Here is a 144179-nt window from a genome sequence, read left to right on the forward strand (position 1 = left end):
GCTATCTCTAACTTCAATCCCACATGTTAGAGTCAAGTGGCTCAACAACCATTTAATTCCATTAAATCACATTACAGCAGGGGCAGTAGTTGAAGCCCCTGTGCAGAAGGAAGTGAAGTCTGGACCTACTACACCATCCAGCGGCAAAGTCACTTTGTCTCATTCTAATACTTACCTGAGCACTATACTACTGCCCTTAAAAACCTTTTGCACTGCAAGATTGCTAACATCTGTACATTGCTACTTTTCTGTTGCTACACAAATAAACAGCTAGAATGGAGGATAGCAGGCAGGGCAGTATTTTGGGTCAGTGCCTTCACTGAAAAAAAACCCAACAATGAAGTCCACAAAAAAAGAAGTGTCAGAATCCTCAGGATGGAGATGCACCACAAAGAAACACTGCATGGTGGAGCTTCTCCATGTGTGCCCAGTGTACCTCTCAGTGACTCAATGGAAAAATACTCTCACTCTGCATCTTGGACTTGTGCTGATGATTGGCATGTGCCATAGCAAAACTGCATGTGAGTAGCATGCAGTTTTATTTTACTTCATCTTCTTTACCAACCAAAACCTTCCCTTTGTGAAGTTGCTCGTTATTAACTCAATCCCTAAGGGGGCAGCCTTGACACCCATCTGCAGGGGAGCTGGTTTCTGACCCAACTGCCTGCAGAATACAAAGCAGAGCAAGACACAGCAGCAAAGGTGTGGGGACATAAGTTGTGCAAAGGGCAAGGAAAGATTAGAGTCCAGGGCTGAGCAAGTTGCTGCCTCTTGATGTCAGTGCAGAAGGTGCCTGTGTTCCCTGTGTGCACAGTCTGTGTGCATCTGTGGGTTGGGCAAAAAAGATGAATCCATGAAAGTGCAATATGCCTGTTATTGACACTAGACAGCCAGATTAAATTCCTGTACACTCTGGGTGCAAAGCCATGGTTATCATCAGCAGGGGCAAAGTATGCACAGGAGGCAGGCAGGCAGGTTTAGAGGGAAGCAAAACTCCCAGTAGCACTGATGTGTGTCTCCAGCACCTCACCTCAAGCCCTTGGTATCTGGGAACAGGTCTTTGACTTCACACCTTAAATGTTGATGCCCAAGCTACCTGATTGCTGCTGGGACATACTTTTGGTGAGCCATCTATCCACTATGTCTAGCTTCTGCTCTCTTTGCTTGCTAAAACAGAGTTAGGCACACAGATATAGTATCAAAGACACTTTTACTTCTGATAGCAATATTGTTTTGCCATACTATCCTGCATATGCGGCTAGGGACTAATTACGAAAAAAGGCCTTTTCTGTCAGCTTCTCCTAGAGGTTCAGCTCCCTTTGCTACATTGTCCTATTAAACTCTGAGAATTGCTGTACTGAAATATTATTTGAATTATTCTTCAAGATTTGGATAGAGGTACATCATACATGTGCCAAGAGAAGGCAGCTTATTTGTGACCACCGCTATTCAAGATGTGCCCCAGCTCTATGCTAAAGTAATCAGCTCAGCAACTCAGTGTAACCTCCTTTCAGACAATATGGACACATTGAAGGGAACACATAGGCTGCAGGTAGAGTGGTCTTTGGGTGTGCTTCCTTCCACGGGAGTAAGACTGGTATTTGATGCAACCTCAGATCTCAGCCTGAAACAGAGTTGGGATGCGGCAGAGAGAGACACCATCATGTGTGGGAGCTCATAAGCCTGTACTACCTGCTGAGGCAATAAGAACTGGAGAATCTCTCAGTGGTGCAGGACATCTGGGTTCATGAGGAGTAAAGTGGTAGGCTGGGAAAACAGGTGTCCAGAACCGAAACTGAGCCTTTCAAGGATTACGTGTCTAGCAGATGCTCAGGACTGAATTCTGCTGGTTGATAAGTAGCAGGACAGGCAGGAAAAACCTGCTCTGACTGTGAGCCCCTTTCCAAGATTGTGCGTTTCCGATGACTTATTCGGATCATTTTGAGAGATGACTTTCTCTTTCCACTTCTTAAAAAAAAAAAAAAAAAATGCAGCAGATGGTTTTTATTAGAAAGAAAAAAAAAAAACAAAACAAAACAAAACCAAACCCCAAACAAACCAAAACAAAAAACCCACCAAAAAAAAAAAAATCTGCTGAAATTTCCCTGAGATTCTTTTTGTAGCTTATCCCTGTAAGCCTGACTGCAGACCTGGCATGCATTGGGTTTGATGTCTGAAGTCTGTGGCTCAGCAAGGCGCAGGGGTTTAACAGCTCATTCTGCATGTGCTAGGGAGAAATTAAAGACTGTACCCTGCAAGGAAAAAACAGGGTCAGTAAGTGATAGCAAATCCTCTTAAGAAGACTGAGAAAGAACTGAAAGCCCCTCTTTAATCAAAAGATTTCTCCAAATCTTGCCTTGCCCTGAAGATTAGAGGCAAGTAAAACTCTCCAAGGAATCTTTTTTTTTTTTTCTTTCTTTCTTTTTTTTTTTTTTTTTTTACTGGAATTCTGCTAGGTTTTGGATGCCAGACCATGCTTTAAAGTTAGGCAGCTAATTTTAAGTAGCTTTTCGGATATTTTTTCAAGAAATAGAGCTGTTTATAGGAACACATGTGCACAGGAGGACTCATTAAAGGAAGAAAAATATCTTTTACAAGGATTTTCAGGTATTGAAAGGAAAGACACCAGTGTTTAGGAAAGTATTGGGAGCTATAAACAACTTTATGTTTGAACATAAAGAAGTTATGAGCTTGTTTAAGCATAATGGATGGTGGTCAGAAGACAAACTATGAAAAACAACGGTTGAGGGAATTTTGTAGTGATTTTTTTTTTGTTTCAGTCTGTTTATTCATCTAGCATTCTGTGCAGGAGGGTCAAATAAAAGTAAGCATTCATATACAATGTCCAACATCTGGAAAGATAAGTATGAAGCTGGACTCACGGCTCCTTCTTGCCCAGGTTTCTTACTGCAGAATGACCCACTCTTGAAAAGGAGAATGGAGAGTTCCTCTCTGTCCGTTTCTCTTCTTCCCCTGAATCACAACAACCTCTACCTGCTTGGTTAATTCCCCTTGGGGAGAAGGAACCGTAGGTTCAAACCCTTTTTAAGAAAAAGGGCATGATGATATGAATCAGTCAATGCTCCAAGTTTGCCTCACTCATTCCTGGAAGTACCAGTCTCAAAGAACAGCGCTTTCAAGAAGGTGTTTCGGGCATGTATGCATTGGTGTAAAATATGACCTTCCTCTTCTTGTTCAGTCTCTGAAAGTACTTTTGTGAAAACAAACATCTCAAAAAGGAGTTTACAGTTTTCCGTGATGTTTGGACCCTGCATAGAACTTGATTTTATATGGAGAGCTGAACTTCATTGTGTCACACATACAAAAATTATGAAGCCCTTATTAATCATAGAGTCATAGAATAGTTAGGGTTGGAAAGGACCTCAAGATCATCTAGTTCCAATGAATGAGTACTTCATAAAAATAATAGCTTTTGCAAGAAACAGAGAGAGATACTTGGAAAGGTACATTCATACCAAACTAAGTGTTGAAGAAAGACCAGGGAAATTGCATTCCATGTGTGAAAACTTTTTGTAGATTATAAAAGGTTCCTAAGGTGACTGGCTCAGACTTGTGCATGGTAGTTCATGATAGGTTTTATCTATCACGAACTAGGACACACAAATCCAACCTGCAGTGTCTGAGCCTGACTTTCTATTTTGGCAGTTTTAAAAAGTAACAGGCGCAGATGTTGATGTAATATGTAGTATATTTATCACAGTGTATAAGAACAAGAGCATATCCAAGACAAGAAGTGAGGCTTTCTTTGCTTGATCAACGTGTCGAGAGGCTCCTTTCTACCTTTGATGGACACCAGCTTTACTACAGCACAGCAAAGGCTGTCATTAATATTTTGATCCTGACTCCTTCCATGTATATGCTTTAGCTTTTTAGTTTTGGATCAGACTGTTCTTTTGAAGCACACACTCTGATTTTTTTTTTCTACTTACCACACTTTGGCTGATGTTAAAGAAGCACACAAATTTGATTTGGTTTTGGCTGAAACTAAACTGGAAGATACGTTCCAGATGCGCACCAATTCCCAATAAATGGAATTCAATCCATGACACTAGGGCTTCTCATAAATGGAAGCCCCTTATACCACAGTTATGTGGGTATTGGGTGCTCAGCACCAGAGGTTTAATTCTGCAGACCCATTCCTGCTGGACTGCACTGCTTGGTAATGTGGAAGAGTCTGTGTACTAAGGCCTTCCTAAAGTTTGGGGTGTTCAATCTTGGAATTAGATGAAGCTGATTTTTCTCAAAGTAAAAATGGACGAACCTCTCAAAATCCTTCAGGTTAGGTAAGCACTGCAAAATGCAGGTATTTTTTCTCAGTCTTGTGTGGCTAGGAAGCTGTGCTGAAATTATAACAATATTATCCCACCCAGAAAAGGAAGAACTTATAAAAGTCATAGAGGGGCGAAAAGGTACAGAAATTGTTTGTTTAATGATTTGGAGTTTTTTGGATATTCTGGATTTTGGTCACTTTTTCTTCAAATCTGACCATTTATCCATCCAACCCAAAAATGATTGCATCTTTTTTGGTAAGGTAACCTTAAATAATATTTTTAATTGTGTATACAGGCCATATATAACACAGGAGAAAAAGTAAAGTTTAGAGATCTGAGGCATGGTTTTACCAGGCAAGACTGATATTGTTAAGAGAGCTTTACCACTTCTATGGCTCCTACTGCTTCCATATCACAGTTTATCTGATGGGTGTTACCATACCACAGAAGTATCGAGCCTGTAGTTTACTGAAATCCTTCATAACCAGGTAGAAAGTTGCTTTCACGTAGTCTCTGGGAAGAATTTCTTTACGTCATTTGAATAAGGATCCACTTTTTCTCCAAAACCAGGGAGCAGTTTTTTTAAGGCACGAGCTGTGTGGAAAGGCTTCTATACTGCTCCTTGAGCGCAGCCTGCTTGTGCACTTGATATAAATTTAATCATTACACATGCCATTCTTTTTTATTAAAATAATAACGTCTTCCAGGCAATCAAGCTGAGTTTCTTGAAACTCAGCAGTTCTACCTGCTTATTTATGGTAACATCAAAGTATGGGCACTCTCATTACAGTCCGTAAACAACCAGGGTGATGTCCTTGATCGGTGAAATATTAGAGTGTTATGTGAGTGGGAGGGTCTGCCTGTTACTCCTGGGAGTCTATAAAATGCACAGAAAATAATGTTGTTTTTTTTTTAATTTTAGTATTTTTGATAATGCAGTCATCCTTTACTGATGAGGTATTTATCACTATCCGCTGGTCTTTGATACTGTTTTCCACATCTTAAACAGAACCTGAAGAAATAATCAGGCTGTGCTGACTGATGCTTCTCTGCATATTTAATCCTACAGACATGTCAACGCAGAGCAGAAGGACATGATCAAGTCCATTTTCGTGCATTAAGTAGTGGAGAAAGGGTGTCAGGGAATCGATTAGGGTTTGCTGGTGAAATCCTGCATCATACCACTTTGGTGCAACCCTTTTAATGTTTTTCCACCCAGCAGCAAACCAAGAAGTTTATATACATCAGGGGTATGCCAAGAGGAGGCATTTAAAATTGATACTTGACAGTGTTAGTTCTGCAGTTGCTCAGTTCTGTGAGAGCCGTGAGCCCACTTGTCTAGGGTTTTACAATGACTCCCAAACCAGCAAGGCATGGAGATTGCCCTTGCACAACTCTAAGCTCCTATTGAAAAGGAGGCATTATATGAGAGCCTAGGTACTGCAGAAGCAAGCTTCTTAGTGAGCCTGGGAACCTGGAGCTCTGTGAGGCCACACCAGGGATAGGTGCTGCTGGCACCCCCTTAAGTGAGGGCAGAAAGTCAACCTTTAATATCCATGTCTGTGTCACCAGGAGAGAAAACTGTGCCTATGTGGTAATACAACGGTGTAAAGTCAAATTCAGTTTGGGTCTAGTTGCCCTTATTGCCCTTTGACTCACGTGTTCTACCACAGATAGATGTAGGCATGAGTAGTACTCTCTTCAGCTAACTGCTCCTCCTTTTCATGATACATGTACATGAGTAGGAGAATTTGAGCTCCTAGTTAGCTCATCTCAAAGATGAAGAGTCTTAATCACATGCTTTACTTGACCATACCCAGGAATTAGCCATCACATTTGCAGTTATTCATCATTTCAGTATTTATCCATTTTATGTCCTTTACCCCTGGAGGTGAGGCGTTTGGGGTACAAATGTGAACTCCACTGCTGAAATACTCGTCCTGCCAACACAGTATCTGAGATATTTATATTTGAAATGTATTTATGAGTAAATCTGAGGTTTTGGGGTGGGATAGATTCATGGGCAGAGTGTGAGAACTTCTAGGAATGTTAGGTCTGCAGGGGACAGGTTATGAGGTTTCTGCTGATCCTTAGCAGACAATTGTACATTGTGCAATATTTGTGTGCCTTCCTTCCTCAGAGTTCTGTGAATATTTGCAGTTTCACCTGTAGCTAGAGTTTCATTTTAGGATTTCTCCACACATTAAATGTTCTGAGCAAACATATTGACACAGTGCAGCCTGTTATAAAATCGCCCATACTTTATAGAAATGTGTAAATTGCTTATATTATTCTTCTTTCCTTCCTGACCTCTTTCGCTATATTTTTGTTCTCATTTAGTTGTTCTTATACAATGACATGCACTAAGTGTTCCATTCAGTATGTGAATGTCAAGATAACCTGAGGTTAAATTATAGCTTGCTATAGAGGAGCCTTGAACGATGAGATGTTATGCTTCCATTTCTTTCTTGCTGGAGGTGGGGGTAGACGGCAGAGGGATATGGAGGATGTTTAGTGACAGCATTTAACAAAATATCAAGATTCTAGCTTTGTGATTTTGCTCTTTATTCATGCTCTCACTTAAGGTGTATGGCACGCTTGTGTGTGTGTTAAACAACATCTGAAGACATTGGAATACATTAGCATTTTAAATACCATGAAAATGTACAGGATACCATCTGGGACTCTACAAATTGTAATAAGAGGAAACAAGTTTTATTTAAAAGCTGCATTTAATGTTTGGAATAAAATCTGTGTTTTCTTAACAGCTGAGAAGAAAACTTTTTCCAAAACAAGACTTAGCTGCCTGGGTTCTCCCTGGCAGCCCGATGTTGTGTGAAATTTGGAAGGAAGGTCCTGCTTTATGCAGTTTTCCTTCCTTGATGGGAGGAAAAGTCTTGGTGGCTTTTTTGTTTGTTTACTTTTCCACTCTCTGGAAAATGTTAATAACTCACTGGACTACAAAAAATAAGTTTCTGTGGAATTTACCTGAAAAATCTTAATTTTGCTAGTTCCTTTTTTTAAGGTTTACTTGCCTATGGTTGAGCGTCAAGCATCTCTCCCTTGTCTAGCACACCTGGGGGTGCTCTTGCGTGAGCAGTCCACTGCTCTCAGTAAATCACTTTACTGCTCTGTGGTAGTGATCAATTTTATTCTGATTTTACTTACCTGTCAAATGAGTGTTCCACTACTTCACTCAGAGGTCTACAGATGGAAACTGCAGTATTAGAAAGAAATGACAAGTGAAAATTACACCAAGTTAATTAAGAAGCTTCTCTGCTCTAGTGTTTTCTTATGAGTTTTGTCAAAGCTGCATTTCACGGTAAATGTGAAGGATCCACATGCTCCGGCTTGCCTTGGTCTGTCTCAAGGTGAGTCGATCAAAGATGAGAAGTGCAATACCCAGATTAATTGAGGATAGGTTATTCTACTCATGTTATTAGATTTACATATACCCTTGAGTATTAACACACAGAGCTCACTGGAGATAATCTTCCGACACTGAATATGATGAGTGGGGGCTCTGAATGTATTCTTCGTTGCACTCCTGATTTATTCCCATGGTGCCTGAGTGTGTGTGCTTAATGCTAAGCATGCTCTAGTGTGCTGTTAAGCCTCATCCTGCAGGATTCCTAAAGCAGGTTCCTCTGAAACATGTAACACACAACAAGATGGAAAAGCAAGAAAGTTTTTATTTCCAGCCTACAGATAGCCAACATAGGTCTTGTAGCTTTTAATACAGTTCTTGCCAAAGAAGACTTTGTATCATGCAACATCACTACCCAGTCTCAATGCCTGCAACAAACTATTCACCTCTGCTCTGACTTCTGGTGTTGCCCAAGCAGTAAATATGGAATGGGTCTGCTTTTGGAAGGGAAGAGGTGTGCCTTCTGAAATGGGGTCTGGGCTGTCTAATAGGGGAAGCAGGTAGGAAGTAAGAAGGGAGGTGGGCTGGGTGCTGGGCTGGGCTGTTACTTACCTGTCCTCCCAGAGCTGAGAGGGACTAGGCACAAACCCAGCACCGAGGAAGCCTCCAAACAGTGCTTTCTCCTGTCCCATTGTGTAGGGGCAGCATCTGTACTGGTCACAATTATAGGGTACAGTGTGTGCTTTTGGGGAAATAGATACAGGATTGCTAAGTGTAGATCAGAGAATCACAAGATACAGTTTCCTGCGGGCTCTGCTTTCTCAGCTAGGTAATAATTGACTACATGTAATTAGTAAAGCAAGTGTCTTGTTGCTTTAGAGCAGAAAAACAGTGCATCCAGGAGTACAAACCCTAAATAATGAATAAAATAATGTTATTGAACAGCTCTAATGCTGCATTGAGTACTTAAATGTCAGCTTTAAAAACCTATATGCCAAATATATCTTCTCTTAGAGAGAATATTTACCTTAATGTTCTCTAATGAAAAATAAAGCTAAAAGATTTATAATTACAGTGGCACACTTAGAAAGGATTTACAAGTATCAATGTATCTACTGAGCTGAAAGAAAATCCATTAAGTTTTGTCCCCTAAAAATGGCTGTTGCTTTCCCTGTTCCCAAATAAAATGAGTAGATGTTTTTCCTGTGAGCATTCATTAAATGCTCATCAGGCATAATCTAAGTGACAGCAAAGCTTTGAGACACAAATCTCTCATGTATCCTCACAGTAGATCATTCATTTAAATATGCATTGTATGTATTGTCTCTTCTTTTCTTTTATTTCTTTTTTTTTTTTTTTTTATGATGCCATTCTGTTGCAAGAAGAGATGTTTAATTGCTTTTTACAGGTAAGGGTTTTCTTTAGCCCTTTAAAAAAAAACATTAACATAATAGAAGAGTGACATTTCTCCATTTAAACCATGCACAAATAAGACAGAATTTTTAAAGACATTTTTGCTCTTGTTCTTTTAATGGAAATAATTTTTTAAAATAAACTGCCTGAAGTTAAAGGATGTTATTGCCTCCCTCCCCCAAATAAACTGCTCTTTACAAAGAAAGCCTGAATATAAATGAAATCTTTCAGTCTACAGAGAACAGAGAAAACTAGATAAATTGAATGAAAATGGACTATTAAAGTAAATTAGGAGCATACACTCCCTTTTTGAAAAGGCTCAAACATTAGCTATAAGTCTTTTAAATTGTCTGATTGTTGGCAGAAGAATGAAATGAGGTAGGCATGATATGCATAAAGTAGACTCCAAATGCATTACTACATTCATCACATGAGAGTTGAAGGGAACAGCAAGGTTTATCCTAAAGGGAAATCAAGGCAGGAAAGAACATTTACATTGTCTGATGTGGAGGAAAAGATCATATAAATTCCATTTAGAGGTCACCTTGTCGTTGCCCTAACTTAGCTGCTTGGTAAAGGGGAGGGAGTTGTCTTAGCAAGATCTCTCTACATGCTAGTGCACTCATGGTGGTGGGATGAAAAGCCACAGGAGAGCTTTCTCTGAAACAGGAGCAACTAAACAATAAACCTATTGAACATTGTCAGCCACCAGTGCAGCACACACGTTATCATGCTTGCAGAGATGCCACTACGTGCCCATTTTGTATGGCTGAGTTATTAAAACCTGAAGCCAGCCTGTCTCAGAAGTGACTGCCTAGCTATAGCTTCACAAACTGTCTTGAGTGTCTCCTCCTCTGTGTGTTGTCCTGAAGCAATGAGAAAGCAGCAGGGTTGTGAAGTCCTCTGCCTACTCCAAAGACTGCTGGGTGTAGGAGTATCTTCCTTGCACAGGAGTGGAAGAGAATGTGGCACCCTCCAGCTTTAGGATTTGCATAAAGACAGCTAATCCAGCTGCTGAGACTGTGCTGCTGAGGGAGATATTAGAGTTACCACTGATCTAATTGAAGACAGTTATGCCCATATTTATATGTATCAGAGTACAGGTGCCTATATCCCATGAGTACATTGCTGTATTTTGCATCCCCCTCTCCTTTTTTTCACTTGGGAAGGAGCAATATATCAGCAAAGCACACAAATCAAGGTTACCGATGTCTTTGCATTCACTTATTCTCTTGATAGCAGTTTTTCCCCTCTCCAGAAATTATTTACTGTAATTTAAAGTCATCAGATACTATTATCTATTTGCATTACTGCAGTTTAGTGTCTTTTAGAGGTTGTGTGTAAAGCATCTTTACTTCACAGGTGTAGTTTAAACAGTTCTGGATCAGATCCAGCTCTCAGGGGCATCCATCAGGACATTTCTGAAAGTTCAGTTTACTCTGCAAAAGGCAACAGCATAGTCAAGAGTGGATGCTGAATGTGACAATTTACCTGTCACTGACCTCAGGACCAAGATATTGGTCTTTATTTTCTTAACTGATGTGGAAACTCTCAGGAGAATTCTGTGAACATCATGATTTTATTCACTTCTCCTTGAAACGTGCCACATTAACTTGCAAAAAAGGTACGTGGCCTGGAGATTAAAATGAGTTTATAGGATATCCATACAACATTAGCAGTGGAGGGCACAGTTTTGCTTTTAATTCCATGACAGCAAAGCTGAGACTGGTGGAATTATGCCACATTAATTCAATATAAAAGGAAGATATACCTAAAATGTGTAGAATTGTTTGTCTGGAAGCTATAGAAAACAGGAGTGGTCAGGTCCAGTGTTTCGTTGCTTGGAAAAACCCATCTCCCTGTTCCAATAAGAAGCAGTATCTTATAATTAGAAAGTAGCTGACTCTGTCTGTCTTGACGAGCTAATATGGTACAACAGCATTTCTGATTGCTTCAGAAAATAGCCAGCAGTATGAGCAGTGATGTGAGAATGGAAGCAGTCTGGCTCACTAGCAGAGCCAGAATATTTCTTCTCATGAGAGTGTAAATGCAGCTTGATGTCCTTAGTCTTTTCCCTCTCCTACAAAATTTGTTGTAGCTGAGAGGCCAGATGCCCTCTGACTATACTCCAGGACTGTTAACATAGTTTGTGGTTACAGGTCATTGATACAGATAATGTAATAACTAAATATGCAAAGTACTTCCCAAGCTTTACCATTGCTTAGGGGCTCCAGCATGCATTTCTTTTCCTGTTCAACACTTTTGATGCCTGATGTCTTGCACACTCAGCAGTGTGCTGCAGAAGCAAGAGGTTCTGCACAGCTGGGCTTAACAGTCCATTTGCTTGATATGGCTTCATCTGCCTGAACCCCAGCTTCCACATGTATGCAGGAATGAGGACCTTTCCCTGGCACACTAAAACTTACAGGGTGCTTGGGTGATATAGTTAGCAGGCCATAGCAGGCAGCTGTTTCCTTTAGTTTAGAGATTCACAAGAAAGAGATTCTCATAGCAAAATATGTTGTGAAGCAGCTTTTCTACAGATTTAACTCCACCGTATGAGAATATATTGGGGCATTTGTGCACAAGGGCATGTATCTATCATTTTATGAAGATGGAATAGTGGTATGGAGACTAGATCCTTTACATTGTATATTCACCATATTTGCTACCAGGTTTGCTTTTTTTATTTTTTCCTTGAGAGATCAAGTGCTCTTCAAGCCTGTTGATTAAAAGATGTTTATTGATCATAGCTGCTCTCATCTGCAGACAGCATTTGCAGTAACCGCTGCATAGCTCAAGAACATACTGTGTCAGCCTGGTACCTAGATTTATTATGCTGGTGTCTGGATCTGCACTTCCACACACTGGCAGAGAATCAATATGTGCAACCCACTAGCTAGTCTTTCCAGTAATTATGATAGCCCTGTAGACCAATAAACTGGGAAATGGTTTGCTTTTATTGTTTTCTCAGACACCAGAAAACATCATCTTTAATAGTGTTTTACAATTAATTAAATAATCAGCAGACTTCCCTGGGAAAGGATCTATGGGGAACACAAATCAGCCCTGCACACTGTTTACACTGCAAGGCTGAGAAATGTATGGCTGTGTGACTCATGTTAGCTCACAGCCACAATAGCAAAACTGTATAGTTCAATTCTGCTCAGTTTGCTTTAATACCTTTGACAGTGGCCAAGCAGCTGGTGTGCTTTGCTTTTTATGCAAGCTATAATCATATTGCTGTGCCTTGTGCTTCCTTGTCTGTCTGATACACTCTCCTAGTCTCCCTTGCCAGACATCCAGGGTCCTGCTCTTTCCTTACTGATGCTGAAGCAGACGGTCATGCCCATGTGAAGGGTCAGCAATCCCTGCAGTAGTGACACTGTTGTATTCCTAAAGCCATCAGCCCGCGAGGTGACTGATACACATAGCAGCTCGCATGGGAAAGTGGATTCAGACAGCCCATGTCCTCTGCTGACCTAAAATCACACTGCTATAGATTGCTAAAACTGGCCTGATAAGTTCTGCAAAACAGAAGGGTGTTCACTGGGACTGAGAACTATTCTACCATGTTCACCCACCACGTTACCACTGCTGGCAAGTGTCCTGCAGGCAGGGAACAGCAGTAGAGCATGCACTCCATCTGTGGGATGTGCAAGCACAGGCTGCGTTGCATCTGTTGTTTCGGCAAAGAGCAAATCCTGGGATAGATGGGTGAGTGACGAGAAAGTATTAGGAAGATCCCACTGAAAGGTGGGAGCTTTGCAGCCCTCTGAGAAAGCGCTGATGGGAGTGTGCTGTTGTACTGACTGTAACCGAGGGTGCAGTACTAACTCAGAGGACGTTGGTATTGCCTGCAGATTCAAGATAGGAATGTTTGGGAAGATCTGTGAAGAAATGCAAAATGCTGGAAGCAGAGCGGAAAGCCCAGCAGCCTCCAGAGGCTATGAGAGGTAGCTGAAAGGGTCAGTTTGACCCGTGTGTTCTGCAGGATTTTGTTCAAAAGGGTGAGGAAGAGGGATGAGCCTGGTGGAGTTCTTCCAGCACACAGATAAATATCCTTGTTTTGCAGTGCTTTACCCAAGATGACAGCACTTCAAGTGCAGAGATGAAACAAAGAAAGAAGCAACAATGGAGCACATTACATTAAAATATCAAAACCCAGCAACAAGTCAGGTGTAGTTCAATGCCTTCTTGGCCTTTTGATGTACTGTAATTGTTGCACAGGGAAGATAAAAGCATTTCTCAGTGGTTTGGGAACAAATGTCTATGAGGTAAGAAATGACACTTCTGCCTTTGGGCCAGATTCCTTGCTGTTTCAAAAGGTGAAACATGGCTGAGATAAAGGAACATCCATCTGCTTCCCCCAACACATTACTCATTTGACGTCTTTGCATGAAAACTGTTAGTAGTTTCTCAGGCTTTGGAGTATGATTCCTCCTTCTCAGTGCCCCAGAACAAAGGGTGACATCTCACTAGGCATCAAATAGCACAAAACATTCTGTGCAGCTGTGAGAGCTTGTTTGGGGAGAATCTAGTGCCTCTGAGGTATTCTACTGATTCTAAGCCTGAATAAACAAAAGAATGAAAAAAAATGCAGGTTTGTAACTTTTAATTATCAATTCTAGAGATAATAAATTGTGAAACCACTGCTATTTTGCAGAATTGAGAACACACCCACTTGAAGTGGAATTTTTGGGGGAATCTTTTTGTCTAAAATGCCATTGGAACAACCAGAGAAAAAAATTATAAACCTCATTTGTTCACTTACAATGGCTTCATTAGATAAAAATGTTGATATTGTTGTTTTTATCAACAGGTGTATTGCACTTTATGCATCCATGCTTACGTTATAGTCTAATATAAAGCAATATGTATATGTTATCTTTTGGCAAAATATTGGTAATATTTTTTAAATTAGGTTTAAATTTGAAACAAGATCATGTTTAATTATTTTATTTTTATTGACTGATATTTCTGACCTTCTCCAATGAATTCTTTCTTTTAAGAAAATGAAGCAGATTCGTCACTCACTGAAGTCTATGGGGCTGAGTGGTTAAGCCTTTCCCTCCAGTACAAATAGTATCATCTTAAATTAGTTTTTATTCTCTACCTTATGATGAGCTTTTTATAACTATTGAGGCAAATTGCAGGGTGGCTTCTCTTCTCTGTCCAGATGAACAAATCAACACTTCAAGAACAATACAAGGTTTGCTATAAAATTTGTCTCACAGGCAAAATGTGTACACCACTAAGTTTTTATACAAACATTTCTTGGGAGGCAAAAGGTACCATTGCATGGTGTTTCTATTACTACCCACCCAGAAAACATTCCTATTTCTAGAAGTCTCAGCAGTGTGCCACCTTGTCTTTTGACGTGATAAAAACAATTTTCCCATCTTCATTTCCTGAAAATCCTCTGGGCTCTGAGTGTAGTTCTCCTCTTGAGTATCATTGTTTTTGCTCAGCAGACTGTTTCTGATGGCAATGCTTTCTTTCTAAATCCTTCCATGCCTGAATGTGAATACCTCTCTCTCTAAGGTAACACTTCCTCAACACCTCCCCAATGTATCACATGAATAGAGCAGGGATTACACCCTCTCAGAGCTATATCCCTGCAGAGTTATTTGAGGTTTTGCATGTCTATTTGAAGGATGCACAAGCTGGAGTTGCAGAGTCTCTTCAGGAATGGGGTAGAGAAAGATACTTCTTGTGACCTCTGCCACAGGGCATCACTAACCGAAAGATTCTTCTCACCTCAGTCAACTGACTGAGATGTTCCTGGACAAGTGTTATTTCTATCAAAACTCTTCCTTTTCAAACATCTTTTAAGATTTTTAGTTCTCAAGAAGATTTTGCCATGCTTCCTGGCTGGCTCCTAATCTACATCTATTATCTGCCCAGGACTGGGTAGACCAAGAATGGAAAAGGATGTCCTAGAGCTCAAGAAGGTGTATTCTGGGGTGACTCAACTGATGCAGCACCCGAGCACAAGCTGTAGCCAACTTCCACCCTCTGCAGTCCAAGCAAAGACTACAGTGTACGCAGCACCAACCCTTGTTACAACAGCGAGAGCTGATATCTCCAGTACCTTCTGTCAGAGAAAAGATTTGGTCAGAAATTCTCTTTTAGGGAGGCTTAACAAGTACTGTGAGCATGCTGGCTCTGCCACAGCATGCTTTTCCCTACTGCTGTTAATCGGAGGGATTTTGCTGGAGCTGTTGCACCCCATGACCGTGATGATGTGATATCCAGTGAAAAGCTAGTTTCTAGTTCTCCCTTAATGAAAAGCATGCAGTGTGTAATGGCAGCATAAAAAAGTGCTGAGGACTGCTTTTTATTAGTGCTGACTTGGGGTTTTTACGTGCAAGCCCCAGTAAAAGCTACTGACCATGGACCCTCATGGTCAGTTCAGCTGAGGGACAGCAGGAACAACTATCACAGTAATAAAAGTGTGGCAGCAAAAAAATGAAGTGGTGAGAAGGCACAAAACGCAGCTGCCATCTTCTATAACATTTTTGTACCACAGAACAAGCTCAGCTCAAGCTCTATGTGCCTCTGTGAGTAGATATATAAGATGGAAATTTTCCTGTAAATTGGTGCCAACAGCCTTGGAAATAACCAGAGCTTGTAACAGAACAAGGGAATAGCAGGCATTTTCAAAGGAAATAAGTCTACAGATTGATGGATGAGTTTTGGGAGGATAAATTGTTAAGCTTCTGAAGATGAAAGTCTTTATTTGCAGAGGCACAAAGTCTAAGTAGCTTTTTTGATTTACGAGTTTGAACTACAGAACAGCAGCATGCATCGTGCTATGTGTAACTTAATCTGCTTTAAAACAAATATGAGGCAACACCAATTAAGGTCATGTTTTTTAATGAATAGCTGCTCAACCAGGTAAAAAAACATGTGGCGTATTGTGCCATGCATTTTAAGTAGAACTTTGCACAGGCCTTCAAAGACAGGTTCTGCCTAACAAATGGATAGAGTGATGCATCTCTATTTTACAAGGCAAAAAGGAATAATGTGGGCAATGTATGATCTGCGTGTGTGTGTGTGTGCATGTTCGCGGTGTTGAATGCACCAGATTATGCTGAACTGATTAAAAAAGCCTACAATTGCATTACAGCAGACACTGTGATGAGAGCCAAAATATGATTGGCAAAATATACATGGCATATTGTAAAACAGATAAAATCGTAACAGCTTTTTGCTGAAGAGCATCTGCTATTCAGTTGGGAAATTAGGGTAGAATGCAACTGTTCTTATAAATCATAAAATGGCATTGCCATCAAGAATTTTGTGTCTTCATTTTTTGAGTGTGACAGAGTTGTCGCTCTTACTTGTATGTTACAAAGTTAAAGACTGCAACTTTTTTCTCAGAACTTTCTTTAACCACACTTCAGAATTAAGTTCTTTAAACCTTGTGCTCATTGACAGATATGAGGACTAAGCCAGACCACCTAGATAAAATAACCTGGCAGTAATGGGTTTTGAATTTGTTCAGTGGAACTGCATAAGAGGGGAGAGTGATTCTGATTACTCTGATGTTAGATGAACCTCCTTCCCTTCTTGTTGCAGTGGCTTACCATTTGTTTCTGCAGAGAAGACTGCACACACAGACTGCATTGTTCTGTGTGTTGATCTGGGATTAGACATACACTGACTGAATGCAGTGACCTTCAGATGCTTCTATGGAAGAAAGGCTGTTTCTTAAGCCAAATAATTACTCAGTGCAGGATGGATGTTACCTCACTATCTACTGAATTGCTTCCACTGGGCATAATGACTCTTTACTTAATTGCTGTGTAATTTTATTATTACCTGCAAAATGTTTTTCAGAAAGGAAAGAAAGAATTGCAAATGGTCTCATGCAAACTAACCCAGCTTTGATGACTTTCAGCAATAACATGTTAGGTCTCAGGCTGGTGTAAATGAGTAACTTGACAGGGCTGTCCTGATTTAAGTGCCCTCTATACATTTTCCCTAGAGTAGCAGAACACATGAGAAAATGTGACACCTTTGTGTTCTAACCTCCAATTACATGATGCGAGGGCAACCCAGATCCAAATTGTTTGCCATGCTGCCATCTTTCTGATATATTCTGACTGTTTCATTGCCTGTCAGGTCACGCAGTAGACACTCATTTTTGTAGTCTATATTCTGCAGTCAAAATAAAGCTTCATACAGTCCCTCAAGCACACCAGTTACTGAGATTTGCCTGTCCTGTCCCACACGACAGCCAAGAGTTCTTGCACCTGCTTCAATTTACTGGCTGTCCCATACTGGTTGTCTGTTCTATTTTTTTTTTCTTTCCCATAATTGGATCAGTTTAAGAATTATATTAAGGTTTTTATAGGATACAGCAGAAAGAATGGATTCTGCCATGCAATTGTAGCATTTCTAACTGCACTGATTCTAGCTTGCCTATGTTTATACCAGAGGTTCATCCACCCAACCTTGGCATGATGGCCTTACATTTGTGCTTCATTTTAACCTTGAATTTTCACGCAGGTTGGAGTTGTTCTTTACTTCTCTCACTATAAGGTGTAAAAATATCTTGTGGATGCATGAAAATGTAACTTTTTCTGGCTGCAGAACTGTTTTATACCTCTAGTACTCGTTAGCCTGCACATCCATCAAAGGCTGTTGTACTCCCCATCATCCTGTATCAACATATGTGTCTAAATGAATTTATTAATTATGAATTAAATTAATTATTGGATATAAGGAGGAAATTCTTTCCTGTTAGGGTGGTGAGGCACTGGAATCGGTTGCCCAGGGAGGTTGTGAGTGCTCCATCCCTGGCGGTGTTCAAGGCCAGGTTGGATGAAGCCTTGTGTGGGATGGTTTAGTGTGAGGTGTCCCTGTCCATGGCAGGGGGGTTGGAACTAGATGATCTTGAGGTCCTTTCCAACCCTAACTATTCTATGATTCTATGATTCTATTAGCACATGCTGAGCAGCATAGTATCCTGACCAAGGGTCCCCCAAAACACCTCTGCCCTCTTTCTGCTTCTTACCCTGAGGCTTTTAAAAATGTTCTTCTCCCCAGCTCAAAATTGCTGCATCCAAAGGCTCAGCTGAGGGGACACAACAGTTGGTAAATTCTTGCCATCATCTCTTCTTCTGCCAAAATTCATGGGTATTGTCAGGTATCTCTTGTCTGAGAGCTGATCTGTGCTTTTGATTTTCCTGTGGCTGAGTAGATCAATGACCTGACAGAACTGCAGCATTGCCATGTCCAAAAAAAATGCTGGACTGAAGTTGAATTAAAAAATGGATGAGCATTATGTTTCACTGGGGATCTTCTGAGGTCCTTACTAATCCAAATTATTTGGTGACCATGTGATAATTCAAGACCTGTTTAATTAAAAGCTCAGCATTTCTTCATATCCCTTATCTGTGCTTCCTGTACACTGAGGACTCTTTCCTAGTTTTGAAAACTCACTCATTGTAGGGACTTATCCTGCTTCTTTCAACTTCTTTGAAGCCTCCAAGTTTTTCAGATCTCTTCTTTTAGTGTCTGCTTGTCATGGTGATGTATTTGCTACCTGTTGCTACTGTCCTTCTTCAAAGACACTAGTAGGGATTGCTCAGATCTGCAGCATTTTCTAAAATCCTGTCCAGTTAAACTTATAATTTGTTTACTTCTGCACAATTCATGGAGGTATCATTTTTGTTGAGCTTTGCAATGTGTGCCTTCCCTGGAGATATCCATTACGTGATCTGTAAGCCATCACACATTGGAGCAAAAATATATTTCACCCTACATCTGATGGAAAGCTGAAAGACTGAAGCTTAACTTAAACCTAAAATTACTTTCCAGTGATTCTCGAATTCTCCTATACAAACAAAAATGAAAGCCTGTGGATTGCTTTTGTCTTATAATTTTTATTGCACATTATGGAAGAGTTCAGGAACAGTCAGTAAGTTGAACTAGAACCAATTCTCATCTGTTGTTATGGTTACCAGGAGTAGAAAATAATTTCCTGTAATTTATCTTAAGATCATTTATGTCAGATACAAACACAGATTAAGCTGAATGCCATGGTAATTTCTTCTTCAATTCTGTTAGGAACCATAAGACATTCATTTTTACTTCATAAATAAGGGTTACAGTATGTCATGCTCAGTCAAAGAAGATAAAATGAATCTAATTAAGTGCCATCAGAAGATCACTTTGCTGTTTTTATTGCGGCAATAAAAGTGCCCTTACCTTCTTATTCTTAGAGAAATGACAGAGATTATTATGGAAATAGGATGAGATCAAGTAAGTCTTGCTTGACCTAGACTTGGATACAACAATATACTTGTGTCAGTGATTGTTGAAGTGAATAAGCAGTTTACAAAATTTGATGGGCTAAAGCTCATAAGTGATGCACTTGCTTTATTAGAATGAATGAAACCATATGTAAGCCTCAGACAGGTCTTGTTTATTGGGTATTATATAAGCAATATCATCTTTTTATTGATCTGTAGGCCTCAGTGGTGATGATGGCAAACAAGGTTTTCAGATTGATGACTAGAGGTCCCTAATGTTGATTAGTTGATGATGTGTGCACAACTGAAAATAACCATTTAACATTAGCGGTATGTGTATACCACTAAAATAATCTGGAGGTTGCTTCAGGGCATAGAAGAGCTCTGCATGGAAATAAGAGCAGTGGAGATCCCTGAAAGGAAACTGTTAAACAAGATTTTGTGCAGGGCTGTTAAACAAGATTTTGAAGGCATTTCCATCAAGTTGCCAGGGTCTTTAAAATGCCAGTAGGGAATTTTTTAAAAAAGGAAGTCTGTGAAAAGTCTGTTATAAACCTCAGAAGGTTCAGAGGAGACTTGCTGTCACTTAAGTAAAAGAGAGCTCAGGTGATATGCAGTAACAACACCTGACCCATATGTTGGAAGATGTGATGAAGAATAAATCCAGCCTCCTGCCTATCAAAATCCCTTGTCACAGCAGAGTGGCCAGTGAGCTTAGAGCTCCTGAGCTGCATGTCTGCATGACACATGGGGTTTGCCCTGTGCTGAAACTGTGGGCCAGCCCACTTGTCTCCAGTGCCTACTGCTTGGACCACGGTGATCTCCCAGTGCTGCCCCCCACACCATGCAGGGAGCCATGACTCCACACCTGACAGGATCAAAACCAGATGACAACTGCTTTTCCCTTCTGGAAAACTTGGATGATGATGCTTTCATCAAGATGCTCTGCAGAAAGAACTGATCTGTTCATATTCAGAGAGGTGGGGTTCTTTTCAGATGACTGTCAAAAAAAGTTGGACTTCTGCAGTTTTCTTTGCAGAACTTTGACAATTTTCCCCCTAATGCAGACGTGATACCCAAACCTTTCATTAACATACATTTTCAACAAGAGCCTGGATCTAATCCTAATGAAAGCAAATTCCTGTAGTAGGTTGATGGGTCAGTCCTTTTCTTCTTAGGAAAATGGTTTGTTAAAGAATATGGTTTAGAAATGTACTCTGTCATCATCCTGTTACCTCCCCGTCAGTTCCTCAGGTGGAAGAGTCTGAACATGGTGTCACTGCTGCCTTTCTTTTCTTCTTTCCACCATCCGTTGTGCTCCTGGGGGCTGCAGGACTGCAACAGCTCTCCAGGGCAGTGGGCACGGTGGTGATTAATGGCCTTTGTGTGGTCTTAGCAGGCATGTCCAAGACCATGTCCAGGAGTCCTCTACAGACCTGGTGCTCTCAGCCAGGCCAGCAGGGCACAGTCAGAGTGCTGAATTTGCTGGAATGTATCAGTAGGTTTGATTGTAAGACAAATAAAGACAGCTTAAGGTGAATCTTGGTTAAAAAAACCAACCAACCAACCAGCCAACCAAAAAAAAAAACCCAAACAAAACCCCCCTAAGCAAACCCAGAAAGCACTCTCTGAAACCAAAGCTAACTAAGCAGAGAAGAATGAAAACCTTACACAAACATGGTGGGTCAGAGACTTGACTTGAGGTACAGAATTTCCTTCAGGTACTGGAGGTACTTTTACCCGAATCTCTATATAATATATTTCTTTTCTGTAACAATACCTCTGTACAGTACATTTCGGAATATCCTTAGAACTGGTTTCACTCTGGAAAAGGTCCTGCATCTATCTGTGTGGCTAATGCTGCATTTTTGGTGCATCTGAGGCTGCAGTGATAGACCTGCATACCTTTTCATACAGACAGCACCCTGGCACACAGGATGAAACATATTCCAAATCCTGTTTGATTTGGCAGTCAGCTGTCAGTTTTCATAGTAACTAAAACGGCAATAAATAGAAGGTACAAAATGCAACTGGAATGGTAAGTATGACTGAATCATTGGCATGGTAAAGACAGCTAATCCCTGTATCCCCACTAAATGATCCTGGGAAGTTTCTTACTTAGAAACTACCCAGTTCAACAGTTTCTCCATGTAAGAAAGAGTAGGCCTACAAGTTTATATTTTTGTATGGGCTTAGGGCCTTGGTGGAGACATATTCTCATGCAAGAAAATGCTTCCTTTACCATTTTGACTTTAGCTGATCTAGCAGAGAGGTAAAGTGTGACAAAAATCCAATAATGCTTATTTATTTAATTTCCTGAGCTGGAAGGGACAAGGAACAAAATGCACACTATCCAGCTTACATGAAAGCTGATGTGCAAGTTGAAAATAAAAAATATTGCCAAGGAGACCACAACTTGCATGGAGTTAATCCATATCAAATGAAGATTTCTGAAATCCTTAACCTGCTTCAATAAATGACATTTTAATGCTAACAAGGAATGAGGAAATGAGAAGAAATATTTAAGGGAAACATACTGTAGCTGCAATTGCTGATCCAGAGTCACTACTGGTATAAACATTGTTGAAGCAAATACAAGGTACAATGATTAGCACCAGCTAGAAATACACCCCTTAGCATTGTGCCATTATAGTTTCTGAGTGTGGGAGTTAACAAAGGCAGTTCAAAGTGTATTGGAAAATGATTTTTCATTCCATTTTAAAAACTCATTTCATGCATTGCTGTGTCATCTACTTTTAAAATAACAGTCCAAGCAGAAACACCAAAATGTGATACCGATCTTTTAAATCACGATCCCCAGGACAGAAGTACATGATTGACCTGTAGTTATTTGTTACATCTTTCCAGGCCATTCAGCAGAATAGTATGCAGGAGAGTCATATGAGTACCTATACAACAAGTAAAAGGTATTTGGTTGAGAACTGTATTAGAGTGAATAAATAACAGTGAGATGGCTCACGCTGTGAAGTTGTGACTGAAACTTAAATAGCCATTTCTGTTGTATTGATGTAATCAGTGACCTACTGGAGCCAGCTTTGTGGGTAATCTGTATCAATGCTTGGACAATAGTGCCTTTCAATTCATCGTTTCCCAAGAGATTTAAAGCAGTCATAGAAACATTTTCTTTGCTCCATGCCATTTATTTATTTGAAGGATGGAGCAGTCTCTTCTAAACTCCCACTGTGCATTAAATATTACAAATTAAAATAAACTACTCCCTGTCTAAACCAAACGGTAGCCACAGGGACAGGCTGGTATCAGCTTATTTTCTAACATTTTTCTCAATTAAAGAGAAAGACTCTAGTAACTGGAATGTAACACAGTGTTGGTTCTTATGCTCAGAAAATATATACGTGCATACATAAAAAAGTGCAGTTCCTGAAAATGAGAATTAATTGTACTCCAGTATGCTTAGTGCATGGGGAACACTATACAACTTCTTAGACCTAGTTTTATTAGTTAATCATATTGGCTGGGCTGGAAATGCCTCTTGTGTATACGTTCAAGATGATTAGACTTGCAGCAAGATATTGACTGGAAAAATTACAATTAATGAGAAACAAGCTTTTGCTGATTTCTTTTTTTCTTGTGAATGAACAGAGAAAACTGGTCAATTCTGTTTGGATTTCTTAATTTCTGCTCATGGAGGGGAAGATGTCACAAGCCATGAATTTAACTGTTAATGTAAGGCTTTTTTACAGTATAAAGCTCTAGTTTTCTCCTTTCTATACATCTTAATATAGTTTATTTTGCTAGGAACAAAACCAAATCCTGCATGAGCAATTTCTGTCCATTTTCCAAGTTTCCTCCTTTGATCAAACTTACGGATTCAACCATACTTCTGGATTCTGCCAGGTCTAGCCTGCATGAAACATAAAAAACTCTTTCTGCTTTTTTGGACTAAACAGTGTCTGTCTGATTCTTCTGTCTCTAATATCCTTCACTATCTTGTCCTGGAAAAGATTCCAATATTTTAAGAGGGTAAGTGGCTTTGGCTTGCATTGCCCTGTTTCAACTCTAATAGCAAGCTGCTACCCTGTGCAAGAGCAGAGAGAGAGTGGGAAGCATAAACAGGGGCCACTGGCCCATGCCTTGCAGTGGCCGTTTCACTGCTGTACATCAGAAGCACCAAGCGTATGAGCATGGCTCCTGAACATTCAGGCAGCCAACTGCTGGGCTGTTTATGACCAATGTCCTTAAGAGTCAAAAGCCCAAAACTTGTGTATGTGAGTGATTAGCATGGCTTCCCCTATCAGTTATTGCAGAAAATAAATGGTTGCCAGCTGCTTAGCAGGGTCATGGTGGCTTTGAGGCAGGTGGGTTTGAGATGGAGACGAGGTGGTGTGAAATAACTCTATGTGGTATTCACTGCTGGGTCTATTTCCCTTCTTGTGACTGGTGGTATGTTGTTGCCTAACCCCATCTGGCAGCTATATACCACACAACTCCCCCCACACTCCTTGCCAGGTGAGATGACGAGAACACGAAGAAGGTAAAACCTGTGGTTAAGAACACTTTAATAATGGAAATAAATTAAATAGAATAATAATAAAAACAACAACAACAACAATAATAACAGGGAACAAAAAAGCAAGAAAGAGGAATAAAATTCAGTAATACATAAGTGATGCACACCAATACCCAGCCTGTCCCAGAACAGCAATCTGTAGCTTCTGGCCAACCTTGCCCAGGTTGATGTTCTATGGTATGGAATATCTCTTCGGATAGTTCAGATCAGCTGTCCTTGCTGTGCTCCTTCCTGGCTTCTTGTGCAACTGGTCACTGAATATGAGAGTACTTGGTTTAGAGTAAGCACTACTCTAGAGTAAGCTACAACTAAAACTTCAGTGTGTTATCAACATTCGAAGACTAAAGCCAAAACAAAGCATGGTAGCAGCTACTAGGAAGAAAATTAGCTCTATCCCAGCTGAAATCAGGACATGGTACTGGTTTCGACCAATATCTTCTGTAAAGATATTTAGAGATTTTAGATGTCATGTAAGATGTTTTGACAAAACAGCTATACTCTAGCTCTCTGTGTTTCCACAGCATCAAACATATAATTTAATTTCATCCCATCCTTCAAAAAACTTTTTATTATACAGGGAATATGTTTTCCCTATGAAACAAGCACCTTGACAAGTGCTAATAAATATACACACAAAATGTTACACCTAAGTTGACATTTTGAGATGTTATCACTCATGTTTTTTTACTATCATGGATTATAATAGCTGATAGCTACAGCTGAAGCTAAGATTCAAAAGAAAAAGCACTGCACCAGAACAAATAGCAAGAACATGGTATGGCTTGGAGTTCAGGAGGGAAAACCAAGGCAAGTAGAGGTCAGGTGTCCTGCCCAAAGTCAAAGCTGGTCCCTGGCAAAATCAGAAAGAGCACAGGCATGCCAGTTCCCATTACAATGAGTGCAGTGACTGACTGTACTACTTGAATTAACTTCTCTTCCATTTTTGCTTTGTATGTCTTATTACCCTGCAGAATCAGCACAATCATTGCTGCAAACACAGCTGGGCGAAAAGTTCCATGTTTGCATGTCTCCAGCCTGAATCTCTGTCTCAAGAGAACAAGAGAACAAATGCATCAGGCAGAATTATGGTTGGATTTCTGCCCTGCTGTGGTATTTCTGTTTGTTTTTAATGTGAGGAAATGAATGCCCTATTGGGAGATTAGGGGTAGATTCTGTAATCATAAAATGCTGTATCTTTTGTAGCCTAAAGCATTCTGATAAAAGTTCTCCGATTAGATGAAGGCATGCATCTGAGGTGAAGAATTCAGCGTAACAATTTCCAAGACAATTCTTTCCCATGTTTTTCAACCAAGGAGACTTTGGAAGGAGGAATAAAAAGGAATTGCAATAAAGATGATTATTTCATTAGTATGAGGTTTCAATAGTTTTCTAATGCATTAGGTAAAGGAGGTGCAGTACAAGGCAGAGATATATGGGACACCCTTTAGTCCAAAAAAGGTGTCCCACTTTATGTGTACAGATAGCTTGTTGTCCAGCCAACCAATGCAACCTTCACAGTGCTATAGAGATCACAATAACTGGGATGTTTCTTCCCTGCAAAGTCTTATTCCTTTCATTTATACTCTCAGCAGACCCTATGCTCTAATAGCAAAACTACTAGTCATGTGTGTTAGATATTAGTCAGACCTGCAGCTGAAATTTTCCTGATGTGCAATCAAAGTTGCGGATAACTTGTGACAATTGATCAAGACACTTCAAGCTGGAATAAACTTGCAGAGGACAGAGTACAAATTCAGACAACTGTGATTTGAGTGGAGAGGGGATAAGCAATTGCTATTGTCTCTTGCAGTACAATAATTGTGACCAAATGAAGCTAGTTAGAGCTAGTAAGGTACAAAGTGAAATGGGACAGTGCCTGCACACTGCAGCAGATCTATGGAAGTCTTCCACAATGTGCATTGGTCCCACCACTCATTTCTAATGTTGACTGGTACATCTGCAACTTCTGAGCACCGTGTAAGCACATTGTCATCTTCAGTGATCCTTTCCCACCACCTAGAAGTCTTCAGGGCCCGTTCTCCTTGACCTGCCTTCCCTCAGCAACATCTGTTGGCCTTCTGGTCATGTCCATACTGTCGTGGTTTAAGCCCAGCCATGCAGCCTCTCACTCCCGGAGGGATGGGGAGGAGAATCGAAAGAATAACTCCCGCGGGTTGAGATAAGAACAGCCCAGTAACTAAGGTATAACACAAACCAGTGCCACTACCACCAATAATAATAATGATAAGGGAAATAACAAGGGAAGAGAATACAACCACTCACCACCTGCTGACCAAAACCCAGCCCGACCGAGCAGTGAACTAGCCCTTCCAGGTAACTGCCTCCAGTTTATATAGTGGGCATGACATGCTGTGGTATGGAATACCTCTTTGGTTAGTTTGGGTCAGGTGTCCTATCTCTGCTTCCTCCTGACTTCCCCTCCTCCCTGGCAGAGCATGAGACTCAAGATGTCGTTGGTCAGACTAAACATGACTTAGCAACAACTAAAAACATCGGTGTTATCAGTGCTGTTCCCAGGCCGAAAGTCAAAACATGGCACTGCAGCAGCTACTAAGAAGGAGAAAAATGACTGCTACTGCTGAACTCAGGACACATACATATGCTGTAGTTTGTGAGAAACTATTCTACAAATTACAATGTCACTCAAGAAGACTGGGAAAATTTCAGTGAATTCCCACCCATCTTTTCCTGGAGCTAACTGTGATTTTGCTTTTGAGGTACATTTACACAAACCAGCCTGTAAGTATGTCCCTGTCCTTATAAAACCCACAACAGTTTTATTTTCATCTTTAAAGCTGATATGCATAAGCACAGTCAAGTCCTGTCTGGAAGAATGTCATCACAAATCTTCAGCCTCTGAAATTCTTGGCTTTTATAGATATAACTCACCTCTTTGTGCATTAACATACTTTTTTATTATTATTACTATTATTTCTCCTCCCTTTTCGACCTACACTCCAGAAAGCCACAAAAATGTATGTAGATGAAATACTAGACAGAGGCTGCATGAAGAAGGTGTGAACAAATAGGTTTTTACCATCTTAAATAGGTCCTAAAGCTGCTTTTGTCTGTGCTGTCTTAACTTCTCTTGCTGAAACTGATTCATTGACAAAATTGGTCATTTAAATTCAAAAGTCCCAGTTCCCTTCTATGTTCTCCATCTCTATAGATTTATGTAGCAGGAGATGTGTTGTTAAGCATCCTGTTAGGGGGTTTTAAACTCTGATATATTTCTGGAAACACATATTTGGAACAGCAAGGAATTGTTCCATGCAATTCTGAAAATGTAGAGTATGCTTTATCTGGCATTATGTTAGTTAAAATGTGATATAACCACATAATGGAGATTATGTGTTTGATTAGGAGCTTCTGTTCAGAGGATTAAAAGGGCAAAATCATTCAGTGAGTCTCACAATACTCAAAGAAATATGCAGGAACAGGTAGGGTTTGTAAAATTTTGTTTGCTGGGCTGCCAATTCTGCCTCTTTCTGGTCTGATTCATTAATGGACTGAATCTGTTATTTAGAATAGAATCATAGAATAGTTAGGGTTGGAAAAGACCTCAAGATCATCTAGTTCCAACCCCCCTGCCATAGGCAGGGACACCTCACACTAAACCATCCCACCCAAGGCTTCATCCAACCTGGCCTTGAACACTGCCAGGGATGGAGCACTCACAACCTCCCTGGGCAACCGATTCCAGTGCCTCACCACCCTAACAGGAAAGAATTCCCTCCTTATATCCAATCTAAACTTCCCCTGTTTAAGTTTTAACCCGTTACCCCTTGTCCTGTCACTACAGTCCCTGACAAAGAGTCCCTCCCCAGCATCCCTATAGGCCCCCTTCAGGTACTGGAAGGCTGCTATGAGGTCTCCACGCAGCCTTCTCTTCTCCAGGCTGAACAGCCCCAACTTTCTCAGCCTGTCTTCATACGGGAGGTGCTCCAGTCCCCTGATCATCCTCGTGGCCCTCCTCTGGACTTGTTCCAGCAGTTCCATGTCCTTTTTATGTTGAGGACACCAGAACTGCTTGGTCGAAGTGGTGACGGTCAATGGCAGCCTTGGCTGCAGTGACCATGAGATGGTGGAGTTTAGGATCCTGTGTGGGAGGAATAGAATACCTAGCAAAGCCACAGTTCTGGATTTCCGAAGGGCCAACTTTGGCCTCTTCAGTCAACTGCTAAGGGAAGTCTCATGGGAAAGTGTACTAGGCGGTAAAGGGGCTCAAGATAGTTGGTTAGCATTCAAGGACCGCTTCTTCCAAGCTCAGGATCGGAGCGTCCCAATAAGTAGGAAGTCAAGTAAGGGATCTAGGAGACCGGCGTGGTTAAACAAGGAGCTGCTGGGCAAACTCAAGTGGAAAAGGAGAATCTATGGATTATGGAAGGAGGGGCTGGCCGCTTGGGAGGAATATAGGACAGTTGTTAGAGGATGTAGGGAGGCAATTAGGACAGCTAAGGCCTCCTTGGAACTCAATCTTGCTAGTCGGGTTAAAGACAATAGAAAGGGCTTCTTCAAATACATAGCAAATAAAACTAACACAAGAGGCAATATAGGCCCACTGCTGAACGAAGTGGGTACCCTGGAGACAGAGGATATAAAGAAGGCAGAGGTGCTGAATGCCTTCTTTGCCTCTGTCTTTACTCCTGCAGACTCTCCCCGAGGGCCCCGGATTTCTATAGCCCCAGAAGGAGTCAGGACAAAGGAGGAGTTTGCTTTGGTAGATGAGGATTGGGTTAGGGATAAGCTATGCAATCTGGACATCTGTAAATCGATGGGTCCGGATGGAATGCACCCACGGGTGCTGAGGGAGCTGGCGGAGGTCATTGCTAGGCCACTTTCCATCATCTTTGGTAAGTCGTGGGAAACGGGCGAGGTGCCTGAGGATTGGCGGATGGCAAAGGTCACACCAATCTATAAGAAGGGCAAGAAGGAGGACCCGGGTAATTATAGACCGGTCAGCCTTACCTCCATCCCTGGAAAGGTGATGGAACAACTTATTCTTGACTCCATCACTAGGCATATCAAGGATGAGGGGGTCATTAAGAACAGCCAACATGGTTTTATGAGGGGGAAGTCATGTATGACCAACCTTATAGCCTTCTATGAGGAAGTGACTAGGTGGAGGGATGATGGTAGAGCGGTAGATGTAGTTTTTCTTGATTTCAGTAAGGCATTTGATACTGTCTCCCACAGCATCCTCATAGATAAGCTGAGGAAGTGTGGGCTTGACGATCAAGTAGTGAGGTGGATCGAGAACTGGTTGAAAGGAAGAAGGCAGAGAGTTGTGGTCAATGGCGCAGAATCTAGCTGGAGGTCTGTGACTAGTGGAGTTCCTCAGGGGTCGGTGCTGGGACCGGTGCTGTTTAATATTTTCATCAATGACCTGGATGAGGGAACTGAGTGCACCCTCAGCAAGTTTGCTGATGACACAAAACTGGGAGGAGTGGCTGACACACCAGAGGACTGTGCTGCCATTCAGCGAGACCTGGACAGGCTGGAGAGTTGGGCGGGGAGAAACTTGATGAAATTTAACAAGGGCAAGTGTAGAGTCTTGCATCTGGGGAAGAACAACCCCATGTACCAGTACAGGTTGGGGGTTGACCTGCTGGAAAGTAGTGAAGGGGAAAGGGACCTGGGGGTCCTGGTGGATAGGAGGATGACCATGAGCCAGCAATGTGCTCTTGTGGCCAAGAAGGCAAATGGCATCTTAGGGTGCATTAGAAAGGGAGTGGTTAGTAGGTCAAGAGAGGTTCTCCTCCCCCTCTACTCAGCCTTGGTGAGGCCGCATCTGGAATATTGTGTCCAGTTCTGGGCCCCTCAATTCAAGAAGGACAGGGAATTGCTTGAAGGAGTCCAGCGCAGAGCCACAAAGATGATTAAGGGAGTGGAACATCTCCCTTATGAGGAGAGGCTGAGGGAGCTGGGTCTCTTTAGCTTGGAGAAGAGGAGACTGAGGGGTGACCTCATCAATGTTTACAAATATGTAAAGGGTAGGTGTCAGGATGATGGAGCTAGGCTTTTTTCAGTGATATCCAGTGATAGGACAAGGGGCAATGGGTGTAAACTGGAGCATAGGAAGTTCCACGTTAACATCAGGAAGAACTTCTTTACTGTAAGAGTGACAGAGCACTGGAACAGGTTGCCCAGGGGGGTTGTGGAGTCTCCTACACTGGAGATATTCAAGGCCCGCCTGGACAAGTTCCTGTGTGATGTACTGTAGGTTACCCTGCTCTTGCAGGGGGGTTGGACTAGATGATCTTTTTAGGTCCCTTCCAACCCTTGGGATTCTGTGATTCTGTGATTCTGTGAGGTCTCATGAGAGCAGAGTAGAGGGGCAGGATCACCTCTTTCGACCTGCTGGTCATGCTCCTTTTGATGCAGCCCAGGATACGGTTGGCTTTCTGGGCTGCGAGCGCACACTGCCGGCCCATGTTCATTTTCTCATCGACCAGCACCCCCAAGTCCTTCTCTGCAGGGCCGCTCTGAATCTCTTCTTTGCCCAACCTGTAGCTGTGCCTGGGATTGCTCTGACCCAGGTGTAGGACCTTGCACTTGGCATGGTTGAACTTCATAAGGTTGGCATCAGCCCACCTCACAAGCATGTCAAGTCCCTCTGGATGGCATCCCTTCCCTGTAGTGTATCAACCGAACCACACAGCTTGGTGTCATCGGCAAACTTGCTGAGGGTGCACTCAATCCCACTGTCCATGCCAGCAACAAAGATGTTGAACGAGACTGGCCCCAATACTGATCCCTGAGGGACACCACTCGTTACTGGTCTCGAGCTGGACACTGAGCCACTGACCACAACTATTTGCGTGCAGTCCTCCAGCCAGTTCTTTATCCACCGAGTGGTCCATCCATCAAATTGATATCTCTCCAATTTACAGACAAGGATGTTGTGTGGGACAGTGTCAAATGCTTTGCACAAGTCCAGGTAGATGACATCAACTGCTCTACCCTTGTCCATCAGTTCTGTAGCCCCATCATAGAAGGCCACCAAATTGGTCAGGCAGGATTTCCCCTTAGTGAAGCCATGCTGGCTGTCACCAAGCACCTTGTTGTTTTTCATGTGCCTTAGCATGCTGTCCAGGAGAGTGTGCTCCAAGATTTTACCAGGCACAGAGGTGAGACTGACTGCTCTGTAATTCCCCGGGTCTTCCATTTTCCCCTTCTTGAAAATGGGGGTTATATTTCCCTTTTTCCAGTCTTCGGGAACTTCACCTGACTGCCATGATTTTTCAAATACGATGGCCAGTGGCTTAGCAACTTCATTCGCCAGCTCCTTCAGGACCCGCAGATGGGTTTCATCAGGTCCCACGGACTTGTGTGCGTTCAGATTTTGAAGATGGTCTCGAACCAGATCCTCTCCTACAGTGGGCCCAAGGTCTTCTTTCTCACAGTCCCTGCGTCTGCCTTCTAAGAACTGGGTGGTGCAGTCAGAGCCTTTTCCAGTGAAGACCGAGGCAAAGAAGTCATTCAGAACCTCAGCCTTCTCCAAATCCTGGGTAGCCAGTTCTCCCGAAAGCTTCCTCAGGGGGCCTATGTTGTCCCTAGTCTGTTTGGTACACATGTGTACTTTTACCTTTCAAAGACAGTTGCTGAAATAGTGAAATTGATAGGAAGGATCTATAACTGCATTTTTATACATTTGTCTTTCTATCTCAGGTCTAACATTCCCTTTTTACTGAAAATTCTAAATTATCTAAGACTCAATAAGAAAATGAGAGGATATATTTGTATGACTGCATTTTTCTTAGTGGTTCCAACCTGTAACTATTAAACATCTTACAGCCCTTTAATGCATTTATCTCTGACATCTTTGGAAGGCAGAGGACTCAAAGCTGACTAATGCAGGTGTGCTGGGACTGGGGTATAGTAGTGTAGTGTTGGATTTCACAAACATCTGTGAATGTCCCTAGACACTATCCATAAACCCATGCAGGTCTTTTAATGCAAAAAGAAAAAAGGGCAAACTTCTAAAGAAACTGAAAAAACCTTGAGTGAGGCTAATTTCAAGTTTAACAACTGTCAGTTAGAAGTCTGATTTACACTGCATCTAAGCATGGTCAAAATCAAGCCCCACAATTTAACTACGAAGGACTGAGTTTATATTAGTTTTTTGTATATAGAGACTTCATTAATGAACCTGATGCAGTGAGAAACTCTGATACTGCCATTGCAAGAGATTCTGGTTTAATTATTATATGTGATTTTATAATTTTAATTGTATAATTATCACAACATTAAAAGACAGAATTACATTTTAAATCTTTCTAAGAACTCAATTTTATTGTATTTTTATTACTTTGTAATGATGTGATATTTTATTATTTGAAATTAGAAATTATTAGAAATAATTTTAGGATTATACAGTTTTAAAATATGATCATTTTAGTGTTTTGTCATTTTATCTTATATCCATCCTAAACATCCAGTAGAAAGTGAAAGGCTGAAAGCATTTTGGGACTAAGATGATAAAACATCAATGATGATGCTGAATTTTTTTTCACTTTAGCTGTTGCCTGCCTTAGAGAATTAATGAAGTAGCTTGCGATGACATAAATTAGTTCAAAGCAAAACTCTAGTTATGAAAACAGCTTTTGTGGAGAGCTCACGCTTAAGATGAGTTATGTCACAACTGTCTGTGAGATCAGGAACCGTGTGAGAGGAGGTGGTGAAGTTGTCTGGTGCTAATTGTTCCATTTGCTCACAGCAACATGAATCAGAAGCAAACCTGATTAAATCAGAAGCAACACTTGTTACAGACATAGGAGACTCACGTCAAACCTGAGCAATGCTCACAGTCATCCATCTTGTAACACCCAGTGAAGCGAATGTTTTCCTAAATTCAGGAGATGAGTGAAATGGTCCATGCTGCATATCAGAGCTTAAAACACCTTAAATGACCTCATTTCCTCTTCTATTTTTTTAATTATTTTTATGCAGTTAGTTTGCTTTCACGTAATTTTCTTCGTGGTTTTTTTTTTTTTTTATTAGACGGTGTCCTTATTGGATTATATTAGCATTTTCCATTGTTTTTCAGACTTTGATATTATACATAAAAATATTCATCCTTTGTCTCAACTTGCTCCTGAGTTCTGTTACAATCAAAATGGGATAAGAAAGCATACTTTGATCTATTGCAGTTAATAGAAATACAAAGGCAGGAATGCAAGGTGAGTAGAGATGTTTCCACTGTACCCTAAAGAGCTACTAACCTGAAAGACAGAGTGATAGTAATTTTAACTACTGCATTGCCACAGGTGCACTAAACACATACACTTCGTGATCAGGAATATGATCTTTCTGGTCTGTGAGACATTGCAACAAACAGGGATTAATCCCCAGTGAGGATATCTCTGCCTTCATAGTTCGGTCCACAGAGTGAATGTCAGGTCTCAGCAGAAAAGGGACTTGTGCCCAGATGACTGCTTTCAACAGTGTGGTGCTGACACAGGCAGTTTGATAATTTGTCCCACTGTACATTCATATTGTCTGCCTCCATCCAAACTTTGCAGCAAGAGAGACACAGAATCTTAGATCTATGACATTCATCTTAAAAGATAAGTAATCACAAAAAGAAAATTGTAATAAAATGCCAGTGTGATGTTATATTCTGGTGGGCACATACTGTTAATTCTGGAAGCAAATCATCAATTTTAAAATTCAAGCTATTGCTTACTCTCAGTTTTCTCTCCTCAATGTGCAGATGTGTATTTTCTCCCATGGCTTCACCTTACTATAGATAACCAGAAGATAAACTTCAGTGGACCCTGTTATTTTCATAAAATCCTAGGTAGTATTCTGTCTGCCCAAATGTCACAAGTTCTTTTCACTGGGAATGGATTGAATGGAAGTATTGTAACAAAAAGCACACTGAATTTCCAAATTGTGAAGCCTGTTAAGCAGTGGTGCCTGTACAGAACATGCAATTGCTAGAATTTCCCTGATTGTGCTCCTTTTTAGTTTTTAACTGGTAGAACATACAATTTCTGTTTAATAATTTTCACATTATTACTTTGTACTGCATTTCAGAATGGTATCTGAAGTTGTGCAATGTAGTGCAGTACATCAGGTAGGAATGAATAGTGTGCAGGGAAGCTCAAATCACAGTGTGCAGTCAAGAGTCACACTTCATCTCCAGACATCTTTTCAAACCAAATGAGAATTTATACATCACAACCCGATATGCTAAGATGCTTTCTCTATATAGTGTCACAGCTGACATCCACAGGAATGCAGGAGTATTCACATCCATCAGAACTTTTCCTTTCCTTTCCTTTCCTTTCCTTTCCTTTCCTTTCCTTTCCTTTCCTTTCCTTTCCTTTCCTTTCCTTTCCTTTCCTTTCCTTTCCTTTCCTTTCCTTTCCTTTCCTTTCCTTTCCTTTCCTTTCCTTTCCTTTCCTTTCCTTTCCTTTCCTTCCCTTCCCTTCCCTTCCCTTCCCTTCCCTTCCCTTCCCTTCCCTTCCCTTCTCTTTCCCATTTCCTTTCACCTTTTCCCTTTCCCTTCTGCTTTCCTTTTCCTTTCCCCTTCACCTTTCTTCTACCCTTTCCTTTCACCTTTCCCTTTTCCTTTCCCCTTTCCTTTCCCCTTTCCTTTTCCCTTCCCCTTCCTCTTTCCCTTTCCTTTTCACTTTCACTTTTCCTTTCCCTTTTGCTTTCTTTTCCCTTTTGCTTTCCCTTTCCCTTCCCTTAGGTGCCCATGGAAGTATCCCATGCCAAAGAGGATTGCCAAGCTAAAAGGGAAAAAATAAAAGCTCTTCTACTACAATAGTGTCAGCACCTGGATCAGTGGATTTTTTCAAAAGAGGTTTACGTTGCTTTTCAGGCAGAATTTGTTAATAAAGGAACCTGTGTATTTGCTACTATAATTGTACCCTGAGAACAGTAACAATGTGTTGAGGTGTACATGTTTAATATTTTTCTTTATATCATCATTGCAGGTGATGTTTGGTTAAAGACAAAACACTGGAAGCAATCTGGCTTAATTTTCACCTTTCCTCACTTGTTAACCTTTCTGAGATGGAGTACAGAGGAAGAGAGAGCTGAACTCTAGAAGTAACAACCTGAAAGTACTTGGAGGACTCCCTGTTACAGCTGTGTTTGGGCATCTTACCATCTTAAACATACATCTCCACACACTACTGCCAGGGATGAAAAGCATCCTACCCTTATTATAGGTGAGCAGAAGAGTTGCAGAGATTCTTTGGATCACATGGGTGCTCTGTATACACACACGGAGATTTACACAACACTTGATTTCATCCAAGTGCCTCCAACTGGTGTAGATTGTACTTAATGGAGTCAAAGGGGCTGCCTCTACATTGATTCCAGTAAGTGCTGAATCAAATGGTCAGAGACAGCTCCAGGATATATTGTATATGCAAGCAGAAGTGAATTGCTGTGGAATTTCCTATCAACAACATGGATCATTTGATCACATCATTTTACCACTTCTGCAAAGAGCAAAGTAAAATAAAACTAACCCCTGAATCCCATTCTACATGCAAGTAGCTGTTTTCCCACATCACTACTAATCCCGTGAGGAGAAGTCAGACAAACTAAACACTGAGTTTTGAATAAAAGTGGTTTTCCTCAAATAAGTTATTTTCCAACACTCACATTTTTTTCAAAATCAAACAGCTAACAGTATGTGTCAGGTCTTGTTGTTATGACCACTTCAGCTTTTGGTCGAGGAAGGAGATAATTTTGTATTTTTCAAAAGATGACCTTTGATTAAAACCAATTTAGTATGATTAAAACTGCAAAATGCTTGGGGATTGTATCCAAAGCCAATTCATTTCATGTTTAATTATATGTCTAAACTGGGAGTATTGCCAATGATTGTCTTTATTTAATAAACAGAAGACTATATATTTTGAAAAATTGAGTGAAAACACCACCAGGAAAGAAAGCTCGATAACATTCCTTTTTCCTGCTACTCTGAAGATGTATCTCTTTCTATAATGGAGTGTAAGGGCCAAATTTTCAATTGATAAAAATCTGCACAGTGCTTAGGGCTTACGAGGAGCTCTAGCAGTGTAGGTATCTGGGAAAAAAGGAAATGGCAAATTTCAAATATTCTTCACCATATTATACTGAACCTTTAAGTATAGGGGATTTAAATATCTACCTTTTAACTTGCTGATATCAGTAAAATTGCAAGAATTGCAGGTGAACAGTCCTGGGATTGTGAATTGCAGGGTTAGATTGTATGCTAATAAAATGAAGTGCACATCTGCCTACCTGTTGGCATGAGTATATATAGCCCTGAATAAAGTAACGGTCCAGAGCACTCTCCTTCACTAGAATAGGTAAGAATCTAAAGAAGAGAGGAAGTAGGGAGGTTTTTGATTGTGTCATATGTTCATTGTCAAACATGTTTTAGCCTCCCTGCTCGGTAAGTGTGCATCCATTGCCACTGTCCAGATCCTTGGGAATTGCAGTGGCACTCAGTGGAGCAATATAGTGGCATAAAGAGTGTCGCAGTGAGGGGGATTAGGCAGAGGAACAGCCTGTGGTGCTGTGGTCAAGCACTGCCTCATGTATTGACCCCTCAAAATGCAGGAGGCAGCTCAAGTTGAAGACTAAACTTCTGAGCAATGAAAAGGTGATGGAAATAAATACCTTCTCAGATCTTCCTTTGGATTGGAAAAATGTTTTTCTTTGAAGCAACGGCTCTTAGGGGGAAGGCCACGAAGCTGGGTTAGCCATTATTGAGTGGTTGGTTGGCATAATTTAGGTGGGATTTTCAAAGCGCCCTTGTGTAACTGCTCCATCTGAAATCACTGCATGTTGGACATTTGCCTTCCATATGAAATGAGCATGATTAAGAGTGATGAAGTCTGAAGATCTGCTTCAGAATACTGTTTATAGCACTTGGTGAACATAACTGATGTTGTCCTATTTGTTTATATTCTTGGCCTTCTCCAGGAAGCGAAAGGCTAAGAACATAAATGTTTTTTTTTCCTCAGTAGATCTGCTACAAGAACTGAGTGTATCTATTAAGCATTTAAGAAAACTATCAATGAACGTAAGAAAAAAACAGTGAGTCATGTACAGGAAGAACTTGTCTTTATTCTGAAGAGGATTTTGATCTGGTGGAACTTGCTTTTGTTCCCAGTTGAGGTGACAACTGAATGCATCAAAATGCTCCACGGAATAGACTGGAAATGCATTTCTGCCCTGTGAACTATGTCAGAACCATGGTCCCTGGAGCCCCCCAGTCTGGGTATGCTGGGATCCAGTCACGAGTCTAAGAACTAGGAAATGGATCTAGGACCACATGTTTAGTTTCATAGCCTCTTTTCTCACTATGTCCAGGGTTCCCTGTTCCACACAAACCTCAGCTAAGCATTGTAACAAAGAAATTGAAAGCCTTCTGAAAATGGGTGCTGGTACTGGAAAAACATAATTTGCAACATCTTGTGAGAGTACTGTGAAAACAGCCACTGAGCTGGGAAACCCATACTAGTGTGTGGGTGGTAACAAATCACCAAGTAAGCTGGCAGGAAACACTGCTGCTTACATTTGTTTGTGTTTTCTGAATCCTTCTTCAAAACATTTAGATGCAGACGAATTTGAATTTCCTACATAAAAAATGTTCCGAGTTCTTCTTAACCAGATTGAAAAGCCACTTTTATCTGAAAGTCAGGAAAACAAGTAAAAAAACCCCACAGGTGATGAAATTGTCCTGTATTCCATGTGAAGGAAACTGTTTCCCAGGTACTCGCTGAAACTAGGAACTGAAGTGCCACTGTGCTGTACAAAAGCCTGTTCTCTAAATTCTCGTTGTCTGGCCAGAAGCAGAAATTAATTGAAATTTCATAAGGCATCTCATTCTCATGACATTTTCAGCCCCTCTTTGAAAACTGATTAACATGCAATGAGTGTCCTGCTGATAAAGTTCACCGTGTTATGATACTGATGTTCTACTTTTATATTTAGGGGGAAAACATTGATTTGGCGAGTTTAATAGATTATAATAACCTGTTCTGTCTGCTCATGGGAAACAGAGATTTCGGATTAACAAATTGGAGCAAAGCTTGTTCATTAACAGACTTGTGGTTAATAAGAACAAATACTAGAGTAAAATCTTTTGGTAAGTGGCCCAAATGTACATCTTTGATGTGAAGAAATTAAGTGCACCCTCAGCAAGTTTGCCAATGACACCAAGCTGTGTGGTGTGGTTGACACACTGGAGGGAAGGGATGCCATCCAGAGGGACCTTGACAGGCTCAAGGGGTGTACCCATGTAAATCTCATGAAGTTCAACGAGGCCAAATGTCCTGCACCTGACCCAGAGCAAACCCAAGCACAAGCATACACTAGGATGAGAGCAGCCCTGATGAAAGGACTTGGGGGTGCCTATTGATGAAAATCTCAACATGAGCCAGCAGTGTGCACTTGCAGCCCAGAAAGCCAACCATATCCTGGACTGCATCAAAAAGCAGCATGACCGGCAGGTTGAAGGAAGTGATTTTCCACCTCTATTCCACTCTTATGAGAAGCCCCCTGCAGTACTGCATTCAGATCTGGGGCGCCCAACATAAGAAGGACCTGTTGGAGCAAGTCCAGAGGAGGCCCTGAAGATGATCAGAGAGCTGGAGAACCTCTCCCATGAAGACAGGCGGGGGTTGTTCAGCGTGGAGAAGAGAAGGCTCTGGGGAGACCTTATAGCAGCCTTCCAGTACCTAAAGGGGGCCTACAAGAAATCTGGAGAGGGACTTTTTACAAGGGTATGTAGGGATAGTACAAGGGGAAATGGCTTTAAGCTGAAAAAGTATAGTTTTAGATCAGATATTAGGAACAAATTCTTTACTGTGAGGGTAGGAAAAGAATGGAATAGGTTGCCCAGAGAAGCTGTGGCTCTCCCATCCCTGACAGTGTTCAAGGGCAGGTTAGATGGGACTTTGAGCAGCCTGGTCTAGTGGAAGGTGTCCCTGCCAATGGCAGCAGGTTGGAACTAGATGATCCTGAAGGTCCCTTCCAACCCAAACCATTCTATTATTCTATGAAAATTAATGTTCTTTTTTCTTTGTCATAGTACTTGCATGGGTGCTCCAGTAGCTCCTCTGTGCTAAGCTGGGTGATCTTCCTATTATTTACTTTCCTATGTTCACAAGCTAATCTAAATGAGCTGTACCTGTCAAAAATAAATAAACCTGATGTGCCTTTCCATACTTCTTTCCAAAATTGCGACACAATGCTCCTCTATCCCTTTCACTCAACTGAACAGTTTACAGCAATCAATAATACTAATTTCATCTTCAGATTTTTTTCCTCCAGCAGTGTTATTATCGTTTCCTCTTTCAAGTCAGGGAAATAAATACAAAATAATCTCAAGCTTCCTCTCCCTAATGCATTTGTTTTTGCAATTTTCCAAATGAATCCCTGTTTCTGGTTGAAGACTAGCACAGCACGGTAAGTTCATTAGTCTGCTAGTGTGCATTCTCTGACTCACATTAAAGCACTAAAGGTCTTTGAGTTAGCAATAATTAGATGAGGTCATTAAAGCTACAATGAGATCACTATTGCCAGAAATGGCCTCACATTCTATGAAGTAAGGTCAAATCAGCTATAACCATTACTCATTTCTGATTTTTTTCTTCATTACGTATACAGTAAGTAACAGTTGTGGGTAATCCACAGCTTAACATGAGTGAGATGCCCTACAGCCTGTCATGGGCATGGTATTGTATAGTGACTGGAAAGCTGCATGGCGAGATCTTTTATAGTAATTATCTCTTACACACAGAAACTGCAGCAAGGACCAAATAAGAATGGATAAATCAAAAAATGGCAGGGGGTGCTGAAGACAAAGCAATGCAGGAAAACATGGGCTGCATTGTTTAAAGTCACCAGGATCATTTTCCAGGAAGGAACAAAACTTAATTTGAGGTAATTTTAATTAAGAGGTAGCAAACCAGGCTCCCAGGCAGGACAGACTCAGATATCGCTCAGGTCTATAACTGATGCGAAAGCTGTGGCCCCATAGAAGTCCACAGCTCCTGTGCAAAGCAAGCCAGTCCATGTGCTCATCTTGCCAGAAGGTAGCACTGTTACCTGAATGGTATGAGGCACCCACATTCCTCTGTCACACCTGCCTGTGACCAAAGGACAGTCCCTCTGCAGACAAAGAGCCAGCCCAGGCAACAAAATGCATGGATTTCTATTGCACAGGAACAAGTGCCATGTCCATTCTTTAGGGACAGACATTAGGTGTGAACACACATTAACCTGGTGAGGGATGGCAGAACTCCTTCTATTTATTTCTCATTTTCTAAACCACCCAAAAATGGCTTTAAAGCCAACTACTCCATGACAGTAGATTAACACAAATCAAGCTGAGCAAATAGTTAAGTGGGAGAATAGCCCCAAAAAGAGAAAATTAATACAGTAGTTAATGTAGATTTTGCTTCCAGATGTGTACATCATAGATATCTGAGTAATTTTTATATGGTTTCTGGTTATCTCTCTCTTCCTCTTCCTCACATTCTGCTGATTGGAGGCACAATGGAAAAATTACCCTTACAGCACTACAACATGGCACATTCCTTCAGTGTGGTGTAACAGGCAACGGGTTCTGTGAGAGCAGGATGACTCTCTGAGCACTTTGCAGAGGCTCTAAACTCTGCTGCATTAAAGTCTGCAAGAAATTTAAGGCTCGGTTTCATCTGCTTTCACAGTGAAATGCCTCCTCCCTAGATTACAAGTGACATCCTCACCTACATGTCAAGGCTGAGGAAACGTGAAATTACATGTCTGTTCTGGGGCATGCCAGAGGAAGAAAAAATGTCCCCTTTGACAGCTACAGTCCAGATATGAGGTATATAACAGAGGCTCTGCCTGGAAGTCAAAATTAGTTGTGGCTAGGAGAGTAGGCATGGTATCTAGGAACCCCAGCAACTAGCACAGGGCGCCCTTTTGCTACCTGCTGTTTCTCCCACTCTCTGGAAAGACCTTCTGTCATGAAAGGCTGGACTCTGCCTAGATGTCAACTAGTTATTTGTAAGTATGAGCAGACCCAGATTTTGCTTTCAGGCAGTTCATATCTACATTGTCCCTGTAAACAAAGTAACTAATGATCCTAACTACCACAGACATACAATCTTCCTTGCTGTTATACCTGAATTATGAACAAAAATTACAGCTGCTCAATAGCTCTTAATTTGTATAGGCACTTTTGTCTGTGCCCAGAGGCATTCTGAATGACCAGGGAAGTCACTCAGATCCATTCTGTGCCATCAAGTCTCTGAAGTGATGTTCCCCTCTCTAAAACCCACTTTTTGCTTGTTATTTTAGGTGAGGAATACAGTCTTTTTCTGGAAATACTGAAGCTGTTGAATAAAGATTCCAAAGTGTACAGACAGTTTTGGTCCCTATATGGATGCTTAGGGATCTGGGACCATTCAGGGTCACATCCAGCACCCAGACGTTATGGATCAGCTTGCAAATGAGCAATGGTATACCCAGAGAGCACAGTGTTTTACCAGCAATAATCTGCAAAGATGCTTCACAAATCTGTGTCTAGGAGTTTGCTCTTTTTATTTCCAGACTTGCTTGACTGATGACGGGAAAAGATGTGACAATGAAACCACAAATGGAGGAGCCTGCAGATTTGGCATGCTAATGCTTTTCTGACATTTCAGCTGCCCTGAGGATCTAATTCTCTATGTTATGGAGCCAAGGCTTGGGGTTTTATTTTTTTCCCTCTGATTTTTTCTTTCTGTGAAGACGTAAACCATTAACACTAATAGATCCTGAAATATCCACAGTGATGGGAAAAGTATTTTGTTTTAATATGTGCTGTAGAACTTTTGTGCAAATAAATAAGGAGGAACCAGGTTCATTAGCACTGATGTGTTAGCCTCAAAGGGAAAAGGAGAATATAAGCAGATAATGTTGTTTGTCCTGCAATCCATCTTCCATGTCACTGAGGGGAAAGAAACCTTTCCTAAACTTCCGATCAATCTTCCTGACCTTTATACATCATTTGCATCTTTAAACAGGTTATTTTTTATATTTTTTTTGGAAATTGTCCTCTTGATACTTCACTTTAAAAAAGAAAGATGCTTCCCCTTAGAAATCTCTTTTTCCAAATGCCTCAGCCCAAACAGTCTTTATATCCCTAATAGCAAAACCCAGCATTTGTTGTTTTGCACATGTAACAGCAGTCCAAGGCTACCTAAACTGAACGTGATGTTGTGGGGTAAATCTCAGTGCTCATTCAGCCTAAAAGAGAAGCAGGGACTGAGAGGGTTGATAGTCCCACACAGAACAGGTTTTCTCCCCTCTGGCTTGCCTGAACACCCTGCAGGCTACCAGCAAAGTAGCACAATGGTGGAGATACATGTTTTACTATTCTGTAGAAATTACTTTATTTTTTTTTTTTTTATCATTTGTTGGGGTTTTTTCGTTGTTGGCTTTTGTTGGTTTTTTTTTTCCAACCAATGTCTTATTTACACAGTCAGAAATAGATGGACCATGTCATGAAACCTTTACCCTAAAATAAAAATACACTATGTACACAGTAGGAGAGCAAATAGATAGTTGGTATAAAGAAAACAGAAACACATTCACCTATTCAGCATTTGTACACTGCCATGTACAATTTATGTACAGCTTCTGATGGCCCATGAGATTCTTCAAGTATTTAGTTAGAAGTGTGAGAGTATATGTGCAAGTTAAAGAGTTTCAGAAGTTACTTTGTCAGATCTAGCAACTGCCTATTGTTACCAAAGCTAATATAAGTAATATGAGCACATAGATCCATTGCGAGCATTGTTTTCATTCACTTACTGGAACAAAATTGCTTAGAGTTTACCAATAAGTAGTCAAAAAGTACATTTGGCTAAAAGATAAAGGAATAAAACAATTACCATTGCACTACACAAACCATTGTACTAACCAAAACATACCCATTACCTTTCTGTTTCTAGAAAAAAAACAAGCCCATCTTTGACCCTTTCCTATCAGTTTCCATTCTTGTAGGGAATTTTGGCAGAAAAGCAGAGGAAGGTTCCACAGGTGAGCTCTCAGGAACAGCAGACTGGTCTTGGGAAAGAAAGCACTCTGATTTGAAAACTGTAGGAGCTGGCTTTAAGGCTTTCACATCAATAAATAACTGCACTCGGATTTTTTGATCTCTGTTCTGCTAAGTACCCAGGTGGCAGCAGATCCTCACCCTGCTACCCAGCAAAGAGTTCGTCTGAGTCCATATGAATTGCATTTGTGGCTGTAATTAATGTGGAGGGAGAGGAGCACCGAACTGCCCATAAAATTCAGCTTTTAAAATTATACCCCACCAAATGGTAAGAACTGACTGTAGCATCACAGGACATGAACGATACGACTTGCTAGATCATTCCCAACCCTAACTTCTGTGGGATGATGTAAAAATGAAAGTTTGGTATTTTTAGAGCCCAGGCTTCTGGAGAGTGGGAGGCAGCTTGACAACGCACACACAAAAAGAGAAGAATGTGCTGTATTTGTGATTGTTATGGCGACACTGACTCAGCATTCAGACTTTTTTGGTGGTATCAAAGAAGAGATAGAAGCAGGTGAGGGAACCTTCCGAAAATGTGGTTGCTTCTCCTGATTCTGCACATCTCTATAGTTTCATTTGCAAGAAAGGAGACTTGGGAAGCAGGTTTAAAAACCTGACATGCAAAATGTATCCCATGTCATGGTGTGCTGTGGAAAATGATCATCAGTAGAATTATACATGCTATACTGCCTGCTGAATCCTCCAAAGCAGTTAAAGAGCCAGGAGAATATGAGACTGTCATTACTCTGTCTCCCTCCCTCTGCTTTGAAGCGTAAACCTCTGCCAGACACTCAGGCAGAACAAAACACTTAATCAGTGTTAAGGATGCATCTGGTCCCCTCAGAGAAATGAGCTGTTCATTTATGCTTGTTTACAATATGTTTATAAACATTACTGGACAGGGATAGATTACCCCAGTTTACTACCACATAAAGGAGTCAGCTGCTTACATTTCCCATCATATCTATGTGCTTTTCTTTGATATTACTCAAGTGGTACGTTATGGCAGGGAATCTTTGTGAATTAGGCCAGAAATCAAGGTTGTCCCTGTAGAATTTATGCTGTTTTCCCTTTCATTATCTCTGAAGTATTATTTTCAGATCAAATACCTGCCCAGGATGCCTATTTTTCCTTACCATCTCAACTGCTTTATTCTGTCTATTTTTATTTTTATTTTTTCCCCCAGTGGTCCATGCAGGAATGACTTTGGGTTTAAGCTCCAGATGAAAAACATATTGTTTGGACAGTAATGTGAAAGATGATGCTGTGGTGACATTCCTCACTATGTCAAATGTTCACATCCAACCAAAGAAGCCATCTTCGTAAAGGAAATATTTACTTTTATTGTTCTTATTTTAAAAACAGGTTATCCGTTTTCCTTCTGAATTATGAGTTAGGACTTCACACAGCAGTGCCAAAACGGAGAGAAATTGTGCAGCTCTGGTGATGTACCAAACCTCTGGGTCCTCCGAAATGGAGTGAAGAGAGAGTGATGTCACCAAGTCCTAGGAACAGCTCTGCAATCTTACCTCTTACTTCACCTGCTGATTGTCTCTTTTTTCTCCATCTTCTGTTTGATTATGAGCTTTTTAAGACTTGATTCTTTCATTTTAAGCATTTGAATAGCATATCATGATCTCTGGTTTGAGTTCGATAATCATATTCAGGATAAGATACATATGGTTGCAAAACATTGATGCAGTGGAGTAGAAATAAATTGAAAGAAGACAGTGGAACAGATTTCACAGAAGGGAAAGGTGATGAAGTAGGCAACCAGCTGGGTGTAAATCAATACAAGCCAATTGCTTTGGGTGAGGGTCTACTCATTGTAGAGAGTGCAACAGCAAATATTTGACTTAAGGTTGCTGTGTTGTGTGCAAACCCATTTATAGACCTGGAAAAAACAGATGTAACCAGCTGTAGCTTCTTTCCCTGATCTGATACATATCACAGTGCTTTACAGGTTAAGGTCATAATTTTAATTTTGTTGCCTGTAAGCCAGGCGTTGTAAGGGGCATCATCACACCTCTCATTAAATCAACATTTTAAATGATCCAGCAATCCTATCAATCAAGGGATATGTGAAAAACATGCACACTTTAATGGGACTCTCTGAGCTGCCATCAGGCATGACTTGCTTAACAAACTAGACCTGACAGTGCATAGAATAGAATCATAGAATAGTTAGGGTTGGAAAGGACCTCAAGATCATCTAGTTCCAACCCCCCTGCCATGGGCAGGGACACCTCACACTAAACCATCTCACCCAAGGCTTCGTCCAACCTGGCCTTGAAAACCTGGCAACTCACTTATAGAAAACCAAATCTAGGAAATTATGGAACAAGGCTATGGACCATAAGGGAAAAGCAACCTGAGCAAAATCCAGAGCAAAATCCTCCTTCTCACAATTCCCACAGGCAGTTCTGAATCACCAATATTTGCACACTGACATCTCCCTTTTCATTAAAGTGCAGCAGTACCCTGGAAGCCAATTTTTCACTTTCTTAGCATGAATCCATCTATCTGTGCTGTTCACTATCTGAGTGCTTCATGTCAAAACCCATAGCCACTGCAATTCCAACTACAGTGATTTCCTGACCTGTTTTTACTGACAACAGAAAGCAATGTTCCGTATGCCAATGGAAGAACCTTCAACGTGCATATCTTAATTATTTTTTTGCATCATGGTACAAAATAGTAGACACGATCTCTTTCCCTTTATTAAGTCTTCTGGTGGAAGACTGAGAAAATTATATTTGCACCTGCTTCTTGAGGGCTCTGCTCTCCAAAGAATAAAACACATGAGGCAGGAAAAAAGATTCTTGTATCAAACCATCCTACACGCATGCAAATTGATCTGTTTGCAGGGTGAAATAGCTTGTAGACAAGATTAATTCAAAAAAGGTTGTGGATAGATTCTTGATATATTGTCATTATATGTCACTAATATGTATGCAAAATAAATCAGGCTGAGTCATGCAGTGCTTCAGTTAAGACTCACTACCAAGATTTGCATTAAAAGAAGCAAAATAACTTTTCGAGCATAGATTGTTTGTATCTAAAATACTATTGTACTGTGCTTCACCACATCATAAATAACATGGGGAAAGAAGGGTACTTCAGATTTCAGACAAATTCATTTGAGATACATTGGCAGAATTCATTGAGGTACCAAACTGAAAATTTGAGGTACAAAAATGTAATCAAACAAAAGGATAGAACAATGGAAGAAAACTTCTCTTGGAATCTCATTTTATATGGCTGGTATTTGCAGAACTGACTATGAAAACATCAAAATTCATGATGCTATCCACCTGAAGTATGTCTATGGGAGACAGCAAGTTTTATACTAGGCCCTAACCATTACAATTCATTTACACATTAGAAGTACTCCTTGCCACATTACGGGGCCAGAACAAATGAGTGATAACATATAATTTGCTTTGTAAGCAGACATTTCTGCCACTCTTAGTTTAGAGGCAGTTCCATTGCTTTCACTTCCCAGTTTTATACACAAGTGGCAGAATCCAACTTTTCTGGAGTATTTTCCTTTGCACAGGCCTATCCTGGAGAAGTTTTAAAGCAATCATTTGAGATTATTCATAGATATTTTTACAGGAAATGCTTAGTTGGGCTAGAATTGGAATAGAACTAGAACTGGAAAAGAGGCAATTAGAGGAACATGAAATGTATAGAAAGGCCTGAGTAGACTGGAAAAGATGGGCAGAGTCTGGTCACTGCCCCTTTCTGTACTGGACTAGTGACCATCAAACGAAGCTACTGAGATCCAGGGTCAAAGCAAACAAAAGTATGTGGCTCATGAAGTCAGTGACAGATACATTGGAGTCCTTGCTAGAAGTTGCTGTGGATGCAAAAATGCACTTGGAAGGGAGTTTTGTGGAGAGTTATTAAATGGACAGAGCATTTCAAGCTCAGAATATCCCAGGAGCTGATGATAGCTTGAGGCTGAAAGACAAGAAGAGAGAGCAGCTTACGTTCTTACTGTTTCTCAGAGGTCATATTTTGGACCCAGTGGAGAAAGGACAGAGGGCTAGGTGAACCTTTAATCTGAACAGTACAGATCTTCTTAGGCTACTTTGCTCTGGTGTCCAGTTTTTTCACTGTTTTTGTAGATGATGATGCTCTACACCAAGAAGATATATCTTGAAACTAGCTCTGCTGTTTGCCTTTCTGCCACTACCCCTGTTCAAGACCTTCAAACCCTTATGACAAGAAATCTATATTTAGTATCCAGCCATAATTTAGCAAGAGAGAATTTAATCATTTAATCATTCTCTCCCAGTTCTCAGGATCATTTTCTTTTTTTTTTTAGTTTTTTTTTTTTATTTTATTTTAACCCGTGACTCTTTATAGAATAAAATTGATGTGGTTTCAGCATCACCACAGCCTCTGGTTTAAGTGGACAAGCTTCACCCAGCTATTACAAGAAAGGGTGTGGGCAGCCATTTTCAAGGGAGAATTCCTAGCAGAGAGTGTGAGGGGATCTTCATGGACTGCTGGTGTGCAGTGTTCTACATCTGGAGAGAGGCAGCAGCTTCCCGTGCATCATGCTCCCTCTTGGCTAATTCCAGGCAGCTTCCTAGGCATTCTGCAACCTTTTTTGATCCTATTGCTCTATGACTGTCTAACAGGGAGTTAAATCAAGTAAGCATATAAAAAACCAGAACCCTCTGAAGCAGAGCTCCTGCAATTCAAGGCTCTGACTTTGGTGATCTCTCAAGCTTTTACCAGCATATCCCTCTTCAGGGGTGGCAGGTCCAGTGAAGAAATTCACATCTCCTACATGCTGCTTTTGAAATTATTTTGAAATGCATAGGCATAGCTGAGAATCCCAATTCTGAAAAGCTTTGTTATTTTGCCATGGGCTCTTTTTTTAATGAAGAAGTAAAAAAAAAAAAAGTTTTAAACATTTTAATTATAGTAACCTGCTTCGTACAATGTGCAGATAATTTGGGCAGCTGGGTTACCTAATATGTAAGTCATTAACTCCTGGAAGCACCTTACACATTCCAATCATAACAACATCAACCATAAAAAAAAAAATCTATACTCCTGTGCTTGCTCTCATTTTCATCTAGTAATAGCAATAGTGACCACAGCGCAGGGCATTCTCAGGGATTGATGGGCAGCTGGGACTAATGGCACCCTTGGCTACACTTCTGCCCGTAAATGCCTGTCAGTCTATCATCAATCCTCAGAAAATGCCCTATACCCAGATCATTACTACTTAACCAGTAGTCAGAATGAAAATAAAAAGCAAACGTAGGGAGAGTCGTAAAGAGTTTCCACCTTTTATACGTGGGGGAGTTCATTTCCTTCTGTCTTGTGGTTTAACCTGGCAGGTAGTTAAACACCAGAAAGATGCTTGCTCACTCCCACCCTGCCAGTTGTATGGGGGAGAGAACTGGGAGGCGGGAATAGAAGAAAAATTCATCTGTTGAGATAAAGACTGTTAATAAGACAGAAAAGGAAGGAAGAAAAAAAAAAAGTATTATTATCATTATTAATACTAACATCAATACTAATATCAGAATAATACATTAAATACAAAAAAAAGTGATGCACAATGCAATTGCTCACCACCTACCAATCGATGCCCCACCAGGTCCTGAGCTGTGGACCCCGGCCAGCTTTCACCCTCATTTTTACATTGAGCATTATGTCATATGGTGCCTGTGTCCAGTTTGGGTCAGCTATCATGCTTTCTAGATTTTTTTGCCCCCCAGCTTACTCACTGGTGAGGTGGTATGAGAAGCTGAAAAGACCTTTCCTTAGTGTAATCACTGTTTAGCAATAATTAAAACATCAATGTGTTATCAACATCTTTCTCATCCTAAATCCAGAATACAGAACTATACCTACTAGGAAGAAAATTAATTCTATCCCAGACAAAACCAGGACACCCTATCAGAAATCTTTGACTTAATAGGACATCACAGCAATCTGTATTGACCAACACGTATTGAGTGTGTTTCTGTGATTAGTCCTTGCGCAATTAGCTCCATCAACAACACATTCTGAGGCAGAACAAGGGAGAATACAGGCTGGGAAGTGCCTCCAGTCCTCTTCCTCCTCGGGGTGGACAGAGTGCTACGCTAATTTTGGTACTATCACTAACTTCTGTCCAAAACACAGGTTTTTATGATCAGCAACAACCAGCCAGGATATAAGCTTTTCATCCCAATGCTTCTCAGGATAGTAAAGGCTTAAAGCCTCAGCCTGGGTAAATTATTAACATACCATGGCAGTTCACAGCACTAATCCCATTAAGAGAAAAGCAGTAGGAAGTACAACATTGGTTCAAGCCAATGGTCAATCTAGTTTCATGTGTTTTTCATGCTGGCTTTCAGAGGAGGTGCATACTGAAGATTTGACCCAAGAAGTCTCTAGGCGTTGTGTAAAGTTTCAACATACAGCAGCAAAAGCAATCCAAAACACGTGCCTCTGAATTGCTGGAAATGCCAGAGATGTTTGTGAAGGCAAGTAAGAAAACATGGGTGTGATTTGACTGACAACCAACTGCTGCCATTTTTACTTTTTGATGACTGAGTGACCTCAGGAAATATTTATGCTGGCAAACTTGTAGGTGCAAAATGGGAAAATGGATTGAAGCTAAAGCTGGCAGGAAACTGCTGTCTCCACTCCCTTTAGGTATCTGTGGGTGTTCACATATTTAGAAATTTAATTAATAGCTCTCAGGGAGTTTCCCTGGCTATTTTTCAATGAAGAATGCTGCCAATTGATTTTTTTTTTTATTTCTATATCACTAATTAAAATTGATTAATTTTGGCCTAGAAACACTCAGATGGAGAAAAATGTGATCTTTTACCTTCTATTTTTCAGATAGACATTATCAAAGGACATTTGAATATAGTCAAAAATAATGTCTATTTTACTTTCTGAAGCATCTCACATCACTTGTAGCTTCTTAAGCTTCTCTCTCAGAAGCCAACAGTGACTAGGCCTGATCAGAACTTTTACCCTTAATCTGCTGCTTTTACTGCACACATTCAACTTTTCTGTCATGATAAATTTCAATGGTTAGGAAATTAAACAAATCTGTAAGCATTTCTGGGGTTGAGACTTTAGAGGAGATTACATCTAGCTTGATTATTTGTAAGTGGAGGTCTCGTGAGCTGTATCCTGTTATGCAGAGGTAACATCAGAAGAGCTAGTTCATCAGAAGTGACTTGGCCCCAGCAGTAGCAGACCATGCCCACTCTGGCTGTTGGTAGCGTTTGAAGCTAAGCTCCTGAAGTGATTATGGTATACGTGCAGAGCTTCAGGACTAGATGCTTTGATCTACAGACAACTTCCCTCTGTTGCTCCAGTCCCCAGCGCAGCTGTAGGACATCCAGCTCTGGCATGCCACTGCATTATACTGCACTGCTAGACTAGCGGGAAGGTGAGAAGGGACATCAAGGTCATTAATGATGCTACATGTGAGAGAAGAGACTTTTCCCCATTCTTTCCCCATACTTTCTGATTCTTTTAAATTTCTTCACTGTTTTAATAGCACTGGGAGGGGTTTTTTCCTTTCCTGTCTAGAGGGCTTTTTTTGTTTCTTGTGTATATATATCTACTGCAGAAATAGTTGCTGCTTTCCTTCCCAGGAACAATTGCATTTGGCAAAGGTTGAATCAAATCCCCAGGAAATCTTGAGTCACTGAGCACTGAGTTCGAAAAAAACTCAAGGTCACTTCGTAGAAAATCTGAGGAGAGTGCTGGGTAAGGGGCTTTGAATGGCCTTTCTTCTCTTTTGTATATATCACTGTAATTCCTACTGTGTTGCTTGTTTTTGAAGAAAAGGGGAGATTTTTCTAGTGATTCATACTAGGATATTGGTTTTATTTTTTTCACTCCCATAAATGTTAAATGTAAGAGAGAAGGTGTGGAATGACATAAGAGTCCAATGAAGAACAAACACAGAAACTAAACCAGCCTGTGCTCTTTTTAAAATGTACAAGAAGTGTTCTAGCTAAATCTGTCCAAACACCTCTGAATAGGAGTCCATCATCCTCATAGTTTGAATTCAGTTTTTTTGTTTTGTGGAAAAAAAAAAAAAAAAAGAAAGAAAGAGAAGAAGCTATCTAAATCACTGGGATTAAGCAGTATTTTCCCAATTTACACTAACACCTGGCTCCTTTTAGATAAGGCCCAAATGAACATTAACCTGTGCCAAAGCACACACTCAGACTGTTGACCTAACTGTTTAAGGTATCATTCCTGAGATCTGGATGAACAAATGCTGGAGCTAATCCTGTCTATTTCATGTAACCTTGTGTCCAGGCAGGCATTCACAAAATGTTATCAACATCATGTGTCAAAGGACTTTAAAATATATTTTTTTATTATTATTTTTAAAAGGAGAAACCAGAAATGAATATCAATTCAATCATAAGTCATGTGAAAGTATTGCATCCTATGTACATTACAGGTTTTAACTTTCATTAAAACTGGTGTAAACATTTTATTATTCAAGGAGCAGAAAAGTCTAGGGAAAAAAAAAATATACAAAAAAATACCCCAGAAAATAAAGTAGTAATCAATGACAGAGGAAATAATGGCACATAATTACCAGCTATAGTTAAGTTTTGCTATGCCTTGGGAACTCTTAGCCCCCCTCTCATGTAAACACTGTAAGTAGCCATTTACACGGCAAATGCAAGCCAAATGTGATCCTTTGGTCGTGGAATCCACTGGGGCTCTTTGAGACACCTTCTCCATGAAAAGTTCAGGGCCCAATCCTGCAGTTGCTCCCAAGACAGGAGGTTGTTACGTCAGCATAAAATCACCATAAACCTCACTAGCTCTGCGTCATCACATTTTAATCTATACCTAGCTGGGTATGCAAAGATGTTCTAATGCATGATGTGCAAACCCTCACTGAGTAACATTGAGCCTGAACACCCATGTCCTTAAATCACCACAGATTGTTGCTGGTTTGAATTGATTATGTTTCTGTCCAAGAAAGTGGTAGCCGAAGGGATTGTGAATCATATCAGTCCCTCTGAGTAGCCTGCAGTGGGAGGTAGGAATGTGTGAGGACAACAGGGAAGGCTGTAATAACCCCAGTAGCTTAGTGTCAAAATCAAGAACAAGAACAGCAGCGTTAGCAGTCAGTGAATGTTCCTCTAGCACTTTTATTCTTTACAGCACTGTGTAACTATTGTTAGATGTTGTATTGGTCTGAAACTACATTTGCCTTCTCCCTGGTCCTCTTGCTTACCCCCTGTGATTGGATATGTTGCTGGGAGAAGTTGTTTTCACAGCAATAGCACAGAAATGGCTAGATATACACAGAAATTTGCCCTGTTCTAGGTCATCACTACTGCCAGTTAGGTGTTTACCCAGCGTGGCATTACTGTAGGAATCTCTCAATCAGACGACAAATCCTAATCAAGCTAGGACTTCCACTGAACAGCTGTATCTCAATTAGAAACTGATATCCATAAAGAAAGCACTGTTGGCTAATTATGCTAATAAGATATTAGCCATCACCTTTTCCAGCTGCAGGCTTGTCATGTCTCCCAGCAGTACCTTATTTTATTGCAAACTCTACTGAGGAGGATTATTTACTTTCTTGCCACAGCTCTCAAGTGAATGCAACACTTACCTGCGCACAAAATCTGCTTTCGAAACCCAACCCTGCTAGGATTTGGAAGGCTCAGGCTCAGGACTAGATTTATCACAATTTAAAGGACATTATTTGATAGGAATTGTTTTAAAAGGAGATTGAAGGAAAACTGCTTTCCTGATACTGGCTTACAAGAGCTGGAGCGAATTACACTGCCTCAAACCCAGAGAGAATAGCACTTATTTGAAAGAATGATTTCATGTTCAGAGAAGAACTGATGCTGCCCTTTATGTTAAAGAGCTCATTTTTTTTTTAATTTATGCAAGAATAATTTAGAGCTGTAACTCATGGATTTCATGTCTTATTTGTTGGGGAAGTGTCCTTCAAAAAGTGCTTTAAATCTATTGTCTTGTTGAACTCCATAGCAATTTGTTACCATTGATTATAATAACTATTCCTCACTATTAAGCGTTCTAGAATTACACATGGATATTTAATGTGAAGCGTGATTAGAGATGTGATTAAAATGGGTTTCTGCTCAAATCAAGTAGGATGCTGGTACACTGAGAATGAACTAAATATCAGGAAAGATAATAAAGCCTTTTCTCATTAGAATCACTACCTCCATGTTACACTAAGAAAAGATCATTTCAGGTGCTTATTCACTTGATTGCATTTTTGTACTTGAAAGTCTGGCTGCAGGGGATGAGAACTTGTCTTCTCTGGTGATGTCTCTGCAAGAGCTCAGAGCAAGCCTCTGCAGGCACTGCACCCTGTGCCCTGCCCCAGCTGGGTAGGCAAAAAGCAGCACAGCTCCTCTGAAGACCCTTGCTGCTGCCACTTAGTTTTCAAGAGATTTACTCAAAGGTTGAAGCTCGCAGGGGAGTGTTGAGCTTCTCTGTTCTGGGACATGCTTGTGGGTCCACATGAGAAAGTCAACAGTTGTTTGTTAGTGTTGTTTTATAGAATAAGAGAATCATAGAATAGTTACGGTTGGAAAAGGCCTTAAGATCATCTAGTTCCAACCCCCCTGCAAGGACACCTCACACTAAACCATGTTATCCAAGTCTCTGTCCAACCTGGCCTTGAACACCGCCAGGGATGGAGTATTCACAGCTGCCCTGGGCAACCCATTCCAGTGCCTCACCACCCTTACAGTAAAGAACCTCTTCCTTATATCCAATCTGAACTTCCTCTGTTTAAGTTTTAACCCACTACCCCTTGTCCTATCACTACAGTCCCTAATGAAGAGCGCCTCCTTGTAGTACCCCTTGGAATCAACAAGAGCTTGTTGGCAGTGGCTAAAGTAGCTATTCCTTTTAAATGAACTCTTCAGAATTGCACATTGAAATTCAGTATTTAGGTATTATCAGTGGGTATCTCTGCTTACTCTGTCTTCACAAAAGCCTTATGGCAGTTGTTAGCTTTGTTATTTTGTTATTTATCAGAACTGTAGATATCTTCTGATAATTCTTTCTACAATTTCTGAGAATTCTTAAGGACATATGTGCATTTTGCTTTTTCCAGTATACAAACAGCTATTAATTTTATGTTATTAGTGATGCTTTGACTATACTGTATAAAGAGACAACCGCTTTCTTCAGGGCCATGGCCACAGGTCACCATTAATGCTTGACAGTTTAATTCCTATTCAGATGATCATTTCTTAGTTATTAGCAGGCTTTGAGGTACATAAAACTTGAAACACTGTGTGCTTTATTCCATATAGAAAACACAAAGAAGGCAGATTTTCCAAAGCACCCAGGCAGGGTAGGAGAAGTGTCAGGCCATCATGTCTACCAGGACACACAACCTCCCCCAAGCCATTTAAGGCAGTAAGGTCTGTAAGATGCGGATATTGTATTTGTACCACATGCCATGAATATGGTGCATAAATGCTGACCTTTCAGGAGAACATACTGCTGGTAATCTCCATGTCTGAGGTATCGGAGAACACTTGTTTGTGTGGAGTGCACAAAGCTGGAAGACACTAAAAGTTGAATCATCTTACAGTGCAGAAGTGAAAATCCTTAGTGTCACTGCGGTGTCACTGGGCCATGCATAGGGCAGCTCTGAGAACAAGGTCTGAGGGAAAAAACTGTCTAAAGACTCATTCAGTCATAGCATTTAAAAACAGTGGAGGAGAGAAGGATTTTTCAATCCAGAAGCATTTGTTTCAGAGGGAGGCACAAAGCTGTCCTCAGGATTTCATTTACCAGCAAGAATTCGTTCTTGTTCATGTTCAGACACCAGCATAGTAATGAAGCTATCTCTGTGTAAACAAGCTTTTTAATATTCTCTTTTTCCTACATTCCAAAACATTTGTTAAATTCTTCTTACATAAGGTGGCTCTGCTAGAATTTGAAAACAACTGCTACTAAAATTAGTGCTTTCCAGCCTTCTGAGTAAGCAACTCTGAAGTGTCTACCTGTATTGCAAAGAGGAAGAACAAAATTATTCCTGAAGTTAATTAAAAAAAGAAAACCTACCTCTATTTGCATTCCTAAAAAGCCAACCTGACATCCCAAAAGCAGCTATTATATGTCAGCATGTCATGTGCATTGGGAATATCTGATCCAATTCACAGCTCATAAATGTCTAATTAAAAAAATATATATACAACAATTTTAATTGGTTCATTGCATCATTTGTTTTTATTATGGTTTTAAACTCTTGCACAGCAGTCAAAGCTAAAACTCTCTCAATTTGTAGGAGAAAAAAATCTATGAAGAAGAAGGGTCTCCAACAATATAAAGTAAGTAGGATTTCAATAATTGCCATATGTACAGTGATAGGTAAATGGCTAAGTGCTAGTTTGAACATAAAACTGTGCTTTAATACATCATGAAGTAGACTGAATCTGTCGCATGTTTTAGCAGTGCCAGAAGAATCAGTACAGAATTAAAAAGAAACTGGAGCTGCCTTATGTTTAGTACAAAACTTTGAGCTGAAGAGTGCAGTAGGTGCAGCTGCAAGAGTACATTGATTCTGGTTTAAAAAAAAGAGGTAGAAATCAGCAAATTATCCTTTTGGCTGCTTTTGTCACTGGATTTTTACAATGCTGTAGGAAAAAAAGTTAAAGAAGGGATATGTTATGGCCAACTCAGTATTTATCTAATATTTGATAAAGAAAATTCAATTCATAATTATTTATGAATGAACATCAAGGAGTTCATTATCTCGATTACTCACTAATCATTTTCCGTAAATGCAGTGACCCATATAATCAATAAAGTAGTAAGTTTCAGATTTAAATCACTGTACCTTGTATTCTTGAGTAAACCTTTGGGTAATTTACAAAGACTGTTGAATTTTATAGTAAGTGTTTTTCAAACCAAGCTGGATTCTAAACAATAATGACTTTTTAATGTGGATCTGTGATTACATTGTCATCGTGAAATACGACAGTCTTTGACTGCATTCGAAATGAGGCAGAGGGTGAATTACTCCAAAGGCATAGATTACCATAGCCTCAGGTAAAGCAATCTTCATAAATTAAACTCCAATCTAAAGTGTCCTGTCACTACAAACCTGTTGCTGCTCCCAGTAACTTAAATTTCAGTCTACAATTTGTAAACAAGTTTTTTTCTTGTTACCACAATGGAAGAGAGTTACTTTACTAAAGTGCTTTAAAACGAAGGTGAGGGAGTAGAATTATACATAAGCATTTTATATGTTTCTTTTCCATAATTTCAAAAGCTGCTGGTTTAGGAAATGCAACTTGTTTTCTGCTTAAATGTTTGTACTGTCAAGATATCTAAAGCTGTCAAGTGAAGGACCCTTTGGCATAAACAGCAACTACAACACTTTCCTAACTCATTTTTGACACACTGAGCATATTTGAGTCATATGCTCAGCAATAACATCTACAGTTCGATGATATTCAGAAATGTCTTGTACATTTAGCTGCTTGAGCCAACACTTCCCAAGGGCTTTGCTGGGAAAATCTAGTTTATAAATGTTTTTTTTTCAGAGATACCAGAGCAGCTGTCCTCTGAAAATCATATGGCTTGTGTGGTAACAGAAAGCTAAGGGTTTTATTCAGGGATGGCCTTGGACATCCGCAGCAGAGACAGCAGAGAGTCCATGAACCACTGTAGAGACCTTGCAGGCATAGCAGTCCTGACCCTCGGTAGTTTTCAGCCCAGCCTAGGAATGAAAACTGTCACCAACTTTAAATTATTCAGTAAGTACTCTGCAAGCTGTTCAGCAGCATAGCTGAACCACATTGATTATATTCTCAGGGCTAGGAGATAGCAGCTAAATTTGCACCATGGCTGCTGGTACTCAGTGTGGTAAGATTGGGCAGTTGGAAGCAAATGCCAAACACTGCCATATTTCCCTGACTGGTTAAGGTTTGAATGGTTAAGGTGAGTGAGAATGGGATGAGTGATGGTTGAACAGCATTTTTGCTATTCTGCCTTGAGCATTTGCCGAGGAGCATAAGGGACTTGAAATCACTATAGTCTGAAACTCTGGGTGAGTATTCTCACGCAGTTGTTGACTCTGCCTTGTCAGCGCAGCTAAAATCATATAGGGAAAACTTGTTCTTTCTTCATGAAGATTATTGTTCCCAAATTCCTATGTGGAATTCAGTTCTTCACAGCATAGGCACCTGAACAGCTGATTCAAAATTTAGCAACATGGTGGTGAAACAGAGGAATCAGGGACAGGGAACAGGGAAGACTCAAGAACCTCTAGAAATTCCAGAAAAGTAGAGCAGGTATCACCCCAGCTATTCAGGTCCAACTTTTCCCTAGTGAATGTTTATGGCTTCAGTCCTGGGGCTCACCCACATCCCCAGCCCCCACACCCCCCTCCACCCCCCTCCAGCTTTCATCCTACACATTTGTTGGGCCAACAATTGCTCTGCCAGTACTTCTGCTACCAACTGAGGCTTATACAAAACTGAAAGGTTACCATATGACCTATAAATACCTGAGCTAACTCATTGAAATCAAATGATCTCATTTTCAGGAAGCAAGACTGAAGTATGCCTCCTTCTTAAGGAGGCATTGAAACATTCTTTTTTCCTGCATTTCCGGCTATCCTATAGTCTTCAAAGAAGGAAGATTGAAAGGTAGGAATGGAAAGTGAAACATAATGCTGGTGATTCAAGATCTACAATGATACATTTTATAAAAGTATTTTCAACTTATTTTTAGACTTACTTTTAAAACTCAAAAATTACAATCCTATGATGGTTGGGAAAGCCCGATATTTTTTGCAACTACCTAATTGAACAGTGATTAATGGCTATCAATTGCAAATTCAATTTATGTTAAGCACGACCTTCATATTAATATATCATAGATCTTTTCTGTCAATTATTTTTCATTGTTTCGCTTTTTAGTTTAATAAAAATCTCAGTCAGCTTTACATACGTAATAAACACGATCCTTTCACATCAAGGAGTCTGGGTTTGAGTCACAAGCTCAGTTCTTGGCTCCCTGTGATGACAAGTTTATATACAGGAAGTTAATGACACAGAGAAAGGTTTCCCTGTTCTTCTCTCTCTTGAGGGTGTTAAGCCCTCCTTATTAAGAATCATAAGTCTGGGTCATGAAGATGCTTCTAAGGAACTGAGTGGAGCAGGTTGGAGCGGACTGAATTTATAATACACAACTTCATTTAATATTAGGTCTTCAGATAGCTTCCTTTAGGAGGAATATCTCCTTCCTTAACCTAATTAGCTATTGATATCATGTGCACTTCTTGTTATCTTCTTCTGCCATGTTTTATTCATTCTCTCATCATAATCCAGTGTCTTAAAACATATATAAGGCATCTTGTGTCTGTGAGGCAGTTTGCATCTCATGCCCAGTTACTTTGAAACCTGTGACCAACTTTAACCAAAGTAAATATAAAAAAAGATATCCCATTTTTGAAAGAGTTATGAGAACCTTCAGCTGTGTGTGTCTTTCCACACAGAGAAAGATCCTTCAGATGGCAGAGAATCTACCTGAAGGTGATTGAAAACAAAAACTGGTTTTGTTCACTTAAAAGTGAACCTAAAAAAGAAAGCTGCCCAAGTTAGCTTATTAATACTGTGTTGCAGTTTGAGGAAACTCAGCTGAAAAAATTGCAAAAAACTTCTTCCAGTTCCCACAATTATGTCTGGATTTGTAGGGAAGTATAAAGACTTCTAGATGCCTCCAGGATTTTTTGCATTTTATATTTTGGTTAGGTGTAAGTACAACTGTGAAAATCCTGATCTTGCTGAGCAGTTTTTACACATATTTCACATATTGCCTAAATCCTGTCAGATTTCCAGATATTGGGGCTCTTCACAGATTTTTTCCCACTAGAGAGAGTGGGGGAATTTTGCTTGAGAGACTAAATATAGTTTCTGACAGAAGCATGTTTCACCCTGAAAAAAGCAGATTTAGCTCCTAAACTTACCATCTCTTCCTCGAATGGATGGCTGAAAGCACTAGGTCAGCGCATGGCACTCTCCTTTCTCATGTTTTATCTGCTTTCAAGCAACATTGCTTACACAATATTAATTTGCTCCTCTTATAATGGTGCCCTTAATTGAATGACTTCATACTATTATTTCCTGCCTCACTCAGTATACAAGAGAGGATGTGGTCACAGAAAGAAAATACATTAATTATTTTCTCCCACTTATCACTCTAGTGTTTGGCCCCAGCCATACTCACTGACCACTGTTTGTGTTGTGTCTGCCCACAGAATTCCTAGTTTCCTTCTAGACTTTCCTGGATTTTTTAAAATGAAAACACCAAAGCAAATAAGCTCTGATCTCACATCATGTCAGCTGTATCATGTAGCTCAATTGATAAAACTGACACGCTTCAGCAGACAGAAATGGAGTTTTGTACTTCAGAGCCTGTTAAAAGCAGAACTTAGTGTTACCTCACCTTCACCAGCATAGTCAAGAAACAGCTGTGGAGAAAGCACAGGGAAAGATAAGTATCAAAGCAGAGGACAACACGACACTAGGCAGGAAATAATGAGCAATAAGGCTATGAACTGGCCTATTTTTAATACAGCTCCTCCATTGGCTTGCTCTGAAATCAGTTTTCTATATCTTTTATCCTATTATTGTTGCACAGCAGTCTGATACAATTTGGTTTCATAGAATCATAGAATAGTTAGGGTTGGAATGGACCTTAAGATCATCTAGTCCCAACCCCCCTGCTGTGGGCAACAACACCACACTCTAAACCATGTCACCCAAGAATCCATGCAACCTGGCCTTGAACGTTGCCAGGGATGGATATTTCAAGCACCAGGTAAGGCACTTGATAAGAAAAGAGATAGTTTATAGAGAAATAACTCCTCAGTGTATCGGTATGATTTCCATCAGCAGGAGCATGTTGAAAGAAATCTCACAGAAAATCATCAACTGAGCACCATCATCTGAACGGCACCTCTGTTCCTCAAAAACATAGGGAGCATTTTGAAGCATGAACAATCCCAAAGGACTAACCAGCTGTGAGATGCAGGGAAGACACTGCAAGAGATAGATAGGACAAAACTCTGGAACTGCAGTCCACTGTGGGTGTCTCACACATGGGGTTGAGACCTGAAGGGAGGTCCCTTCAGGATGAGGGAAACTGAGTCAAATGGTTGCAAACAGTTCCCCTGCCACAACTTCTGAGGACTTAATGCCTTTGCTTGCAAACAGGTATTTTAAGGGGATAAAAATATAAACATTGCCTTTCTCATTTCCCAGTGCATCCTCATTTCTTGACTATATCTGAGCCTTGGGGAATACATACTGAAATTATCATCCACAAATTTCATAAGGAGCAGGTAAAGGAGCTTCCACCTAAGGGAGAAACCACACCACTACCAAGGTGGCTGATACATTCTGACTGCAGGCACTTGCTTATTTGCTCTGCTGCCAAGAATATAAATTGGATACTAGACTTGCTATTGATCCAAAGGAAGATTTTGTTGTTGTTGTCGTAAAAAATGTGAATGCATTATGCTATGTCATGTAACACTCTAAAGCAAAACAAAAGGTACAGGAGAGAAAGTAGCAGAATGACTGCACCAACAGTGATGTAGATTTTCCACCCTATAATGGTACATTTTGGCACATGGACAAAAACCATGACATATCTATGGATGTCTGAGTCTGGAAATGATTCAGCTCCTCTCTGGAGATGATTCAGCTCCTCTCTGCTGTGCCTTGATGGGATTGTCTGCAATGGCATCTTGGTATCTGTGACAGTCACCGAATCAGAAGGTTTCTCAGCTGAATGCTCACTTGCATGTAGTAATTTAATTGTTGACCTATGTGCTCTTGCACTCTCCATGGTCGTAGCAGCCTATAGCACTGTCTTTTTGTCTACACACTTAGCAATACATTCTGGGCAAAGGTTCTTAGTCTGTTACCCAGATGGAAAAGGAGTCAGTTTCAGGACTGAGTGGTCCCAGGATAACCCCTTAGTTTATTCTACCTTTTCTTCAGACTTCCCACATGGTGGATATTTTGTGTTTCTGGAGTCTTTGTACCGACATATAATTACAGAAGAAAATCACTCATTTGACATGGCAGAAATACAGTGATGTGGGTAAAAGACAATATAGCTCATATTCCTGCCTTCTTTCCCTGTGGTGCTCTTAAATTGCTCTTCTCCTTAAAGAGGAGCCTCCTGAGACTGGAATGCCCCACAGGAATTCTTGGCTTCTCCTGTAAAACATGGTGTTTTTCCTTCTCTCTCACATAAAACCAGCTCCCTTTTTCCTTAACTGTACCACGGTCATCCCCCCCCGCCCCGAAACTCATTCTTTTTTCCTCCGAGCGAATGAACTTTTCCATCCATTTTTTTTCAGAGAAATGCAATCATGAAGACATCTGGCTATATTTGCAATATGCACATAGATAAAGACAACAGTGTAATAAGTTATGCACTGAATGGAAAATAAGCTTAAACATTTGCCAGCTTGCATCTAGCATAAGTATCAATTAGTGTGCTGCAGTGGATCTGCTCCAATATACCTCCACTGTGGATGCGAGCCAAAATCTGAACAGCAACAAACAGCCCATTATCAATCCATTAGTCCTCATTGGCTGCACTGTATACATAAAATCTTGTTTTACACACATACTCCCGCCATTCCCCAGCACAGATAATGAGATTACATGTGCCGTATCACTCAGCCCAGAAACTTGTCACATTCTAATGAGTTCCTTCTTTCTGCCCACGGAGGTAAATAAAATACCTGCTTTGTCTTGTCTTACTTAAGAGGTAGCAAGCAGACAGAAGCTCACTTGTGAAAATGCCAGCACCACTGGTGCACCCAGCTAACACACTTGTGGTGATTCATTGCAAATTTTGTCTATCAGTGTGCATCACATGGGAGACAGAATAGCACAGAACATGGCTCCCACTGTGGTGTTACAAGGAAATTGGAAGTGGAGCATCCCCATCTCCCTCCCCACCACACACAAGAAAGCTGTTTTCAGAATAAAAAATCTTTGTTCACTTCCTTGTTTGTTTGTTTCTTTTCTTGCTGGTTTTGGCTAGGATAGAGTTAATTTTCTTCATGGAGCTAGGTTTTGGATTTGTGCTGGAAACAGTGTTGGTAACACAGGGATGCCTTAGTTACTGCTGATCATTGCTTACACAAAGTCGAGGTGTTTTCTACTAGGAGTGCACAAGGATTTGAGAGGGGACACAGCTGGGACAGCTGACCTCAGCTGACCAAAGAGATATTTCATGCCATATTCTCCATCCCTGGAAGTTTTCAGGGCCAGGTTAGATGGGGCTTTGAGAATCCTGGTCCAGTGGAAAGTGTCCTGCTAGATGATCTTTAAGGTCCCTTCCAATCCAAACCATTCTATGATTCTATGGTGATTCTGCAACATCATGCTCAGCATATAAAGCTGTAGGAAGAAGAAGGAAAGCGGGGGCATTTGGAGTTACGGTATTCGTCTTCCCAAATAACCGTTAAGAGTGATGGAGCCCTGCTGTTCTGGAGACGGCTGAACACCTCACTGATGATGGGAAGTGGTGAATGAATTCTTTGTTTTGCTTTGCTTTGCTATACCTACTAAAAAGTCTTTATTTCAAATCATGATTTTTCTCACTTTTAGCCTTCTGATTTTCTCTCCCATCCTACTAGTGGGGAGTGAGTGGCCATATGGTGCTTAGTTGCCAGCTGGATAAACCAGGTCACTTCTCCTTTCAAAACAAGAGGGTATTCTGTAAACAGATAATTAGGTGCTTATTCTTTCTCTTAAAGAAGAATATTTCCCAGAAACATGACTGATATTTATGGAGTTTTGATAGTGTATAAAAAGAAAAATTGGATAACATATTGTTTTTTCTCAATTTTGTTAATACTGATGTCACAATATATTTGTCGTATATAGTTTTCCTGAATTTAGGTAAGTTTTTTTGTGTGGATATTTACAACTGACCAATGACCACATTACTGTAATTTTTTCTAGACCTATTTGAAAGCATGTCTGCACAAATAGTCATAATGAGCTGTGTACCCAACTATTCAGGCTACCAAAGACTGTCTCAAAATCTGACTACTTCTAAGACAAAGGGCTCAGCCTGGATCACAAGTCGGTGTTGTGCCTGCAATTATCATCTACACTTGACCCATGGTACCTGTGAGAGCCTTAGCCCACGGCAAATGTGAAATATCCAGTGCAGTATGACTCCCTTGGCTAGCGGACAGCCACTGCTGAGCCTTGCTGACATCACAGTGCACATAAAACAAATGATGTTTCCCCACTCAGAAAAACACTTCTTTCAGAAAAGGTTTTCTGGAGGGAATTTTCTTTCTTTGTCTTCCTCGCAGTAGCATTTTTTCCTACCAAATGATGAATGTACTGGTGGTTCACCTGGGGAACTCCACGCTGAACCTATCCCATGGGGCCATGTTGACGGGACAGTGCCATGTGGGTTGAATTTTCCTGTGTGTCTCACAGTGCTTCTGCAACCCTACAATCTGCAGTGCTTCATTTCAGGATGTCCAAGTGGAGTGTAAGTGGTGCATATGCCTTGTTCTGGTTCTCTGATTTGGAATAATGCCTGCCTTTTTGTGAAAAAGGAAAAAGATGCTAAAATTCTGCTCTGAGATGTTGCTGTGCAATTTGTATCCTTTGCTATATTGGGAAAGCCCTGCTACAAATAAAAGAATAATCTAGCTGCTCATTTTCACTTTTTGACGTACAGGTCTGCATTTCTCTTAAGAGCTGGAAATGTAAAAATATGTACAAAAGCGTGGCCAATATATATCCTAAATTTTAAAGCAGAATAGCTCATTGATCTTGGCTGGTAGTTTTGCTTAAAATTCAGTGGTACAATATGTCTTAGAGCTTGAAGAGATGAGTGAGGATTTGTATAGCTTGTGTGAGCTGAGGAAAGGAAAAAAAAATCTTCCATTACTGTATAAAGTGGCTGTCTTTTCAATTATGGATGAAAAGATGAGCATGACCCTGAGGGGCTGAATGCAGACAGAATGCAAGGAGGGGAAGAGCCTTAAAAACAAGCAAAATCTTTAGTAAAAGATGATTAAAAAGGAACCTAAATGTCTGGAAGTGTTTTGAAGAAGGAAGTACAGTGGGGGCAGGGGGAAATAATTATGGTGGAACATAGAGTAATGGTATTAAATTAACAAAAGGAAAAGGTCTGTTGAATATCAATAAAATCCTGTTTTCCTGTGGCATCATCTCCCAAGGGAAGTTGCAGGAGCTTCAGCATTTGAGTCCTGGCAAATTATTTGGGACATGCCACAAGAAAGTGTGGTTTAAGGCACATTACTGTGATGTTCAGGAATGGAATTACTGACCCAGTGGTTCATTTCTCCCAACCACTTTCCTTTGGAAGCTACTGCATTAATGCAAATTAAAAAAATACAACAGTGGTGGAGAATAGCTCCTGTTTATATATGAGTGGCAGTGCTACAGCAGCAGAAAGAAGCACAAAGACACTTCCAAATAGATCAAAAGAACTGATGATGGCTGCTAGCACATGGGGGAGGGAGATCATAGAATCATAGAATAGCTTAGGCTGGAAAAAACCTTTAAGATCATTGAGTCCAACCATTAACCTAACACTGCCAAGTCTACCACTGAACCGTGTCCCTAAGTGCCACATGGAATACTACATTGCATGAAAGTGGATGAATGGGCTTACCAAAGGCAGCTAACACTCTTGGACAGGCACTACAAGAGCTACATAAAGACATTTGTGCTCTTGCAAGATTTCTTCTGCAAGGGACTGCTTTCAGTGGCTCTGTTGTATTTCTGGCATATAGAAATACAGTTCTATTAATTAATAAAGTGGTTTTTGCAGAATACATTCAGAGTTTTCCCTGAAATTAAATTGCTTAGCAGTCTGATTCCCTTCAACAGGATGCAAACCTGAATGCACCATTTTTAGTCTGGCACCAGGCAGGGTAGGAGGTGCCACTTGCATCTTCCCACTCCAGTTACTTCCATTCCTGGAGGGAGTAGCTGACACACAGAAGCAGCTGGTGCTGCTGGGGAATCCAGCTGCTTGGAAAAGCCAGATGGAAGAGTGAAGGGGAAAAACGGATATGGGAAGTTGGATCAGCGTAGGAAAAGGCCTGGAACTATCCTGAAAATGAAAGGGTGCAGCTCAACTGTAGTAAGAATCAGAAGAATTTATAACAGCTTCCTTTGAAACATTGCAGGAAGGTGCATGCATGCTTGGTAATGCTGATAATGTCCATTTTGTACCTATATCTTAGTTACCTGTTAAGGGTCTCAAACATACTTTGAAATATTTGTTTGGCTAAGCCCCTCACTACCCTGTTACAATAGAGTCTCACCTATTCCAAGTGCCGGGAATGCCCAACACAAAAAGGGCTGTATTGTTCAGGCAGGCCCATGAAGTGTCGGATCTGGAATCATAAGTGCCACTCCTGAGCCTCCAGGCTGTTGCTCAAAGCTGATACCTGGTCTTACATCCCTGTCTCAAATGAGTTGTGTGATTATGCATGCACTTAAACTGCTCAGCTAGCAGGACATAACCACCTGCTTAAAGTTAAGCATGGGCTTTGAGTGGTTTCTTGAACAGAGTATTTAACTACAAAATGGCATAAGATATTCCACCAAGTTAGCTCAATAATAGTTTTAAATGGAAAAAAAAAATTAAATAAAAATCCTTTTGAAGTGGAGTCCCTCAGCACTAAATTAGAAAGACCTGGGAGCTGGTTGTGTTTTGAAAAGAAGCATTCTTATGAATCTGATCATTTTGGTTTGCTGAAAATTCAGCCAAACCCTTCGTGAGTGCACAGAATCACTCTTCTGCAAGAATGGGGGTCAGAAAAGGCAGCAAGGGCAAATGCAACTAAACAACAGAGCTTCTCTGCTTTCCTGGGAAGAACCTTTAATATAAACTTTTTCATAGTAGTGTGACCAGTAGCAGGAGAATAAATCCACTCACAAAAGCAAGAAATAATACATTGTTTTAAAAGTAAAATAAAATTGTCATAAAGCAAATTGCTTCTCATCAGGACAGCCGAGGAAACTAATTTAATTTCTGTAATATACGACAACAACGATTATTAAATCTCATGAAAATAAATTCAACCACCTTAAGAGCAGGCTATAAATGCTAAGTATAATCGTGTCAAAAATTAACATATGAACTTCAAATCTGTGCACCAATTCAAAATCTGATTTAACAAACTGCTGTTATTAAAGTGAATTGGAGAGCATTCCATTATAAAAACAAATGAAATCTTAACTCTACATGAAATAAATATTTTTTTCAAAGCCTAAGGAGAATGCAGTATCTTAACATGCAATGATCTAAATTATGTATTAAACTCAATTATTTTTATTACTACTTTTCAATTAAGGTGACATGATTAACTCCATTCTTATTAGAGACTCAGTTCTGAACCGACTTGTATCTCAACTTTGGTAAGTTCTTGGGGAGAAATCATTGATAGACTATTGGAAAACAAGTCTGTCCTTTGCAGTTCTTACAAGGGAGGTCTGTTGTGAAGGACAAAATAGCATTATCGTTTAATAGGCATGTACTAGAAGTGGTGCTTTCCATCAGCTTTGTCAGTATTTTGAATGGAAGAGTATGAATACTAAGGTCAAAAATCTCCGCTTTTCAGTTCTTATCCAGGTAATCTTATGAATATATATTTGAGATTACCACTTTGTTTTTACACTTTTTCTTAGTATTCACCAAAGTTCTGACTCAGTTTGAAATGCAGAAGCTACTTCTAACATGATATCGACTCTGAATCAGGCCCAGTTGCCCCAGTAAAGACCATCTCACTGACATTAACATCTGCAGTCTTTGGGCTAAGCCACTGACTTGATGCAGCAAGTTATTTCAAAAATATTATTTTCCTATAACACCCTCTCTATGCATATAGAAATTAAAATTAATGGCTTTGATTTTGGAATCATTTATTTGTGTGAGTTTTTCATCTTGAAGTTTTCACCATAGCATGTTCAATAAGTGCTCAATCATAACAGTCAGACTTGATGATTTCAAAGGTCTTTTACAACCTAAACGATTCTATGATGTTATGATCATTCTTCACATATTCCTTTTCCTAGTGTAATTTCTCACAGTCAGAAGTTATGGCTTCAGTGATTATAAATTTTCTAATGCTAATAAGATGTGAAAGTTCCTTGGAAACATGTTTTTAGCCCTAGAGAGTCATGAAAGGAGACTTCACTAGCACAGTGCATCTCAAGGGGTTTTGCTATAACTGAAAACCAGGCTTAGAAAATTTTTGGAAGATGTGGTCTGCACATTCTGAAAAACAAATATGAAAATTAGGAATTTTAGTCAGATCTCTTCTTATTTACACTGGGGAACCTTCCCTGGATTCCTAGGAAAGGCTTTGAATTTTTGCTTGAATGAGGACTACCAGATTTGACATATTACCTCCTCCATGCACACAGCTCCCTTTTATAAATCAGGAACATTAGCACTGAGAAAAGATGCAACCCTTTAAAGACTGAGTGTTGTGTTCATACTCCATGCTTATCTTCTTGGAAGAACCCACATGTGCTTGTGCCTCAGCAAAAGCTTTTTGTTTATTCATTTGATGAATTTCTTCAAGTTTAAAGAAAGAAATTAATTTTACTTATTCCTCCATGTGATCATTAGAAAAGCTTTTAATGAACACAGTAAACCCCAACTAATTATCACAATGGCATTTAACTCTAAATAAAATTGACAGGAAGCAAGAATATGATACATATAATTTTGCACAGTTTATTAAAACACATCTATCACTTTTTTTCTCGTAAAGTAACCTGATCATATTATTCTATGATAATTTAGCTAATATTTTTTCTGTGCATTTAATATTTAAGTGTCTTTTACTGATATTAAAGTCATAATGCATTTTATGGAAATTACCTTGCTTTCTAATTACTTTTCTTGGTGAGGTCTGGTAAATAGAATTATCTTGTTATGCTTGTTGTAGATAAAAGCAAAGAAATATTTAATGACAAGATACTACTAAAAAGAAAGAAATCCATATTCTCATATTTTTTTCAAATAAGTCCATTTTGCCATCAAATCACAGAGGAGCAATTTGCAGAACCACCAGTGGGACCAGGCATGTACATGAACAACAGAAAGACTCTGAATGGCAATTTGGATGTTTTTAACATCAGTAGTTCCCTTTTATCTATGGTCTGGCTTTCCAAACCTAAGATGAGGAGAATTGGAAGTAACACAATGTGCTTCCTCAAGAAAGCAAGAAACACAAACAACTGTGTCCTTGAGCTCAAGCTGCCCCATGCTTTCAGCAAATTAGGTTGCTGTTATAAAGCTATGAATTGTACCTACAAAAAAGGTGAGGTCAAGGCCAGTGTAAAAGTTAACCCCTTGCCTTGACTTTTTTTTCCATCTCTTTATACAGAATATACTTACTGATGAGAAAAATAGAGAAATTAATTGCTGAAAAATCAAGTTTTCATGCCTTATCTGCTCTCAGTTACCATACTGAAGTCCAGGTGAGGTCTCGGATAAGAATGGATTAGGGTATCTGGAAACAAGATGGGAAATTTTTAAGAACTATTGTAAAGACAAAGTTGTGCTTTAGGACTAGTGTTAGGACCACTTTGTGTAAGTCATCCTTACCTAAAGGGGGATGAGATGACACCTTAGCTCCAGAGAAATTATGCTTCACCGGCCACTGTGAGTCTGTATTCTCCATCAGAATTCTTCACCAGAATGCACTCTGGTCCTTACTTAGATTGTAACACTCTCTAATATCTGGATAGCTGCCACCAGAGCGGCAAAATGGAAAGTGACACAGCAGAGTATGAATCAAAATTAGGCAGAAGAAATAAGTCAATATTAACACCAACAAACAAGATTTCAGGTGCTGTTTGTTTTTTGTCAGGTTCCACAAATTTCTCTGGCTTTGCATTTTATTTGATAGCACATGCATTTTTCCTGAGGACTTTCTTTTGCACTGGTACTGGAGGCAACAGTTATGCCACAGGTGATGTGTTTTATGAGTGGTTACAATTGCAACTGGTCATGGAAACTGCACAGAACAATTGGTGCCTTTTATCCAGGTACAGACCCAGACCTCTTAACATGACTTTTCTACTCGACTTCAGCAATGCTTTCCTTGTAAGTAGAGACAGCTTCAAAGCAAAACCCCTGGAGTGGGTAAAGATTTGGACTTTGTTAATCAGTGAGCCTCCCAGGCCATGCAGAGATGGCATGGCCGTCTTCATTATCTTCATTAGTGTGGCTGCTGTGTCATGGAGGAAGGACCTGCTGGAAATTTCCTTGCCACAAATACTCATCTGGGTGGGGACATAGACATTTCTTGTCTGGTGAGTGAGAAGCAACAAGAAGAACGGGGGTGTCCCCTGTAGAAGGACACCTCTGAGGATTTCATTTAGTCAAAAAAGATGATGTCTTTGCTTCTCCACAAGGTCTTAACTTCAATTATTCTTCATTATTTTCTGTTAGTGTCTCCAACTCACCTGCGAGACAAATAATGCTCCCATTTATTTTGCTTTCAGTCTTCCTGTTCTAGCAAATTTGAAGTACCAGTCATTAAAAGAAAGGGGATGGAAAATGTAGAGAGAAGCTTTAAATCACACTGGAACTGCAAATTCAAATTAATTGAAACATTTTGTGAATTTTCTGTCTACACCAAGTAAATTTTTCTATTTAAGAGAAGGATTTAAGAATGCTCTGCAAATTAATGCCTATTCTGCAGTCTTCTAAGCTTTCTTTCCATTAGAGATGACCTTTAAATGAAATTATTTTAATCTAGTTTTCAGCTCACTTTCTATTTTTTGAACACCAAAAAAAACAGCTTTAATCCTCTTTCATCACCAAAAACTTCAGTGTAGACTCTAAGGAAGTAGTCCAATCTACAAATCTATTTATTCTTTTTTCATCCAAAACATTTTCTGCAATATCCACCATAGCTGTACAAACAATAATTACAATAACGTTTCACTGTTTTACTGAGGATCAGGTTATCTCTGTAGAATATTTAGAAAGGTCAGTGTCTCATATATAACATACAAGTGAAAATAAAGCCACCAAAGAACATCATTAATATTTACTGCAAATACACTATAATCTGAGTTTGCCGCTCACATTTCTCCCTGTAATAGAGTATGTTTCTAAAATGGATTAAATCCTGACTTGATTTTACTACTGTATATATTACAAATGCATTTAATTTTAAGTGACAAAATAAAATGACATCCTAATCTGATGTATAGCAGCTTTACCAGCAATTCCCAAAGAGACCTTTTTTTTTTTTTTTTTTTGCAAAAATGTCAGTGTTTTTTCAGTTAGCTCATCAGGGCCTTATATTCAAGTAGCACTGTACTTCAGTTCCTTCACTTAACCAAATGTTAGCTAAACTGATGGGATCCCAGCAAGTGGGACAAAAGTGAGTTGAAGGAGGTTTATTTGATTTACAAGGCATAAAGAGCACTCACTCCCTCTTGCTGAAATCCACCTTATTTGAATAGACACAGAAGAAAAATGAATCCAGTGCTTTTGAAGGTCCACTGGAAGGTCTACCATTGACTTAGACTCAGGATGAGCAGGGAGAGAACAAATGTGATGTATCTGTGTGTCAAAGGCGCAGTCCTGTTTTGGAGGTCACCAGGTACCTCGCTGATGGAAAACAAATAAATGAGTAATAACATTAACTGAATGATTGGGTTATGGGCATTATTCTCTCCAGAATCCTTCAGAGGCTTTAATGTGTTGACTTCAGCAAAGCAAAATCCTCTCAGGGCATCATGACCATTACGACCTCTTTTCTCTCAAATTATGTTAGTCCTGAATAACAATTATGGAAATTAACTTATTAGTGCAAATTGATACATGATGCTGGGCCAGCAGAATTGACTGTTCTGTATTATTTTATTTATTTATGCTGCAGCAACAGAGACTGACTGAACCATTGATGTAGGGCGATATTTAAGTTATGGTTAGACCAAAAAATTAGATTAATCTTTGTGAGATTTACCTCTGAAACATCAAGGAATATTCTGGTGTTATCTGCAATTTGCCAAGGTTGAAAACCAAAAAAAAGGGGGGGTTTTCACAGCAAATCCCAAGAATTAGGAAATCACATTTGTTCTTTGAGCATGTAAATGACATTCTGTTTAAGAACTTTCGTGCCATCTTAAGAGAGCAGCATACATTTTCTCCCTCTCATTTGTTCATGTCTTCCCTTATTCACATCTTTTCCGCCAAAATTGGTGACAGGGAAGGACAAACTGTGGGCAAAACTGAGCACATAAGTCTTGGATGGAGGAAGCTGAAGAAAGACAAAACAAGTGCAGGAAGATGCTTATGGCTGCTGCCCCAAGGCTGCCAGTGGTGCCAGGGAGGTGTCTGGGGGGCTCTCTTGGTGTGTCATGAGTAACATGTGGATACTCCCCCAAGCCAAGTCAGGAGGTGTCCTACCTGCCCAGCCACAAGGAAATCCCTCTGAACTCCAGAAGGAGAGCAAAGAAATCTCTGCGAGCACCAAATCCCACCTCAGCAAGCCTCTTGTGATGGAGGAAAGCCCATGTGCACAAATATTTGCTCTGCGTGAGCATCACCCAAAAATCTAAAGTCTGAAGGAGAATTAAACTTTCGAGGTGGCCAACTGCATTGAGATGCAAATTTTTGTCTGCAAGTTTTAAGATTAGGAGCACTGCCATGGGACCAAAATGACCTGTCCTGAGCCTTGAATAAGAAGGCATCTCAAATCAGCTTTGCCACCACCCATGTCATGCTTGCATGTGAGTCCTTTTAATCTGGCCTGTATCCCTTCAAATAATCTGGGAGCAGACCCTAACACTTAGGTATGTTTACATCAACTCTTTGACAAACCATCACATATAATGAGGAGAAAAACAAAAAATCAAAATATATTTATATGTGGGGAATTGAAGCTAATTTTCTCAGGAAAAAGTAACAATAATTTTTTCAGCTTCCTTCATGTTAATGCATGGAAGTGAAATAGCAGCAGCTGTAAAGCAAATTTTAATGATATGCCCAAATGTCACAACCTAATCTCTGACAAGTTTTTACGATGGCAGCATTTTGATGTTTTTTTTTTTTATTTTTTGATGCTAGAGATTATGACCGAAAGCTTTCCTTTACCATTTGACATTTCAGATTAAAACCTTCAAACTTTAAAATTCAATCTTATCTGCAAATTAACAAAGTGTGTGTTTCAAAATTAAAAAGGAGATGATAAACACACTGTGCAAATAAAAAAATATCCTTAAGTTAAAAATGAATGAATTACATTTCATTTTCTTGTATCTGCACTTGTCATGGAGTGTTTTGAGAAAATTGTGGTTGTTTGCAATTTTACCTGGCTATATATCTAATAACACCTGGTTGCACCAAGCTCCTACTGGCCATTTCAGCCACCGTCAAGAATTTGGGTGCAAAGATATTCTGTGGATGCTTGTTTTCTTTCAGCTGTCTGAAAGCTGCTTGAGAGGAAGCAAGTGATTTCCAAGAAGGCCTGGCTATATCAACTTCCCAAGCAACATGTGCAGTTGATGCCATGAAAAAGACAGCTTTGCAGCAAAGAGCTGACCCTGTATGCATGCATCAGTGTTAAATCAGAAGTCTCCAGAACAAAAACAAAGCACAAAAGAGCTAGGCTTCGCTGGTTAGAGCTGTTAACAGGTTCACATGATCAGACAACAAGGCAAAGAGGCAGAGATGAGATGACTGCTGGCTATGTAGCAATGATTTAAAAGACAGGCTATATTGCATTGTACAGACATTAGAATGTTCAGAGGTTTGGGAAGGTTCCTGGGAAACACTGAGCTGCTGCTTAGTGCTGTTTGTGGATACTGAGTGCCCCTGTGTGTCCTGTGTTCCATGCAGGGTGAGCACATGAACACAGGACCCTGCTGTGCCCTGGGGCCATCCCTGTTCTTGGTGCAGATGAGGAAGCATGGACCACAGAAAGGACAGTGTGGGGAGCAGACTGCAATGCTGTCAGCAGCAGCTCAGTAGACAGGTCCCTTAAAACAGATTCCCTATTACAATCTGGTTTCATATATATGCCCAGCACATGGCAACTCTTCACTTTTATTTTCACTTCTATTTTTTTTTTATTTTATTTTTTGTGCTAAACTTACAGGAGACTTTGCTTAAAAGTTCACTCACTTGCCCCTGAGAGATATTTAAGGTTTATTTCTCATTCCCTCACAGTCCTTCTCAGGGATCTGGGGCATGAGGAAAAGGCAGGAGCAGAAACCGGAAGCTCATCTCACAGGCATCCACATCAAACCGGGGCAGGAAAGCTGCAGGCGATTTCTGCTGGCTTGTTGGACTGCAGGCTGGCAAGCAAGTCTGTTCCTTATAGTGTGCCCCCCATGGGAGGGAACAGAGCTGCTGAAAGGAGCCCATCAGCATCAGTAACAGAGGAGTCAAGCAGCTGACTGAAACCAACGAAAATCCCTCTTCTTGCAGAAGAAGGAGGTGTAGCCCCACTTCCAGCCTCCAGCACCTACTGGGTGCTACTGGGCTGGGTTGATGACAGGCTTCCCTGTCCCTAATATAAGGGGGATGACAAATACCTATATAAAGCATCACATAACAATCTCTCCTGCTTGCTTAAGAGGGGCATAGGAGGGACAAGGAGGAAGGGAAAGCATTTCAATACTGTTTGATAGTGGCACAAAGCAGTGTAATGCTCTGAGCCTTTACACGTGAACTGAGGGATGCGGGAGTAATAGGAATTCTAAGTATTGCTACTGTGCAACTCTCAGTGTGGTCTGTTTTGTCAGAACAAAGGGAAAAAAAGGATAATGAAATCTGTAGCTCTTCATAGGAACTTAAACCGAAAACTACCTGAAAGATATCTGAAACTTTCCTTTCTGATCCCTTTCCTTTTCTCCTTAAATGGTAGCTTTCTGAATAATTTTAAGCTATCAGAAAACAAGCCCAAACAAGCAAACAAAATCATAGAACCATAGATAGAATAGTTAGGGTTGGAAAGGACCTTATAATCATCTAGTTCCAAATTAAACAACAAAACAACAACAAAACCACACAAAACTCCCATGGTTCTGCTTCCTTTCTCAATCCTGAAACTAAACGTGAGTCTGCTGACAGGGAATTACAGTTTGTTTAGATGTCTGTTAAACTGTTAAACTTGCACTTTACTTTTAATAACTCAAAGATTTCTGGGCCTTCTACAATCATAACTGGAACCCAGCCAAGTCCCACTAAGAAAAAAAATCAACATTAAGTGGAAAGTTTGCTAAGAATCCCTTGTTGAGGCCTTAAGCACAAGACTATTGCTGTCTTTTCCTCTTCAAGGAGATTTCTTACAGTTTCATAAAACTTTCAGTGTCATCCACTGAAGTATGCCTGTAAAAAAATCCTTGCTGCTGTTTAAAATCTGTATCATTAGTTGAGCGTTAGTTCAGAGTTTTACGAAGAGATCTATTGCTCTGTGCCTTTTCTTCTGAGGTCTGTCTATTTTAATTCGGCAGTACCACTACAACTTACCAAAATCTGAGGGAGATGCACCAAATATGAGTACAGACTAAGTTCAATTTTTAGTCTTCTCATATCATGCAGGTATTCAGACAAGTATTCAGTTCCTCCAGGACTTCATTCCAAGGCCACGTAATACCAACAGTGTTACTTCTTCCATCTGTTTCTCTATAACTCTGAATTTTTAAGGGTGTGGATAGAGTATTAGCATGTGCTTCCACAGAGCTGGCATCAAGTGGAAAAAGTTGATCTCATTTACTTGGACTTCTAATCACTGCCCATGTAGCACCTTTACAATAGCAAAAAAAAAAACAAAACAAAAAAAAAAACCAACAAACCAACCAAACAAAAAAAAAAAAAAACAACAACAAAAAACCCTTGACTCTTCCTTGGATAGCAAATATAGATTAATTTGGGAGGCAGAGATGATTATATGCTTTCCCAGGCATATAGCACATATGCCTGGATCACACAGAGGAGTGAGGTGGCTGCAGGGTACCCCTTGCCGTATGGAGTAGGGGCTGCCTTCCTGAAATGGGAGAAGAGAGACAAGAAGTTGGAAAATTAGAGTTTTGACCTGAGGACCCGACTCCACTTAATGGATTTAGTACTAAATGTAAATTATTGCTAATATACGAAAGTGGAAGACAATTTTAGCTGTTAATGAGAACAAGTATGAAGTAATTATTTCTTGTCAGTCTTAATGAGAGATAGCAAATAATGTGCCAGTGGATTATGACTTTATGCTGCTGTTTTCATGGATTGAAGCTCCATGTTGGAGCACAAAAGATAATATAGGACAAGATGAAAAAATAACCTAGAAATCACTGCTTTGAGGACATCCGTAGAAGCCAAGTGTTTAATTAAAGTTATGCAAATGCTTGGCATTGGCTTTATTTATTCATTTTTAACACATTCAACATGATCTTGATTTGAGGAGGAACAATGAAATTATAGCAAGAAATTTGTTGATGATAAGCTCTGTCTGGTTTTTGTAATTAAAAATGTGATTAAGAAAAGCTAAGTCACTAATGCTTGAACTGCTGCTGCTGGGATATGCACAGTAACACACAATTCATAAATTTTTGGGAGAGGGATTTATTTAGCTATTTTTTTAAAGAAACTTCTTTCTTTACAGTATTTATAGAGAAATGTGAGAAAGATCATTTTTATGAGCAGAGAAGAAAAATCATTCTGATAAATGCCAGTGGAATTGTAAATCTAGACCCATTACATAGAGGATGCAACCACTGAGTCTTGAAACTCAGTTACTTCATCTTTTACCCGGTTCACTGTCCCAAGGGTAGGTGGTCAGGTTTAGCAGGTAGCAACCTAAGCTATAGGGAAGCCATAACCCTCCGTAGCCAAGCACAATGCTCAAGCTCCTGTCTTCAGTCTCAGAAAATGGATGGTTTTTCCTGTTATTTGGTTTGTGTATCCACTTTTGAGTTCCAAGCAAATGCGGAAGCACCAGAAGAGGATGGGGCAGTTCTGGTATAAACAGAAGAATAAAATACAGGATCTCCTTTCATTCTGTCACAGGAAGGCACAGGCTGGTATCTCAAAACCCCAAAAGCAACAGAATACTTGAGGTAATATTTAATATTGCACCTAGTGCCTGATCCAACCTAGGTCTCCAAACCTGTTGATTGTTTCACATTGTTAAGTTGGATGTGCATACCAGCATGGACTGTGAGTCTGCAAGAGGGAAAGGATGCATCCTCTTCTCTGCCTATGGGATGGAAGCCAGCATCCTAAATCATCTGTAGCAGTTTCAATGCAGAAATATTGATTCAAGAAATCATTTGCATGCAGAAGATTACTGCTCTTTGAATGTCATGTAATTTATAACCTGCAGAAAAATGTAAATTATATTTTAAATTTTGTCGCAAGTGTGACAAGGTTCATTTTTTCAATTGTTTTACCTTTAATTGCAATGCATGAAAAAAGGGGAAAACTCTCTACTACTTTTATAAAAAGTAAACAGCTAAGGTAAATCATACATCTTTATATATATAGCTATATAGAGATAGGTATTAGAAATATCTATCATATAAACATATCTTTCTGAGTACATTATCAATGAAAGCCAAGGAACTTTTTTATTTTTAGAAAGCAACAATTTTCAGATCTAGTCTATGTAGAGATAAATTTAGGTTTGGGAATGAATTATGTTGGAACTGATGCTGTAGTTTTCAATATTCAATTTCAGAGCAATTTGGTGCACAATTTTTCATGAACTGGAGATAAAAATTATTTCCTGGTACAGTGCAATCGATTAAGATCTATCAGACTTCAGGCAAATAACCTTCTGCTTAGTAGACCCACGTAAGAACAGCCAGAGGCTTTAAAATTTATTATTAGCCTTGCTGAGCAGCAGCTTGACTCCTAGATTAGTCTTGTAAAAATTACAAAATTATGTCAATAGAGGTTTTCTATTTTCCTGCACAAGAATACTGTAGGAAATAATAAGAGAATACCAGGAATCAAAGTTTTTGCTTTAGAAAGATTTACAGCTGCTTCTTCATACCATAAGTCAACACTGAATAATTAAAAGACTTGTAATTAAAGGCTAATTTAGTATTGATTGTGTCCTAGAGCAAGGGGGACAGTTCACTGTTCTCACACCATTCTGTGTAAGCTTTATCAGTCAGATAGCGAGAGTGTAATTATCTTAAGTAGCCTTCAGCAATGGGATGGCATCTCCTCCAACCTATTCCTATGTGCTCTACAAGTGTGTTAAGAGAGGACGGAGCAGTCTGTGGGGGAAAAGTGCATATCTTACGAGGTCTTTAGTATCACACATTACCTCAGACTGCTCCATGCTGCAGAAGTGAACATCAGGTCTATTTCATTTGGGAAACAGAAGACATGAGCTAACCTCTTCAGTCCAGTTTTCTTCTTGCTTCTTTGCTTCCTCTCCTTATGGTTCCTGTGATGGACCATTTTTTGAATGAACACCTTTTTAAGGTATCTCTGGCTGTTGCCTCCTGTGCTTTTCAGAAAAAATTTAGAAGTGCTATCTGACTAGAGGAATACATATGTAAAGGAGGGCTATGGTTACCTGCTCTGCTTTTCAGCCTACGGACCTGTCTGCACCTATGCAGCTGTGAGCATAATTTAGTTAGACTTTCTGAAAGTGGAATTGTTCAGTTTCTTAGTGTGTATAGAGAACTTATTCATCATTGCACCAATGAGCAAGAAAAGACCATGCGTCATAACACTGCAAAGGTGGCTCTCAAAATTCAGGAAGCCACATTTCTTTCTATGACACCTTGATGATCCTCTGATTAAATTTCACCATCCCTTAAGTACTATATTGCCACCAATCAACTGATTTTTTTTTTTTGCTTCCAGGATTTCATATGTCTCCTGCATGCATCATATATCATAGAAATTAGGTCATATTTAATATACTGAATCATAAACATAAGAGATAGAAAATCTCATTAAGTCATCAAATTCATTCCTTTGTCAGTGCAAAAAGGTTCCCATGTAGAATAGATTTTAATATTTAACATAACACATGTTCAACCCTAAAGTGTTTCTTTTTATTGGGTATTCCACAGAACCCATTTAGTCCTTGCTATCAGTGATATTTATGCTAATCAGAATTTCCTTTTTGAAATTTTGTTCCACAACTTTTAATTATATCTCTACATTGCTCTTTCTATCTCTAGAAAAGTAGTATTTGCAGGTAACAGTCATACACCTTCTTTCCAGCACAGTTCAAAATATGAAAAGGTGGGGTTAAATACGGAAACAGTCCTGTAATATCCACTTTCCAAGATCTCCAAATGCCCTCTTTTGTTTTCCTGTAGTGATTTTTTTTCTTCAATTTTCAGAAATGGAAATAACCACTTTTCGTTTAGAAACCAACTTTTGCTTAGTGGCATTACTTACTTTTCAGTACTATTATCATAAAAAATATCTAAACCTATGTTTTATTATAAAATCCTTTCTCTTTCCAAAGAGAAATTTACTGACAGAGTTTATTGTGGTGGGTCACATTCTAGAAATTATTTGCATTTTCACTATACTACACAAAAATGGAACTGCTGAATCACTGGGTGGGACTGAGCATCCCATAGTACTTCCGTCACCTGGGGACAGAGGAAGGAGACAGAGCCATATCTGATAAAACTTATACCCTTCTATCTGCTCGTAGATAGGTTATTTTCTGATATCATTTGGTAATCAGATAATGTAAAACAGCCAGTGGGACTACAGAAAACATGGATCACAAAATGACAGACAGGTTACAGGTGGAAGGGACCTCTAGAGGTCATTTGGTCCCACCACCCTGCTCAAACAGGATCACCTAGAGCAGGTTACCCAGGACTGTGTCCTGACAGCTTTTGGGTAAGTTTAAGGTGGGAGATTCCACAACTTCTCTGTGCAACCTGTTCCACTGCTCACCATTATAGTAAAAAGGTGTTTCTTGATGTTCAGATGGTATTTCCTGTCAGTTTGTGCCCTTTGCCTCTGGTCCTGTCACTGGGTGGCACTGAAAAGAGCATGGCTCCATCTTCTTTGCATTGTCCCTTCAGGTATTTGCATACATTGATAAGACCCCCCTGAAACTTCTCTTCTTCAGGGTGAACAGTCCCAGGTCTCTCAGCCTTTTCTTATAGAAGAGACGCTCCAGACCCTTAACTGTCTTATGAGCCCTGCTTTGAACACTAATGTGTCAATGTCTCATACTGAGGACCCTAGAACTGGACACAGGACTCCTGGTGTAGCCTCACCAATGCTGACTAAATAGGAAGGACCACTTCCCTTGTCCTGCTGACAGGGCTTTGCCTGATGTAGTCCAGGATACCATTAACCTTCTTTATTTCTGATCCATGTTAACCTAGGGTCCACCAGGACCCTTTCTGCCAAGCTGTTTGCCAGCTGGTTTGCCCCACCCAGCATAAATTAGTGCATTCCTCTTCTCCAGGAAACAGACTTTGCACTTTTCCTTGTTGAACTTCATGAGGATCCCATCAGCCCATTTCTCCAGCCTGACAAGGTGCCCCCGGACTGCAGTATGACATATTTACCTCCCCAACATATTGGCCACTCTTCCCAGTTTTGTGTTATTCTCAGACTTGGTGAGGGTACACTGATGAATGGAGACAACTTTTTGGGGGTTTACAGAGTATTTGGAGTATAAAGCATGTGGCCAGACAGGATGGCCTATTCATGAATTTTGATAATATAGATTCTTTTTGCTTAAGGCTTCATACCACCTTATTAGAACCTTTGGCTGCCAGCCAAAGGGCAATTTCTGACCAGTTTCACTAATTTTCCCACTTGCAGCAACGTTGCCATCCTGCCTGACCTTTCAAATCAATTCATCTTGAGATATATTATTGACTAATTTCCTGAAATTCAGGTGAAATGGGCCCATTTTTAACCTTGGCCCTTCCTTACATACTGAAATTACCTTATCCTCTGATACCAACAGTGCCATTAGCAAGCAATCAAAATTCTTCTCCAAAGGCTTTTCGATTTTATTTGCTCTTTCCACGCTGATTTCAGTGATGTATTTCATCTAGTTCTGGTGCTTTGTCAACTTTTTAATAGTACTGAGGGCTTTAATTGCCTTATTATCTTCTCTAATGCAGTGAGGTTTTTTTCTTTAGCATTTCCATTCCCCTCAAGGAAAACATGGACTTTGGAATAGTACAGGCCTTCTATTTCCCAGAATGAAGAAATAGCTTAGACCCTTAAGGATATCTACTTCATTTTTCAGCAACATTTAATCTATCATGGTCCCTTTTTCCTTTCCTAATAAATTTGCTTCTCAGGCAATAAAGGCTTCATCATTCTTGCTCTTCAGACACAACAATGTGCTTTTCTTCTTTTGTGTAGCCAGGAGAGCTAAGAAGATCTCAGGGCTAAAAAAACAGCAAACATTTGAGACAGTATTCTAAGGAAGATGGCACTCAGCTAGGAGAAACAAATCTGAGCTTTGTTGCTTGTTTTTCATGGAAAGGCCGAGAAAAGATGAAACCTGCCCATTTCAGAGGATTTGACACTACAGCAAGCTGAAGTGCCTGTCAACCTTTCCATGGATGGATGGCACTAGGGATAGGGCGAAAAGGTGCCTTGTTTCCCAAGCCTGGACTCTTTTTCAGAAAGCTTAGATTCAGGTGCCTCATTATGCAGTCCTCCATAGCATAGATACAAAATGGGTTTGGGTGACAGGGAACAATACATCTACTTCAGTGCTGGCACTCTGTATCACTATCTGTACTGTGGCCTGTCTCACTTGCGATGGCAAATGTCTCCCCTGGCTCTTCTCTTCATATGCCCATTACTGGGATAAGTGGCAGGGCCCCAGCAATCTTCACCCTACTGCCTCCCAACTGCATGCACTGCCATGCCTTTTCTCTGGCTTCATCAAAACTGAATGAGCTTAGAATGTGATGAGTGACTGCCAGACCAGACTAGACACTGCAAAGAGACAGCAGACAGGGAACTTCAGGACTAATGTGCAAAATTCAGGATTAAAATCTTCTACTATCTTGCAAATGGATGTTGTTTTATTCAGCTAGACTTCCCATCATGTACTCCAGATTATACACTTGCTCAGTGTGTCACCTGCAGACAGCTTTGCTGAACTGAGAATAAAGAGATGAATATAGCCATGAAAATCATACATAAAAGAAAAAAACATTCCTGCTCAGAGCTATATTAACTGAAACTTTAATGTTATTTATGTTTTGCCTCAGATAGACACATATACGAGGAGAAAAAAATCCAGTACTTATAATAAATCTACTGCACTCTGTTGTAAACTTGGGAAAAAAGTGTTGATTGATTTGCTTGTCTGAGTTATTTAGAAAAAGCTAAAAGCTGGAGGGCTGTTAGTTTCTGCTAAAGTGAATACTTTTCCCCCTGAATAAAAACATTTAATTTAAGGACTCTCAGTGTTTGTGCATGTTATCTGTGTTTCAGACACAGGAATTAAATGTCAGCAGAGCCAGACGTTCAGCTACATTTGATGGCAGTACTGAATTCAATATGGCCACGCTGATTTATGCTACCTGAGGAGCTGACCCAGAGTTGTTACTTTCCACTGGATGCCACATAAGAGCTATAAACTTATTTCTGAGTGCGCACAAAAGAAAATGCAGCATGGAGAGTGACTTGAAATCAGAAGCTGTGTCTGAAAATAATGCCCTGTTTCAAAGACACCAATATTTACCAGACACTTCCAGTGGAAATAATGTTATCTGGTCATCTAATGTCCCCTGTGTTCCAACAGGAAGTTGAAAAAGATCCTATCAATTCCAAATTTGATTGACAGGCTGACTGGGGCTGCTCAGCCTGAAGAGAAAGCTGCATGGAGACCTCATAGCAGCCTTCCAGTATCTGAGGAGGGCCTACAAGAATACCTGAAAGTGACTTAATCAGGGACTGTAGTGATGGGACAAGGGGTAATGTGCTTAAACTTAAACAGGGGAAGCTTAGATTGGATATAAGGAAGAAGTTCTTTACTGTGAGGGTGGTGAGGCATCAGAACAGATTGCCCAAAGAAGTGGTAAATGCTCCATTCTTAGCAGTGTTTCAAGGCCAGGTTGGACAGAGCCTTGGGTGGCATGATCTAGTGTGAGGTGTCCTTGCCCATGGCAGGGGAGTTGGAACTAGATGGATGGTCTTAAGATCCTTTCCAACCCTAACCGTTCTAAGATTCTGTAACGATCAGGCTTGTCTTTGAAAACTGTTCTCTTCCCACTGTTACAAGTGATGCCCAAGACTGCAGTAGCAAGAATTTCCATTTTTTTGACAACAGCTTTACTGGGGTGGCAGAAAAGCAGTTTTTGTACATTACCCTACAGCTACCATAATCCAGGGCTGAATAAGGTATTCAACTACTTCTGTTTTTTCAGTAGCTTTTCTGTGCAATAGACAACCAATACAAGTACTGTGGCCATGAAGAAACTGTGAATGAAACCACTGAGTTAAAAACCTAAAAACATCCTGTGTTGCAAAGCATTTGGGTTCTTAAGCTAGATTTAATGCTTATACTTAATATTTGGGTTGGAATAGATGTATTTGCATGGATCTTAGCAAAGCCCCTGTGGCTTGTAGCTGCCTGGGATTTGGTCCAGCTTTACTTAGTGAGTTACAAGTTTTCTAGCAAAACACAGATTTGAATGTCTCATTTTCTAGTGACTCTATATAACCCAAAGGGCTCTGACTGCCTTTCTGTATCCACTAATACTCTAAATAGTTTAAACCTGACTCTTAAGTAATGGAAAGGATCCTATCTGCACACTCAGGTTAAATCTGAACAGCAACTGTCAGGCTAAAATACTGTATGCTGTATACCTTTTTAATAACACAGCCCTTTCTTTTGGATTAGTAAACTGTTCCAAAGTATGATCCAGACTGGTGGGACACATCTTTCTCATGTGGAAATAGGTAGAGTTAGAGTGGAGAATATTTCTGAACCTGTGCTACTGCTTGAAAGGAGACAGACTTTGATTATTCACCCCTGCACATATGTAGTCCATTGTGCAATCTGTTGTCAGTTTTTGTTCATGTGGTAAATAATGAATAATATAATTCAGTAGATATTTTCAAATAAACAATAATTCACACTATAATGAATAAAACTTTTGGGATCTACAAATAGTTCCAGAGATACCCTAAAGGTGTCTGAGTATTCATAAATAAGACTAGCAAGCAGTGATTTAAAGTACACTAAACTGAGTGGAAAATTTTTATAAACCAGCATTTTAGTGTTTGTGCAGTTGTGATCCTTTTCCTGTGCCCAGAACTACTCAGGACCATAGCTTCAAACTGAAGGCAGTGCTTCTGCCACACTGGTCTGCAGCTTGCTCGCTGCGGCTGTGTCCCTCTGCATAACAGGCAGGTAAATTGATAGCTGGGAACCGCAAATGTTAGGACTCAACCCACTTTAATATATGAACTGTATCACCATAGGAATTGTGCATGGGATTTAACCTGATTTTGAAAGACACAGTTGATGTCTAATCTATAGCTTGAAACTATGCTCACTGTCATGGCATGAGTGCTGTAACAGTTTCACTCTGCATGTGTGTCCTGAAATTTCAGTAAGCCCAGCTGATCAGATCAATGTTTTCACAGGCAGCAAGCAGCAACATGTTATGAGGCTCAAGATGCCTTATCATCCTTCATGGGGATTACTTTTTAGGCACCAAGAATTGCTGTTAAATAAAGGGAAGTAACACCTATGAACAGACAGAAAACATTCTTACTGCTTCAGATGAGAGTGCGATGCTTAATGAGAGAGGCAATGACATGCGCTCAAGACTTCATCTTTTCAATGATATGTCACAATGCAAATGGCATTGCAGATGGCAGCTGATAAGGGAAGTACTGACCTAGTATTTGAGGGAGAGAACAGAGTAGGTGGCTGGGCTGTCATATTCTGGTGGGATAAACCACCAGTTTCCTTTTCTGACACCTATGTTACAAGTGCATGCCAGGTATAGCTCCTCCTCACAACATCCTATAGTCAGAAGAAGGGGCAGAAAGGGGTTTTGTACTTTGACATTTTCTAGATTTTTGGTTTTGCATAAGGAATTGGATGCAAAATTTTAAACTTCTGGATTAAATATTTTGTGTGGATTTTAGCTGCAGATTTTGCTTGTCATTGAAATGGCATCACAAAATATTTAGCAAAGGATTCTTCCTCTCCATTTGGAGAACAGGATTCAATTATGGCCAGCAGTGTGCCCAGGAAGCACACAAGAAGGCCAGCTGCATAATGGCATCCTGGCCTGTATCAGAAATAGCATAGCCAGCAGGACCAAGAGGGGATCATCCCCCTGTACTCAGCGCTGGTGAGGCCACACCTCAAATCCTGTGTTCAGTTCTGGGCCTCTCACTACAAGAAAGACATCGAGGTGCTGGAGTGAGTCCAGACAAGGGTAACAAAGCTGGTGAAGGGTCTGGAGCACAAGTCTGATGAGGAATGGCTGAGGGAACTGGGGTTGTTTAGTCTGGAGAAGAGGAGGCTCAGGGGGGACTTTATTGCTCTCTACAGCAACTTGAAAGGAGGTTGTACTGAGTCTCTTCTCACAAGTAACATATGATAGGACAAGAGGTAACTGCCTCAAGCTGTGCCAGTGGAGGTTTAAATTGGATGTTAGGAAAAGTTTTTTCACAGGGAGGGTGATCAGGTGTTGGAGCTAGTAGGTGGAAATTTCAGAGTACAAACCACAAAGGAGGCAGTTGTACATGAAACATGTAGTTAAATAGAAGTTCTTGCCACAGGACATGATGGATGCTGAAACTTCAAGGGAGACTAGACAGAATTCCCAAGAAGACAAATACCTTGAGAGTTAAAAGATGCACAGAAACTATCTCTGTCTTGTAGACTCTGAGCTGCAGAGGATACAGGTTGGATAAATTACTAGGGGAAACATTAACCAGTTTTCCTATGTCGTTCTGATCTCCTGCAGGCCTTCCAGGACTGTTGGACCTTCAGTCTGGCTTAGAATCATAGAATCATAGTATGGTTAGGGTTGGAAAGAACCTGAAGATCATCTAGTTCCAACCCCATGCTGTGGGCAGGGACACCTCACACTAAACCATCTCACCCAAGGCTTTGTCCAACCTCGGCTTGAACACTTGCGGGGATGGAGCACTCACAACTTCCCTGGGCAACCCATTCCAGTGTCTCACCATCCTCACAGTAAAGAACTTCCTCCTTATATCTGACTTAAACTTCCCCTTTTTAAATTTGAACCCGTTATCCCTTGTCCTGCCGCTACAGGCCCTAATGAAGAGTCCCTCCCCTGCATCCCTATAGGCCTCCTTCATATACTGAAAGGCTGCCATGAGGTCTCCATGCAGCGTTTTCTTCTCCAGGAAGAACAGCCCCAACTTTCTCAGCCTGAAGAGCCACTTTTACTCTATTTCTCATGTAATGCCCTTTAGCCACATTAATAATCACTTTAAATCTTCTAGTCTTCTGGGAGGTAGAGCATACGGAAGGTTAAAGAGACCCATGATGTTTCTGAGTAATCTTTAATTTAGATACCAGTTGTTACTGCTTGCTTTGGGAACATTATCCCAGTACTCCAAATCATTCACTTGGTTTTCTACTATGCACATAATACAAGTCAGAAAATTCAGACTGTAAGAATAGGATTCATTCAAGTACAATTGTGCTAGCTGTTTGGGTAGTTTATTGCATTTTGAAGTCTTGAATTTAGAATGAGTGGTTCATTCCATCAGTGAAATTCAACAAATATTCAACAGTACAAAACAACTATGCAAGAGGATCATAGTCTGGTGTCTTAATCACAGCCAAAGCAGCCTGCAGGAATAATTTTCCAGCAAAGGATAAAGGCAGGACAATGGGAACATCTCTCCTCTCAGAGGAACTTCTGATGACTCCAGTTTTGTAAGGAACTCCGTTCTTCATTTCCATCTAAAAGAAAGAGTGACAGGGACCGGTTTTGTCACCTGCCAGGCAGGGTGATTCTATAACGACTGCTGCCCAGAAAGCTAATGTGTAAAAAAACTTATGAAGGAGTAATTTTGAAGACAAAATGGACTAGTTCTGCTCTCCTTCTTCTGTTTTTCTCTGTTTTATATTGGATATACGATCCCATTAGATATATGATCGCATCCTGTAAGATATGCCCCACTGAAGACATACATGTATGAAGACACACAATGTGTTAAGCAGAGTCATCTCAAGCTGCCTGTTGTCTTCTCATATACGGTGCAGCTCACATTACTGTTCTTTTAAAACACTCAATTTATTCAGTGCTGAATTATTACTGGCCAATTCAGCTTGGCTGACCTAAACAGGGTAGGTGCAAATACTGCAGCTTGTCTGTCACAGGTCATCATTATGATATTGACCATCTGTAAGTAAAGTACGTGGGCAGGGTATGATTAGTGCAAGCAATTTAGTCACTATGATTTTTGTTGACATGAATGCAGTTAAAATTAAACTGCATTTGGGTACAGCTGAAGAAGCTTTTACTTACTGCGTAATGAGCAGATCCCAGTTTTCTCACAAAATCCATTCCTTCAGTAATTACTGACAAGATGATTCTGGAGTTGCAGAGACTCTGTGCCTACATCTTCTGTTTCTGTGCTCTTGTCTGGGAAAACTCAGCAGGTTCTATATGAGACTCTTCTTTCCCTTTCCTGAGACTGAAATGTGATTTTTGCTTCGTGTAAATAAGAGTTCTGCTTGTTGTACTCAGGTTACATTGATTTGAATTAAAATGTTTCACCATTTCATTTTTTTTCTCTTCTCAAGCCAAGGTGTTGGTTTGTCTTTAAGCAGAAAAACTGATTACTAGAATACAGGACTCCCACAGTAGTCCAAATTAGTCATCCACTGCAGCTTTGCAGCTAAGAGAAGAAGACATAAGACTGTCTTAGTGTCAGTCTCTAGGGGTTCAGTATTCCAATTCATTCTGCTGTTTGTGTCTCAGAAACCCTTTAGAGTGCAATCCAATGACCTTTGAAGCCAACTGGCATTGAACAGAGTCATAAATCCAAATATTGTGATCAACAGGGTTTAAAAATCCCTTGACAAGGGAAAAGTGTGCTGCAGTGGCAAAAATGTGTAACAAGAGACACGGCTGCATGCACAGGAGGAGAGAGGTAAGAGCAAGGAGGTGATTCTACCTCTGCCTCTCATCAGATGGATACAGAAAGACAATATATAGTTCTAGCATTCATGATTTAAAGATAACAGTGGAAAATATGAGAGGGCACAGGCAGAACTAGGGCAGAACTTGCTTAAAGATGGATGCAGCAATGGTGCACTACCGTGGCACATGCAGTGTCTTTACTGCATTAGGACAAATCTGGATGCCTTCACTGAGCATAGGATTTAGCAGAGGTATGTGAGGAGTATCTGGGGTCTGTATAGGGAGTTAGACAAGTTTAGTGCTTGTGGCTTTAAGCTCTAGGAATGTGAGAGGTGTGACAGCCTTTCTACAGGGTTCAGGAACAATAAACCTATTTCCCTAGATTTCCAAAAAAAAAGTATACTGATTGAATCTGAGTGTGCTGGTTTGCACAGAAGCAGTGAGACAGCTGATTTCAGTTACAGGTTATTGCCTTGAAGTGAATTTGGGTAGGTTGTTAATAGGCCTCCTTGGTGCTTGCTAGAACACACAAGAAGATGGATTTTTTTAATTAAAAAAAAAAAAAAAAAAAGAAAAAGTATGCTGGACACAGTATACACTTTATTTGGTTTTTCAGCATGATGAAATCTAAGGACTGTAGGCCATTCTTTTTATTTTTTGGACTTCTTTTAGTTTTGATCTTCTCACACTATTCTTTCAATTTATTTCATTCTCTGTTCCCAGTCCGTTTATTTTGATTAATGTTGTACTGTTTCTTGCCTTAGTATCCAATCTTACCTATTCCTGAAGACATTTTTTGGTCTGGGCAGATTTTTATTGTTATTGTTATGGATCTTCCTATGCTGTTATATTGTTGGCATATGCAGTGTGGAGTGTCCAAAGCCCACATGTGTCGTGGTTTAAGCCCAGCCTGTCACTCAGAACCACGCAGCCGCTCGCTCACTTCCCCCGCTTCTTCCTCCCCTGGCTCCCGGAGGGATGGGGAGGAAAATCAAAAGAATATAACTCCCACGGTCTGGGATAAGAACAGTCCAGTAACCAAGGTATAACACAAAACCACTACTGCTACCACCAATAGTAATAATGATAAGAGAAATAACAAGGGAAGAGAATACAACCACTCACCACCCACCGACTGATACCCAGCCCGACCTGAGCAGCAATCTAGCCCTTCCTGGTAACTGCCCCCAGTTTATATAGTGGGCATGACGTGCTGTGGTATGGAATACCTCTTTGGCTAGTTTGGGTCAGGTGCCCTGTCTTTGCTTCCTCCCGACTTCCCCTCCTCCCTGGCAGAGCATGAGGCTCAGAAAGTCCTTGGTCAGAATAAACATGACTTAGCAACAACTAAAAACATCGGTGTTATCAGTGCTGCTCCCAGGCTGAAAGTCAAAGCCACAGCACTGCACCAGCTACTAAGAAGTAGAAAAATGACTACTACTACTGAACCCAGGACAACAGGACATTGTAGATTCCCATATTTCTTAACCAGCAATACATTTTGAAAACTTATTCTCTGTTACTCTGAAGACTTTTTCTTTAACATTCCTATGTTAAACACAATAAGCAAAATATTGTCTGTGTAAGTGGTATGTAAAAACTCAATCATTTACATTCAAAATCTAAATATCTTTTGGTGTTATAGTACTAAATAAGACAGAATTAAACCTAGCCAAATTATTTCCATAAAGAAGGCAGGGGTAGAGTATGAATCTTCTCATTATGAAATTCCTTTACTCTCCAACCAGCTGGCTGGAATTTTTGGAAAGAGCATACAGATTATTTCTGGTGTTTGACCAGCACTGCCACATATTAGAGACACTTAGCATAAAATGGACCCAGTGGGAGAACTGTTAGAAAGCTTCCAAAATAAATGTTGACTGGATTTCTAGCCAGCTGCTCAGTTTGACCATGATCAAACCCCTTTTTATTTGCTGTTCCTGAATGTGTGCACCAGAAATCTGTTTGCTTGGCGTTATTGCTCTGGAATACTTATTCTCTAAGCAATAATAATGTTTGCCTTCACATGTGGAAACATTAATAACAGAAGTAGAACATAAGCTGGTTATTAGTGCTTACCTTGTGTTGTTTATTCTTCTGGTATCTAAAAGTCTGGATTCTCTAATTGCACAGCAGTAAGCGCTGTTCTTAGGTAATCAGCTACATACTTTAACTAATTAACAGCAAATAGCTCATGATAGGTTTGTAGGGGAAATATAAACTGGTACTTATGCATATAGCAATGTATAACAGTACATTAGCAGAAAGCAGGACTTGCTGTGATTGTCATTTTGGCTGTCATCTGGCTTTTAAGTAACGCATTATCCCATTCTCCCTTATTTGAGAATAGCTACTTTTGCACTAGGCTGCTCACAAAAAGCCTGTTAGACTGGGAAAGGGAGGGAGGTGAGGGTGATATGTTTAATGTTGGTAAGTACAACTGCCTTGAGACATTCAGGTCCACAGCACACTGTTATATGGAATACGCTCTCTCCTTTCAGTACTTCAAAAATTCAGCTCTGAAAGACTGTCAGGGCAGGAAGGAATTGCATACTGACTGAAATAGCAGTGAATCAAATTGTGTTGACCTCAACCACTGCAATATTCTTTGAAAGCTGTGGATCCCAAAAGGTCATCCCACTTGTTTATTGTACTGGGTAAAGAAAAGTTTGTGGGAACACACAGCTAGGAAGTGCAGAGGGATAGTCCTGCTTGGCATCCCATCATATAATACCATTAAGAATGCATGTTCAGAAAGCTCAAACACTAAATAGATTCAATAGCAGGTCTACACAGCTGTTACTGTATTGTTCCAGAAGTTGAAAACTTCCTTATAGCAGCTAAACTAAAAATGTTTGTTTCATTGGTCTTTTGCTAGCATCGTCCTTTATGTAAAATAGCATTTTTACTGGGATTTGCACCACCACACTACTCTTGGGAGAGTTAACTTGCCCTGTCACTATTCTGTTCTGATTGCTGAGGTGAGAGGCTCGAGAGAGGACGCCGTGAACACCTGAGCGGGGGGGAGATCAGCGTCCAGGAGCCTCAACTCACAGCGGCGAGAGCCACCGAGGGGGCTTCAAGTCCTCGACAGGACCTGCCCAGGAACCGGCAGCTCCGCGGACGCGGCAGGGACTCACAGGGGGCGGAGCCAGGAGCAGCGGCACCAGCCCTGACGGGGTAAAAACCTGACCCAGGGAGCGCGGCGAACAGGGCGGGTCGAGGGAGCTTGCGCGGGGTGGTGAGCGCTCGCCCTATGGGCAGGGCCCGCGCTGGGAGCTCTGCTCTGGCTGCCCCGGCGGTGGCAGCGTAGGCACCAGAGAGAGCCGATGAGAGGGGAGGCTGCAGCGCAGAGCTCGGGGTGTAGAGGGTGCCCGCACTGGTCTGGTGAGGGGAGGGTGCACGATGGGCAGGGCTGCGCTCGGTGCCCCCTGGTGGAGGTCCTGCAGCAGGTGGCTGAGCTGCGGGATGCTGTCAATAGGCTGCAAGGTGTCAGGGAAGCTGAGAGGAAGCAGGGCTGCTTGCTCCAGCCCAAACTGTGCAGGGGCCTCAAGCATCCCCTGTAGTTCATGGAGGAAAGAAGGAGGCCGTTAACACGGGAAGCTGGGAAACAGCAACAAAAAAAACCCAACAAAAAAAGGAGGAAGAGGACAATTAAAAGCAAGGGGCTTCCTCCTAAATCTGTTGTCCCCACACAGAACTGCTTTGCTGTCCTGCAGGGGGCTGATGAGGAAACACACTCCCAACAGAAACAGCCAGCTAGGGCACTGCTAAAGAAGATCTCTACTGATACTGCCAGGAAAAAGTGATGGGTCGTAGTAATAGGGGACTCTACTTTGAAAAGCACAGAGACACCCATCTGTCGGTCTGACCCAGCCTCAGGGGAGGTGTGTTGCATACCAGGGGCACGGATCAGGGATGTTACAGAGAGGCTGCCAGCTCTAGTAAGTCCCATGGACTATTACCCACTTCTAATGATCCACATGGATGCTACTGATACAGACAGCAGTAGCCTGGAGAACATGAAGAAGGACTACAGAGCCCTGGGAGAGGTGATTAGGGGCTCTGGAGCTCAGATAGTCTTTTCGTCAATTCTCCAGGATAAAGGGGAGGACCTTAAAAAGGCTAGGAGGATTGGCCAGGTTAATAAATGGTTTGAAGGGTGGTGCCATAGTCCGGGATTTGTGTTTCTTGAACACAGGACCCAAGTTTATAGGCCAGGTCTACTGGGGCCTGATGGAGCTGCTCTGATAAAGAGCAGTTTTGGTAAGAGGCTTGATAGACTGGTCAAGGATGCTTTAAACTAGCTGTGTTGGGGGAGGGGGACATCATTCCATCCCAAAACACCCAGTCAGTTGCCAACACCTATAATAAATGCTTGGAGCAATGTAGAGATATTCCAGCTGCTCCAGCCAACGAGCCGGCTTCATTTGGAGCTCAGCTCAGATGCCTTTATACAAATGCCTGTAGCATGGGGAACAAACAAGAGGAATTAGAGATGTGTGCACGTCTACGGGGGTATGATATAGTAGGCATCACAGAAACATGGTGGGATGGCTCCTATGACTGGAGTGCTGGAATGGAAGGTTACAGGCTCTTTAGAAAAGACAGGCCCGGCAGGCAGGGAGGGGGAGTTGCTATTTATGTTAGGGATAGGCTGGAGAGTATGGAACTCTGTCTGGGGACAGGTGAGTAGTCAACAAAGAGTTTGTGGGTCAGGGTTAAAGGGAGAACAGTGATGGGAGACATTACTGTGGGGATCTGTTACAGACCGCCTGGTCAAGAGGAATCTGCGAATGAAGCACTCTACAGACAGATAGGAAAAGCCTCACGCTTGCAGGCCCTTTTTCTCATGGGGGACTTCAACCACCCTGATATCTGTTGGAGTGATGGTACGGCCCGGCACAAGCAATCCAGGAGGTTCATTGATTATGTGGAAGACAACTTCCTTCTGCAAGTAATAAAGGAGCCGACAAGGAGAGGTGCCATGCCTGACCTTGTGCTCACCAACAGGGAAGGGCTCGTTGGAAGTGTGATGCTCCAGGGCAGCCTTGGTTGCAGCGATCATGAGATGGTTGAATTCGAGATCCTCAGGACAGTGAGAAGAGCGTGCAGCAAGCTCATTGCCCTGGACTTCAAAAGAGCAGACTTCGGCCTCTTCAGGAGCCTGCTTAGTAAGGTTCCATGGGATATAGTCCTAGTGGACAAGGGCGCCCAAGACTGTTGGTTAATATTCAAGGATGACCTGCTACGTGCTCAGGCGTGTTGCGTCGCAACTAGAAGGAAGTGCGGCAGAAGGGCCAGGAGACCTCCTTGGGTGGATAAGGAGCTGCTGAGGAAAATTAGAAGGAAAAAAAGAGGCTTATAAAAGGTGGAAGCAAGGACAGGGGGCCTGGGAAGAATACAGGGATGTTGTCCGGGAAGCTAGGGACCAGGTTAGAAAAGCTAAGGCCCAGTTAGAATTAAACTTGGCTAGGGATGTGAAAGATAACAGGAAGGGATTCTATAGGTACATAGGGAATAAAAGACAGCCTAGGGACAATGTAGGCCCCCTCCAGAAGCTCTCGGGAGAACTGGCTACCCTAGATTTAGAGAAGGCTGAGGTTCTTAATTACTTCTTTGCCTTGCTCTTCATTGGCAAATGTTCTGACCACACCACCCAAGTCTTGGATGGCAGACGCAGGGACTGTGAGAATGAAGGCCCATTGTGGGAGAGGATCTGGTTCGAGACCATCTTAAAAACCTGAACACACACAAGTCCATGGGACTTCATGAAATCCATCTGTGGGTCCTGAAGGAGCTGGCAAATGAAGTTGCTAAGCCACTGCCCATCATATTTGAAAAATCATGGCACTCAGGTGAAGTTCCCTACAACTGGAAAAAGGGAAATATAACCCCCATTTTCAAGAAGGGGAAAATGGATGATGCTGGGAATTACAGACCAGTCAGTCTCACCTCTGTGCCTGGCAAAATCTTGGAGCAGATTCTCCTGGAAGGCATGCTAAGGCACATGAATAACAACAAGGTGCTTGGTGACAGCCAGCATGGCTTCACTAAGGGGAAATCCTGCCTGACCAATTTGGTGACCTTCTATGATGAGGCTACAGAACTGATGGACAGGAGTAGAGCAGTTGATGTCATCTACCTGGACTTGTGCAAAGTGTTTGACACTCTCCCACATGACATCCTTGTCTCTAAATTGGAGAGACATCAATTTAATAGGTGGACTGCTCTTTGGATAAAGAACTGGCTGGATGGCCACACACAGAGTTGTAGTCAATGGCTCAATGTCTGGCTGAAGACCAGTTAATGAGTGGTGTCCCCCAGGGATCGGTGTTGGGACCGATCTTGTTCAACATCTTTGTTGCTGACATGGACAGTGGGATTGAGTGCGTCCTCAGCAAGTTTGCTGATGACACCAAGCTGTGTGGTTCGGTTGATACACTGGAGGGAAGGAATGCCATCCAGAGGGACCTTGACACGCTTGTGAGGTGGGCTGATGCTAACCTTATGAAGTTCAACCATGCCAAGTGCAAGGTCCTACAGGCACAGCTACAGGTTGGGCAGGGAAGAGATTCAGAGTGGCCCTGTGGAGAAGGGCTTAGGGGTGTTGGATCGATGAGAAAATGAACATGAGCCGGCAGTGTGCACTCACAGCCCAGAAAGCCAACCGTATCCTGGGCTGCATCAAAAGGAGCGTGACCAGCAGGTCCAAGGAGGTGATCCTGCCCCTCTACTCTGCTCTCGTGAGACCTCACCTGGAGTATTGTGTGCAGTTCTGGTGTCCTCAACATAAAAAGGACATGGAACTGTAGGAACAAGTCCAGAGGAGGGCCACGAGGATGATCAGGGGACTGGAGCACCTCCCATATGAAGACAGGATGAGGAAGTTGGGTCTGTTCAGCCTGGAGAAGAGAAGGCTGTGTGGAGACCTCATAGCAGCCTTCCAGTACCTGAAGGGGGCCTATAGGGATGCTGGGGAGGGACTCTTTGTCAGGGACTGTAGTGACAGGACAAGGGGTAACGGGTTAAAACTTAAACAGGGGAAGTTTAGATTGGATATAAGGAGGAAATTCTTTCCTGTTAGAGCGGTGAGACACTGGAATGGGTTGCCCAGGGAGGCTGTGAATGCTCCATCCCTGGCAGTGTTCAAGGCCAGGCTGGACAGAGGCTTGGGTGAGATGGTTTAGTGTGAGGTGTCCCTGCCCATGGCGGGGGGATTGGAACTAGATGATCTTAAGGTCCTTTCCAACCCTAACTGTTCTATGATTCTGTGATTTATATAGCTTTACAAAATAATGTCTAATTCTTTCAGTCTCCTCCTATAAATTATGTTCTCCTTTACCCAATCCATTCAGTGCATCTACTCCTTAAATCCAGCCTTTGGACTGATTTCTCATCGATGCACTTGTACTTCCTCCTTAACATTGGGAATGTTTTAAGAGATACTGTCTATTATTTCAGCTGCTATTCTTCCTCTGTCCGTAACACATTAACAACTCATTCAAGAATGATTTTTTTCTTCTGAAATCCCTGAACTTTTGATTTTTGTTGGGTCCTCTCATCTGTCTCCATATGCATATCATGCATTTTGGCTATGAAACTACATTCCATTTCTAGCATTTTTCATACTAATACAATTCTTTCTTTGTTTTCCAGTGTCTTAGTGATGCCTCTTAACCCTGTATCATTAGCAAAGATTCCCACTTTTAGAGCCAGACCACCTAGTAGAAAGTGGTTCAAAGACCTACATCCTTCTGGAGCTTCCCTGATATCTTCTTCTATTCCTTTGCCATATCCCCTTCAGTAAGCTCCTCGGAGTTAAAATATTTGGCTTTCTTCTCCGGTTTGATCAGTTTAACTAATAATTTCTCTGGTACTAAGTTGAGGGGCTTTCTTCCTAAAGAAAAAACAACTGTCTCACTGAGGGAGAATTGCAGAATCATAGAAGTCTGAATTTTATATAACCTACCTTTAATAAAACTTTTTCTATGTCTTATTTTGTTTTCCTTCCCCTCAGAATTTATTCTAAAGCATCAGATATACTTGATCAGAATACTTGGCTTCTAGTTGCTAGATTGCCCCTTTCCTCTCCCTCTCTCTTCCCCCTCTCTCCACATATAGGGACTCACAATCATGAAGATATATTAATTATAACATTTGGCGTTTGTTCTCGAAATTTCATATTCCGGGGCTTTGAATTCCAGCACGGGAGAGCACTCAGCTCACCCAAATTACCTCTCCAGACATTGTGATTTCCATTAGCTCAGCCACGCCTCTTTAGAAAGTCTGTATCTACTCTTAATAAAATGATGGATCTGGGAGGGAAGGTTCATCCCCTAATACCCCTAGGATAAGCATTTATAAGTACATAATTCTTAACTCTTAATTGTCCAACCTTGCCTATAAACATTGTTTTGAAGATTTAATAACATTGCCAGGCAATTTATTCCTGAGATTTTCTATCCTTACTGTTAAAGTTTCCCTTGTGCCTAACACAGATTTGCCTCATCTACAATTTAAACTCATTAATTTCTGTTCCAGCCATCACAGACACAGAAAACAGACCATATCTTATCTGTAACATTTTTTTTCTGCTTCAGGGCTACTATGCACCCCTCTGAGACCTTGTCATCAGCATAAATAGACCCAGTTCTTTGCCTCACATACAACTGGTTGTATTAGTTTAGATTGTGACCACTCTTACTGCTGCCTTTTGGACAGCATTTTTTTCAGAACACTGTGCTCCAATAAAGTATAATCTTTCTCAGTACTGAGTCATATATATTAATTCCTTGATGTGGTTTCTTAGAGCGTTCCTGCCTCGACTAGAAATGATATCATTGACTCATGTCCACCTTTCGATCTGCTATAACCCCAAGGTCTTTGTCCATAAAATTGCTGCCTAGCCTATTACCCCTCAGCTCAGATAACTTGAGTTGGTTATTCCTGCCAAAATATTATTTACTTTGCTCTTTCTTCCTAACAAACTTCATTCCATTCATCTTCCTGCTAATTTTCAGAATGTTCCTTCAATAGACAAGTTCATTTTAAATTTTCAATGAGCTTGTAGTCCCTCCTTGCTCCATATCCTCTGCAAATTTAATAAACATATTTCATATCCCATCATCACTGTTAATGAAAATATTGAATAAATGCGGACTTAGGACAGAGTCCTGCAGAATGTCACTCAATACACCCTTCCATTTGGATAATGAAGCATTGATAAGTACTCGGGAAGTATAGATTTCCAATCACTTTCTCACCCCTCGTCCACCAGTTTCATCAAGACAGTATTTGCTTCGCTTGCTAATGAGAATGTCATGTGAGATAGTTGTCAAAAGCCTTATTAAGGTCAAATGCACCTATTGCTTCTCCTTCATTCACGTAACCCTTGATCTGGTCAAAGAAGAAAGTTAGATGGATTTGACACAGCCTGCTCATGACAAATCTATAGCTTCTGCTGCTTATCTACTTTTATCTTCCAGAGGACAGTTTGCTCTAGATTTTTTCTAGAAATCAGAATGAAGATGGGTGGCCTGAATCTTTAACAGGATTTCCTTAATACACTGTATTCCCCTGGCTTCATTTCTTTTTACACACTTATCCTTGGTTGTTACTGTTTTGTGCATTCAGTGCACTTTTCATTGCCTACTTTCTCTTTTATTTTATCACTTGATTGAAAAGATAAGTCACGGTATGAATTTGGGTCAACGCTCTTTATAGTATTTCCTTTCTACTATCGAAAAGGTTTTGTTATTTTTAATGACTTTTTTACTTCCTTCTGTTCTGTGAGTTTTTACTATCCCTGGCTTTATAGAGAAAACAAAGGGTGGCAGCAATTGTACAGATTCTCCAATACAGCGGTCTTTGTCCTTGGGCTGTGCCTGCTACTCTGTGGGTTGGGTATTAGCCCTTCTAATGAAGTTCTGGAAATACTGAAATCCATAGAAAAATATCAATTTTGGCCTTAAACCCAGGATTTCAGCTTCAGGAATGACTTGCCCCTTCAGTAAGTTTTCTAACATACACTTGAAGTAAAGAATCAATGTTCTTTTTCTTTTGCTGTTTTCCTGCTTTTAGCTGTTTCAAGGTTTTTTTCCCTGTTGAAGTTCTTGCAGATTTCTGAGTGCTAAGAGCTTGCATTTAGAGCTTCTGTTTGTCAGCACAGAGGGCCTGCTAGCAGGACTGCTTCCTAAGCTTTCCATGCTGTTAAGATAATCCATGCACATTTGTTGTATTTTAAAATGTTTAGACTTCACGTATGTGGTTCATTAAATCATTTAAATACTTTTATTCATTTTAAAATGTCGGACAAAATCAATCAAAAAAAAAAATCACTTTACATGTTAAAAACAGTGTTAATGTGATACCATTATGGTAACAGAGATTGAGAGATGCCTAGTTTCAGGGATAAATTAAAATAGATTTAGCAAAATAAGTAACTGCTGTAATTGTGAAGACTAAGAACAAAACTGATGCAACAAAGATAAAGAAAAGGGGTTTAGAACTGGATCTGTGGCTGATGTAATTCTAGTGGATGATGCTTATTTTACAGCAAATGAAAACTGGTCCAGAACCATTAATTGAACAGCATTATTAATTTCTGTGGTCTTATCTTTTTTTTCCTTCTCTTTCATAGAATTCCTCTAACCACTGCCAAGGAATGTTACCCACAGTATATACATCTCCCAGCTGAAGCCTAGCTCTGCGCTAAATATACGTTGCGAAAAATGAACATATTCTTACACTTTCTTGGCTCCAGCTGCTTCTCCCCCTCTTGTTGACACGTTTGCTTAGTTTCGGATCATTACATTACCTGGCAACCTTGCTCACTGCTGCCTGTTTAAAATTCAGACAAAAAGTATATTATAGACCATGGTATTGCTCTTGCACTCTTCTTCCCTGAGTCAAGACAGTGAAGAGCATGTTGGAGTCTGAACACAGGGAAAAGAAACGGTCTGTCAGCAGAACTTTCCTGCTCTTTGCAAATTCTAAGGAAACTTGGGTGAGGGAGCTTAACAATTCAGTGGCATCTCAAAAATGTAAGGTCTTGCTGCAGTTTTTCCTGCTTCTTTCCCTGTCGATTTGAGGTGAAACAAGCCTTTAACTGCTAAGGTGGTGACAAATATTGATACAACAGCCAGAATTTCAGGGGAAGTGGCAATCTAAACATTGACCTTGTAACATGCATCAATGTCTATGGTTCCTTGCTTTCTTTCGTAGCTATCTAATCATGCTCAGTTCTGCTTATATGTTACAGAGGATGTGAATGGATTTGGGGCTTTTTTTCAGACTACATGAAGGTCAGACTATACCTCCATTTCATTTCTTTAAAGGAAAAGAACTCTCTTTCATGTAGACATTTGAGAGAAAGAAAATCCCCACATTTTTCCTATTACATTTCACAATTCCAGCTGGATGAGTTTCACCAGAAAATTCCCTGGGATACCAGTCTGGAGTAGGATTCATCCAACTCAACAGCAGAAGATAACAGCCCAGCAACGTAAGGACAGGGCTGAACAAGTAACTTGGAACAAGATGTCCAAGTTCTGTTCATTTTTAGAAACCAAAGCAACCTCTGCACTTTAAGGAGCTGTTAGAAAGTCTCAGGAAACCTGCTTCTGTATTGACTTTCTACTTAGGACCAGGAACAGAAATGCTGATGTGTTAATGAGAAGCTGCTCTAAATTTTGGTTGGGATTAGCAGAATATTTGCCAGAAATGTCATTAACAGACCCTGCTTTTCCCAGTTTTACAGTCTAAGTGCAGGTGGCTTTAGAGCCTTAGATACACATCATAAAATCATAGAAAAGTTAGGGTTAGAATGGACCTTAAGATCATCTAGTTCCAATCCACCTGCCGTGGGCAGGAACACCTCACACTAAACCATCTCACCCAAGGCTTTGTCCAACCTCGGCTTGAACACTGCCAGGGATGGAACATTCACAACTTCCCTGGGCAACCCATTCCAGTGCGTCACCACCCTAACAGGAAATAATTTCCTCCTTATATCCAATCTATACTTGCCCTGTTTATGTTTTAACCCGTTACCCCTTGTCCTGTCACTACAGTACCTAATGAATAGTCCATCCCCAGCATCCCTATAGCCTCCCTTTCGATACTGGAAGACTGCTGTGAGGTCTCCACGCAGCCTTTTCTTCAGGCTGAACAGCCCCAACTTCCTCAGCCTGTCTTCATACAGGAGGTGCTCCAGTCCCCTGATCATCCTCGTGGCCCTCCTCTGGACTTGTTCTAACAGTTCCATGTCCTTTTTATGTTGAGGACACCAGAACTGTACACAATATTGCAGGTGAGGTCTCCCGAGAGCAGAGTAGAGGGGCAGGATCACCTCCTTCGACCTGCTGGTCACGTTCCTTTTGATGCAGCCCAGGATATGGCTGGCTTTCTGGGCTGCACACTGCACTGATGTGCTGGCAATGCAGCAATTTTGTGGCCACAGCAAAATAGGTCCTGGGAGGGAGAAAAAAATCGGTGGGCCAAGTGAGACTGTGGGTAAATGAGACAGATACTGCCCCTTTTTCCACTCTTCTCTTTGGCTCTAGTTTTTATCTCTTTAAATACAAAGTACACAGTCCCCTTACCCTGGGCAGCTAGGCATATTGCCTATACCATGAGCTGGCTCTGGCTGATACAGCTTCTAAGCATTTGTTGTTTTCACAAGTCTGCAGCTCCCTTTGTTAATGGAAAGTAAACAGATTCCTGAAATTACTATTATGGGTGGGGTTTTCCCCTCTTTTCCATCTTCAACTATCCTAGAATAGCCATCTCAGTTTTGGTCATCAGTTCTTCAAGGGGAAATCATGCTAGTGAATGGAAAACTTTTTTTTTTTAATGCCAAGTTTTAACAGTTATTGTGTCAGAGTGCAAATCTCTGGAAAATAGGGTTTCCTAGTGGAAACTGACCCTCCTCTCACGCAGATAACGCTGTCACTGTAGCTAATATCATGAGTCTTGTGATACTGTCAGCTTAAACTGATTACAAAGGATGTTCCCCCCACACCCTGCTGTAAGAAGTCACTGCTCATATTTATAACTGGCCTCTATCTACATACCTAGCAGACTGCATATACAAATCCTCATTCTCATTCTCTTCATAAATGCTTATTGAAGAAAGAGAAAAATATGGTGATCAACATTTCTTCCCCCTTCCCATCATTTCTGCCATGAAAAAAAATACTGGTGTCATAACATAATTTGTATATTTGAAAATTAATTGTAGGTTTCTGAACTTTATCTCAACTTCACACTACCACATTATACAACTATATATTTAAGACCTGGATAGATTTAATCAAAATGACTAAAAGTCATCTGTATTCAAGTGTCAATTGCTACTTAACACCCAGACTTACATTTCTTGTAAAGGTTGTTTTCTTGAACACTAGAGAGATGAAAGATTGAAATCCTTAGTTCTAGGAATTCCATTTTTTATGGTTCCTGTAGATGTATCCCTGAGGACCCAGAACATGACGGCATACTTTGGTAAGGAAATAAAAGCCTGTCTATTTAATAAGCATGCTACCCTTTCATAATTTAAGGTATGTAAACAGTACTTGCATTTCATCAGTCTGGTAAAACTTCTGACAAACATCTCAAGCCACCAGGTAAATAGGAGAAATGAGTGTTCCCTTACTTTATGCGAAAGGTGTTTTTTGATGTTTAAAGTACTATATTCCATTTAAGGAGATCATTATGGCAATGCTGGACAGAATTAATGAAGGTTTTACTTTGATCCTTGAGATCTGATGTCAGGAATATCAGATCTCAAGAAAAGCAGTTGGATTTGGATCTGTATTCATCACATTTGTAAAAGGAATGGAGGATGAAAAGCTGTGCCTTTGAAGGAGAGGAGCTGAAGAAGAAAAAGATGCATATTTTAACTAGCAGCCCTTTGGTAAAACACAAGCACACATTAATGGAACAGATATGGCCATTCCAGCTGCCATGTTCCACCTCTGTTGGGCACAGCAGATGGATTTACATTGATTTGGACTAGGCTTCATAAACAAAATTGACCTCAGCTCCTACGTACAAACTTCCTGCATCTCACAGGCTCCCCTTCCCATGCAGTCTGTTTTGCTGCTTGAAGAGGTTATACAGGCCAGATGTATTTCCCTGCTTTGGAAAGTCATTCACGTAGCTGTGGTGCATTGGGATCTTTTATTGTTTTGACATAGCTAAATGGTTCAATACAAGAGATCTTTTCCTGTTCTTTCATTAGTGTATGAAACTGAATGAATAGGAGTAGGATGGACTATGAAAGGAGGCTGAGTGTACCTGTCATAATCTTCTAAGCTGATTTATTTTCAAGGAAAGTCTAAAATTTTTAGTTATTTCAGATGTTGTGCTTTGTCTCATGAGTAACATGATAATTAAGTTTGCTTAGATGGTTTTACTATCTTTTGTGCCTCATCAAACCAAATTACATACAGTTTTTCTACATGTACGGAAATACATTTTTTAAACTTTAAATGTGGAAAGCAAGAAGATCTCACTAAAAATTTAAATAATTTATTAGATTCACAATAAAGCTGTAATGTTCAAGAAATTGAAGCTTTAAGAAAATTATTATTCCAGTATCTTTTCACATCGATTGCTGAAATAGCCTAGCTTCTCACAAGCCTCACAAAAGAAAGGCATCCTTAAAATTATTGTTAGCAGTGTACAAAGAATTTCATTCCAGCCTGATTTAATAGGAAAGTCTCAAAAGCAAGCAGTCACTGAAGCTGATAATAGCAGTTAATTATTCCAAAAGGAATAAAATGTATTCCTATTGTGAAGACAATCACCTTTGGAACCTGGGTAAACAACTGTTGTCAGGGAATGTTTTTTCTGGAGGTTGCCTTTGCCATCTTTGGGTACTTTGCTACCATATTTTTAAGTCTTCCAGTTGTGGGGCCTTCAGGGGGCTTTTTTCAGTGCTTTTATTTTCATCTTATTTAGGAACAGGAGAGCAGAGGGTGCATTGGCTTCTCTTTGCTGGCTCTGAAAACTGCTCAAGAGGTTGTTGAAAGGGGTGAGCAGCACAGAGAAAAGAGAGGTGAGGTGACGTTTTGTAAAAAAGGATGAAAACTGAGAAGGGGAAAAAGAGGAGCAAACAGGGAAAGAAGGTAGTTGCTGAAGAGTTAAATAAAAATCTAAATTGTGAAACCCATGATATCAGAATTACTTTGTGGTCTATGAAATAAGAAAGACATAGCAAGAAGGAACAATAGCTTTCTCACACTGAGAAAGCCTATGTAATATTTTCAGATCTAGCTGTCTGGTTTCTGTGTTCTTTACAATGCCCTTCTACATTGTGAGGAAGGTAGTTATTGATTTAACTGTGCAATCAAACAGCTGGGTAGATAAAACATTCAGACCTCTTGAACTTTCACAGGTCCTTATCCTCAGGAATGCTCCATCAAAATTTTTTGTCAGTTCTTGAGGGAAGAAGGAGACATACAAATATATGTTGACTTATTTGTGAAGGATGATCAGTTGTGATCATACTAAAACCTGGAAATGGTAGAGTCAGTGCTTACAGCTGGTGGTATGTTTCCATAAAAAGATATGCCATACTATTTGTACTCCATCCAGCTGGCCCATTAGAGCACAGTATTTTATGTAATTATTGCATAAATTTATTTAAAAAAATGTAAATGAACCTGAGTGGTAGTAATAGATGATTTTAATTACCCAGACACAGACACGATTGCATTAAGTAGAGGAAATATATTTCTAAATCTGGAATGAGAGTGCTTTCTAATTCAATCTGGACATCAGCTGACAGGGAAAGAAACAAGGCTGGGGTTGAATGTAACTTGGAGAGGAGGTTGACAAAATAATGTTAGAGGAGAATTTGGGCTTCAATATATTAGCTGGGGTCACAAATACACTACAGAGGGAATTAAAATGACAATCAAAGCTATGAAGAGAGGCAAAGGGGAGGACCCCCACAATCATCTTCAGTAACAAACTGGGATATCATGTGAAGCAAATTAAATAAAGTATTAAAAAGAAAGACAATAGAAAGCAAGGGGGATAAAATGAGCACTGAATGCTCAGTGATATTGAGACTTGATAAATGGCTTGCCTTACACCTGGTTGTATTCTCATTTGGCAGACACTGAGTAAATAACCTCTTCTTCAAATATAAGGTGAAACCCTTGTGTGCTGCCTGGAACTCACAGATCTACTGATCACTGAAGGCAGAAGTGAACAATGAACAAGTGAAAAAGTGAAAAATACATAGAAAGAGCCTGAAAATCACACAAACCATAGTGTGCCATAGAAAGAGGGTGGCTGAAATCCCAGAAGTTGTGAATGTCACTGAATATGTGATATTTCTAGATGATCCCAAGAGTCCTATTCTCTGAAAATGAGCCTTATGAGAAGGACCTGGTTCTCATGCCATGCTTCATAGGAATGCAGTTATGTAAACAACATCACCTCCAATTTCATATTTCACTAATATTTTATATGCCTGTTTGATGTGATATAACACTGAAGCTGTGATTCGTTTGCTGTTTCTATCGATGCTATCAGCTGTTCCAAAGTCTCGTGTAGGCTCAGCTGTGAATAATTTCACTACCAGTTGAAGTGTGAGGGGATTCGTAAGAAAAAGGTTAGCTGGAACAGAAAATCTTAGATCATGGGGATTACTGCAGCCTCCTGCTCATCAACAGCTTCCTGATGTGGCCGCACATTTTTATCCTGAGTGACTACCACCGACATGAAAAATGCTGGTCACACACTGGCAATGATGCAGCCCTGCACTTTGCTGCATGGCGCTTCCCAATCACACGCTTGCGGAACCATTTCCATGCTAAGTAAACTCCCTTCCATTCCCTCCTCCTTGACCACCAAGGCAGAATCTTGCCTTAATGGTGACTGTTACCTCCATGCAGCCATAATGTGTGGTAATATTATGATGGCCTGCATGTTGAACATTTGTTCCATTAATGATCTGGAAAAAGACTGGCTTCTCCTCTTGTTTTTTTATGGGGTGGGAGGTCAAGAGGGATCTTCAGTTCTACACTTGTTTCTTCAGAAGCTCTTGATCAACCTCCAAGGAGTACCTGAATTTTGAGTTTGAGTTTGGAGCAGAGGTGAAACATGGATCTGGCTCTGGATTATTATTGTGATTGAAACCCATGCTGCAGGGATTGGCTTCATTTTATTTCATTTAACCTCTGGATAAGGCAAGCTGTGATACCCAGCTACAAACTGTTTTGTCTCTATTCAGGATCTGGCTTTGAGAAGAAGCAGAAACTGAAGGAAGCACAAATGGTTAGTCCAACCCTAAGGGCCAAGGTCTATTCAAAAGATGGAGACCTGAAGACAGCTTATCAGAATTGCTGACACGAACACGTGAACCAAAAATGCCAAGGGAAGTAAAGATGAAGACCCTTATTTCTCTATCCCAAGAAAGCTGAAGTGAGGTAATGAAGCAACCTAGTTATTAAAGAGCATGACTGGGAAGATAGTGACAGTTGGGTTGATACTTTTGTTGACAGTCTGAATGATTTCTTTCCTTCAGCGTTCATAAAAGGAGCTGAAGGTCACGTTTATGTGCCTAGGATACATTTTCCTGGGGAAAAAAAAAGTGGAATGTTAAAAGGCCTTATGATTACACTGTAGAAGACAGGCAATTAGAAGTATTAAAGCTTGACAGACAGCAGGTCCCTATGAATTATATCTCAGAATTCAACAAGAATTGGCAATGGAAATAACAAAAACCTTTTGCTTCTCAATTTTGATAGGTCACCACAGAGGGTAGGAAGAAATGTAAAAGGTAGATGGCAGGGTTAAATGCAACAATACTGAGTAAAAATTAACTGGGAGAAAGATAGAGGCAAGCCAGGTCTGCTTCACTTGAGCAGAAGGTGTAGGAAATGCTGTTCAAGGATGAAGACAGCAAAGCATCTACAGTCATGTAAGTCTGTTTTACACTCCAGCTTTTCACTGCAGCTATAATGAGCAGAGTCAGACCAGGAATCTTGAAATCATAAGGCAACTGATCCTGGCTGTAAGGTATTCAAAATCTAACCCATTGGTTTGGATTCCAGGTTCTGTACTCAATCTGCTCTGTTAGGAGGGAATTTTGCCTCATTTCCCTTTTAATCTTTCTGTATTCTGTCTGTTGTAATTTTAATGAACAATTTTTTTTTGGAAAAAGCATTTACAGTGCTTACTGTAAGGAAGTACAGGAGGACTTAGGCACTGTTTACACCTGTCTTTAGGGAGAAGTGTCCATTTGTTTCCTTTCCAGTTTCTTTTCAGCAGGTCATTCTGTAAACACTTAGGAAAACATGAATTCTAAAGAAAGTACTCTAGGAACCTGCTCAGGAATTGTGCATATACTACGCAACAAGACCAGATAGAGCAGCTTTAATTTATTTTATGGACAAGTTTACATCAGCATTATTTTATGCTTTGGTCTAAACTGCTGCTGACAAATTCTTGAAAATTCTGTAAATCTCAAAAATAATGAATAGCTTCACCTGTGAATTTGAGGAAGACATTTTGACCAATTCTATCTTTCAAAAGCATTAAGTATTAAAAGACAGCCTTGTTTGAGATGAGAAGCAGAGCAAAACTGAGATGAAAATTTCCCAATTTCGTTATAATTTCCAGCCAAAGAAAGTTTGTTTAACCCAAAATGGAGCCTATTTGCTCATCATTGCCTTAAAACTATTACTTCTTTACATTTTTTTTTTTTTGTCTTACATGGTTAAACGATTGGTCTGGCTACCACCACACAACTACTGCTCATTATCATGTTTATTAATTTCTTCAAAAAGTGAACTTTTTCTTTTTTTTTTTTTTTTCTGACATCCAATTTTGTGCCAGGAGCAGCTTCCCTAAGAATAGCAATGAATGTATGAGCTTTCCACTACTAAGTGTCAACCATTGACAAAAAAACCCAGATCAGAATATAGTTCTGCTAGGTCCCATTACTGTTCTGGTCTTTGTGTGAAAAAATTTTCATCAATGACCTGGATGAGGGAACTGAGTGCACCCTCAGCAAGTTTGCTGATGACACAAAACTGGGAGGAGTGGCTGACACACCAGAGGACTGTGCTGCCATTCAGCGAGACCTGGACAGGCTGGAGAGTTGGGCGGGGAGAAACTTGATGAAATTTAACAAGGGCAAGTGTAGAGTCTTGCATCTGGGGAAGAACAACCCCATGTACCAGTACAGGTTGGGGGTTGACCTGCTGGAAAGTAGTGAAGGGGAAAGGGACCTGGGGGTCCTGGTGGATAGGAGGATGACCATGAGCCAGCAATGTGCTCTTGTGGCCAAGAAGGCAAATGGCATCTTAGGGTGCATTAGAAAGGGAGTGGTTAGTAAGTCAAGAGAGGTTCTCCTCCCCCTCTACTCAGCCTTGGTGAGGCCGCATCTGGAATATTGCGTCCAGTTCTGGGCCCCTCTGTTCAAGAAGGACAGGGAATTGCTTGAAGGAGTCCAGCGCAGAGCCACAAAGATGATTAAGGGAGTGGAACATCTCCCTTATGAGGAGAGGCTGAGGGAGCTGGGTCTCTTTAGCTTGCAAAAGAGGAGACTGAGGGGTGACCTCATTAATGTTTACAAATATGTGAAGGGTAGGTGTCAGGATGATGGAGCTAGGCTTTTTTCAGTGATATCCAGTGATAGGACAAGGGGCAATGGGTGTAAACTGGAACATAGGAAGTTCCACGTTAACATCAGGAAGAACTTCTTTACTGTAAGAGTGACAGAGCACTGGAACAGGTTGCCCAGGGGGGTTGTGGAGTCTCCTACACTGGAGATATTCAAGGCCCGCCTGGACAAGTTCCTGTGTGATGTACTGTAGGTTACCCTGCTCTTGCAGGGGGGTTGGACTAGATGATCTTTTGAGGTCCCTTCCAACCCTTGGGATTCTGTGATTCTGTGATTCCTCTTCAGCCTTATCTGTATCCATTTACACCCTTGGTTAGAGTATAAGGGCACTGAGAACAGCAGCTTGGTGGGTTGTGTATATCTTAACATGGGAACTGTTGAGTTAGCAAACTATAAGGCAGCAGAAAGCAGCAAAACAGTTGCTGAAAACCAAACACTTGTCGTTGAGCAAGCAAAGTGGAAAGGAAAATAGAATCAGTAAGCTTATCTCCAAAATTTAGCTTGGTCTCTGTTTAGTCACAAAGGACATCTATTGCGGCAACATTAATCAAGAGAGTTCAGAGATTGTACCAAAAGGTTAAGTAATTTTTGGATTCGAAAAGCCTGAGAAATGGTGGGCAATACTTTTCTTTCCTTCTGAGTAAGGATGGCATGTAGTTGAATTATGGTGCTGCTATCCAGAATGTGTTTAGGCTTCTGCTGCAGATATTAGTGAAAACATAAACCATGCCATTCATGTGAGACACCAAAAGACTTGTTCACACGCTTGCATGCAACTACAGCAACAGCTTCCTCCTTGGCTCCAGTTTATGAGAATTTGGGAAGTGGTGTGTTTCAAATGATAGACAGTGTCTATGCCCAAAACTCCCAACTAGGCGTCAGCATGAAGCCAGGGGCACAGATGTAGTTTAAAGTTTCCCTTCTTTTGACTCACCTGTAGTAGTATGGATTCAAACCTCCCTGCAATTATGTACAGTCCCAACAGATGCTTCTCTGGAAGCACAACAGCATAAGGTGGTTCCTGCATTCTCACTCTCCATTACAGGATTATTTAGGTGGTCTTTCCTATCCTTTGTCAGATCTGACTTTAGGAAAGTCCCTTGGTCGAGACTTGGTAATTGGGACAAAAAAATAGGGTCAGAACTACTAGAACTACCAGACTGATTCTGCAACTTCAATGGTAAATGCTCTTCAAGCTTACTCTTAGGTGACAGCCAATGTAGGCAGTTTATTTTTTCACTTGTTCAGATTTCAATAAACTGGAAAACAGTTACTGAAACTTGATAATCGCCATAACCATATTTTGGCTGAGTTTTACAATTCTCAGAATCAAGACAGGAGGATCTATAGTTATTCATTTAAGACTCAAAAGTGGTCTTTGAGAATTTAAAATATTTAGATATTCTCAGTGAATCAGGCCTGAATTTTTAAATTTAGAAAGAATCCCCAAATACTTATATTCCTTGTTATACTAAACAACATTCAGCAAAGCAACCACTAAACATACACAAAAGATTAATAGCTACCTTTTATATTTATATATCCTGCTTTGGATGTCACACTTTGCCTGCATGATGTTACTGCTCTTGTGCATTCTACTGCTTCCTAGGCTATTGCTTTTATTTCCTGAGAAAGCTGCTGGCCATCTGAACTTGGGAAGGTGTAGAACAGCGTTGCATGTGGATTCTGACTCAAACTTTTCTTCTTCCTGCTATGTTTGCCAAGAATTACACAGGCAAAAATGTCATGTTGTCATCAAGGACAATCCTGTTGCAATTGCTGAGGAGAAAAAAAAGTGCCTGCTTTTCTTTGCGTCTACTTGTCAGCATAGAAATATCAGAGAAAGTTTCCTTCCTGCCCAAGTATTCAGTACTGTAATGTTATTGTTCACATCTAAAAAAAGATGCACAGGTTTGATGCAGCCATGTAGCATGCATGACTGAGAGAGGACATGAGACCTTCCAGCCACCTGTTGCCATCAAATCCATTCAAGGTGAGGGCAACAGATTCAGATCCCGCAAGGCTGACCTGGGCTCTGTAGAGCAAGGTACAAGATTAATGTCCTAAATAACTTTCCAGTACCGTAGAATATTAAGTACAAGATTCAGTGGGAAAAACAGTTCTGTGCACAATTCTGTCATCGTATGGTTCCTTGCTCTACCAGCCTGTGGTGTGTGATTCTCCGTAAACTCCAGGAGCTTGCGTAGGGAAATAAATTGCACACACCTGCCTTGGTGAATCTGAAAAGATGCTTGGATGCTCCTGCCTGGCATCTGTTTATTCATGACATCTAGAGAGAGACAGCCCAGCTGGAGCAGAGCCTGTGCCTGAAGGCTAATGCTATATGTACAGCATTATACATTGCTTCTGAGACCAGTGTTGTTGGCTCTGCAGAAATGTGCTTGCTACCATTAAAACAAAACAGAACAAATAAAAAACAAAACAAACAAAAACCCAACAAAATACAAACATAAAAAACCCCAAACCCCTCCAAACCAAACTGAAACACCCCCAAAGCAAAACAAGAAACATCCTCCCTTCCCCACCCCCAAAAATAGAAAACAAAACAAGAAAATAAGTTTCTTGTTACTAGACTAAGAAAACTCTAGTAATAGATCAAACCAAAGAAATATGCTGGGGAAAGCATCATATCCCATGGTGATCAGCTTGCCTATGAATCATAAAAAGCTACCAGTAAACCATGCCATACCAAGAAGCTCCAAAACTCCTAACTCCAGCCACTGTTCACTCAGGGGATCCCAGGGAGGAATGGCATGCAGTTGAATGTTTTAATGACCTGACCCTTCTAACACAGGTCCTGTTGCTGCTGGTTCTGCTACAAATCTGAAACAGTGAGACTTGCTTAAAAAAATGCAAATAAATCAGGCACAAGTCCTCTGAGCTCCAGACTGCAGCCCATTACAGTCTGGAAGACAGGAGAGAGACATAAAATATGGGTTTGTTTGCCCATATCAATTGCCTTTTTATCTCCTGTCTTCTAGGCACAAAGGCATTTGAAGTGAGGAGATGTCAGTTTTGTTTTGTATGTTCACGGTTTCATTGTAATAAATTATGTCTCAGACACATTTTTGTAAAGAAGGAAAGGAAAGAAAAAAACCTACCCAAATCCTTGTAGTCTCAGGTACAGAGAGATCACATGCTTCCTGGCGATGATTTTTGACATGCGGAGAAATAACATAATTCAAGTGTCTTAAATGAGACATCAGAAGGCAGGTTTTGGAAGCCTTGTGTTTTCCCATGGTGATTTGCAGCAAGTCAAAGCCCACTGCCCAGATCTGTCTTACCTGGGACCCAAGGTCAAAGACCTGTGAAGGCTGATGGAGAGGTTCGAGCCTGCCCAGATGAACCACACCACAGCTCCCATCTTAATCATGATGGCAAAGAGATGCTGTGAGTCTCACTAAATGGGGAGAAAGGGTTGAAGCGTTCATTGCTCTCATGAGCTTGAAATCATTGTCTTTGTTGCCTGACAGAAATTGAAGACACCTGAGAAAACACATCAGAAAAAAAAAACATAAAATCAGGGGACTGTTGGAGTCCCACATCTGCCGCGCTGCTCACTCCTATGTGAGGTACTAATATCTGCGGCCGCTCCCCGCTTGATCAGCTGCAAAATGTGTCTATCAGTGCTGCTGCCACTGGGGGATGGTGACCCACTTGCGAAGAACTTTGGATATACTCAGACAAAATATCCTAGAGAAGCATGAAATATTTAACCCTTTGATAATATTTATTTGGCTGATGCATGAGTTAGAAGGGGAAGGAAACCAGGGCACATGTCTGTTTAAAAACATCCTTTCTTATTAAAAAGGGCCAAGCTAAATTAAAAGGTTTGTGGAATGTGTTTCCTGTCAAACTTCAGGCAGCGAGGGAAAGTGCTGGAGGAAGATTTGTGTCTGTAGTTTAGTGCTGTGGGTATCTGAGCACACCTACTGGGCTTTCTATGACTTGTGAGAATGAAGGCTGACGTTTCCTTACCCTATAATATTGCACCCTGTCAATACCTGCATTACACTCTCATTCAGTTTAGCTACAGCAGGTATTAATTGCCTATACAAACAAAACTAGTTTATGGAGTTTTTGTCTGAATTTTTTACTTATGTAGAAGCTGGTGACTTTGTATTATTCTGCAAGACCCAATTGGAATCTTTCCTGAAGGCCCTGGTCAAAATCAGCATGTATTTTGTTTCACTATCTAAAAAGCTTTAATCTTTTAAAACTGACATAAAATACATAGTTACTCCTCTCACTTTATTAATTTTAATTTGTTGTGATCCCATATTTGTTGTTTTAAGAATCTTCCCAATCTAACTTCAAGATTCAAAGCCAGACAAATAACCCATGGTGCAAACTTCACATCTGTATCGTGTTACACTTGGCAGGAGAGATAGGTGCACTCATTTACTGGAGCTCAGCATGGGGTGAGAGTTCAGAGGTTATCATTCCTGACAGCTTACATCTTTACAGATGTTTTCCCTTTACGAACAACAGAACCACTTGTCAGTCACAGCTCAAACCTAAAAACCAGACGCCTATACCTTCTTTCCGTAATCATTTCCATGTTTTGCAGGGTCTCAGTAGTGGGGAAATGATTACAGATGAACAGTTGCAAGAGATTAGTTAACATTTTAAATGTGAGTGGAATATGACAAACTAAACTAATAGTGAAAAATATAACCATAGTCAAAACATATGTGAAACATAATCTGCAACAATCTTGACTTAATATTGAATGTATCGTATTTTTCCAGTCTTGCCACTGCAGGAATACTGAATGCACACATGTAATATACATTATTATAGAATTGATAATCTATGTGATATATTGCACTAAAACCTAAATTTGACTGGATCACATTTAGGTACATGACTCATGAGAGCAGTGATCTTTAGTTTAGTCTTGGTTTGGTTTCTTTAGCCATTTACAAAAAATCTGAAGAACAGCACCCGTGTAAGAGCAGCTCACAACTGGAGGTTAGGTGATTTATTCAAATCTCATGGGAACTCTGTGAGAGAATCAAGAAATGAAGTTATATTTTTTTTTCTTCTCACTGCTGAGCACTCCAAATTAGCCCAAGCTTTTTTTCCTTGTTTGCAGTGAATAACACTTCAGATTTTTGTTACAAATCCAGCCTCAATCCAAAGTAGAGGTCCAACAATCACTTTTTCTGCAGTAACTTTCATCCAGCAAATTAAAGTTTGCTTTAAGCTTTGAGAATTGTGGTCATTGGGAAATTTGTAGGTTTTCAGAAAATACAGAGGTTGCTTCAGATGGCAATAACCAGGTCTCAAAAACCCCAAGTAATTTAAAGGGCTGCCCCTCTTCAACTAATCTTCAATAATCAACCATATACAAACTCCTGGTCATCTGGAGTACAAGCCAGATCAGTTGTGTGAATTTTACACAAAATGAATATTACTTTGCAGAGCAACAGATGTGGAAGTCACACGAGACCAGTTACCACACCTTAGATAAAGGGAAATCAATTTAAGATTCCATTAAATCATTGTAGATTATCTCATTGCTCTTTATTTAATTATTTAATATAGCTCTCCCATTCTTACAGTTTCATAGTCTTTTTTTTTTTTTTTTTTTATTACTAGAAAGAAATGCACTTTTTGTCTTCATAGAGTTTTAAAATTCTAGCTGTGATTATATATGCATCAGTTCTTTACAATAAAGAGTACCTAGAGTGACACGCTTGAAATCTGCATTATGTGCCTGGAAAGACTGAGTGGGGATGGGTGACTTGTCACAGGCAACAAAAAGTGTCAGTGGCACATGTTTGTGTGTAGTCTGTAAATGCTGTTTGATGTACTTATCAGTTTCTTCCTACAGTATGTCATAGTTACTGAATGGCGCAGCTTGGCTATTGATGGGTAAAAGAAGTAGAAGATAAGAGAACAGGCAGACAGTGATTTGGATTCTGCAGATGATATTTTGCAGGTTGGAAAGGACAAAGACAATCTACAAGCACCAGCAGCTGATACAGCCTTAATAGGAGATAATTCTGGGCTTGGAGACAGAGAAAAAACACACGCACAGTAAATCATGCAAATCAAGTCTAAGTGGTGAGGCATTTGACAATAAAGCAGAAAATTATGGAGTTGGACATTTTTTGTTTTGGCTTGGTTTTGGGGATTTTTTTAACATCGATTTTATAATAAACTTATTGTTGAACTGATAAACTATTAACCTCTTGGGCCATAAAAGGCTGTGGCAGTGGAGCATACAGGGAAAACAGTAAACTTGTATAAGTAAGAGGGACGACTGAATAACGGTGCCTCTAGGTCTTTTTTTCTTTGACTTCCCTGAGTCCTCTGAGGAAGCCATTAGTGGATAAGAAGCAGTTGGATTTGTGGGAGAGACTAGGGACAATTTCCAGTATCCGAAGGTTAGAGATTCTTTTTTCCACTTCATTATTTCCAATTAACTGCTCCTTCTGTAAATAATTAAAACTTAAAAAAAACACAAACAAATAAGCAAACAAACAAACAAACAAAATAAAGGCTGACACAAAAACAGTGGGACTGCTTTGTGCTGCATCTCTTCATAAAATCCCTGGAGAACTTCCCCTTGGAGTGGATGTTGACCAGATGAAGAAAGACAAATAGAGTTAACCAGGAATTTCTTTGTCACTGCAACATCTTGCTACTTGGGGATAAAGATAACGACGAAGTGTGGCACCATGCCATGGAACTGTCAAATTATCTTGAAAGAGGATGGTAATGAATGTGTATCACTGCTACATATGATTTGCTTTTAAGCAGGTAGGTAGGGCTGTGACTGAACAGAAGCCATTAAATTATGAACAGAAGGAGCGATATCCAATTTTCTGCCTTGCTAAAGAAATGAATAGTTTTAATGATAGCTGAAGACTTTGAGTTTGCCTTTTGTTTTGTAATCTTCCTCAATTGTCTCCTTTAAGTACAGCAAATCTATTTCTGTAGAATACTGTGCTGGTATAACTCCATAGATTTCTTTTTGCAGATGAGTTTTGTTTTACTACAGTGGAAAGAAAAATGAAGTTTACTGTTCAAAAGATCCTCTGGTGATAAGATTAGTGGAATGCATCATTTTACCTCCCTTCTACTCCATTACTGTCTTATACAAGAAGAACTCGGGTTAGGGGTCCCTTTCATTATCTGCTGCATCCAGACATTCTTCTCCACTTCTACATAGAGGTTTCACTCAGGACTAATTTCACCAGTGCTTAGAGAAGAATATGAAAATGGGACAAAGAACAATGGGACCAGCAGGTTACTGTAAGAGCAAAAACTACACTCATCATCAGCAGGTACTGTCACCCCCCGACTGTAGGCACTTAGAACAGCAAAAACTTTAAGTCTTATCTTATGGACAAAATTGTTATTGATACAGATTGTGGTCACTATAAGATCATATTCTAGGAAAGGAAGTGCTGTGTTCAAATGCATATTGATTAAAGAGCCTACAGTATAAATTTTAGAATAAGATCCATTTGTATACAGCTCATATAAGAAGAAAAACAGTTTATAATGAATTCTGCCTCTCCTGTACTTACAGTTTCTGCAGTGCTGAGTCCTTTCTCCATTTTGTTGAGATATAATTGAAAAATTTATATATATGAATTTCTTACAAAGACAGCTTTCTGCTATTGCAAACTGACCTTAAGCTCTGTACCTTAAGGATTGGAGTTAAAAAATGTGTGCATTTAGGATACTTTCAATCCATACTGCATTTCTTCTGAATACCTTTTATCTTGTTCTGACTAAAAGCATTTTACCACCAAGACAACTTGATGGGTTTATGACTTATTGACTGTCATTTTACTATGTAACATAGTTAATTGGCTCTCTCCTTGCTTTAATCTCTGATGTTTGATTCTGCTAAATGTTTAAAATATGTTTTTGACTACATCATCCTTTAAGTCTTTAAAATGAATGCTCCTCAAATGCTTTTTTTCTTTTTTTTTCAGTTTTAATAAATCCTGTTTAAGAAATAAATGTGGGAAGGAAAGGAGAGAAGGGAAAACGCACAAAATATTTATACAGGCCAGTATGATACAGTCAGTAGATAGGGCTTGTTAAGCTAAAAACTTGTTTTACAAGGCATTCACATCTGGATTCTTAGCTGGGACAGTCTCAAATAACTCTGAATTAACTAAATAACTCTGCTTTCCTTTTCCTCTTTCCCTATACTGAAAGGGGCAGAGCCAGCTGGAGGAGGGAAATTTTCTCCCCTTTCTTTTTACCTACTGATAGTCTGTAATGGTCAGGAGAAGCAATCACTTTCTGGAGCTTCTGCATACTGACTTGGGATGCTAAAACACCATTTGAAAGAGGTGCACAAAAACTCTGGATAGGCCAACATAATACAAAACAAACGTTTGTTTATGTGCATCCGTGCACATTTGTGCATATAATCCACGATGCTCTGATGTGGCTGTGGGGTGTGTATTGTGGGGACCTGTAACTTTCTCAGGGGTAGTGCCATTTGAGGCTGTCCATGGATATGGGAGAATCCATGGGTATGGATAGAGGTGTATGGCATGTGACAGCCACAAATAAGCCTCTTAAGGAAAAAGTTAGCAGGGGGTGGGTGCAGGATGATTGGCAAATAGGATATCCTGCTTTGGCCCAGAGACTTTGTGCAGGCTATTTATATCGCTCCCTCCAAGGCTTTCAGGAACAGCACAGAATCATAGAATCATGGAATCATAGAACCATAGAATAGTTTGGGTTGGGAGGGACCTTTGAAGGTCATCTAGTCCAACCCCCCCTGCAATAAGCAGGGACATCTTCAACTAGATCAGGTTGCCCAGACCCGCATTCAGCCTGGCCTTGAATATCTCTCAGGAATGTCTCTGAGCAGCCTGTGTTTTACCACCCTCATTGTAAAGGACTTTTTTCCTCATGTCCAGCCTTATTCTCCCCTCCTTTAGTTTAAAACCGTTACTCCTCTTCCTGCAGCAAAACCTGAGCATGAACCTCAGCTCTTCACAGGCAAAAAGGAATATCTATTGCCAGCCAGGGGACATTGAAATTAGCTTGTTTGCACAATGTCAGAAAGTAGATGTCTTGAGTTCTGCTCCTCCATCAGATCATATCCTTTAAAAACCCAACCTGAACAATTAGCAGCGTACATCTGGGGGTGTCTGTGTCATAGACAGAATTCTCCTGGGAACTCTGAGAGGGAGGGAATGATTCAGGCTGGCTGTGGGTCTCCTGCAGTGCAGATTCAGGAGTTAGGGGTGGTGGGACTGAACCCTGCACATGACACAGAGCTGGGACCAGGTAGTGGTCAGCCTCACTGTGTCTGCCTGATGCTTCATACTAACCTTACGTAGAAAAGGGGAAAATGAAGTAGTTGCATGTTAGCTTATTGACTGGAGACAGGACTGAAATCCTGATGGAGTTTAAAGGTGTGCTGTGAAGGCAATGGGAAACAGTGAGGGATGTTAGAGGGATTTTCCTTTAGCTATTCTTTTTACACATTTGAGTCAAAAGGACATAATCTTGGGAGACTTCCCCTGTTCAACCAAGTAAGGGTTTTGTTGTCATTAATATATTTGTGGTGAGTTCTGGGAATTCATTACAAAAAGAAAATAGTCTTTCTTAGAGAAAATAGTCTGTGGAGTTAGGTGTTGACATAGTTTTGTGCCTTTTGAAAGCCTGCTTTTTCTGTAGGACAAAATGTCAATTAAAGCCATTCCTGTAACATGTCACTAGAGGGACATGAAAACGTGCATTAAATTAGCTCCTGTTCTTAGTTATTGCTCTTTTATGTGGAAAAACACAGCAGGAATGATTTAGGGACCTCCCTTTTTTGACTGAATTAAAGAGTTTTAAATCATGACATTTGAACTGCTTTGTGTTTGTTTGAAAAAAGAAAACACATGCTAGTGCTGAAGGTATTGTTACAGCATACACTAGTAAGTCTTCAAAGATAAGATACAAGGAAATAGTGTCTTTTGCAGTTATTTGGAAATTAACTTCCTAATATCAGGTATTTATATCAAGCTTAACACCCCCTCCCCCCCCTTCACATATTCATTTTTATAGTGTAGATAAATAGTACTAGACCTACTTTCAGTCCAGAGTGTGAGCTCTAGCTCTGAAGCTTTCATTGTCACCTCCAGACTGTGTTTGGCAGCTGGGCAAGCAAAAGAGACTTTCCCATGGACTGCTGCAGAAATGCTGCAGTGCACAGCTGGAAGGCAGCAATGAAACTGCAAAGGCAGCAAGGACTAGTACTCTGCAAGCATCTCTTCTCTACCCAGCATCGAGCCAGTAAGTCCAGGTTCAATCATCCTATGACTCACACTGGAATGGAAAAAGCCCATCCTGGTGCTGAGCTGAGTCTGGAGACAGCAGCTGCAATGTCTGTCCCCAGGTGTTCGAAACCTGTTGCCTTCTCAGCTGAGGCCTGGGATGATTTGCCTGCAGCATGCCACACATGCCTGGTGGGAAGCCACAAGTGCCCTGGACCACCACCCCGCCTTCAGGTTTGCAAACATGCAGCAAGAATCGCAGCCCAGGGAATCCTGCTGTTTTAAGCTTAATGATATTGTTATTCACAATTATCCTGAAATAATCCTATGGGCACTCAATGCCTGTGCAATCAAAAACTGTTAGCAACCAGTTTTTCGTTACGAGTAATTTGCAGGGAAGCAAATGTGCCACAACCCCCTAAGACCTCTTTTTGTGAAAGCTGTTAAGACAGCACAGGTGAGACATATCCTTTCTTGGTCAGTCTGGCTTCCAGGCAGCTGCAAGCATATTTTGCCCTATCTGGCTCAGAGACATGGCTCTTGCAGCTGTTTGCATCCCACCCTCTGCTTTTCCTCCAAGTCTCCACAATGGCCTTGGCTGCCCAAAGCTGCCTCTCTCTGTCTCCTGACACCAAAACAGGTATACATAAAGTGAAGACTTTTGATGCCTAAATGGGATGAAAGCACTTTTGTTTCTGTATGGAGGATGAGAGGAGGGTGCTGATGACAGCCATGTCCCCTAGCTCTGCTCCAGGTGCAGAATTTTACTTAAACAACATTTGTCCACACCAACCTGCAAGGGTGCTTGGTATTGTTTTCCCTTCCAAACAACACATTGGGTGGCTTTTGTTTTGCATGAAGTAATTAAGAGGAGGAAGCTGAGCCCTTTCCCTTCATACCTTTGTTTTGCCTGTGTATCACATTACAGGTGCAGGGGTCATAGTGTGATTATGTCAAAGACTGGTGGCAATAAATAGTTCCAGAAGACAATTTGTGTTACCACTCTTTCCAGGGGAAAAGCAGGCAGAGGCTGGCTACTTTTCTTTCTTTCTTCTTTAATTTTTTTTTTTTAATTTCTTTTTTTTTGGCTTGTTTTTGTTTTATTTTTAAGGAATGTAAACACTCAGGAGGGTGTTTAGGTTTAGTTTGTCCCTCATTAACTCTTGAATGGTTACACATGCAGCATGATTACTTACATGTTGTGACTGCTACAGCCTCTGCATTTTGTTCAGCATAGCTAAAATATAGGAGTACCTCATTTCAGTAATAGACCTGACTTAGAATAAAATGTGCAAATTCTTACAGCAAGTGCTATAATTGCAATTGATTTACTTTTCTATGGGGAAATAATGTTTGTCTCAAACAATAACTCAGCTTTTTCTTAATTGCATTACATTAATATCATATTAATCTGTATTCATACCCACACACTAAGTTGTGAAGTATATTTGGACTCGGGATTTTTTTTTTTGCCTTACTCTAATGACACATGCAACTCAAAATTTGTTGTCAAATCTGAGAAGCTCCTTTTTCCCCATTCCATAGAAGAAAGACAAAAAGTAATGAAAAAATAAAATAAGACACTGTCCATAATCAAGAAAGTCATATCTCACCTGCCACAGCTCCTATGTTTATTTTTAATCCAGTTGTGTGTATGATGCTGTACTAATGATGTGTGGGAGCTCTGGACTATTTCTTATTCCTGGCTCAGAGCATTTGCTTTCAACAAATGTTTTTTAGGCACATATGTGACCTTTTGGCTACCTACACCTAAGTCCACCTGCCAAAATGGCAACATGCCTGCTCATGAATGTGGTCCAACTGCTAGGGCATGGAAGAAACCAAACCCTGTAAAAGCCATTTTGCTGCAGAACACTCCCTCTTCTCCCAGATGCATGGTGCATACGGCTCCTGGGAGCAGCCAGCCACCTGATTTCCAGAAGATGCCAGCCACAGACAGTTGGTTGGGGTGCCTGAGGGGATGCAATGGCACATCCTAGCTGGCACTGAGCAAGGCAGGTGCCCTGGCATGGAAGACCCGCTGGCTGCAGGGTTTCTGCAAACGTCAGTCACAGAGAGCACTGGTTTCCTTGCAGTGGGAGATTGTGACAAAGCTGAGACCCATCCTGCAAATCCAACACTTTTCAGCAGGGCAGAGTCACAGAATACTGGTCGCTTTTCTCCTTCCTGAGATCAACCTATGCACCTCACAAGAAAGATTTTAGCGGCATTGTTTTCTTCAAAATAGATATATTTTGTGAACATTGTTTGATTTTTATTTTGAGGGGATGAAATTTCAGTTCAGGGGCAAAAATCCTGAAGTGTCTGATGTTGTCAAAACACCAAATTTCACAGTATCATATTTGGCATAACGATTTGAGGGGGAGGACAGGGGTGTTTCTGTTTTTCACTGTATGATGGCTGTTTGAAAGGCAGGTTTTGTTTTCAACTTTTAGGCAACTAGTCACATTTGCTTACTTGAAATGCAATACACTGAGTTGTCCAAAGTGTCTTCATGTTCAGTTTTTGCAAAAATTATACCTGTTCTGTTTCAAACTGGAAGAAAAGATTTTCCTGTGAAATAGTAAGTCTCATTCCCCTTCTGCTTTGGCTGCTTTCAGAACATCACAGGGAGAATTTTCCAAGAGTATTATTTATAACCTTTGAATTATAAAAATGTTTCAATATTTTAATCCTGCAGTGTATGGAAACAAAGAGCGAAACAAAACATTTCCATGTGTTTTGGTAACTGAAACAACAGTTGCCTGGCCCATGAAATAGGAATGGGGAATTAAACTATTTTTCATCGTATAACACTCAAGGAGGCAGTTCTGTGGAACTGGTGGAACAAAGAGCAAGGTTAGCAGAAATATGAAGAACTTTTCACACCCTGCACTAATTACATTGGGAAACTTTTTTACACAGGATGCTGTGGACGTGAAAAGTACAAATGGGTTCAAATTGGGATCAACAGATTTGATGTAGAAGGCCTATCGGGGCAATTATGATACTGCGGATACTACATCCAGCTCAGGAAGTCCCAGGACTAAACACTGCTGTAAGATTTCCTATATTTCCTCTGCTTCCTATAGTTTTTCCTTACGTGTCTGCTGCTATTGAAGGAAAGATAAAAGGTTAGAAGATCCTTGGTCTGACCTTGTCCTTGTGTCATTGGCTAGTTAATCAGAGAACATGGACAACAACTATGGCATGCTAATGCAAAATGAAGAGTGTAACAAGAGACTTCAAATGAAACAAGACAAAAAAACAAATCTTTGGTTTATATTCCTTTGAAAAGTACTTATGTATTTCAATCAACCCTGTTTCCCAGCCTCAGTCATATCTCAATAGCTGCAGGACACGGAGCAGGGTCTCACTGCAGAGACCTTGTTAGTAAAGTGAAAACTGTGCATCAATAGCAGACAGAAGATGAGAAGGAAGATGAAGATTTTAAGATGGTGAGAGCAGAGAGGGCCCCATTTGGCAGCTATTTAATGCTTATTTTAATACCATATTTGGCACCCAGTTACCATAGTGATTGGCAGCTGATTGACAGAATTACGTAATGGAGCTGTCTCTGTAGAGCAAGAACCGTATTTTCATCACTTTGCTACTGGAGATGGGACTGATATGCAGTATGCTCAAATCAAGGGAGGGTTTTGAACAGGATCTTCTGTTTAAGCAATCAATATTAACAACTCTTTCCCAGTGAAATGTGAGTAAAAGCCATCAGGACTTTAAGGGTATCAAGATGTCTCATCATAGAATCATAGAATAGTTAGGGTTGGAAAGGACCTCAAGATCATCTAGTTCCAACCTCCCTGCCATGGACAGGGACATCTCACACTAAACCATCCCACACAAGGGTTCATCCAACCTGGCCTTGAACACCGCCAGGGATGGAGCACCCACAACCTCCCTGGGCAACCGATTCCAGTGCCTCACCACCCTAACAGGAAAGAATTTCCTCCTTATATCCAATCTAAACTTCCCCTGTTTAAGTTTTAGCCCGTTACCCCTTGTCCTGTCACTACAGTCCCTAACAAAGAGTCCCTCCCCAGCATTCGTATAGGCCCCCTTCAGATACTGGAAGGCTGCTATTAGGTCCCCATGCAGCCTTCTCTTCTCCAGGCTGAACAGCCTCAACTTCCTCAGCCTGTCTTCATATGGGAGGTGCTCCAGTCCCCTGATCATCCTCGTGGCCCTCCTCTGGACTTGTTCCAACAGTTCCATGTCCTTTTTCTGTTGAGGACACCAGAACTGCACACAGTACTCCAGGTGAGGTCTCACAAGAGCAGAGTAGAGGGGCAGGATCACCTCCTTGGACCTGCTGGTCACGCTCCTTTTGATGCAGCCCAGGATACGGTTGGCTTTCTGGGCTGTGAGCACACACTGCCGGCTCATGTTCGTTTTCTCATTGACCAGCACCCCCAAGTCCTTCTCTGCAGGGACGCTCTGAATCTCTTCTTTGCCCAGTCTGTAGCTGTGCCTGGGATTGCTCCAGCCCAGCTGTAGGACCTTGCACTTGTCGTGGTTGAACTTCATAAGGCTGGCATCAGCCCACTTCACAAGCGTGTCAAGGTCCCTCTGGATGGCATCCCTTCCCTCCAGCATATCAACCGAACTACACAGCTGGTGTCATCGGCAAACTTGCTGAGGGCGCACTCAATCCCACTGTCCATGTCAGCGACGAAGATGTTAAACAAGACCAGTCCCAACACTGATCCCTGAGGGACACCACTCGTTACCATCACAACTGTCTGACAGACCCTGTGGCAGCTGCCAGGCGGGCAACATAGAGCACCTATTGAACTAATGGGATGACACCCCAGGTATCTCTTGTTTAAATGCAAGCCTAAAACCATTGCTTTCAGAAATGTCTTAGAAGAAAAAGTTATAAGTAAGGATAAGGGTAATAAAAAAATAAAATGCAAGGAGTCAGGGGATATCACAGCAATTATCCTCTTGAATATTTAAAATAGTTTTGATAACTGGGGCACAGTGGTGGGCATGACCTAGCCTTGTTTGCTTCTGAAGAGCAAGTGAAATGGTTTGACGACTTCCCTGTGGGACATTTGCCGCATCAGTAACAAGAATCTCACTCGTCCCAGTGCTGTCTCATAGCTAGAACTTACACAATATCCCTTGATTTTGAAAACGTAGGTCTTGTTGTCCCTGATTAGATAATCCTAGGATTTGCTCACATGTCAGTGGGATTAGTGTGCACAGTGCGGGAGTCTGTTAGATTAGAAGAAAAGGAAAAAGCTCATAGACAATGTGGCTGGAGCATTCCTGATGACTTCCTGTCCTGCAGGATACTTCTTACCCTCTTTCATTCCAGGGAGATCTGATCCTGAACTGACTTTTGTCTCATGTAAATCAGACAGTGTATATCAGGGTATAATAGGTGTCCAAAGAGCAATGCCAGACTTCCCAGTCCTCCTGCTTAAGAGTAGGTCAGCCAGGAACTTTTACCAAGAAAAGCTCAGAGCAACACAGTAATAGCCATTCTGTCTGCAGATGTAGGACCCTGGCTGGCTACACTGAGGGAAGGTGCTAGTGGCTGCTCATGCTGCCCAGCTGTCACTACCCCAGAGACCTCCTCAGCCACTGCAGGGCAGCAGCAAAATTCACCTCCTTCTCCCAGCTGCTCTCTAGAGAAGCCTTCATCTCTTGTGGCCTCAGGGACAGCCTCAATTTTGGATTTCCTAGCTAGCATCTGGTGGGGCAGATGTTCTCTCACCCACATTTCTGAAGCAGCATGTATTTTCACTTCCCCAGGCTGTTTATAACACCCCTAATAATACAATAGATTGATGTTTAGGATATTACAGTCAGGGGAGGTTCCACGGCAGGGTACAGGTACTTGCAGTATAAAGAGCACATATGTGAATGCATAGATGGATACATGTCCCTTATGAGTGTACTGCAGATGTGGTCTGCACATCGGGCTGAGGTACAGTGGGTGACAGAGAGGGCTTGGATCCACTCTGGGCATGTGTGCATGACGGAGTGGTGTTAAAGACCCTCTTTCTCAGCAACAGCAACTTGCAGAAGTTGCAGACTGCACGTTCAGTCTCTTGGCAAGTAAACCAGCTGCTTTTGGCTGCCCTCGGCACATACGCTGAGTAATCTCTGTGGCCAGAGGGATCTTTTACTGCAACACATGCTGTGGAGCTCTCTGGTCTGCATATGGGGAGATGGGGTTTCCAAGGTTTCTTTTCACACAGCCACACTGCTCCTGCGGGGAGTGTGATGGGTAGGGGAAGTTCATACCTTTGCCAATCTGGCTCGAGGGCAGGGCAGCTTGTGGAGCAGGAATATACTTGCCCCTATGAAACACTGAACACTGTAGGGTAGTGAGGGGGGTTTTATTTCACTAGCTAGAAAATTAAGTTTCTGTAATCCCTGATTGAGTTTTAAATTATCAGATGGATATGATAGACCTAACTATTTTTGCATGACTTTAAGCATTCTGGAAACAAAATGCAGATTTTAGGTCTCCCTTTATTCACCACTGTTTTTCTCTCTTTCAGCAGGACCTGGAAAAAAGCCCATTAAAAAAAGCCAGGAATCTGGCTCTTTACAGAGCACCTTTATAGGCCTCTGTGCTCAGAAAGCTGTTGTTAGAGAGCAGTAGTTATTCTGGACTACATGCCAGAGAGTTTTTCTTTATAAAGATGCTTTCCTTTGGGCTTCCAGCAACGACAACAACACCTATGCACACACACACGTGCATGCACAAAAGCCATCCATCTTAGAAAACGTGTTATGCCTTCTAAGCGTTTCTAAATCAAAGACTGATAAATAAAACATGGGATCAGTGTTAAAAGGAAAAAAAGAGCCCTTTTAACAGATTAAAGTGCTCACAGTGCCTGACACTGTGAAATAAGAGTGTTGAGCAGCAGGGCCGTTAAGAAAAAGGACCGGGTTTGCTGACAGGTACAAACTGTTGTGAGTCTTGTAGCAGCCACTGGCAGAAAAAAAGCCCCCAAACTACTTTCCCAGCAAAGCCTTCCCAGCAGATAACGAACTGTAGCTTTTCATGTTCTCCAGCTGAATGAGACAAAGCTCCTTTCTCTGAAGGAAGAGGAAGAAAATAGTTTTAAGCCCACCAAAATTAAAAAACAAAATCAACATCCTTTCTATTGCTATAAGGGTTTATTCCAGCTGACTGGAATCTCTGCTGGGTTTTGCAAGTTGTTTTGTTGGGGTTTTTTCCCCCCTCAGTGTCCTGATTCTTCTTAAAGCCCAGTACAGTGTGTTCAGTCCTTAACCGTATTTCCAATTGCTCTCCAGCAGCAGCAAAAGAAGGGGTTTTAAAACTCTATGCACTTTCTCATTCCTCCTGGATTGTTAATGGAGAGGCCAGGACACCTATAGGCTGTATTTGTGTAGATGGGTACATTTCTCCATGTGAACTGGCATTAACGAATTATGTTTATTTGGCTGATCAGAAAAACTGATGGTTAAGACTGATTTTTCTTTCACTTTTCCCTCCTGAGCCTATGGTACCTTGATGGAGGGGAGACTTACTGCAGAGGTCACTGAAAATCCTCCTGAATATTTTATCAGTTCTGCTTCTTATGGCTTAGTCTGCAAAGACAAACCCTTATGTGTGAAGGGCACAGAGCTGAGAGCAAGGGGAGGAGGGATAAACCTGTGTCTGCCCTTGCTTTGCTTTCTGACCAGATCATAGAGCACATTAGCTGTGGAAGTGGCAAACAAAAAGATTCTGTGCACCATTAGGAGCATGCTTGATATGGATTAAATTCTTATTAGCAAAAAAGAGCCCCAACCAATGTGAATGAAAGTCAGTTGGTAAGGAGCAGCTTTATGACACCAGCTGGCATACCATACCCTTTTAGGACTAACTTGCTTATAGATCTCATGGACTTGAAGTGTTGAAGCAAACAGCAGGCCTAGGTTAGAGCACAATAAGACAAACCTGCTATGCTCTTCCCTTAACTCAGGAGTACAATGCAGTCATGTAGTGTCCACTGTGGAAAAGCCTTATTGCTGTCTCTGCCATTTGAGAACCATTTACACACAGTCATATAAGCCATCTCCCAAATGCCCTGGACAGCAAGACATGTGGCCAAAGGCGGGTGGTGGGAACCTATAAAATTAAATTGCATTATTTATTGGAGAGAGCTAAATTCTATCTTGCCCTAGGATGTCATTACGCACCTCTATTGTATGCTGATAACAGTCATCTGAAATTTGATGACTTCAATATCTTCCTAAAATGATGATAATTTAACACCTTCATGAAAGAAACCCCTTTTTGACATACTGACACCCCTGACGGACCATGGTGTTCATGCAGGACCTGAATGGGACCAGAGCCTGGCAAACCATGCTCGAGAGTCTCTCAGAGAGGCAGGCTTGGGTCTGTCAGTGAAGGGAATTACAAAAGTCCCTGGGATGCTGCTTACGGTAGGTTTGGGGCAATAGTTGTGCAACAGCTGATGCTTCATCAGTGGCAAAAGAGATGTGAACACCACCACCATAACCATATGGGAATGCCATAGATATTGTCCCTTCATTCATCAGGAGAGAAGGAAAGCATTTTGTGTCTGGCAGGCTAGCTCACCCTACGTTCAGTGGTCCTTGCTTAATGTTATGACCCAGTTGAGTTTTCTATTTGTCTTCCATTCATTTAATGTCTCTCATAATAAGTACCATTCCAGCCTTAGTGGGTCAGAGCTTCTTACAGTATTTCCCTCTCTTTCAAAACTGGTAGGCTAAGTAATAGAAAAAAATAATTCTGCTCACAGGAAGCCATTCTGAGCTTGTTTTTAGATATATATCTTCTCCAAAATCCTGGAAGAAGCTTCTACCTTGGTCAGAAAGGCTTGGATTTTCTATGGCACTGTTTAATTCAACAGTATCTCCAGCATGCTCGGGAGGCAATAGGTTTGGTGAAACACTTCAGCCATTACGGGCCTGTCTTCAGCTCACAAGCAGCCTTGGATTTTTCACTTTTTATTTTCTTTATTTACTTATTGTAGAGTTGACAACCTGCAGACTGGTAGCTGAGGTTTATTTACTCAGTATCTGCTGCAGGGTGCAGAGCATTTGCTGTGATTCTCCTCCCACATACTTCAGCCCTGACAGACAGTGGACATCTCACAGCCTCTGGTGACACTGACAATTAACACCAATTACACCAGCTGTTTTGTAGGGTGAACATTTACCCACTGGGAGCCTGAAAGAGACCAACTCACTTCATACGGGCTACCTGATAGCTGTTAGATAATAATGATTTACTGACCACAGCTGGGCTCTGGCAGATGAGCTAGATTTCATCAGTCTTCCCTGACACCTTCAGCCTACAGAACCTGGGACTTTTGAAAGAGTTAATTCTACCCACTGCTGATATTATCATTCCTTCCTTTTTTTAAAAACTGCTTGGAAATTTGTTTAATTCTCCCTCTGTTCTACTGTGGGATATGAGCAGAATGGGACGTCAGATCCATAGCCCATAGAAATGACTCCTCTTCCACTGAACCACCTAGTAATACTCTCAAGCTCCACACAGACAGGCCAGTAGCAGCAGGAGCTGTACAGCATTAAAGAAAAGCAGCAACCCAAGTCTCCACGCACTAACTGAAGCACAGGCACAAGTTTAGCCAGTGAAAACCAGGGTAAGCAAAGCACCACAGCACCATGTTCATGAGCTTGTGTGCCCACAGAGGTACATAAAGCTGTTGTGAGGCGCTTAACATGCCTCTGACACCTGCAGCTGGATGGGCAGCAGAATGCCTCCTTACACACAGTGATTTTATGACTTCTTTCCCTGAAGTAATCACTGTTGCTTTTGGAGCTGGTCTCTGAGCCGGTGGAGTTTTGGGAAGGTAACAAAGAGGAGGGGGGCCTATGGAGAGTGAGTGGGGAAGCTGCTCCAGCAGAAATGAGGGAGGTGAGGAGGTGATGTGGGGGTAGAAGAAAAGGGCAGGGAAAGCAGAGCCACTTCAAAGGGCTCAGACCTTGCAAGCCCAGGGCTAACATCAATGGAGACAGGTTTGCACTTTCACTCCATCCTGAGTGACTTCGTGTCACAAGACGCTTTAGCAATCTCCTCCATGCAACAACAGTAATTTCTCCTTCAGACCACTTCCTCATACCCAGAAAATGCTAAGACTTCATAAAGAAACAAACTGAAATTTATCCCCTACCCTCCAATAAACTGGAGTCAAACAGTCAACAAAGAAAAATCCTAAGAGAGATTCTTTGGACTTCTCAAAATCATTTTGGTTTATGCTGACATTTAATTTGTTGGGCATTTTATTCCAACATTAATTTGCTGGAAATTTTAAATCTAAAAGAGGATTGCTCTGTAGTGCATAGCAGAGCGCTACGGAGTCAGGCAAAGTAGACAATCTCCATTCTCTGATCCTGGATCTGTTTCTGAGGTCTGCAGGTTTCTTTTTGAAGTCTTCCTTGTAGCTCTCATCATAGTCCAGGCAGAAGAAACAGATGTGGTACAAAAAAAGGGGGAGAATTAGGATGACAATGAGAAAGAAACTCTCCTGATGAGAGACCATGCTAAAGCCAGCAAAACCAACATATTCATTCCTCTGTGTGTCCTGTAGCCATTTTCTCTGCATGTCTGCCCCTCCTTTCCTCTCATTACCATTAACTTTTTTAATATCCCATTTTAAAAATTAATGTTTTTATAAAATCTCCAGATTGCTCATGCAAAGAAAATTAACGATTAAGGTGTATAGCACATATTGATCCAAAAAAGTAACTTTCTAACATTCTCCAGCATACATTACTGGGAAGTAATTTCTGTTTTAAAAATAATGTTTCCTTTGTCAGCTTCATTCTCACTTATTGATGTTGAAATGAATTATAGCAGAAATACATACAATGGTGACATTGTTTTATGTAACTGCCTATTTTAGGCCTAAGACAGAGCGCTTAGGCCTATTCTGACAGTATTCTTACAGAAACAATATTGTTTGGTTTGCTCTTCCTCAGGTTTACTCTTATTTTGGGGTGACTTCCTTTAGCTCCTTTGACTCAGTAATGAACTTGTTTGTTTTTATAGCAAATCATTTAAATCTTTGTATAATTTCTGCTCAATAGGAATACTGGAAGTTTGGCAATTCCTACAGTTTCTCATTGTTGTTCTGCAAGTTAACAAGCTTCGTTTGATATTCTGGTCTCTCCTCTTTTTACCTTCTTTCGCACATATTTTCTGAAATTAAACAGAGAAGGTGTTAATTTTTTGTGGCAAGGCTGAGGCCCAGTATCTCAGCTTCCTCAAAAAGAATTCAGAGACAAAGAGAATTTTTTGATCTCAGAGCTGTGATTCAAGCCAGTTTACAAATTTCTCCCCACCAAATGCCTTTTTCCACGACTTCTGTGTCAGACAAGTGGCACATGTTCCCCTCTTATCATAAAATACCCTAGTATCTCCACTGCAAAGGGAAGAAAACATGGGCAGATGAAAGAAAATAGCAGTGTTATATCAGAGGAGAATTTATGCCTTGAAAACAGGATTGTAGGCAATGCCCTCAACATCTTCAGAGTCCTTCTGACACACCTGAATGGCACAAAGGCACTCTGATACCAGTTTCCTTCTCTGTTTTCTTCTGATTATAATCTGAGCATCTGCATTATTTTAGAAAGGAGTTCATTTTTGCTCTTGTCATTCAGAAAACTAATGTCTCCTGCTTATGGATTTTCTCCTAGACTGAGCAAACTGAAATTCACTCCAAGTAACTAATTTCTGAAATTAAACAAACCCCAGTTAAGCATTATTCCGAAACCTTCTTGGGGTGCAGGAGGCGATAGGAAGAAGGAAAGAAAAATATTTTTGTCACTGGTTTAAGAAAAATGGGTGATGCATGAAATTGAAACTAGCTCTGCTGGATGACGTGATGAGTAAAGATGAAGCATTCCTTTGTCTTTTGAGGGGAGTAGCAAGGAGATCAGTAAGACTGACCTTTTGGCCTTCTGAGGCTGCTAGTAAATGTGCTCTGCCATTATTGCCTTTTTCTGCATGGAATTTTCACCCCTTCCATTTTCAAATATATACTTTCTTCTGAAAAGATTTACACTTAAAATGTTGATAAATCTCTAATTTGCTATTTACCTGTGCTAGTGGTTCTGACTGAAGTTAAAGGCTCTTTTGTGCTTAAACACTGTTCATTCATGGTAAGATTCAGTCCCAAAGCTGAATATTTTACAGATTAGTAAGGCAAGACAGACCAAACAGGTAAAGTGAGGAGGAGATGCAGTCTTCCTGAGATCATAAAGCAGGTCATTGACAGAGCCAGGGACAGAATCCACAGCTTTTCAACCTCACTCTGCTACTTTCCACTTCTACATGGTCACCCACATTCTAGATTAAAAGAAACTGTTGATTTGAATAGTTGTTGTTGTGTAATTTTTTTTTCCTGCCAACACAGAAGGAATGATAAAAAGTTAGAAAATTCCAATTTAACATGAAAATTCAGCATTGCAGACCCACATAAAACAGCAACTGACTCTTCAATGCAGAAACTCCTATTAGAATACTTGGGATGCTTGCATAAATACCTTTTACTTACAAATCCTTTGTAATTTTATTTGCTATTAAGAATAATTTTAAGTTGGATGCATATTTTTCACACTGCTTCCTCCAAGGTCAGAGCACTGAGATTAATTTTTCTTCCACCTCTCCAGATCCCATCTATTTTCCACATCCACTTATTTGTTAAGCAGGCAAATGACAGCATTTTTGTAAGTGGCCATCTGACACACGCCAGATTTGCAAATTTGCTGCCACCTCTTGGCATGGACAAAGTGTTGAGTGGTTACTGCCTTTCCTTTCATACAGCACTAAGCTGAGCTGCTGATCTCCATCTAAAAGCAAACTTCTACAACTCTTTTAGGATGCTTTGTCCATCTGACAAATTTACCTGATTGCGGCCAAATATTACTGAGGGGAGGACTAGCAAGACACAGTGGCCATGTAGATGATATTGCTATAAAAGCCAGGCTAAAAAAAAATGCCTGATGGCAAGTATAAGATGCATTTTGAGAGAAGGTAAGTGTCTGCCCCACTTAAGGCAATGGAACAAGAGTCATTGCCAATCCAAAGGCCATATGATGTTGTATATTACAGGATTGAATCTTAAGCATGCAAGCACTCCTGAAGGGCTTTGTAGGTAAAAGGGAGCCCTGTTGAACACAGCTAGAAAGTGACCTAAGAAAACCAACTCTCATGCAGATCACCAAAGAGGAAAAAGGCAACACCAGTTTAAGTTTGATTTGACATCTCATTCTTCATGCATTTGCTTTATGCAAATATATTCCATAATCTTTGTTCATAGAAAATCAGTTTCAGGCCTGCAAATAACATTTGTTTCATGATGTAATAAAAAAAACCAAACAAGCATTTGTGGCACTGGTAACAGACTGTGCTGGAATTAATCCCAACAAATTTCTCTGAAACAAGCAAAACCAGACAGACACTGTACTATTTCTTAGCATTGCTCATTAGTCTGCTATTAACAGAATTGGAGACTGAGGGAAGGTACACACACTGTCACCTTGGGTCTGAAGTGGAGGCTAGACACCTTAAATTCCCTTATACAGCCAGCTGAAAGAGAGACTCCTCTAAAGGCAAGTTCAAAGCACCCGAAGGGTATGGCTGCATGGAGTCAACAGATGTTGATGATGCAGAAGCAGTGCATGCCTGCCCCTTCCTGATCCCAGCCTACTTCATGTCAGCAGGGGTGCTCCGCATCTAACCCTCTGTGCTACTTCAGTTGGGAGAAAACTAAGCCACAAACAGGAAGGATGAGCTGTTTCCTGTCTTAATTTGGCTTCCAGAAGGAGAAAGGAAAGAGCAGCCCTCCTCCCATGAGATGCACCAAGCTTCTGTATCATCTGTGGGTCTGCAACTTACCCAGGGAGCTCAAGGAGACCAGTTTTTAATTCAGATAATTCAGTACATAACCTAAAATAAGGCACTGTGAATACGTTCTACTACACCAATAAGACAGTCAGTGTCCTGCCAGAGCTGAAATGTACGTGTCAGTTGACCCTCCCTTCATCTTCTTGTCATTTCTACAGCATTTGCTATTCTTCTCTTTCCTGGCAAAAGACCTGCAAGAGGGTTATTATCTCTAGGAGATTGTAATGAGGTGGTGGTCAGTCTCTTTTCCCAAGTAACAAGTGTTAGGATTAAAGAAAGTGGCCACAAGTTGCACCGGAGGAGGCTTAAATTGAATATTAGGAAAAATTTCCTCGCTGCAAGGATCGTCAAGCATTGTAACAGGCTGCCCAGGGAAGTGGTTAATATGTAGTGCTTAAAGACACAGGTTGGTGGTGGACTTGGCGGTGCTAGGTTAATGGTTGGACTCAATGATTTTAAAGGTACAGCCTGGTACTCATTGCATTCATGTCTTAGTGAAAATAAAGAATAACTCAGCAACGCCAGGAGTGATTCTGGATCTCAGCTATTAAAAATTCAAAAATTAGCCTACCAGGTTATGGTTATGTTTGGGGTTTTTTTGTTTACATCAATCCTTTCGCATTTTCCTGTGCAACCAGAAAATGAGTTCAGAGCACCTTGTGTATATATTATATATATTGTATATATTGTGTACCTTGAGTGTATATTCACAGCCTCTTGCAGTCAGGAGGGGAGCAGTCCAAGGGTTTCATTTAGAGACCATATTGTGTCTGAGCTGTTCCTAAAGTCAAGCAGGTACAACATACAGGCTACCTAAGCCCTGCTGGAATGGAACAAGGGCCAGGCAGGATAGCCTAGACTGGCACTAGATGCCTGTGATGAGCTCCATGGATCATTCCGCAGATAGCTCTCCATTATCCTCAAGGGAGTTGAGGCTGGTACCGCTTCAGAGGTACAACACACCTCACACAAACAACTGGAGGTGGTATTAAAAGTCAGTTCTGTCTGACTAAAACAGACTTACTAGGCATTGAGATTTTCATACTAAATAGCAAAACATACAGATCCTCTGTCTACCACTGGCAGAAGGGCACCTCTACATCACCCAGGGGTACGACCAACTTAGGGCTGAAAGCAGTGCCAATGATTTTGCTCAGCTGCAGTAACTAGCTGACACAGTTATACCATTTCCAGAACTGTCTTTGCACAGCTTTCCTCAGCTATTCTGGTCCGAAGGTCAGCTTTTGCCAAGGCACAGCCCTGACCTGAACCTTCACCTTTGTCTGAAGCAAAAGTCCCTCTAGTCTGCCACAGTGCCTGTCCATCAGGCTTAAGTCAGGTATCTGGAAAGAGAGAATTTCTTTTTGTAGAGAAGCTCACTTTTGTTTGTCAATATACTTGTACTTCCTGAATAAAAGCATTTTCCGTACCAAGAGAAGGTTAGCTCCCCCTCCTCTTTTCATTTAAGGGCTAATTCATACGCAAGCTAATTTGTTCTGGCTATTATTACAATTTATTTCTGTTGCTACAGGGCAGCCAATAACTTTAATAAAGGAGGTTCCAGTTACCCAATCTTCCCAGTTAATAAACTGCATTGAAATACCCAAGATGAATTGGCTCCCACATGCTACAAATACAGAAAATTACCATGCTGTACTGTTATCACCACCACACAGGTACAATTAAATGTGTGTTATGCATGGAGCTGCACAGAACATTACCAGTAATGTCAAATGCAATTAAAAAGGAACTATTGTGAGGCTTCATCTGAAAAATCAGCCTGCTTGTATGTACTCTACACTGGATTACTCACTGGATAGGGCACTATTGAAATCACTCGGTGTTTGAGATTCACAGGAAAAAGCTAAGTAAACAAAGGAGCACAGCCTGCAGTGAGCAGTGAGAACCTGAGGCCTTCCACCCTGGATGAAAGCATAAGATATTTATTTCCTGCATCACTGGACCACTATTTGTTCATTAATGTTGACCTTATTGTGTACAGGCACTGTTGAGAGGGTTGCAGGTTTTCTTCAGCCATGTGCCTTCTTCTACAGAAGTGACAGTTTTATATAAGTCTACTGCTCTGTTTAATAGATCATCTTTCCATCACGTTATGCTCTAGTTCTTCTCCTTTTACCTTTAAAACTATATGTTTCAACCTTCTTTTTATACCCCTGTCATCCTGAAGACACCCCCAATCCAGGCAATTGCCACAGTAAAACTGTTGGTATCTTTCTGTAACTCAGCTCTTGGAAGTAAAATCCTCTCTTGCGACCTACCACTGTATTAAATAAATATGAGCTCAGTGTTTTGATAACTTTTATTTGATGGTTTCTTTTGCTTACAATGCAAAACTGCAGCATCCTTGGACAAAATTTCTCAGTGACTGAAAGATGAACCAAGACATACTAAGCCTCACTACGTTGCACTAATCATCCTTATTCCAATGTGTAGAGACTCACCAAGTCAGGACAGCATTAGGAAGGGAACCTCTGAATCACAGACAACCTAAAACAGAAAATGAGATATTTTTTGGTGGTGGGTTGAGAATTTAGTACCTAAAATTCGCTATCCACTTAATAGAGGATGCTAGTGGGGCAAAATATGTATTTCTTTTGAAGGTAATAGGATAAGCAAAGGAATGGTGGTTGAGAGACCTCTCGGGTCTCCAAGTGCCATTCACACAACTGCAGGTTATTACACCTCAGCACAAAGTTGACCTAATTGCAGCAACTTGTGTGAGTGCTTCCTCTTGCAAACCAAAGTAAACTTGGGCACAGATGTTACCTCCTGTTTTCTCTTAGTCCAAAATCCTTTCCCCCCCACTTTTTCAACTATTTGATTTATGCTCCCAAATAAACCACACACTTCCTAAAAGAAATTTAAAACACAGCATGAATCTGCTACTGCCTTAAAATGCTGCATTGCACGTTGGTTCTGGTGCCAGGGTTTGCTAAGAGCAGCATAAATGCAACATTTCTAAGACCATGTCCCTGGATAGAACAAATCTGACCGGCTCCATCCAGACCACTGGAGTTACAGCACTCTCTCCCCATCGTTGTTAAGCTTATATGTAATATTCTATGGTTACAAAGTTTAGAACAATTGAAATGGTGGTCTAAATGTAAAAATAACAGCTCTTCCATAAAATTAATTAAAGATAATTCCGTTAAGAAGGATGTATTTGAGTGTTTTCTCTCTCAGCACTGTTAAGGACTACAGTTCCCATGCCCATTGTCTTCCTGGGGAGCATTCCTGCAGTCAGAGCAGTCCTTGCTGGATGTGGGTTTGGTGGCTAATTCTGAATCTCCTCATGTTGGAACTGTTGACTGAAATTTAGACTGAGAGCTCATCACTCCATCCCCAGGATGGTGTGTTCATTATGTAGCTGTTCCAGCTGCTGGTAAACAATGCCATGTGTAAAGTGAATGAGATCTATGAGGGGAAAGGCAGAACAGGGAGGGACACGGTGGTCTGCAATTGCAAAGCACATGCTGACATTGCTCAAAATGTCATGCTACTGTGGAGTTAGAGTCATATCAAATGCATTGCATGCCATAATATTGGGTGGGAGAAATTACAGCATACATAATTACTGCCTTCCCTTACCCCTGCCTTTCTCCTCAGTGCAAGTTTCACGTGCACGTTATCCTGTGGGTGAAAGCTAATATAATATGAATTAAAGAAAATTGCATGATTCCCCAATGTCGACATCACACAGACTGATTTGCATTTACTTGTAACTGAAAACACATGGCTAGTCACAGTTTAAGGAAAATAAAAAGGATTACAACAACCCCAGACCATGACTGAAAGGAGTTATTCAGCCCCTGCATTGTATCATTTGTCTTCACTGCGGAGCAGATACCTAATCTCACATGCAACAGGCCATCTATAATCAAAGAGTTTGCTGCTCCCTGGCTGTCCTGGAACGATCACTTAAGCGTTTGGCATGACAGATATCCAAGGCCCATTTGGCGAAGGGAAAGTAGCACTGACGGGAAAACCAAGGTAGAAAAACATTTAGGAGACTGATTGAAATTGCAGGTGACAAGGGGATTGATGGCACTGGCAATTAGGCAGCCCCTGGGAAGCAGGTAATTGTTAGTGGTACAAAAGCTTGGTTCTACGCGGGACACCACAGTCATCCCCCAGTCGACAGAGTGAGCTGCTCTCTTCTCTGAGACAGCAGAGTGATTTCCAGCAGGGCTTCTGCTCTGTACCTCATTGTAATGCAGGAAAGCCCAGCACTGAATATTTTCACTGTTCTTATGCCCCGATGAGATTGTTCTGCCATGATGCAGTCAGTACAGTGCCTGAGAAAATTACTTTGTGAAACGCTGGGCTTCAAACCATTACCTTAAGTAGAATCCTTAGGCTGAATTTAAAGCACAATGTGGTGCAGGTGTTTGTGTCCTTCCCTTTTCTTTCTCTCTTCGTTTTATTTTCTTTTAATTTATTTCTTTTTAGAAATCCATTCAGACTGTGGATTGTTTGTTTTTCATAGTTCTGGGCTCGTCAAATTGATGGATAACTCTTAAGTAATGAATCCCATGACTGCACTACTGAAATTATCTCAACCGCCAAAATGTCTGTTTAATCTACATCAGAGTGCCTGCTCTCCTTTTGTGCCCAGATAAATCAGCTAAGCATAACAAAGTACCTCCAACATTCATTTCCAAAGATCTAAAAAGCAGTTGGCTTGTCTGAGTGTAGTTCTACAGCTGGCAGCTGTCTGGCAGTGTTTCTGACAAAAACTGGGGGGCAGGGGAGAAAACTTCTCCCTCTAAAAGAAACGAATGATTTTATTAAAATCTATGTTCTGGAGGTTTTTCTTGATTTGTTTTAATTTCTGTTGCCAGTCAATATTTTCAAGGAAGGAAATGAAAATATTTCTAGGAAAAAAAGCATGTTTGTTTCCTTCATCTTCAATTGTCTTTCTCTTTAAGGGGGTCGTATCTATCTAAGGCAGCCAAAACTCGACACACGTCGGCAAACTTCCAGTCTTGCTGGAGTGATTCCCAAGCAGAAGAAATGCTGTGAAAGCAGTGGCAGTCTTGATGCCCATACACATGATTGCACAATGTCATGCTCCCATCCAGGAGCAAACAGTTTCTGAAGTCAAACTTACAGCTGTGACTGCCAGGAGAGGACAGCTCAGGCTCCCAGGAAACATCACCTCCATGACGCTGAGATGAAGCATGTGGGGATTTCTCTGTTCTACAGTGGTGGGTTTTTGGGCTCAGGTTCATTCAAAGCCTGAGCTTGCCATTGGATCTGGCCTTGGGTTCCATCAGGGGAAAGGGGTTGGGCATGGGGGGAACCAAGCTTCAGCTGAACAGGGTCTTGTTAACATCTGCAGACCTGACAGGGCCATTGCATTGTGCTTGCATCCTTCCTCCATTTCCAGCTGCCTCCCTGCAAGGCGACCAACATGTCAGATGTACATAAATTGGAGAGAGGTTTGTAACATAAAACAAATGACCTTTTAATCCTTCGAGGGGGCTGAATGGAACTAATAACAATATTAAACTGGTTTCCACCAGAGTTAAGTTGTCTGGGTCTATGTTTCTGGATTCTATTACTAATCTTAAAGAAGAAAAAATAATAAAAGTCGAAACAATGATTTTTCTGCCTTTCATTCTTTGAGACAATGATTCCATTGTAATTGTCATTCATTGAACAAATCTCTATGTGCAGGATATAAAGGAACCACAAAAACTGACATCCCCAAATGAAGAGATTCGTTAATCACAAGCACAATGAATAAATATTCTTAAAAGAGGAAGCACAAAAAACCTCAGAATATGGAGTTTAAGTGGTGGGATGGAGCAGCTGGGAGCATTGCAGCCCTACCAGTGTTGACTACCCCACTCAGACAATCTTTCCCAGAATATGTTCTGTTGGGCTTTCTGCTTGTTTCAATACATTGTTTGTTTGGTTGTCACTCAGAGAAGTCCAACTGGCTGTATTACTGAGTAGGATGCTAATACAATTTAATAGCAAACCTAAAAAAATATTTGTTTAATTGTACTGTAGAAATGTTTGGTTAAAGAAAAAATTTTCCCCCATAGCTGTATGGTTTCTGTTTGAAGTACTTTTGGACTGGACTCAAAGCATTTGGGAGTTTGCCAGGAAGGGGTGTAAACAAGGGAGGCGTGGAGCTTTTATTCTCAGAGAATGTACGGCAGATCCAGAGTACAGCAGTGCCAGGATGTTTGTGCTTTAAATTCAAATCAGACACACAGAGAAAACAACCAAAAAGCTATTACTTTTACTTGAGAAAGAAATGTGCTGGGGTCACCTTGTTGTAGAATTCAGACAAGAAAGGATTTATTAATTTGTGTGGTTCATCTGCCTGCCAGAACAAAGTGGATCCCTACACACCCTGAGTACTCTAGTTTCTGGCTAATCTAAATAATTCTCAATTCCACCTATTTTTTTTCTGGAATATTATTTGTTGTCTGTAAGCATCTGATAACCAGGAAGATTTTATTATATACAGCAAAAAAAAAATCTGATTTTATGCTACTGCTTTTATGAGTAGCTCTAATTCAAACAAATATTTGCTGAAGCCCTTTTTCTTTTCATTTCAAGAAGATATATAATACTGTCAAGAAGTTGGGCTATAAGGTCCTGTTTAAGGTTGTCTTGTCTGTTTCTCTCCCCCCAAATAAGATCAACTCACTTGTTTACGTTGTTTTTGAAAATCTCAAATGATGGAAATTTTACTATCTTTCATGTAAATCTCTTCTGTTTTCCTGCTATTTATCGCCTACAGCTTTTTTTCTGATGTTTACCCTTCATCTCTTTTGCCTGCAAGTTAGTCAATAACTCATTAATCTTCATCCAAACCATAGAGGGTTTTCTCTCTTTGCAGCAAACTTTCGCGTCTCTGTTATCTTCTCTTTTCTTGTTGAAGCTATGCAGTTTTTCCAAAAGGGACCCATTTTCTAGACTGTTGAATATTTTTGTTGCTCTCCATCTGATACCGTTGCATTGGCTCACCTCAATTTTAAAGTACAGTGCCAAGGATATCAAGTGACAAACACTATCCTTGCATAGCTGCATGGAAGGATTACTTCAGTTGACTTTAATGTGCAACCCTCCTATTTACACAGCCCACTATAACATTTATTTTTTGCAGTTGTGTGACAATGTTGACTCAAGTTCAGTCTGTGAACCTTGGTAACCTCCAGATCCTGTTTCACGGGGCTGATGCCCAGCAGACGTTTTGCATCCGGTGTTTGTACAGTTCATTATCTCCACTTAGAAGCGTTCCCTTTTCTCTGTTTTCATTGAACTACATCCAGCTTTTCTCAGCTCATTTCACCCATTTGTCAACCAGATTTTAAATTCTAATCCTGTCCCTCAAAATGATTGCGGTTCCTCTGTGCTTGACATTCACCCATTAACAGCCTGCCACTATGCCTCAAATTAGGGGGTAATCTTCCTAACCCGTAAGCCATTTAACAAAGTATATGTCCAAGAGCTATAAGACACCTGTCACATGCCCTGGAAAGCTGAGAGGAAGGTCAGCTTTAATCATGGCCCACACAGGTTCTCAAGAAGACCAGTATCTCATTATCAAGATGGCTGTGGGCATAGAGGGAAATGGCAGCATGGCCCAAACCCATGGCTGTCAACATTTCACCCAGAATTCAGGAATTCCTGTTACCCAGGAGCCACCATATCATCACATATCATCACAGCCCTGCTGCTGGTCATCCCACAAAGACACAGAGTGGGAACTGTGAGCTGTGGTCATAAGCCATTTGTAGTAGAAGAGCCATGTAGCAACTGCCATGCATATATGTGAATATATTGTGGCATGAACATGGACTTAAACATGTTATTAAACTCAATTATGCCTCTGTATGTTATTTCTATTTGTCATATATGTACATATCTTACATGTTATGAAAAAGAAAATTAAAAGCCCTGCTCATTTGCGATAAAGATCACTGATACTATGCTATCTATAACTGCCATAACGGAATTTATAGTATAAAGCACTCTCTTCATCTAACCCCAGTCAAATGCATATTGCATCTCCCTCTGGTGGCTTAATCTCCTTGCCCATCCTCCAACAGTAAGTCTTTCTTGTCATTTGCAGGAATGTAGCTCACTCATACAAAAGAAAGCTCATTTATGTGCATATCTTTATTTTGAGGTATCTTCTGTTTTTTAGTCTGCCTGAATTCTCTACTTCAGCACAACCAAACTCTGGCTTTTGCATACAGAGAATCATGATATACATAAGGAGCAAAACGTGGGTTTACAGTCTAAAATTAGCTTGTTGATGAGCTAGCAGAAACAATGAGATAGAGGCCAAAATTCAAGTCTGTCAGACAGCTTTGTAATGTATATTTGTGTTTTTTCTTTAAAGAGTAGAAACAACTCAGAGAACAAAATGGTTTTTAGGGGTTTGGGCACCAGAAGTGGTGGGAGGCTTTACAGAATCACAGCCAAAATGCCTTTCTGTTGCATACAACACATACATAGGTGCCATATTTTAGTGTGGTGGCTTATGTTCAAATACTTGCCTAAATCTAAATCAAAATACTCTCATTTAAGCTACTTGTTTTCAGACTTGCATGTAAGTCATCATCTAGCTAATCAGCTACAAAATGAGGTGGTCATGACTCTGAGTAATTTCTCCCTTCTCTTCATATCATGAAACGTGCCATATGCCTCTGAGCACAGCACGACCACCAAAAGCCAACAACTTAACTACCCTCCACGTTCATTAGACATTCTGTGCTTCTCTCCAGCTCCATGTCCTTCGTCCAGAAGACACATAAAACCAAGGTCTTGGGCACTTGTGTTAATTAGCATTCCCATAGTCCTTTTTGCAAAACTGGAGATAATAGTTGTGGTGCGCTGGCCAGCTTCCAGTGTGCAAATTACATTTGGCTTACCTCAAATTCCCCTGGCAGCTGGAGATGGCTGAGGTATTCGGAAGCTCTTCATCCTTTGCTGTGCTGTGCAAGCAGAATGAGCCAGGCTGGGGACTGAGCTGTGAGGGAATGGGGAAAGCTCCCATTTTGAAAAATGTACCAGCTAAAGGTATAGTCAAAGATGAAGACAAATACAAGGAGCTTATCCACTGCTAATATGAAAAGAAAAGAGTTTATTTACTTCCCACTGTCTAGTCTCTGGCAATAAATTAACAAGTTTGCCCATTTTTCTTCATTTTTCAGTACACAGCTGCTCTTACAAATCACTAGCCATAAATCTGAGAGTCTGTAACAAAGCCATAATTAAGTGTTAAAATTTAGGTGTCATTTTATTTGTTTATGGTTCTATATTCATATTCTCCATGGTCCTAGACAAGACAGTTTCATTCTTACTCAAATGTCTTATGTACAGGTAGCTGAAAACTAAATGTGCTTACTAAAACATTTTTATTTTTTTTTAGTAAAGGTTGAGGCTCAAATACCTGCAGTTGAAATGCCTTTTTAACATTGGTATGAATACAAATTCTGTTTAGGATATTCAGTTTTGGCCCTGAAATTGTTGATAAAGAATTGTCACAGAGGACTTATTTATCTCAAATTGAGAAACACTGAATCAATTTTTTGACAAATATTTGCTTTAATGTAGTTTTTTTCACTCTGCTTCTATTCCATCGTATATCTCTATTTCTACCAGGGATGAAGAGAGGACTTGAAGACTCTGGATGGACACTCCAGGGTCCTTTTGGATACTATAGGCCCCATCCCTGATATAATTGCTCTGCCATAGCTGTATGGATTCTGTGTAGATGCTTCCCTAAAGTCTCAGCATTCAAATTCCAGGAGTCAGATTGTAAAATTCCAGCAACACATCCTTTTCTCTCACCTGATTTGGAGAAGTTAATGTAATTACTAGATTAGAGAGGATATTGTCCTTTGATGATGGCTTTATAAACCTCCTGTTTCCTTTGCCTGCTTCAGAGGTTCCTTAATTTTAAGATATTCCTTGAAGGTTGAGAGAGCTGGGACTGTTGGCCTAGAGAAGAGCAGGCTGAGTGCGGGATCTTATTAAACTGTATGAATACCTGAAGGGAAGGTTCAAAGAGAAGAGAGGCGGGCTCCTTTTAGTGATGCCCAGTGACAGGACCAGAGGCAGGGAGCACAATCTGAAACACAGGAGTTTCCCTGTGAACATCAGGAAACTTTTTTTTACTGTTAGAGTGACTAAGCACTGGCACAGGATGCCCGGGGACATTGCGGAGTCTCTGTCCTTGGAGATATTCAAAAGTCATCTGAACACAATCCTGGGCAGCCTGCACTATGTGAGTGTGCTTGAACAGGATGGTTGGACCAGGTGATATCCAGAAATCCGCTTCTACTTTAGCCATTCTGTGGTTCTATGAATTTTTGCCTCATTCCTCACTGTTGAGGGTTAGTGAGCAGAAGCAAGATTCAGATGAAAGGCTGTCAAAGAACTGGCAGGATACAACTTGCAGTTTCACTGTCGACATGCTGACTTTTGTCTAAATGCAAAAGGAGAGAGCTGAATGTGGGACAGCATTTCAAAAAGGATGTTGATGGATCATGTGAAATGTTCATCTAACCCATCCTATTGTTTCTGCTGGTGATGATGTTGATGCTTTAGGGATAGATAATAAGAAGAAAGTAAGCATAGGAATCCCTCATTCATTAATTGGTCTGACGATTACATGGTTTGCATGGCACAAACTGAGAAGGCATAGACTGGTGCAGCACAGGGGACAGCAGGGTGCAAGGATGCTCATATTCCCATGAAGTCCAACACAAAATTATTTGCGAAAAGTTAGAGTGAGTATGCCAGATTTAACCCTGAGCTATTCTGAGGCCTGGGTCTCTGTCAAAAGCATGTTTCAAGGCAACAGGTTGATCCAGGTATAAACTGTTCTGATATAGTTTTTCAGATTAAAACATAAAATTAATGGATTCGAAAGGACAAAAAAAAGCTATTTCCCACTGAGACACCGAAGATTTCCTTGCTCTCAATTCTTTCATTGGAGTCTTGTGTTACACCTTTTTCTCAGAATTTGGCAGGACACTTATTAAATTGGTTTTGGTTTGTTCATTCAGCTATCAACAAAGACTAGTATTGCTTTGCTTGAAGTTTTACATCACTGCTTACTTCAATCTAAAATAGAATTCTCAATTCCTGCTATTAGCTTTTCAAGGAAACTAAGTGATATTTACGATAGTCTTCTGTATTTATCTGCAACATGATTTTATCTGTCCTAGGCTGTGGATCCCTGCTTGATCTTCGATTATTATGGTTTGTTTGTTGAATCTGTGTCTCAGAGATTTATATTCTGAAACTCCACTAGTGGCACTTAGAAAGATTTGATAAGCCAGGTGCTAAAACAGTTCTGCTTTTAAGTTTCTTATAAAACTTCATTACAAGTGAAATTAATCACTCTAGACTTTAATGTGAAGAGAAGACAGAAGGGGTTATTTGATGGACTGTGTTTGAAAAGCTAGGTAAGCTTTATATCACTCCATAGGATAATAAAAAATTGCTGTGTAAGACCAAGGTCATATCATAACACATGAGCAACAGAACCATGTGCTCACGATGTACTGACAAAGGATGCTTGCTCAGCTTTACAACCCATATTGTAACCTTACTCTACTTCATATTCACTCCTATTACATTTGCAGTTCAGCTACCTACTTGAAAGCAGGCAATACTTTAGGAACAGATGGTTTCATTTATTTCCAGTTAACTTAGGAAAAACCTGTCTTATATGCCTGCATGAATTTAGTACAGGGCAGGTCCTAAATATATATTTTCAGCTAAAGTGATGATGCAATTACTTGTATATATTATCATTCATATTCTTATTTATCTGCCTTGGTCAATGCTTTGAAATTCCTTGAAAGCTCCAAAAATAAAGTATATTCTGCAGGCAAAAGAGAACATGTTCTGTTACGTTCAGAAATCCTCTGTCAATGGGAAAGAGTAATCATATTGAGAAGCTGTTCTGCTCAGTAGTGGAAATGAATATTTTTTTTTTTTTTCCCAGAACAGGAAAATATGTGTAAAACAACGCATTTCCAGCTAGTAGCTATTGATGCATGAAAAGCTGTAATACAGGCTTGTCTCGAATGAGCTGAAGGAGGAGTATGTCTTATTGTGGCTCTGAGGTGGGGAAAGAGAATTGCCTAACAGGGCCCCTTTTCCTGCTTGCCCATAGAGCACTCAAGCACAAAGAGTCACATTTTCATTTAGGCACCCATCTACTTTATTCTACCCTGCAATATTGGCAAATGAGTATTACACAGCTGAGACCTGAACTGAGGTTTCCTGGACCAGTAAGTAGAAGCCATTGGACCATAAACATAAACAGATGTTTGCACATGTGTGTTATTCACTCAAAGTAGCTAGCTGGGTTTGGAGATGTAGCTTACAAATACATAGATGATGAAAGTATTAAATTAGAGTAGGAAATTAATTATCTCTGATTCTGCCAAAAGGCATTCTGTTTATAATATTTAAGGTCTTGAGTATCTCATTTTGGTAATGCTAAATTGATTCTACATTAAAAATAGCCATTATTTCACCCGCCAAATAACTAAATTATCAAATAGATGATCCAGCATCACAAGCACAATGAACAAGACATGTTCTGTCCCTTTCATCATTGTCACTAGGGTCAGATTCTAAGCAGCTGAGAAAGGTGAAGCTCTGTGAGTCTATCACTTTGCAAAAGCAAAGTTTGACCACTTAATGCTGTGGAAGTAAAGTGGGAATCAGCACTTAGAGACAAAGTTACGTTCAGGTGATTTGGTGCCATACCCATACTGTATTGCCTCTCTTCCAGTAAGATGAGAACCGATTTGAAGGTCTCAGTTGTAAAACAGGAATTTAAGTGATAAAAATATTCCAACATGAACAGCACCAAAGCAAGTCTATGCAGCTGCTTTGCCGAGTAATTTCATGCAGTCATGGTTGAATGCGATTTTTTTTCCCTGCACATGCAGAAGGAGATGACAGATTTAAATGCTTCGTATGATTAAGTAGACAAGGTGGCCATTTTTCTGCATTTATGCAGAAGCAATAAAAATGCGTGGTCATGCACCAAATCCTAGGGTCAAAACTGCAGTTACTACTCAGGCAAAACTCCCATCGATATCTATAGTTTTTACGGAGTGTGGGCTGTGAGCCTTCTTCCATGCGCATAGCCTGTCCTCCCCTGTTCTTAAATAGCACCATCACGTGG

Source organism: Lathamus discolor, chromosome 6 (assembly GCF_037157495.1).
Source record: "Lathamus discolor isolate bLatDis1 chromosome 6, bLatDis1.hap1, whole genome shotgun sequence".
In the NCBI taxonomy this organism is placed as follows: domain Eukaryota; kingdom Metazoa; phylum Chordata; class Aves; order Psittaciformes; family Psittacidae; genus Lathamus; species Lathamus discolor.